Source organism: Pelophylax lessonae (genome assembly GCF_965119305.1).
Source record: "Pelophylax lessonae genome assembly, chromosome: 4".
Lineage (NCBI taxonomy): Eukaryota > Metazoa > Chordata > Amphibia > Anura > Ranidae > Pelophylax > Pelophylax lessonae.
This window is the reverse complement of record NC_138771.1, coordinates 565,223,927-565,368,105: the sequence shown is the minus strand read 5'-3', so window position 1 is coordinate 565,368,105 and position 144,179 is coordinate 565,223,927. Positions and strand designations below refer to the sequence as shown.

General features: G+C 44.0%; 1 protein-coding gene across 1 annotated transcript; it reads left to right on the top strand.

Annotated features, from left to right (window-relative positions):
* Positions 1-24,981: 24,981 nt before the first annotated feature.
* On the top strand, positions 24,982-97,440 carry DOK2 (docking protein 2). Its single transcript, XM_082253399.1, has 5 exons — positions 24,982-25,345; positions 76,390-76,677; positions 87,843-87,948; positions 89,903-90,072; positions 96,581-97,440. The coding sequence occupies exons 1-5, from the start codon at positions 25,283-25,285 to the stop codon at positions 97,232-97,234; spliced, it is 1,281 nt and encodes a 426-aa protein (XP_082109525.1). The 5' UTR covers positions 24,982-25,282; the 3' UTR covers positions 97,235-97,440.
* The last annotated feature ends 46,739 nt before the right edge of the window (positions 97,441-144,179 follow it).

Below are 144,179 nucleotides of genomic sequence, written 5' to 3'. Positions count from 1 at the left end.
ATGAGACTCGTGCACGACAGGTTCTGAAAGGGGCTCAACCTTTAGATCCCATTGCCATACTGTTACGAACTCGTCAAGATGGCGGCATTCTAGAATACCCCGACCTGATTCGAATGGTTAGAGAGGAAGAGGTCATGTTGGACAACAAGAAGAAAAGTCGGCAGTTTGACTCAACTGCCCGGGTTAGAGTGATAAGTGTGGAAGAGGGTGACTCTCAAGTTGAACTCCTAAAGACCCAAGTGTCTCAGTTGATAGAAATGGTGTCCATCCTGACTGGTCAGGTATCCACTCTACCCAAGGGGAGTATATCGGAGAGGCCAGATGAACCTGTTAGTCTCAGCACAGATCCAGAGCCACGGCCTGCAAGATTGTTAACTTGTTTCAACTGCGGGGGAGTTGGACATGTTAGAAGGGTATGTCCCAGCTCAGGAAAGGCTGCTGCGAAACCTCGCGAGCCAGCGGGAAACTTCAGAGGACACCGGTGAAGGAGTCAACCGGGTGTCCGCCAGTCTTAAGGGACTCCAGAAGTGGTGCAGGATCAGGGAAACCGAGTCAGGGGGTCAGGCCCAAATATAACATCCCCAGTTCTAGACTCCGGGTTACTGAGGGAAGGAAAATCAATGCACGCCGGGTTCAGCGTGGGCCCAGATCAAGGAAGAAAAAGGAGAAGGGTGCCAGGGTACAGAGAACTGAATCAGACAACAAGGCTACATCAAGAGAATTCCCAACTAACCTGGTCGGGCCCTCCCCAGTGGTCTCAGTCCAGGTAGAAGGAATTTACGCAAGAGCCCTCCTTGACACAGGGGCCCAGGTGACTCTTTTGTATAGAGACTTCTATGATAAATATCTTACCCATCTACCTTTGCAGAAGTTGGAAGATCTGGAGATATGGGGTATCGGGACCCAAAGTTTTCCCTATGACGGGTATCTGCCAATCAGGTTGACCTTTGATCCATCAGTGGCTGGTGAAGCGGAAACCTTCGACACCTTAGCGGTGGTCTGTCCTCGTCCACCAGGGGCCAACAAAAGCTCTCTCATCGTAGGAACAAACACTGACCTGGTAAGGCGCCTTCTGATACAACTGGTCCAGGGACAAGATGCTCAGGCGCCAAGGATCCATCCCATGCTACAGAAGGCCTACCAACGATTAGTGTTGGAACAAGAGACCCCCGCAGAAGGAGTTGGACGACTCTGGAAGCTGGACAGAGCGGAAAAGGTCTTACAGCCAGGAGAGGTGGCCTGTTTTAAGGCTTCTGTTAAACTCACATGGCAACAGCCGGGTCCTTTCATTATCTTTGAATCAGGTCAAAAGGAGAGACAGAGAGGGATAGAAGTGATCCCTGAGGTGATCCCTTTGAAGGTGTTACAGGAAAACCGTGGAAGGGTTTTGGTGAGTGTCAGAAACACCTCTATTACACCGGTGAAGGTACCGGCCAGAGTGCTCCTGGGCCAAGTCAACCCGGCTACCCCAGTTGCCCCCATTGATTTCAAAGAAAAGGAACAGGGTGAAGCGGTTATAGAGGAGCTCTGCTCTGGAAACGCTGCCCTCCCGCCGGAATGGGTGAAGAGGGCCAAGGCACAACTTGCTCGATGGAGGGAAATATTCTCTAAGGACGAGTTTGACGTGGGATGTGCCAGGAGTGCCACTCATAAGATCCACCTGAGTGAGGACAAGCCTTTCAGGGAGAGAGACCGGCGAGTCCCCTTAGGTGACTTAGAAGATCTACGTCAACAGCTGGCAGAGCTCAAAAGGATCGGGATTATCCGAGAATCCAGGAGCCCGTATGCTTCCCCGATAGTGGTAGTCCGGAAGAAAAATGGATCTCTGAGGCTTTGTATCGACTACCGAACGCTGAACAGAAGAACCATCCCAGACCAGTATACCACTCCTCGAATCGAAGATGCCCTACAGAGTCTGTCAGGAGCGAAGTGGTTCAGTGTGATGGACTTAAAGAGTGGGTATTATCAGATCCCCATGCACCCTGAAGATCGGGAGAAAACAGCCTTCATCACCCCTGTGGGGTTCTTTGAGTTCAATCGCATGCCTCAGGGGTTGTCCGGGGCCCCTGCTACCTTCCAAAGGCTGATGGAAAGGACCGTTGGAGATATGAACTTGATAGAGGTATTGGTATACTTGGATGATGTTATCGTGTTTGGCAGAACTTTGGAAGAACACGAGGAGAGGTTGGAAAAGGTCTTGAAGAGGCTACATGAAGAAGGTCTGAAACTTTCTCCTGAGAAGTGCCAATTCTATCAGTCCTCGGTCCATTACCTGGGCCATATCGTGTCTGGAGAAGGGGCGGCCACTGACCCGGACAAGCTGGATGCTGTTGCTTCCTGGCCGAGACCCACAAATGTGACCGAACTCCGGTCATTCTTGGGCTTTTGCTCCTATTACAGGAGGTTTGTGGAGGGGTTCGCCCAGATTGCCCGACCCCTAAATGAGCTCCTGAAGAATGAAGAAGATGATGTCCCTGAGTTGGTAAAGCCGGCGAAGTCCACCATGGGACCCCGGAAGGCTAAGGAATCCATCCAGGATCAGTGGACCCCGGAATGCGAAGGGGCCTTTGTCCAGCTGAAGGAAACCCTAACCACTGCCCCTGTGTTGGCCTATGCGGACCCCACAAAACCATATGAACTGCATGTGGATGCCAGCCGAGATGGGCTGGGGGGGGGGTACTTTATCAGGAGAATGAGGGTCATCTGCGACCTGTTGCCTATGTGAGCAGAAGCCTACTGCCTGCTGAAAGGAATTATCCTACCCACAAACTTGAATTCTTGGCCTTGAAGTGGGCAGTGGTTGACAAATTGAAAGACTACCTGTACGGAGCTGAATTCATTGTCAAGACAGATAATAATCCCCTCACCTATCTGTTGACTACGGCCAAGCTGGATGCAACAGGACACCGATGGTTGGCTGCCCTCTCTAGCTTTAATTTTAGCCTGAAGTATCGGCCAGGAATCGGAAATAGGTATGCAGATGCCCTATCCAGAAGGTTGCATGTTCCACAGGAACCTGCGGAAGAATGGACTCATTTGGCTCCAGAAGGGGTGCGTGCCCTATATCAGGGAACTGAATTTCGATCCCGAGGAGGGTCAAGAGCAGAAGAGATTGGGGTTTCGGCTATCGGAGTACCCAAATGCTACTGCCAGGTGACCCAGGTTGAAGGGGAGGATTTGCCCCGGCTGTCCAAAAGGGACTTGCGGAAGGAGCAGTTGGAAGACCCTTTGGGAAAACTTCTCTTGGAAGCCTTGGAGATCCAGAGCCCTGAGTTGCTTCTAACTGACTCCCCTCAGGGGGCTCGTCTGTTACATAGAGAGTGGACCCGGTTACAGATCAGAGAAGGAGTGGTCTACCGGAGAGGTCCATCTGAAGATCTGGAAGAGAAGTGGCAACTGTTCTTACCAGCTAAATATAGAGAGGGAGTTCTGGCCGCTCTTCATGATAATCATGGCCATCTGGGGCCCGAAAGAACCTTTCAGCTTGTCAGGGACAGGTTCTACTGGCCTTGTATGAGGGCCGAAGTTGAAGGATACTGTCATTCTTGTGTCCGGTGTATACAGAGGAAGACTCTGCCACGTCAAGCACCCCCAATGGGTCATCTACAAAGCCAGGGACCCATGGAGCTGGTGTGCATTGATTTCCTTTGCTTAGAGCCTGATCTGAGTGGCCAGGGGAATGTCCTTGTGGTAACAGACCATTTTACCAGATACGCTCAAGCATTCCCAACAAGGGATCAGAAGGCCTCAACGGTAGCCAAAGTTCTTGTAGAGAAGTTCTTTGTACATTATGGGTTACCACAACGCCTCCATTCTGATCAGGGAAGGGACTTCGAAAGTAGACTGATCAAGAGACTGTTAGATATGTTGGGCATTCAAAAGACTAGAACCACTCCCTACCATCCACAAGGGGATGCCCAGCCTGAACGATTTAACAGGACTCTTTTGGATATGTTGGGGACTTTGAGCTCAGAGAAGAAACAGCATTGGGGCAAGCATGTAGCTGCCATTGTGCATGCCTACAACAGCACTGTCAGTGATGCTACTGGATATTCCCCTTATCGGCTGATGTTTGGAAGGGAGGCTCGGTTACCAGTGGATTTGGCCTTTGGCATTTCGCCTGATCATACCTCTTCAGCATCGCATAGAGGATATGTGGACCGACTGCGGAAGAGTCTGAAAGCGGCCTATGACAAGGCCCAGGCTACATCTGATCAACGTGGACTGCGGAATAAAAAAAGTTTCGACCTAAAAGTTCGGATCCATGACCTGCAGCCAGGGGACAGGGTTTTGTTGAGAAACTTGGGTGTCCCGGGAAAACACAAGTTGGCAGACCGCTGGAAGTCCCAACCTTATGTTATCTGTAAGCAACTGCCAAACCTTCCTGTGTACCAAATTCGGCCTGAGGGAAGTGTGGGTCCATTGAAGGCTTGGCATCGGAACCATTTGCTGCCTCTCTCTGAAGCGGTTCGTATGCCCCCTGTGGAAGACTTGTCAGAGGCCCCTTCGACTTCTCGCCGGTCCAGACCAGTTACCAGATCTCAGACGACGCTCCCAGATGAGGGAGAGGGAAGTTCTCTATCTGAAGATTTGGAAGATGAAGAGGAGGTACCCGACTGGTTGTGGTCATCTCAGTTGCCAGAACCCACACCTGCCTCCCTGTCTTCATCTGACTTGGCTGATAGAGGAGCCCTTCGGGCAGAAGCCCCTGAATTCATACCCTTTCATATGCTTCCAGAAGAAGCAGCTGAGGATGAAGATCCTGAGGAGGAGGTTGCACCCTTCTCTGAAGAAGAACTGACCTCTCTTGAACCATCAGGTTCCTCTGTGTTGGAACATGAGGAGGTGGACATTGAAGAATCCTCAGAAGTGCCTGATCCTAGTACCTCTGAGAGCATGCCTCCACGGGAACAGAGGGAAAGGAGAGTCATTCACCCACCTAAGAGACTGACCTATGATCAATTGGGTGAATGTTCGGAAGAAGCTGTTTTTACCTCCAAAAGATCTCCTGACCAGCCTAGCTCTCCCACTGTAGATTTGGTGGGGGACAACCCTAGCTCACCCCCAGGCACAACTGTACAAGCCACCCAAGTTTCGGGGGGTCTGTGAGAGATCATGAGAACAAAGTATTGAAGTAGAAAACGTTTGCATTTAAGTTTGTACATAAGGATATTGGGTTTGGCCATTATAATAAGCACAGTTTTTGATGTTCACAATTTGGTTTACTTTGTGAGTTAATGTTTGTGCACATTTTGTTGCTCTGACCTCACTATATGTTTTTTTCTCTTTCTCACCTTTTGATGTTTTTTTTTTTACAACACAAACTTTAAGATGTAAGTGTTTAAGAAATTGCAAATGCACATGTGCTTTTTAAAGGAGCACTATATAAAAGCACTAGAAATCAGCACTATATTAACACTGTAGAAATCACTTATTTGCTTATTAATTGCACTTTATTGTTTTACTGTTGCACTGCTATCAGAATACAAAATTGGATACATTCAGATTGACTTATTTCAGCAAAATGTCAATGTTTTTGTTGTATAATGCCAACCTATGCACTAGGGTACATACTGTTGACCTCTTTGGGGACCAAAGTTTCTCAAGTGGGGGGAGTGTGTAGCGGGGTTAAATATGCCTAAAGACACTGTTTGATATGTGGGAAGGAACTAGGCTCCCTCTAGTGGTAGCTGCATGGAATTTCCCGGGCTGTGACTTCCTTTTGGCAAGATGAAGAAACTACATCTCCCATGCTGCTTTGCAAGATCCAGGGTGCACGGCTGCACCGCGCGGCACTATGGGGGAAGTTATTCAAAAGGAAGAGAGAGGCTAAGCCGGGGGGCGCTTTTCTGCGCTGGACTCTGAGGAACCAGCGAGCGAGAGTGAAGGACTGGTGCTGGATATTGGGCCAAAGCCTCTTAGCCTGGAGGGACGACGTGGAACCGTCCCATCTCAAGCACGAGGCACATTCCTGGAGGTCATACTGCTGTTTGCAGAGACCGGAAGTCATCCGCCAGAAGGACCTCGCGCGGCTGGCACATAGCCAAAGGACTGAGACCGCAGTGGAAGCGCGCGAAGGGGAAACTTCTGTTGGTGAGAGGGCACATGCCCAATAACTGACTTTATCTGCCGAAGAGATAGTTTTATCTACAGATAGCGGTAGCGCAACAGGAGGTGATAAAACCCCGGGGTTTATCAGCATACTCTCTCAGGAGACTCATAGCCAAACAATAAGGTCTGAAAAGGAGTCGCCAGAGGCTTATCTCTCTTGCAGAAGTTATTGCTCAGTTACGCAGACACCCTGCGGTGACAACTAACAGCTCGTTGTTTTTCTCTCTCTTGATCTTCATTCCTAAATTTGGATTACAAATGAGCTCTATTCAATAACCTTGCTAGCGAAGATCAACAAGAAAGAAAAAAACTCTGGGGGAGGGACTCAGATAGGCCTACCTATCTGGTACTGTGTCTAGCCTTAGAGAAGGAGGAGTGTGGGGGTATTCTTTTATCCTTTTTAAAGCTGTTTTAAATAACCTTTTATGGACTTGTATTGTATTGTATTGTATCTCCCCTATTCAATTTGATATATAGTAAACTAAGTTTGGTTAATTACAATCCTGTGTGCTGTTCCATTGTGTCACCCAGAAGGACTACCATTCAAGAAGGTAACAAGGTATTGTTGCATATTGAAGTATTGTATTCCAATCTGTGTATCCATTTGATAGTCCAGTCCTATTCTGGGTCAGTTGTGCCTGAGGAGGGATCGAGCCAATTTGATTGGGTTGTTAGGCAGGGTGTAGACCCAATAATATAATCAGCAGCTCCTGCGGGGGTGGTGCTACATGTATATTTGTTGTTTAATGATGTACTATGAATGATCATGACTTGGCTCTGAGGAAGAGGGTATCTACCCTTGAAAAATCAATTTTATATTTTTTTATAAAATTGTTTATAAAGGTAATGTGCAAGGCTTGTGCGCCCCTTTGTTTTTGATTTTCCTTCATCAAGTTCTAATTATATCCCTGCTTACTCAATAAGTGACTGCAGCCCCCAGTATTCTACAGAGTCAATGTCAATGTAAATATTGCTATAAGCTATTCAAATATCGCTATCATTTACATGGCATTGTGATGTACACGTAGGTGGTTAATACATATGATTAGGGTTGAGCGGACACCTAGATGTCCGTGTTCGACGGGTTCGGCCGAACTTTAAAAAAAAGTCCGGGTCCGTGTCCCGGACTTTTACCGAACTTTTCCCGGACACCGAACCCCATTGAAGTCAATGGGGACCCGAACTTTAAGGCACTAAAATGGCTCTAAAACACCAAAGGAAAGGGCTAGAGTGCTGCAAATGGCAGCAAAACGTAATTAAGAGCATGGCAAGTGCTCTGCAAACAAATGTGGATAGGGAAATAACTTAAAACAACAAAAAAAAACAGAAAAATAAAACAATGTTCTTCTTCATCTCTGAAGGACGAGGCCCATATGGAGTAGGAGGGAGGTTGAGGTGGTGGTGGATGTGGCGGTGACATAGGCGTGCGCACAGGGTGTGCTGGGTGTGCCTGGGCACACCCTAATCACCTAGGGCACATAGCATTGCCAGTGAGGAGATGGGAAAGATCTCCCTGGGACCTGCTCTGCTCTATTTCTCCTTGCCTACAGGTACATGGCCCCGATACATTACTCTCCCTGCTGGCAAACACATGCATGTGTATTTCAACTTTGGGGTGCACACCTTAATGCAATAGGCTGCGCACACCTATGGGCGGTGTAGGTGGAAGCGGCGGTGGAGGAGGACCAGGGCCGGATTAACAGCATCATGGGCTTGGTGCTGAGGATTTTGAAGGGCCTTAGGGCCGTGCCTTGCCATGCACCCAGAGGAGGAAGGGTGCAGCCATGCATGCCTAATTCAACATGGGATGCTGTCTCTGAAGCCCATAAACACATCCATGCATCGCCAACTGTCCCTCCTTGTCCGGCCTTCACGCTGTGTGGGGAGGTTCTGAGGGTGCTGCCTGGGGAAGCGAGCATAGAAGCCAGACTTCTGTGTTTACAAGTGACAGAAGAGCGGTAACAGTGAATATGGCCAACCCGGGGCCTATATAAAAGGTAGGGGCCTGGAGCTGCAGCTCCAATAGCCCCTACATTAATCTGGCCCTGAGGAGGAGGACGAGGTAGCCAACACTGCTTCTTTTCACAAATTTTAAATGAGGGTACACCCCAAAAGAGTGAGAAAGAGCAAAAATGGAACAATGGGTGGGTAAGGTCGGTATCCATTGCTATTCTGCATAAGGTACGGAAAAGTCCCGTGGGATCCATGCCTGGTTCATTTTAATGAACGTGAGCTTGTCCACATTGTCTCTGGACAGGCGGCTGCGCTTGTCTGTTATAACGCCCCCAGCCGTGCTAAATACCCGTTCAGATAATACACTGGCTGCAGGGCACGCCAGCACCTCCAAGGCGTAAAGGGCAAGCTCAGGCCATGTGCCCAATTTGGAGACCCAGAAGTTGAAGGGGGCAGACCCGTCATTCACTACATGTAGGCGTGTGCACACATACTGCTCCACCATGTTGGTAAAATGCTGCCTCCTGCTAAGACGTTCCATCTGAGCTGCTGGTGCTGCTGTTTGTTGTGGCGTGCTGACAAAGCTTTTCCACATTTCGGCCATGCTAACCCTGCCTTCTGAGGTGCTGGCGGTGCCCTGGTTGCGTTGGCGACCTCCTCCTCCTCCTCCTCTGCCTTGTGCTTCCACTGTGGCCCCGCTGTCAGATGGGAATGCCAGCAGCATGGCGTCTACCAGCGTGCGCTTGTACTCGCGCATCTTGCGATCGCGCTCCAGTGAGTGAATTAAGGACGGTACGTTGTCCTTGTAACGGGGATCCAGCAGCGTGGCCACCCAGTAATCAGCACAAGTTAGAATGTGGGCAACTCGGCGGTCGTTGTGGAGACACTGCAGCATGTAATCGCTCATGTGTGCCAGGCTGCCCAGAGGCAACGAAAGGCTGTCCTCTGTGGGAGGTGTATGGTCCGTGTCCTCTGTATCCCCCCAGCCACGCACCAGTGATGGCCATGAGCTGGCCTGGGTGCCACCCTGCTGTGAACATGGTTCCATCTCCTCCTCCAGCTCCTCCTCCTCCTCATCCTCCTCATCCTCCAGAACTGTGCCCCTGCTGGACAATTGCGTCCCTGGCGTTTGCGTGTGCAGGAACCCACCCTCGGAGCCCCTTGCGAATGACTGCCCTGAAAGCCTTGGAAATGTTACCTCTTCATCCTCCTCCTCATCCTGTGCCACATCCTCTTCCATCATCGCCCGAATTGTTTTTTCAAGGAGGCATAGAAGTGGGATAGTTAAGCTGAGAACGGCGTCATTGCCACTGGCCATGTTGGTGGAGTACTCAAAACAGCGCAACAAGGCACACAGGTCTCGCATGGAGGCCCAGTTATTGGTGGTGAAGTGGTGCTGTTCCGCAGAGCGACTCACGCGTGCGTGCTGCAGCTGAAACTCCACTATGGCCTGCTGCTGCTCGCACAGTCTTTCCAGCATGTGCAAGGTGGAGTTCCACCTTGTGGGCACGTCACATATGAGGCGGTGAGCGGGAAGGCCGAAGTTACGCTGCAGCGCTGCCAGGCGAGCAGCAGCAGGGTGAGAACGCCGAAAGTGCGCACAAACGGCCCGCACTTTCTGCAGCAGCTCTGACATATCGGGGTAGTTTTTAAGGAACCTCTGCACCACCAAATTCAGCACATGCGCCAGGCAAGGGATGTGCGTCAAACCGGCTAGGCCCAGAGCTGCTATGAGATTTCGCCCGTTATCGCACACCACCAGGCCGGGCTTGAGGCTCGCTGGCAGCAACCACTCATTTGTCTGCTGTTCCATGCTCCTCCACAACTCCTGCGCGGTGTGTGGTTTGTCCCCCAAACAGGCAAGTTGTAAAACTGCCTGCTGTCGTTTACCCCTGGCCGTGCTGAAGTTGGTGGTGAAGGTGTTACGCTGTCCGGATGAGGAGGCGGTAGAGGATGAGGAAGCGGAGTAGGAGGAGTTAGGAACAGGAGGCAAACTGAAGCGCCCTGCAATCCTCGGTGGTGGAAGGACATGCGCCAAATTGCTATCCGCCTCAGGCCCATCCGCCACTGCATTTACCCAGTGTGCCGTTAGGGAGATATAACGCCCCTGACCGTGCTTACTGGTCCACGTATCCGTAGTTAGGTGGACCTTGGCACAGATGGCGTTGCGCAGTGCACACCTGATTTTTTCCCCCACTTGGTTGTGCAGGGAAGGGATGGCTTGCCTGGAAAAGTAGTGGCGGCTGGGCACGACGTACTGTGGGACAGCCACCGACATAAGGTTTTTAAAACTGTGCGTCTCCACCAGACGGAATGACAGCATTTCAAAGGCCAATAATTTTGAAATGCTGGCATTCAGGGCCAGGGATCGCGGGTGGGTAGGGGGGTACTTCCTCTTCCTCTCAAGTGTTTGGGAGATGGAAAGCTGAACGCTTCCACGGGACATTGTGGAGATGGTTGTTGGTGACCCAGGTGGTGGTGTTGCTGACAGATCGTCTGTTTGCGGGGTGGCATGTGCCGGTATCACTACAGATGTTGCTTGAGCGGCCGAGACTGCAGCAGAAGAGGAAGCAGGATGAGCCAGAGACGTTTCTTGGTTTTGAAGGTGTGTACTCCACTGCAGCTCGTGCTTTGCACTTAGATGCCTGATCATGCAGGTTGTGCTCAGGTTGAGAAGGTTCATGCCTCGCTTCAAGCTCTGATTGCACAGGGTGCAAACCACTCGTGTCCTGTCATCAGCACATTTTCTAAAGAACTTCCACGCTAGAGAACTCCTTTGAGCTGACTTTGGTGCGCTCGTTCCCTTGCTGCGTTGGGCAGTAGCGGGCGTAGTGTCTAGGGCACGGCCGCTCCGCTTCTGCACCCTGCTCCCTCTTCTGCTGTGCTGGTGGCTCTGTGCGACCACCGCCTCTTCCTCCAAACTACTCAGTTCACCTGCATGACGTTCATTCCATGTGGGGTCGAGGACCTCATCGTCCTCCACATCATCTTCCACCCAGTCTTCACCCCTGCCCTCCTTGTCGGTCTCCACAATGCTGAACGCCGCAGCAGTTGGCACCTGCGTTTCGTCATCATCGGAGACGTGCTGCGATGATCCTTGCATGTACTCATCTTGAGAAATAAGTGGTTGGGCATCGCTGCACTCAATCTCTTCCACTTCTGGGGCAGGGCTAGGTGGATGGCCCTGGGAAACCCTGCTGACAGAGTCCTCAAAAAGAATAAGAGACTGCTGTATGGCTTGGGGCTCAGACTGCTGGCCTGATTTGCAAGGGGGTGAGGTGAAAGACGGTTGGACATTGGCTGCAGGTGCCAACTCTGACCTTTCTGCAGTAGACTGGGTGGGAGACAATGTGAAGGAACTGGAGGCACTGTCAGCAGCAAACCAATCTACTATCGCCTCAACTTGTTCTGGCCTCATCACTTCTAGGGGCGTTTGATGCCCTACCAAATACTGATGCAGGTTCTGTCGCCTACTCACACTTGAGGAAGGTGTTTCACTTGTGCGTGTAGCTGGCACAGATCGACCATGTCCTCTCCTTGCAACAGGAGCTCTACCAGCAGCACCACGACCCAGGCCACGGCCCTTATTTGACGGTCTCCTCATATTTCTGTAATTTAAGATCTTGCCCTAGAAAGGTTTTTATTGAATAGCGGAATAGAAAATATGATCCAAAAAAAGTGTATGTATATCACACGTACACAACCACACTAGGCCCCAATTACTATTGTTTGTACCCCTAAAAGGCTAGATGAGGAGTAGGGGGAGTATGGAACAGGCAGCACCCTCAAACCTTCAGAAGTATGAGATGAACCCCAACAACTTGGAAAGGTGGATCTCTCTCACACGTACCGACACAGACTATCCCGCAATTCAATTGATCCTCAAAGGTTTTTATTGAATAGCGGAATAGGAAATATGATCAAAAAAAGTGTATGTATCTCGCACGTACACAACCACACTAGGCCCCAATTACTATTGTTTGTACCCCTAAAAGGCTAGATGAGGAGTAGGGGGGGTATGGAACAGGCAGCACCCTCAAACCTTCAGAAGTATGAGATGAACCCCAACAACTTGGAAAGGTGGATCTCTCTCACACGTACCGACACAGACTATCCCGCAATTCAATTGATCCTCAAAGGTTTTTATTGAATAGCGGAATAGGAAATATGATCAAAAAAAGTGTATGTATCTCGCACGTACACAACCACACTAGGCCCCAATTACTATTGTTTGTACCCCTAAAAGGCTAGATGAGGAGTAGGGGGGGTATGGAACAGGCAGCACCCTCAAACCTTCAGAAGTATGAGATGAACCCCAACAACTTGGAAAGGTGGATCTCTCTCACACGTACCGACACAGACTATCCCCCAATTTAACTGATCCCCAAAGGTTTTTGATTAAATAGCGGAATAGAAAATATGATCCCAAAAAAGTGTATGTATATCACACGTACACAACCACACTAGGCCCCAATTACTATTGTTTGTACCCCTAAAAGGCTAGGAGTAGGGGGAGTATGGAACAGGCAGCACCCTCAAACCTTCAGAAGTATGAGATGAACCTCAACAACTTGGAAAGGTGGATCTCTCTCACACGTACCAACACAGACTATCCCCCAATTTAACTGATCCCCAAAGGTTTTTGATTAAATAGCGGAATAGAAAATATGATCCCAAAAAAGTGTATGTATATCACACGTACACAACCACACTAGGCCCCAATTACTATTGTTTGTACCCCTAAAAGGCTAGGAGTAGGGGGAGTATGGAACAGGCAGCACCCTCAAACCTTCAGAAGTATGAGATGAACCCCAACAACTTGGAAAGGTGGATCTCTCTCACACGTACCAACACAGACTATCCCCCAATTTAACTGATCCCCAAAGGTTTTTGATTAAATAGCGGAATAGAAAATATGATCCCAAAAAAGTGTATGTATATCACACGTACACAACCACACTAGGCCCCAATTACTATTGTTTGTACCCCTAAAAGGCTAGGAGTAGGGGGAGTATGGAACAGGCAGCACCCTCAAACCTTCAGAAGTATGAGATGAACCCCAACAACTTGGAAAGGTGGATCTCTCTCACACGTACCAACACAGACTATCCCCCAATTTAACTGATCCCCAAAGGTTTTTGATTAAATAGCGGAATAGAAAATATGATCCCAAAAAAGTGTATGTATATCACACGTACACAACCACACTAGGCCCCAATTACTATTGTTTGTACCCCTAAAAGGCTAGGAGTAGGGGGAGTATGGAACAGGCAGCACCCTCAAACCTTCAGAAGTATGAGATGAACCCCAACAACTTGGAAAGGTGGATCTCTCTCACACGTACCAACACAGACTATCCCCCAATTTAACTGATCCCCAAAGGTTTTTGATTAAATAGCGGAATAGAAAATATGATCCCAAAAAAGTGTATGTATATCACACGTACACAACCACACTAGGCCCCAATTACTATTGTTTGTACCCCTAAAAGGCTAGGAGTAGGGGGAGTATGGAACAGGCAGCACCCTCAAACCTTCAGAAGTATGAGATGAACCCCAACAACTTGGAAAGGTGGATCTCTCTCACACGTACCAACACAGACTATCCCCCAATTTAACTGATCCCCAAAGGTTTTTGATTAAATAGCGGAATAGAAAATATGATCCCAAAAAAGTGTATGTATATCACACGTACACAACCACACTAGGCCCCAATTACTATTGTTTGTACCCCTAAAAGGCTAGGAGTAGGGGGAGTATGGAACAGGCAGCACCCTCAAACCTTCAGAAGTATGAGATGAACCTCAACAACTTGGAAAGGTGGATCTCTCTCACACGTACCAACACAGACTATCCCCCAATTTAACTGATCCCCAAAGGTTTTTGATTAAATAGCGGAATAGAAAATATGATCCCAAAAAAGTGTATGTATATCACACGTACACAACCACACTAGGCCCCAATTACTATTGTTTGTACCCCTAAAAGGCTAGGAGTAGGGGGAGTATGGAACAGGCAGCACCCTCAAACCTTCAGAAGTATGAGATGAACCCCAACAACTTGGAAAGGTGGATCTCTCTCACACGTACCAACACAGACTATCCCCCAATTTAACTGATCCCCAAAGGTTTTTGATTAAATAGCGGAATAGAAAATATGATCCCAAAAAAGTGTATGTATATCACACGTACACAACCACACTAGGCCCCAATTACTATTGTTTGTACCCCTAAAAGGCTAGGAGTAGGGGGAGTATGGAACAGGCAGCACCCTCAAACCTTCAGAAGTATGAGATGAACCTCAACAACTTGGAAAGGTGGATCTCTCTCACACGTACCAACACAGACTATCCCCCAATTTAACTGATCCCCAAAGGTTTTTGATTAAATAGCGGAATAGAAAATATGATCCCAAAAAAGTGTATGTATATCACACGTACACAACCACACTAGGCCCCAATTACTATTGTTTGTACCCCTAAAAGGCTAGGAGTAGGGGGAGTATGGAACAGGCAGCACCCTCAAACCTTCAGAAGTATGAGATGAACCCCAACAACTTGGAAAGGTGGATCTCTCTCACACGTACCAACACAGACTATCCCCCAATTTAACTGATCCCCAAAGGTTTTTGATTAAATAGCGGAATAGAAAATATGATCCCAAAAAAGTGTATGTATATCACACGTACACAACCACACTAGGCCCCAATTACTATTGTTTGTACCCCTAAAAGGCTAGGAGTAGGGGGAGTATGGAACAGGCAGCACCCTCAAACCTTCAGAAGTATGAGATGAACCCCAACAACTTGGAAAGGTGGATCTCTCTCACACGTACCAACACAGACTATCCCCCAATTTAACTGATCCCCAAAGGTTTTTGATTAAATAGCGGAATAGAAAATATGATCCCAAAAAAGTGTATGTATATCACACGTACACAACCACACTAGGCCCCAATTACTATTGTTTGTACCCCTAAAAGGCTAGGAGTAGGGGGAGTATGGAACAGGCAGCACCCTCAAACCTTCAGAAGTATGAGATGAACCCCAACAACTTGGAAAGGTGGATCTCTCTCACACGTACCAACACAGACTATCCCCCAATTTAACTGATCCCCAAAGGTTTTTGATTAAATAGCGGAATAGAAAATATGATCCCAAAAAAGTGTATGTATATCACACGTACACAACCACACTAGGCCCCAATTACTATTGTTTGTACCCCTAAAAGGCTAGGAGTAGGGGGAGTATGGAACAGGCAGCACCCTCAAACCTTCAGAAGTATGAGATGAACCTCAACAACTTGGAAAGGTGGATCTCTCTCACACGTACCAACACAGACTATCCCCCAATTTAACTGATCCCCAAAGGTTTTTGATTAAATAGCGGAATAGAAAATATGATCCCAAAAAAGTGTATGTATATCACACGTACACAACCACACTAGGCCCCAATTACTATTGTTTGTACCCCTAAAAGGCTAGGAGTAGGGGGAGTATGGAACAGGCAGCACCCTCAAACCTTCAGAAGTATGAGATGAACCTCAACAACTTGGAAAGGTGGATCTCTCTCACACGTACCAACACAGACTATCCCCCAATTTAACTGATCCCCAAAGGTTTTTGATTAAATAGCGGAATAGAAAATATGATCCCAAAAAAGTGTATGTATATCACACGTACACAACCACACTAGGCCCCAATTACTATTGTTTGTACCCCTAAAAGGCTAGGAGTAGGGGGAGTATGGAACAGGCAGCACCCTCAAACCTTCAGAAGTATGAGATGAACCCCAACAACTTGGAAAGGTGGATCTCTCTCACACGTGTCAACACAGACTATCCCCCAATTTAACTGATCCCCAAAGGTTTTTGATTAAATAGCGGAATAGAAAATATGATCCCAAAAAAGTGTATGTATATCACACGTACACAACCACACTAGGCCCCAATTACTATTGTTTGTACCCCTAAAAGGCTAGGAGTAGGGGGAGTATGGAACAGGCAGCACCCTCAAACCTTCAGAAGTATGAGATGAACCTCAACAACTTGGAAAGGTGGATCTCTCTCACACGTACCAACACAGACTATCCCCCAATTTAACTGATCCCCAAAGGTTTTTGATTAAATAGCGGAATAGAAAATATGATCCCAAAAAAGTGTATGTATATCACACGTACACAACCACACTAGGCCCCAATTACTATTGTTTGTACCCCTAAAAGGCTAGGAGTAGGGGGAGTATGGAACAGGCAGCACCCTCAAACCTTCAGAAGTATGAGATGAACCCCAACAACTTGGAAAGGTGGATCTCTCTCACACGTACCAACACAGACTATCCCCCAATTTAACTGATCCCCAAAGGTTTTTGATTAAATAGCGGAATAGAAAATATGATCCCAAAAAAGTGTATGTATATCACACGTACACAACCACACTAGGCCCCAATTACTATTGTTTGTACCCCTAAAAGGCTAGGAGTAGGGGGAGTATGGAACAGGCAGCACCCTCAAACCTTCAGAAGTATGAGATGAACCCCAACAACTTGGAAAGGTGGATCTCTCTCACACGTACCAACACAGACTATCCCCCAATTTAACTGATCCCCAAAGGTTTTTGATTAAATAGCGGAATAGAAAATATGATCCCAAAAAAGTGTATGTATATCACACGTACACAACCACACTAGGCCCCAATTACTATTGTTTGTACCCCTAAAAGGCTAGGAGTAGGGGGAGTATGGAACAGGCAGCACCCTCAAACCTTCAGAAGTATGAGATGAACCCCAACAACTTGGAAAGGTGGATCTCTCTCACACGTACCAACACAGACTATCCCCCAATTTAACTGATCCCCAAAGGTTTTTGATTAAATAGCGGAATAGAAAATATGATCCCAAAAAAGTGTATGTATATCACACGTACACAACCACACTAGGCCCCAATTACTATTGTTTGTACCCCTAAAAGGCTAGATGAGGAGTAGGGGGAGTATGGAACAGGCAGCACCCTCAAACCTTCAGTATGAGATTGTGTTCACTGTACCCCACAAAGATTGAGTTCACTGCACCCCACAATGATTGTGTTCACTGCACCCCACAAAGATTGTGTTCACTGCACCTCACAAAGATTGTGTTCACTGTACCCCCCAAAGATTGTGTTCACTGCACCCCACAAAGATTCTGTTCACTGTACCCCACAAAGATTGTGTTCACTGCACCCCAAAAAGATTGTGTTCACTGCACCCCAAAAAGGATGTTGTTCACTGCACCCCAAAAAGGATGTTGTTCACTCCACCCCAAAAAGATTGTGTTCACTGCACCCCACAAAGATTGTGTTCACTGCACCCCAAAAAGATTGTGTTCACTGCACCCCAAAAATGATTTTGTTCACTGCACCCCAAAAAGGATTTTGTTCACTGCACCCCAAAAAGGATGTTGTTCACTCCACCCCAAAAAGATTGTGTTCACTGCACCCCAAAAAGATTGTGTTCACTGCACCCCACAAAGGATTTTGTTCACTGCACCCCAAAAAGATTGTGTTCACTGCACCCCAAAAAGGATGTTGTTCACTGCACCCCAAAAAGGATTTTGTTCACTGCACCCCAAAAAGATTGTGTTCACTGCACCCCACAAAGGATTTTGTTCACTGCACCCCACAAAGATTGTGTTCACTGCACACCAAAAAGGATTGTGTTCACTGCACCCCAAAAAGATTTTGTTCACTGCACCCCAAAAAGATTGTGTTCACTGCAGCCCAAAAAGATTGTGTTCACTGCAGCCCAAAAAGATTGTGTTCACTGCAGCCCAAAAAGATTGTGTTCACTGCAGCCCAAAAAGATTGTGTTCACTGCAGCCCAAAAAGATTGTGTTCACTGCAGCTCACACACAGAAAAATGGATGTGGATCACTGACACCTGCCTATCTCCAATCCCACACCACACAGCAATATCGATTGTAGTTTGTAGAACACAGTTTCCCTAAAATTCAGCAGACTCTGTCCCTAACAGGATTGAGAAGAGATCGTAGATCAGGATTGAGTGCAGACCCCACCCCCCACACAGCAATATCGATTGTAGTTTGTAGAAGACACTGACCCTATATAATTCAGCAGACTCTATCCCTAAAATGCCTACAACTCGCCCTGCCTAAACACTCCGACCTGTCCCTCAATTCTATCCGGACACAAATGGTTTTTTCCTGCCTATCTTTCCCTAATCAGCAGCCAGCACGTTGATGTGTGCTCTGTCCCTGAATCTAAGCAGCATAATGACGCCGCTGCGGCTGCCTCGAACTTATAAAGACTTGGTCACATGCTTCAGACGGCCAATCACAGCTACTGAGACATTTGCAGGCATGGCTGGGATGGCTTAAGGCACACCAGTTAAACGATTGTTGATTGGCTGTTGAAAGCCCGCCATGAAAAGAGCGCCAAAGCATGCAAAACCCGGAAATAAAACGACCGAACACGGATTTTTACCCGAACATACAGTAAAGTGTCCGTGTCCGTGTTCGGGTACAAAAAATCCAATTATTCGGTACGAACACGAATAATACAGTCCGTGTTCGCTCAACACTACATATGATATAAATGGATTAATTACTCGGCCACTGGTATTGCTGAGCTTACCCCTGAAGGACCCATTGATGAATTGGTCCCCATTTCTGGATGACAACGAGTCTTCCAGCAATGCCATACCCTCTGACACACCAAGGCCCAAAAAGGCACATCTATTTGGGCTACATGCACAAATTACAATGGCAACAGTAACGAACAGTAAACAGATTTGTACAATACAACAAAACAATGGGAGGACATTATTTTTGTACCTGAATCTGAAATTTGGGGGGTTCTTAGTAATGACGTTACCAGAAGCTAAAAAGGTCCTTGAGTCTTTCCAACATCCCTCTCACTGACCAGTGTGATAAAAAAACGTTGGGGCCCAGGCTCCTGCGTTGGATCTCTCAGATATATTTGTATCACACGGTAGGTGTTAGTCCCCATACTAAGTCCTGAGTTTAGGGTGCTGTTTTCCCTGTAGGAAGATGATAATGGGGTTGTGACCATCGGCCTCTCACCCCTATGCAGTCTGCCATGAGGCCTCCTCCTGTTCTCTGGTGATTGGAACAGTGGCATTAGCAGTGTCTCTGGACTCTGTACTGGTGATCTCCTACATGCCTGTAATGCCCTCTAATGCCAGGTCGCTGCTTGTTAATGCCAGGTTGCGGCGCTCTGGGTTGCCCCACCAGGACAAGAGCAAGTGAGGGTCAGGTAGCTAATGAAGCAGATCGTAAACAAGCAGACATGATGAACAAGCTAAAAGGTTGGTAATGAGTAGTAGCTGGAGGGGATCAGGTTGATAAACAAGCCAAGGGTTGAGAATGGGCAGTAGTGAAGATAAGGAAAGTTGCATGTATGCAAAGGAGCAAGACATCAGCTGGAGAGAACACAATAATCTGGCAAACAGGAAGTGCAAAGACATGGCTTAAATATGAAGTTCATGTGAGGAGCAAAGAGTTTACCAGAGTAAGTTTGTCTAAGGAATCAAGCAGGGAGCTATCCAGCATCTCGGGTAGCACAACGGGAAGAGCTACCGTCAAACACCTCAAACGTCCCAGGTTAAGATCCAGATCCTATTATAGAGGCTGTTTCCTGGGGACTTCATCTGATGCACGTTAATAATTACGCATTTCACTTATCCTAAATGGACTTTTATGCATATTATTTTTGATTGAAAGAAAAGTATGGGTTAGGAAAAAAATAATAATACTCACCTAGGTGGATGCAGCATTGGACTGATGCTGCATCTGTCCTCCGCCACCTCTGAGATTTATAGTTGCTCAGTTCTGAGTGTTCCATGATTGTCAGTCACCAGCTCTCTGCTCTGCCCCTCCAGTGCTCACTGTCTCAGGAACATATGGTTGGGATCTTTTTAGAGCCTGAACTGTCTCTGTGACGTCAGAATGAACTGCACTCCTGTGATCCCTAGGAGATGTATAGCCAAAGGATCTTTAACTGTACTTCTGTACCTCTCACTGACCAGTGTGATAAAAAAACGTTGGGGCCCAGGCTCCTGCGTTGGATCTCTCAGATATATTTGTATCACACGGTAGGTGTTAGTCCCCATACTAAGTCCTGAGTTTAGGGTGCTGTTTTCCCTGTAGGAAGATGATAATGGGGTTGTGACCATCGGCCTCTCACCCCTATGCAGTCTGCCATGAGGCCTCCTCCTGTTCTCTGGTGATTGGAACAGTGGCATTAGCAGTGTCTCTGGACTCTGTACTGGTGATCTCCTACATGCCTGTAATGCCCTCTAATGCCAGGTCGCTGCTTGTTAATGCCAGGTTGCGGCGCTCTGGGTTGCCCCACCAGGACAAGAGCAAGTGAGGGTCAGGTAGCTAATGAAGCAGATCGTAAACAAGCAGACATGATGAACAAGCTAAAAGGTTGGTAATGAGTAGTAGCTGGAGGGGATCAGGTTGATAAACAAGCCAAGGGTTGAGAATGGGCAGTAGTGAAGATAAGGAAAGTTGCATGTATGCAAAGGAGCAAGACATCAGCTGGAGAGAACACAATAATCTGGCAAACAGGAAGTGCAAAGACATGGCTTAAATATGAAGTTCATGTGAGGAGCAAAGAGTTTACCAGAGTAAGTTTGTCTAAGGAATCAAGCAGGGAGCTATCCAGCATCTCGGGTAGCACAACGGGAAGAGCTACCGTCAAACACCTCAAACGTCCCAGGTTAAGATCCAGATCCTATTATAGAGGCTGTTTCCTGGGGACTTCATCTGATGCACGTTAATAATTACGCATTTCACTTATCCTAAATGGACTTTTATGCATATTATTTTTGATTGAAAGAAAAGTATGGGTTAGGAAAAAAATAATAATACTCACCTAGGTGGATGCAGCATTGGACTGATGCTGCATCTGTCCTCCGCCACCTCTGAGATTTATAGTTGCTCAGTTCTGAGTGTTCCATGATTGTCAGTCACCAGCTCTCTGCTCTGCCCCTCCAGTGCTCACTGTCTCAGGAACATATGGTTGGGATCTTTTTAGAGCCTGAACTGTCTCTGTGACGTCAGAATGAACTGCACTCCTGTGATCCCTAGGAGATGTATAGCCAAAGGATCTTTAACTGTACTTCTCCTTTATGCACAAATTTTCTTGTGTAACACTTTATTTTGAACTTTTGATGCTCGTTAATAATAATGCAAGTCATTTATCTGAAATTGACCTTTTTGCATATCATTTTTGACTAAGCAGACATTTTTGCAAAACATTTGTATTTGCAGATTACATAAAATATATTTCAAGTATAGTTTATTTGTAGACCAAGGCATATATTTTTATGATACTGTCTGCAGATAGATTGCGCTGCATTGGTTTAAGGGATGTCATTTGGTGGAGGTGGGAACTAATGTCAGTGCTGGCAGCAATCAGTGAGTTTTTTGTTGCTTGAGTTTTGTGGTTTAAATAGAGGTGTGGTAGCGCAGGGAACACACTTATAGTACTTGAAGGAGGACCTTTATATACAGTATATATATATATGTATATTGTATTAAGTTGGCCCACCCTTTGCAGCTGTGATTGAGAGCATCAGGAGCCAATAGCTCCCGCTGCCGTCTCTGAGCCTATGAGGAGGGAGAGAGCCGCTGACCTTGTGCACATCGCTGGAGTGAAATCGGGCTCAGGTAAGTATAAGGATGGCTGGCCTTTTGAAACACTTTAATGATTAAGTTTAGATCTACTTTAAAGCTGAACTTGAGGAAAATCAAATATTTCAAGATACTTTTATCATGTGCATTCTCAATTGAATCTTGCTGTGCTTTGTGTGTTTTTACCACATCTGTGAGTAATCATGGGCAAATGCCCCCCCCCCCCCCCTGGAATTTCAACTTTCCCTTTAGTGGTTGGTAAGCCACTTTATACCATCCTGTCTGTTCTGTTTAATAATCCTGTGTGCCCCTGTGTCTGTTTTAAAAAAAATAAGCCGTTCTTTACCAGTTTTTATAGTGCCGAGCGCCGCTCATGTGACCTGTCGGCTCTCTCCATTCCCCGTCTGACAGCTGCCTGCCGGGGGCGGGGCCAAGATTTCCTTGCTGACGTCAGTCGAGAGGGGTGGGGGAGAGGAGGAGAGAGGCGGCGGGTCACATGAGCGGCGATTGGCGCTCTGAACCCTTGTAAATAATGGCTTATTTTTATAAAACACAGACACAGGGGCACACAGGATTATTAAACAGACTGGAGACAGGAAATTAAACTTTACATGAAACTATATCAGCAGGAGGGGAGGGGGCGCACACTGACACAGGAGCGGACAGGCAGGGAGGAAGGGGGGAGAGAGGACAGAGGAGGACAGGAGAGCTGCGGATGATGGAGACAAGTAAACCGACTATGGTGTCAGGGCTCAGCAGCCATGGTATACCGTGGTCAGTTTACAGAGACAGTCAGCCAGGTATTTTAGGTGAACTTTTTTTTAGATTAACAGATGTTTTAAAAATAAATACTCAAAATAAATTTAATGAATATGTCCCTCCCCTTCGTGACATTGTTGAAAAGGGGCAGGGCATGGGTGATCTTAAAGTTATGCCCCCCCTGAAAAAAGTTATGCGGACGCCCATGGCAGTAATCCAAAGTTTTCCTTTGGGCAGGGGCGTCCTGTAATAAGGACCTATCACTGCTGCCCCCGTCCCCTGTGCAGGATGATTGGTACTGTATCTGCCTCTCCTCTGTAATTTTCTGCAGGCAGCCTATAGTGGGTGGAGCCTACTGGGTCTCTCCAGCAGACCTGCTCTCTGCACAGGCAATGTAAAGCACAGCGGTGAAGTTATTGTTACTTTTGCAAGGTAATATCTGAATTTACAAAGACATTGGTGCACACAGAATGGATTTATGTATATCCTTTGTGGCTTTTGACGAATATATGTAACTGAAAGGTGTCATAAGTTCAGCTTTCCTAAATGAGAAGTGCAAGCTTGCTTGGCTGCACTCCTTTGGCCCATTTTCAGCTGAAGCCCGCTGTCAGCTGACGTCACAGAGCCGGTCCAGGCTCGGAAAAGATTGCGACCATATGGTTGGGATCCGCTCCCATGCCTGAGACGCCCGCTCCCGCCAATCCACAGTTCAGCACTCCAGTGAGTGTGGGGGGGCAGAGCAGACAGCGGTGACTGTCACCAGCTCTCTGCTCAGGGAGTTCTAAGAACTGAACAATCTGCAGTGTTTTCTCAGTGTTAGAGCCAGCGGGGGACAGATGCAGCATCGGACTGATGCTGCATACAGGGCCGCTGATAGGGGGGGACCACCAGCCCTCTTGTAGGGGGCCCGAGCACACGGGGGGGCCCACACAGAAAGGGGGATTAGTGATGGACAATAATTTTTTTTTTTTGTTTTGGTTGTGAAGGGCGATTGTGTATGTTGGAAGGAATGAATGGGTGTGAGTATGGAGTGGTAAGAATGAGGGTTGTGGGGGGGAGGGGAGGGGGGAAGGGGGGTAAGGGGAAAAGGAGGGAAAAGGAAGGCATGGTGAAGAACATAAGGAGATTATAGATGAATTAAGGAATTAAGCACTGAGTTAAGAATATAAAGAAGAAGATAAGGATAAAATGTATAGGTGTAGAGAGAAGACTTGCTAGCTTGATATAGCCTTGCCCTAGGGATAACATTGATTTAGTGATTGTAACTGTGTAGATTGAAATTCAGAGGAGCAGAATAGATCTCTGAGATAAGAAAAATATGAAATAGATGATGTTATGTAAGACAATCAACCTTATCCCGTGTAATATAATGTATTATGTAACGATTTCCCTTGAAAATAAAAGTAAAATAAATTAAAAAAAAATAAATATAGAAATCTTCCTCCAGCACCTGAATCTGATCTGTCCCTCTCCCTGCTATCAGCTTTTATCTGTTGAGAAAGAGACAGTCGTCCCTCACTAATCCCCCTCCCTTGTGTGCCCCCCCCCCTCCCAGCACTTATCTCTGCTCTGGAGTTTATTTGTAAATTGTAACTTTGTTTCTCTCTCTCTGTCCCTCTGATCACTGAGCTCCAACTGCCCAGCCTGTATATTTTTCTCATCTCATCTCATCTTTTTTTTTATTTAACATTATTTTTTTTTTAGATTTAGCAGGAATTATGCGAGTTATGTTATATTTGTGTCTGCTAATAGTGATTTTGTTGTAATTTTAGCTAAATATATCTTTAATATTTTCTTGGGGGGGCCCTGCCAGGTAGTCTGTACGGGGCCCCGCGATTTCTAACAGCAGCCCTGGCTGCATCCACCTAGGTAAGTATGATTTAAGAAAAGAAAAAAATGATTCCCATACTTCTTTAAGCCTAGGTTCACACTGAATGTGGGTTTGAAATTGCGTGAGTTCAGCTGAACTGATGTCAATTGAAATCACCCCGGAAGTCACCAAAAGTAAAGCAGCAACTACTTTTGGGAATTAGTACGGCGCCGCAAAGTCGGCGTCGCACCGATTCAGATGGTGCTGTTGCCAGCAATAGACCCTGGTTTGGCATGCAATTTGTCAAATCGCATGTCAAATCGGTCTGATGTGAACGGGGGCTTAAAGTAGGCCATGCAGACAGGTGCATCACCGCAATGCAGTGTTCACACAAGTGTCACCAGATCTTCTTAGGTGTACACATAAATCACGAGATGAGACAGATGTCTGCAACCCAGAAACGCACTCAAATAGACTTTTATCTCTTATGACATGGTGAGTTTCACAGCGGAAGCGTGTTGAAGAGAGGGAGGAACTGAAAACTGCAAGACAGAGGGGGAACGAACAAAAATATTACAGGGTAGAGGAAAGCTACAAATACCAGAATCCAACATAGGAGACTGCAAAGAGAGACATAGAAAAAGACAGACCCTATAAGACTGCAATTATCCAGGATCTATCATAGAGAGCGACAGAATTGTAGATTGAGGAGTCCATAAAAGGCCCAGACAGATGTTGAAGGGGAAGTTGATGGCAGGGTGACGAGAGTGTTTCTGCGCATTACGAAGCTGTTCATTTGAAAAAAAAAAAAAAAAAGAGATGAAGGGTGAGGACGGTGTTTGGAGCTGAGGAAGTTAACTTTTGCCTTAATGCAGAAGAAAGCGTTCATGGTTCAGAAATTGCAGAGAGTGTTTTTTAGGGATAGTGCACAGTACTATAGCAGACTGAGTGCAGTATAGGGGGACAGCGTCATAAACGGGTAGACGCAGAACAAGGCGATGGAAGGGGGATTAGTAAAACAGGGATCTCTGTATCTTCAACATCAACAACGCTTTGGAAAGGTGAGTGCAACAAAATAACTTTGTTACCTGTCTGCCTGTCTGTCCAAACATCTAAGGCCTCATGCACACTGGATGTTTTTACAGCTGCTGTTTTTGGCGTCAGACGTTTTTTTCTGCCGCCAGTAAACTCCCCAGCATGTTATCCTATGTGTCCATGCACACATTGGCTGTTATCAGCAGTTTTTGGTAGGGGCGTTTTCTGGCTGTAAGGCCCCTTGCACACGATACTCCTGTTTGAGCATCTTGCGGCTTGAAAAAGCTCAGTACAGCTTTTTGAGCTAAAATATAGCCCATTAATTGTAATGTGCCTATGCACACAGTCGCGTAAACAAGCGCTGTGCATTCTTCAGTAAGAACAAAATAGAAAAATCTGCATTTTTTGGTCAGTAATTTAAGCCTCAATGCATGCAAATACTCGCGAATACTCGCAAATACTTGCAAATACATACAAAAAAAAAGGTCTGGAAAAAGTAGATGCTCAAACAGAAGTATTGTGTGCAAGAGGCCAAAAGGAGATGCTCAAATAGGAGTATCATGTGCAAGAGGCCTAAACCCCCCTAATTAGTGGGTTTTAGGAGGCGTTTTTAAGCTGTAAAAACACTCAAACTCTGATAAACAAAAAAAAAAAAAACGCATTTTTATCAATGTTTTTGAGCCATAAGCTTTTGTGGGAGTATAGTTTTGATAAAAAAAAAAAAAAAAGCTAAAAAATGATACAGCTGAAAAACGCCTCCTACAGCTACAGCTTTCTACTGATGTTTTGATAGAGGCCTTACTCTGATAAAAGCTTAAAAATGCCAATAAACTCTGAGAAACATGGCTATTCTGCATTTATCAGCGGTTTTGAGCCATAGACTTTTGTGGGAGTATAATTTTGCTAAAAGACGTTGCAGCTGAAAAACGCAAAAAAAAGCTGAAAAACGCTACTGCAAAAATGCTGAAAAACTTCTACAGCTACAGCTTTTTACTGGCATTTTGATAATGTCCAGTGTGCATGAGGCCTATTTGTTAGGCCTCATTCACACAAGCACTGAGGCCTGTAGACTGTAAATAGGCCGTCTCTTTATACATCTTAAGCAGCCAACCTATGTAAGTGTATGGGGATGCGAAGGGAACGCAGACCTATGTAAGTGTATGGGGATGCGAAGGGAACGCAGACCTATGTAAGTGTATGGGGATGCGAAGGGAACGCAGACCTATGTAAGTGTATGGGGATGTGAAGGGAACGCAGACCTATGTAAGTGTATGGGGATGCGAAGGGAACGCAGACCTATGTAAGTGTATGGGGATGTGAAGGGAACGCACACACAGCCACTTGTCCCAATTTGACAGGTGTGCAAGTGCTCTGAACACAGACAATCAAATTGGCACTAGCAGCTGTATTTCAAGTTGTATAAACAAACAACCCATTTACAGTCTATGGGCCTCAGCCCCCGTGTGAATGACGCTTTAGCCAATATATTTTTTATCTTGAAGTCCAATTGAAGTCTTGCTTTTTATCATTGTTATGTAGTCAGGCTGCATACCAAGTAAAGGATATGTTGTTTTTTTCTTATTTATTATTACAGTAAAATCTTGGATTGTGAGCATAATTTGTTCCCAGAAACATGCTTGCAGTCTAAAGCACTCGTATATCAAAGCAAATTTCTCTATAAGAAACTGTGGAAACTCAGATGATTCTACAACCATTTATTCATACGTCCTTTAGTTTATAATCCATATAAAAAGATTATAGCAATGTGATAGGTTGTGCAACCATAAAATGTCCATCTACAAATGGCCTCCACAAGGGAATTAGAAGCAAAATCCAGCAGGAGCTACAGAGTATAAAAGAGAAAAGAAGCACCTCTAAGGCTCCATTCACACCTGAGTGTATCGATTTACTGGTGTTCTTGGGGCATTTTTTAAAAAAAAATTTGTAGCTTTTTACAAGCTTTTTTAAAGCTCTTTAGAAAGTGTATTACAAGCGTAGATGGCGGTGAGGAGGACGGTCTATGTGGACAGCTTTACCCCAGATGCCTGCATACTTAAATGTGCCTGTCCTAATGATCAACCATGTGAGTTGCTAAATATTGTACCTTCATTAAATGTAACCAAATTGCTACATTAAGAGTTGGTTCACGCTATGGCGACACGACTTTGGGGCGACTTGAACAAGTCGCCATGCACCGCGACTTCGGCGCGGCTTGCACTGACTTCACATAATGGAAGTCAATGGAAGTCGCTCCGACCTCGGCCAAAAGTAGTGCAGGAACCCTTTTCTAAGTCGGAGCGACTTAAGTCGCTCCTATTAGAAAGGTTCCCATTGCACAGAATGGAGCACGACTTGTCAGGCGACCAAGTCGCCTGACAAGTCGGAGTAGTGTGAACCGGCACTTAGAGGCTCCTCTCTTCTCTTTTATACTCAGTTTTGACACAATGCCACTTGTATATCAAGACTTCGCTCGTTTATCAAGTCAAACTTTATAAAAAAATGTTGCTTGTCTTGCAAAACACTCTCAGACCAAGTCACTCTTAATCCAAGGTTTTAGTGCCGATTCACACTGGTTGGATGTGGGAACCCTGTGAATCCACTGCGGGTTCCCGCATCGCACCCGACTCACGGGCAGTTCACACTGCCATATAAGGACTGCTGTCAATACATAGTTAACAACACCCCCAAATTAGTTTGTATATCACAGTGTGAACTGTCAGTTCGGACAGGAATCGTATTGCATAGGTGTGAACACCCAGCAGTGCGGTGCGAATCACATGCAATGTCTGACATTGCATATGTGTGAACCGGCACTTACTCTATATGTTAGCACATAAAACGGCAAGAAGCTACCCTATGGCAGCAGAACGCTGAATAGCTGGTCCACTGCTATCACACACAGCACAGCAGTCCGGGTCACCATCTGTCCAGTATGCCCCATGCACAGTGCTCCAATCAACAACACTACTCAGCATGGGTGTTATTGATTGAATTATTATGCAGGAGTCATGAACGACCATTGGAGATCCAAACTGCTGCACACTGTGTAGGAGCTGCGGTCCAGCTCCACAACATGCTCCCACAATAGGAATAGGCACTGGCTGTTTTCTCTTGCCTTCTGACCACTCATCCCTATTCCATTGCTAATAAATACAGATGAAGACTATGGGGTGTTTCCCAGCATTTTACAGACAGTTTTTGTGCAGCAAATTTGTGCAAGCATGAATGGCCACGCTCACGAGTATATAGAGAACCTAAGATATTGTGTACATGACTGGCTTTATTATAGAATAGAAGGTCAGGTATATCAAATCTTTTTGCACAGGTGTTCTCTGATAACATTTGAAGGAGGTAAAATACATGTGAATATGATGATTTTCAATTTTTGCCAATGTCTGCCTATATTGTCATTTATTAAGATTTGATATTTAAAATTATTTTGACACATTTACTGATTTATTCACTTGGGGCAGCAATATTATTTATTGATTTGTCACTGGTGTTTTGTGTTTAGCACTGATTGTTTGCAGCCTTGTGTGCACTATTTGAATTCTACTTTCTAATCATGTGCAAGCAAAAATCTTGTTTTTTTAAAATTTATCTTGCATGCAATAGGTATTCTTTGTAAAGTAAACTTTCACCACAATCGCCAAAAAAAAAGTTAAAATTTCCTTGCAAAGTGAAAATTGACTATGCAAAGTTACAGACTTAGGTTAGTAAATCAGCCACAAATGTCTTTGGTACTTGAATTTACAGTAATCTCTGAGTAGTACAAACAGAGATTGAGGCACAAATCTCTGGGGTCTGGAAGTGATCTTTACCACTTGCCGACCTCCGCACGACTATTTACTGCGGCGGTCAGCCCCTCACAGGCACGCGATCGTCCGTTACTCCGGAAGAAAGGCAGGCGGCTAATGTAAACAAAGCCGTCTGTCATTCTTCCCTGTGTAAGTATGGAGATCAAACGGTTCTGCTATGTAGGACCGTTGATCTCTGTTCTTACACTAGTAGCCACAGCCAATCACAGTTAGAAACACGCCCCTAGGGACACATTTAACCCCTCCTTTTCCAATAAAGTTAACTCCTTCACTGCCAGTGTCATTTTTACAGTAACAGTGCATATGTATAGCACTGATTACTGCAGTAATGTCACTGGTAACCCCAAAAGTGTCAAAAATGTCAGTCAAGGGTCCGATCTGTCCGCCGCAATGTCGCAGTCCCGCAAAAAAAAAATCGCAGATCGCCGCCATTACTCGTTAAAAACAAAAACAACAAAAAGGACAAAAATCTTTCCCTTAGTTAGTAAACGCAATAACTTTTGCGCAAACCAATCAAAATACGCTTTTTGCGATTTTTTTTACCAAACATAGGTAGCATAAAACAAATTGGCCTAAAATGTTAAAAAATGTTGATTTTTACATTTTTTATTTTGGGAATTTCATATAAAAAAATGTGAAAAATATTGTTATTTTTGCAAAATTGACGCTCTTTTTTTGTTTATAGCGCATGATCAAAAAATCGCACAGGTGATCAAATACCACCAAAAGAAAGCACTGTTTGTGGGAAAAAAAGGACGTCAAATTCGTTTAGGTACAGCGTTACAGGTGCCTTAGGCTGGCCGTACATGGTTTGAATCTTGGCTGGTTCAGCAGGAACTGGCCGAGATTCAAACCATTAAAGAAAAACTCCAGCTTTTCCTCCCCAAAACAACAGATGAAATGCACATGTAAATGAATCACAACCCCAGTGTCAGTTTCTCTGTATCTTTCCACATTTAGCGGTATAGTGCATGTTTCTGTGTCTCTAATGTCACTCCTCCTCCTGGCTGAATTTCTAAGTTCTCTGACTTCCTGTTTCCTTGCTATGCCAGCCCGGATACTACATGACCCATGATCAGGGCCGCTGATAGGGGGGGGAACCACCAGTCCTCCTGTAGGGGGCCGGGCACACAGGGGTGCCCCAACAGCATGGGAAATCGGTGTGTGGAGGGGCAATTACAGAAGGAAGCCCTGTGTGTCTCTCTGCAGCAGCTGAAAGACAGTTTCTCCCCCTTCTGCCAGCATTCAGTTGCTGCAGGGAGAGATACAGACACAGACACAGGGAATTGTTCCTGTAGTTGCTTCTCCAACACCGATTCCCCCTCCCTGTTCAGCCTGCTTCTGATCCCCCCCTCCCCATGTGTTCCTTTTAACTGTGCCCCCCCCCCCCCGCAGCGCTGCAGGCTTCTCTTTCCTGAAAAAAAAATAAAACTTTGAAAAAAATAATTTTTAAAAAATTGTAAAACAAAATAATTATAAACATTTTTAACATTTAAAAAAAATTATAATTTTTTTTAAATGTAGAAAACAATTAAAAAAAGGCAAATTCACACAGGTTCTCATTTATGTTTTTGTCCGTGAATAATGATTTTAGCGTATTTTTTGTGAAAATATTGTCTTGATATATTCGGGGGGGGGGGGCGCTGCCTGGTAGGCTGTATGGGGCTCCATGGTTTCTAATAGCAGCCCTGCCCATGATCCTTTGAGCCTCTGTAGTTTCAGGGCAGGCTCTGAGAATCACTTATAGCAGCTGTGGGAGTTGACTGCGGCGGGTCTATGGGTTACTCTGGGTGTTTCTGGGCTTTGATGTGGGTGGTGATCAGGGATGGAATGGAATTGTGTTATCCCTGCCCACACTCCATTCCTCTCTGCAGTGAAGAGAGAAGAAGCAGAAAGTGGAACTTTAGTCAGAAAATTAAAGTGAAAAAATAATGAATGAAAGGTGTTGGCACTTCACCGAGTATAATCATAAATGAATATACATGTCTCTAAAGGGCCATCTGACACCACATGTACCGTAAAAGTGGAAGAAGATTATCATATAAATGAATAAATGCAAAGATAATAATTACACAAAATAAAAACAAAAATACATCTAATGTGATTGTGCCCAATACCAGTAATAAAGTGCTTCTGGATGCATATGTCTTCTAATTGCTTCACCACGGGTGCTCAGAAGGTAAATCACCAGAGGTGTTTGACCCCTTTTTACTGAAGGACAAAATGCACTTTTTAGAAAACCAGATTGGTTTCTAAGCTCACACCATTCCACTCCAATGATCCCCTGGGTTGTAGCTAAAAGGTAAGGAAGTACTTCACAAAGCTGGTAATCTCTCAGCGATTGGACCTCAGGTTAGGTGAAATCACATCAATCAGGACCGCTAGCTTCTGTCCCGCAGACCTCCAAGGGGCTTGATTCCAAAAGTCACCATTGCTGGTCCAATGTAAATATCCAAGTCCTCTCAAAAGAGAAGTGGGGGGGGGGGGGGTTACAGGTAAATTCTTGAGGTTCATATGTTTCCTATGCATTCTGGTGTTCCCATATTCTGCTTATACAATTCAACTGAAGAAGTTGCGAGGCAGGGGAGGAGCTCAGAGGTGAAGCAGCTAGTCCAGCAGGGTGTCTTCAAACCCAGGATGGGCTGTGATATTCCCCAATGAGATGTGCTGAGCCTTTAGGGTGCTAAGCTAAGAGGAGGATAGGGTGTCCTTCCTTACATAGTGACACCAAACCCATTCATCGGTGTCAGTGCAGCACTCAGCAGATCCCAGAGAGGATCTGATCTCCAGATAGAGCGGTGTCCTTCCTTAAATAGTGACACCCAACTCATTCATTGGTTTTAGTGCAGCACCCAGCAGATCACAGAGAGGATCTGATCTCCAGATAGAGCGGTGTCCTTCCTTACATAGTGACACCAAACCCATTCATCGGTGTCAGTGCAGCACCCAGCAGATCACAGAGAGGATCTGATTTCCAGATAGAGCGGTGTCCTTCCTTACATAGGGGACAACAAACTCATTCATAGGTGTCAGTGCAGCACCCAGCAGATCCCAGAGAGGATCTGATCTCCAGATAGAGCGGTGTCCTTCCTTACATAGTGACACCAAACCCATTCATCAGTGTCAGTGCAGCACCCAGCAGATCACAGAGAGGATCTGATTTCCAGATAGAGCGGTGTCCTTCCTTACATAGTGACACCAAACCCATTCATCGGTGTCAGTGCAGCACCCAGCAGATCACAGAGAGGATCTGATTTCCAGATAGAGCGGTGTCCTTCCTTACATAGTGACACCAAACTCATTCATAGGTGTCAGTGCAGCACCCAGCAGATCCCAGAGAGGATCTGATCTCCAGATAGAGCGGTGTCCTTCCTTACATAGTGACACCAAACCCATTCATCAGTGTCAGTGCAGCACAAAGCAGATCACAGAGAGGATCTGATTTCCAGATAGAGCGGTGTCCTTCCTTACATAGTGACACCAAACTCATTCATAGGTGTCAGTGCAGCACCCAGCAGATCCCAGAGAGGATCTGATCTCCAGATAGAGTGGTGTCCTTCCTTACATAGTGACACCAAACTCATTCATTGGTTTTAGTGCAGCACCCAGCAGATCACAGAGAGGATATGATCTCCAGATAGAGCGGTGTCCTTCCTTAGATAGTGACACCAAACTCATTCATTGGTTTTAGTGCAGCACCCAGCAGATCACAGAGAGGATATGATCTCCAGATAGAGCGGTGTCCTTCCTTACATAGTGACACCAAACTCATTCATCGGTGTCAGTGCAGCACCCAGGAGATCCCAGAGAGGATCTGATCTCCAGATAGAGTGGTGTCCTTCCTTACATAGTGACACCAAACTCATTCATAGGTGTCAGTGCAGCACCCAGCAGATCCCAGAGAGGATCTGATCTCCAGATAGAGTGGTGTCCTTCCTTACATAGTGACACCAAACTCATTCATTGGTTTTAGTGCAGCACCCAGCAGATCACAGAGAGGATATGATCTCCAGATAGAGCGGTGTCCTTCCTTACATAGTGACACCAAACTCATTCATCGGTGTCAGTGCAGCACCCAGCAGATCACAGGGAGGATCTGATCTCCAGATAGTGCGGTGTGTGATTTCACCCAACCTGAGGTCCAATCGCTGAGAGATTACCAGCTTTGTGAAGTACTTTCTTACCTTTTAGCTACAACCCAAGGGATCATTGGAGTGGAATGGTGTGAGCTTAGAAACCAGCTTGGTTTTCTAAAAAGCGCATTTTGACCTTCTGTAAAAAGGGGTCAAACACCTCTGGTAAGTTACCATCTACCTTCCGAGCACCCGTGGTGAAGCAATAAGAAGACATATGCATCCAGAAGCACTTTGTTATTGGTGTTGGGCGCAGTCACATTGTATTTATAGTTGCTTTTATTTTGTGTAATTATTATCTTTCCATTTATTAATTTATATTATATTCTTCTTCCACTTGTAGGGTAAATGCAGTCGCAAATGGCGCTCTAGAGACATGTATGTTCATTTAGGAGTATACGCGGTGAAGCACCAACACCTTTCATTCTTTTTTCAATTTAATAGGGATATATCACTTTTTAAAGCGGCAGCTATTCACCATGTTTATTTAGGGCGCCATCACTTGCCACAATGTTAAAATTAAAGTGATTTTAAAGGCAATTTTTTTATTAAAAAAAAAAAAAAAAAAAACAACAACAAATAAACATGTCATACTTCCCTGCTCTGTGTAATAGTTTGTTATACTTCCCTGCTCTGTGTAATAGTTTGTTATACTTCCCTGCTCTGTGTATTGGTTTTTTATACTTCCCTCCTCTGTGTAATGGTTTGTTATAATTCTGTGTAACCAGCCTGTCAGATTTTACATGCAATTATTACTAGCGGCTGTTATACCCGCTAGCAATAATCACTGTGTTCTCCCAGCAGGGACAGCTTCCCCCGCTGGGAGAACACAATAGCTTTGCGGGAGGGAAAGAAAATCGCTTTGTCTATGGCTGGCTTAAAGCAGGATAAAGACTCTAAAGCAGCCTTTCTCAAATAGTGTTCCTCCAGAGGTTTCTAGAGGTTCCTTGAGCAACTTCTGCCTCTCTCATGACACCATCCATCTTTTTAGCTATCTGTAAGAGGGGATTCTACACAATTACCACAAATGTAAGGAGCATTCTTCCCAGTGACCATCACACTAATGTACTATGAGCTGTAGACATGGTATTTTTTAGCAGGGGTTCCTTGAACCCAGAAAGATTTTATTTTTAGAATAAGTTTCGTATTAGTTTTGTGGTGCATGAAGAACCCGGAAAGTTAATTCAACAGTTCCTCTGTTTTAAAAATGTTGAGAAATGCTGTTCTACAATGTGTGACAGCATGATGCCCAAAATATACACATAACTTCCCTTTGCTGCTGTTAGTAGATATGAAGTGAGACTAGGAACACAAAAAAAAAAAAATAAATGAGTTGCTAGGAGTTTGGTGTAAAAAACTCACAAATAAACATAGTTTTGTAAGCTTGACTTTCAGAGCCGGTTCACACAGGCGCGACCCGACTTTGCCGGGCGACCTGTGAAGTCGCGGTGCGCAGCTCGCACCCCGACCTTCGGAGCAGCATGCACGGACTTCATATCATTGAAGTCTATGCAGGTCGCTCCAGGTCGCCCCAAAGTAGCTCAGGACCCTTTTCTAAGTCGGAGCGACTTGTGTCGCTCCTATTAGAACGGGTCCTGTGCTAATCTATGGCAGGCGACCCGCGGCGACTTGTCAGGTGACCAGGTCGCCTGACAAGTCACCCCAGTGTGAACCGGCTCTCAGTGTTTTCAGTTTCAACCGTTTTTATGGATTTTTCAACAAAAGAATCATAAAAAGAGACAAGATACAAGACCAACTGTAATATCATAATATACATCCATCACATTCTGGATATATGGCTGGGAAAACTAGATAAGTGCAACAGGCCAAATGTGCTATGGGTATGCATTACAGAATAAATGCCCAGCATCAAATAATAGCATAGTTACATAGTTACATAGTTAGTGAGGTTGAAAAAAGACATCAGTCCATCCAGTTCAACCTATGATGTGTGTGTGTGTGTCTAAAAGGTAAATAAAAGGTAGGTACATAACAGTCTCCCATGACTCCAAACTTGTCAGTAAGGCTTTGACAGTTTTTTTTAGAGATCTCCCAGTGAAACAGCTTGTACGATTCTTTGAAAAATATATTTTATCACATCTATTTTTACCATTCTTCTTAAGAAATGTCATCATCCTAGGATTACACATGAGAATTCCAAAATATATCTGATATTGACAATTTTGATCACCAGGGTGCTAGAAAATATGGTCTATTTGGCTGTGTGGAATGTGATTTCACTTCTCTATCGTTTTGCACACTGCGCTTATTCGTAATGTAGTGTGGAAGGATTGCTTTACTAACTTGCTAGTTAATGCAGCCCACTCAGCTGTGTTCAACATCTGCTGGAAAGGGTTAATGAAGGTTTTAGGCCTCTTTGTCAAGGGTGATCTGATCAGGTCCACCTGTCAGTTTTTCAGGTGGACCTGATCGGACCCTCCAGTCTCTACTATGGAGCGGCGGATGTCAGCAGAGACATGTCCGCTGACACCCGCCACCTTCCAATCTGATCCTGTCCACTAAAAACAGATGGATGGTGGTCCTATTCCCAATCCATTTGGTGGATTGGATTGGAAAGAAACGGACATGTGGTCTGTTTCCATCCGATTGCCCCATAGAGGAGATCGGGACTGTGTCCGTGTCCACTCTGGATAGAGGAGGGGACACGGACCTGTTATCTGCCTGCTTAGTGGGGATCACCGAAGACCATGTGAAAGGGGCCTTTTAGAAGGGCTAAAAAATATTTTTGGAAAAAATGCTACTTTAGGCTCCTTTCTGTACCATCCATATCGGTTGAACATATATTTGCTACTTCATGTCAACCCTCACAAAAGGAAAGCCTTCTGGGTTTATTTTATGTTTTTGAATAGATGAATTATAAAGCTTTGGAAGGAGAAGAATGTCTAATTTTAAAGGCTAATTCCACCTTAAAGTACCATGTTTCATGTTTTAATCATATTTAGGATGCAACACGAAACATGGTGCGATTCCGCAGCCCCCACTCCCAAACCTCCCACCTACCTGAATCTCTGGGTTCTTCTCCACACAGAATTTTATGTATTTTAAATCAGAGTGGATATGCATGTTTCTGCACAGCCGTGTTAGCCATTCATAGATCTATTTAGAGATCTGTGAATGGAAAATCTACAAGTTCCATTTTCACCATGGCATAGGGGCTCATCATTTTCAATGGAACACAAGTGCAGTATTGTAACTGCAGTTGTAGTTCTGTGTTCACTTCTTCCAGCTCCATAAATGAAGGTTTGTACCCCAGTAGTTTGCGTTTGTAGTTTTTGCAGACCGCATTGTGAGTATAGCAGGTGCTGGGTTACAGCATTATGGAAAAGGAGACATTGGGGCTGATTTGCTAAAACTGGAGAGTGCAAAGACTGGTGCAGCTCTGCATAGAAATCAATCAGCTCCCAGCTTTTTATTTGTCATAGCTCAATTGATCAAGCTGAAGTTAGATGCTGATTGGCTACCATGCATGCACAGCTGCACCAGTTTTTACACTTTCTGATTTAAGTAAATCAACCCCATTGTCTTTTATTCTTCTCTCCCTCTACTGAGATACTGGTGGTATACTGCACCTTTCTCCTGTAGCCAACAGGGGGAGAGCTAAAGCCAAGCAAACCCATAGACTTCTATGCAGAGTAATGAGAATCCTGGGAGTTGTAGTTTGAGACAGCAACCATATAATGGAAAGAAGAGACTCCTTACACTACAGATTCCAAAAGGCACCGTGCAGTAGGATGATTGAAGAGATGATTTTTATTGTGCTCGGGAAAGTTGTTCCTCTTGGCAGACCAGGGAGTGAGAAAGAGAGCACCTCTGTCTGATATTCACCTGCCACCGGGAGACCATATAAGCAGAGATCCGAGCTTGAGACTGGGAGTGAGGACATCTGGGGGCAGGACAGCAGCACACACATCACACCATGTAAACCGCTGCAACAGGGAGACTGAGTCATCCATTTACCCTCTGCTTCCTACTGCTGATCCTCTAAGGATTTTGAGGAGAGCCCCCAGGGGACCCCCCTTCTACATCTTGAGGTCACCATAGCATTCTGGGGATATGTGAGAGGGGTATTCACCCATTGCTGATACTGCTAGCAGGGACTGAGCCACTTAGCAGGACAACAAGTGTACCCAATCCATACTGCACCCATACTGCACTCTATACCACATTAATTCCAAACCTAGACTGCACCTATACCAACCCTATACTGCATTACATCAAACATTTATTGCATCTGAACCACATCCACCTTGCACCTGTGACGAGATTATACCATATCTATACTGTACCTATACTGCATGCAAGTTAACTGGGATTGTTGTGCATCAACACTCTTAAAGGCCCCAACGATAACCAACAGAAGAACATCTCAAAGGACTGCCCCTCCTGTAATAAATATTCTGCAAGCCTCCTTTGTTTCCCTGATCCCTCTCTTACCATCATCTTTTTTGTTTGGACAGTGCATACCCAGTCAGTCTAGCACCAGCATTGCCACCATAAATGCTCTCCGGCAGATTAAACTTTACTAATGCTCACTGCTTCACTTGAGGCTGCCTTGCTACTGATGATTTGGACACCAAATGTCATCTTATGCCTAGCCCCTACTAGTAATGCTAAATTGTGTTATTACCATTGTTAATTCATTTTATGCTTGCCCAGATAGCAAGGATAACTTGCCACAAATTTGTGACAGTGTTCAATTGTAAGTCTGTTTACTTGCTGCACATTTTTACTGGCAAGTTGTACACTTACAGAGCACTTGAAGCACAAGTTCTAGTTGACACTTTTCCAATTGGTAGCAAATTTTCATGGCAAGTCTGTAGCAAAAGCAAAATTGCAGTTGTGAGTCTACAGCAAGAGCTCTGCAAGTCTACAGCATGCAAATTTAGCCACAGTGACCCCTGTGGTGGGATGACTATTGCACAACTTAACTGAACCAGAACTTGCAGCAGACTTGCAGAATGTTTGCAAAGAAAGGTAATCTGGAGTCATTGTGCAACAAACTTGTGAAGCCTGGCAAGTCTAGCAATAGCTTAGCAAGTAATTTTCAAACTTGTAGCACAATTGCTTGCTATCTGGGTACTAGTTACTTTCAGTGATTTCCTTTGATATTGTATGCTTGTACATTCAACCTGGTTAGTCCGAGGAGCTGAGGTTCTTAAAAAGGTTGAGGCAAAGAACAGAGAACTGATCCTAGCAGTTTCTATGGGGGTAGCGCTGCACAATAAAACTGAATAAATGCAATTGTTTTTGGTGGATTTGGAGGCTTTTTTTATTTAAAAAAAAAGTGGAATATGCCTTCAAATAAAGTTTATTATACCTTATTTAGCATGCATTCACCTGGGGCAGGTTGGTTGCATGCCTCCAACCCTATATTCTTAAGCCTCTTCTAAGCCAGGCTCTGATGCACAGGCTTAGTCCCTTACCTTGCAATACACGTTTGATCCTAAAAAGCATGCAAGCTGGTACCAGCATAGCAGAGATACCACACAGTCATGGCCCTTCAGTATAGGACAGAAACTTGTATACCTGTTTTTTTAACAAAACAAAAAAAAGCACTCTATTAGGCCTTGGTTTTTAATAACTCCTTAATATCTTTCTTAAATTTTTTTTTATTTTTTTCTTAATTGTTTGTATGTATAATATTTTTTTATAATTAACAATTTGGATTATTTTTTTCTTTTTGATTTAACAAACAAAGAACACTTTGCAGAGCATTTATCATTTAAACCTAATTTAAACTTGCATTTATTCATTTGGGTTGAGCTTTTGGGTTGAGCTGCAATAAAAAACTGCTTTGTAACAAAAACATAGTGCCTTTAAAAAAGGGACAAATTGCAGCACAAAAACGGGTTTAAAAACTTTTGCTTCCAGATGGAAGAAAACATTTTCTTGCCATAATAATAATCATACTGATTATCACAAAACTACACCCCGTCCTGTTTGATTTTGTTAACCCCAAGGCTGGTGTACAGTAGCTGTCATTTTTGATCTCGTACAACAACATCAATATTAAAGGTTGGGGGTAGGGGGGGGGGGGGGATTGGTGGGATGCTTTTAGTATCTTCTCCTTGGGTGCTATAAGACCTTGTCCCAGCACTGTATACAAATTTAGAATTTCGTAACTTCAGAGGAGTTTTCCATTTAACCACTTAAGCCCCGGAGGATTTGGCTGCTAAAAGACCAGGGGGTATTTTGCGATTCGGCACTGCGTGATTTTAATTGACAATTGCGCAGTCGTGCGACACTGTACCTAAACGAATTTGACGTCCTTTTTTTCCCACAAACAGAGCTTTCTTTTGGTGGTATTTGATCACCTGTGCGATTTTTTTTTTTTTTATCACGCGCTATAAACAAAAAAAGAGCGTCAATTTTGCAAAAATAACAATATTTTTCACATTTTTTTTTATATGAAATTCCCCAAAAAAAAAAGTAAAAATCAAAATTTTTTAACATTTTCGGCCAATTTGTTTTATGCTATATATGTTTGGTAAAAAAAATTGCAAAAAGCGTATTTTGATTGGTTCGCGCAAAAGTTATCGCGTTTACTAACAAAGGGAAAGATTTTTGTCATTTTTGTTGGTTTTTTTTTTTAACGCGTAATGGCGGCGATCTGCAATTTTTTTTTTTGCGGTACTGCGACATTGCGGCGGACAGATCGGACCCTTGACTGACATTTTTGACACTTTTGGGGTTACCAGTGACATTTCTACAGTAATCAGTGCTATATATATGCACTGTTACTGTAAAAATACACTGGCAGTGAAGGGGTTAACTTTATTTGAGAGGGAGGGGCTGTGTGTGTCCCTAGGGGCGTGATTCTAACTGTGATTGGCTGTGGCTTGAGGTGTAGTTACACTGATCAACGGTTCTACATAGTAGAACCGTATGATCAGTGTCTCTACACAGGGAGAACTGACAGGCAGCTTGTTTACACAAGCTGCCTGCCTTTCTCCCTCTCCCCCGACGATCGCAGAGTGACCGGCGGACATCGGGTCCGCCGGTCACACGCGCGGGGGGGTACGTGACCGCGCGGGAGCGGCGCCGCCGACGGCGCGCGCTCGCTCCCCAGACCCTCCCAGGCTAGTGACGTACCGATACGTCACTCTGCCTGTGAGGGGCTGACCGCCACAGTATATGTTCGTGCGGCGGTCGGCAAGTGGTTAACAGTTTGGCATTTTTACTAAAAATAAATGCACTTTTGTTTGAAAACCTCCTTTACTTTTTTTTGCTTTTGTTCTTATTTTGATTATTCTCTTCATATTTTATATGCCTCTACCTTGTTTATCTATTCAACATTTCCTTTTTTTAAATATAAAAAAATCTCCTCCATTGCTAACTAATTTTACCATTCATTTACTTTTTTCATTTATCTTTTTTCCACATGTAAACCTGCTTTCTGTAGCCTGTTTTTAGTGTGTCCTTATTCCTTCTTCTTTTACATTTTTCAATGTCTTTTTTTTTTCTTTTACTCTCCAGGTTTTTTACACTTTATTTATCCAGGGTTTGAATATATATATATATATATATATATATATATATATATATATATATATATATTTATTTATTTATTTATTTCATGTGTTCTATTTTTTTAAAGTAATTTCTACTTATCATTCCTGTTCGAGCAGCAAATGTAAAGCCCTGCTCCCTGCACATTAAACTTACCAGGGTTATTGCATATTGTTTTATAAATGATCAAAAGCCAGAGACAAGACCACACCACCAGGGTCTATGATTTTTGCTGTGCTAATTCTTAAAATGATTTTATTCTTGCTGTGCTCAGTGCTCACCGCACTCATAGTCCACTGACACTTCCTCCAGCTCTCAGACCTCCGTACAGACATAGAGCTGAAGGAAGAGCCCACAGTTGCCTGCTATTTCACCTGCTACTTACTGCAGCCCATGGTTGCAATGCTTTGCAGGCTCACTTGCAAAAAAATAATAATACATTTTGCAAAGATGTGCATTTTTTTTTGGGGGGGGGGGGGGGAGGTAGACTTAGTCTTTAATATTTCAATGTTCCCTATTCACTTAAACTTAAGTGGCCCTATGTTCTTTAATTTCTACATGGTTGCTTTGGGTTCCTGTGAATGATCTGTGTATTGATTCATTAATTGCATTCAAATTGGCCATTATTTTTGTATATACCTTCTTTGAGCTGTTACATCTTTCCCAGGAATCTTTGATCTTGTATTCCTCAACTTGTTTAGCTGTTTGTATGCCTATTATGTTGACATTACCATATTCTGTGTGTACATTTTCTATTTTTCTTTGATTGACATGGCTGATGTTAGTAACTGATGATTATCAAACCTCACTGACTATATAATTTGTTTTAAATTTTCTTTCTTGGGCTTCACTGTACAACATTGATTATTCTGGTTTTACCATTCTCTGACCTTTCTATCTAATGTAAATGCTTTTCTTATGTTTCTTCATATTTTATTTTTTTTTTTCACTTTTCTCAGTGCATCTAGCTTTTTCTAAGTAAGTACATTCCATTTTAATACCTTTTAAAAAAAAAAAAGTACATTCCATTTCAAAGCCTCACTGTATGATCCTACGTAGATTGCTACAGCATCGTGGCAGTAGTTATTTACTAGTGATGTTAAAGGGTAACTCCACTTTCGTGTGGAAAACAAATCAGCAAATAAAGAAAAAACAATACAGTGTATACAATTGCGACACAAGTCATATTGTAATTGATTGTTATTAAAAATTACAATTCCTTTTTAATCTGCAGCTGTTGTAATTTTCTGAAAATGCAATGCAATATGGCTACCTGGAGCTTTTCTGTACACAGAATGCATACTGACCACACCCCAAAAACATAATTTCCTGGTTGTGTGATTGGCTCACCCATTTCCCAGAAGTCTGCCTAAGATACAAGTCAGATTTCTGGCATCCCCTGCAGCATAAATGTTATTTTTGGTGAGATACTCCCAATAGGAACACGTCTAAAGGGATGTAGGCCCAGCAGATTTCCTCAATAGAGCTCTGCAGCTGCCACAGCTGGCAGATAATTATGAAACCACTCCCGTTTGACCCACCCACAGAGGCACATCGGAACAAACAATGATTTCTTCATAATACCAAAAGGTAGGAATCTGCAACAAAGTTTGGTAAACTCCCTGCAATGTACAGAGATCACCCAGAGGGGAATGTTTTCTTCTCAACAAAAGTGGAGTTACGCTTTAACATGCAAGGTTACAAGGCAATGTATAGGCTCCTGCAGTGGTTATAAGAGTAAGCATACCAAAAATTAGCTATTGTACCTCTGTTAGGTGTGACATCCTCAGATCAAAAAGGATAGAGTAAGGAAGGGTTAGAACCCCTGTTAGTTTTTTTATTGCTATTGCAGTCTGTGTCCCTGCTGGGGATATTCACTGTCTCTTTTTGTTCTTGTTAAAATAAAATAAAAATAAATTGATATCTTGAGTTGTCAACGGTTTAAGAATATTTGAAAAGACTTCCAATGGGAACACTTGTTCCTGTGACAACTGTCACTCTAAGAGATGTCCCTTTCAGGTTCGGTTAATCCTCAAGACGGTTGAGGAAGTAACATAAGCAAACGAAGACCTCCTCGGTGGGTCAAAGAAAAACAAAAATTGACAGGGGCTTTCCCTACTGTATCCAAACCAAAAACAGAGTTTAGACTTGAGATTTGCCTAAATCACAATGGTGCCTAATCAAATCTTTCATCTTGGTTAATGAGATTTCTGCAGGAGCGGAGATGGTAAAGGCAGGATTACATGAGATGTCTACACGTGTGTAAACACTTTCAGATTCTGTGCTGATAAAAATACTTTCATCTTGGCACTTAAAACACTTTTGTTAGTGAAGAAAAGTCACTCTTGAGTGCAGGTGTTTGGGGCACTTTTCTATCAGTGAAGTAAACCATCATGATGAAAAGCCAAAAGCACTGTAGAATATGTCAAAGGATACACTAAGAATTTAGTAGTGTTTATATGTACAGTGATGGTTGGGGTTCCCCTTACAGTGAGATGACATGCAGCAAAAAGTAAGGGATTTCTTTACTGTGAAAAAGTATAGGGCCCTGCTTTCTGGTTGGGTGATGCCATGTGATAAACACGGCACATAGGCTCTTTTTGGGCTTTCCACTGAGGAACAAGAGTGCAAATCATAAATAAAGATGGGATAATACAGAGAGCTGCAGACAGTTGAGAGCAGAGATGTATAGTAACGAAGTAGAACTACTTAAGTACTGTACTTAAGTACCGAAATGCGGTATCTGTACTTTCCTAGAGTAGAATTTTTTTCTCCTACTTCTACTTTTACTTCACTACATTTTTTCGATGATTTTGATACTTCTACTCAAGTATTTTTTTTTTGTGCTGCATAGTTACTCGTTACTTTTAAAAAAATTACCACTGCCAGAACAGTAGATGGCAGGTTACATAAAGCTCAAAAAAATGTGTATAATGTCATTTGTAAATCAGCGCATACGAAAATAAAGGCTGTGTATAATAAAAGCTGCTATACCAAATCTTTCCAATAAAAAGAAAATATGAAACAAACAAATAAATGGTGCTACAGCGCTTAAAGTGCATCAAGAAACTACTAACAAACACAGGTTAATCATTTGAATAAATCATTTGAAATAATAAAAAACAATATGATGTTCAAACTTTTGACTTATTTCTTTAATAACTACATAACACAGTACTTGTACTTCTACTTTCAGTACTTGAGTAGAAATTTTTTTTCAAAACTACTGGTACTTTTTACTTTTAGTACTTAAGTAGCAAATTTTTTGAAAAAACTACTTGCAATACTTAAGTAAAAAAAATGTTGAATACTTTAGTACTTCTACTTAAGTAACTTTTTCTGCGAGCACTTCCACTTCTACTCAAGTAATTTTTTGATCGAGCACTTGTACTTTTACTCAAGTAGAAATTTCGAGTACTTTATACAAGTCTGGTTGAGAGTGGTGCACGTGTAGATGGTTTCCCCTGAACTGGCATCATTTTTGTAGGTGCCATGGAGATGGACTGTTGAGTTGAGCTATGCAACAAAACAGGATATCCTGTTATCTGTTACTATTTATTCCCAGCAAGCTCTGTATGAGAGATTTGCCTGTCAGTTACACACATTTTGGTGTTTGTTTCTACTGTAGAAAGGCTGAGTGCAGTATAGAGAGCTACTCTTAGAGCCTAACTCCATAATCCCCACACCCTAGTTGCCACCTCTCGATGCCCTTTATGCATCCTTTTTTAGATGTCTTCTTCTGGCTGGTCACGTGACTTGCTGGAACCTCTTTTTCCTTGGCCCCTTCCTGGCAAAGGGCAATTTTGAATAATGACATGATGACATCAGCACTGATTTACTAAAGGCAAATAAGCTGTTCACTTAGCAAGAGAATTTTCCCTTAGTGAATGAGGTAAAGCTCTGTTGACTTCCATCATCCAATCATGTGCCAGAAAAAAATAGATATATTTTTTTAATTTTCCGTGCACATTATTGGGTATGCTTTGCAAATTGAATTTTACCACAATTCTTATGCTAGGGGGAAAATTCCCTTTCAAAGTGTACAGCCTATTTGAATTTAGTAAATCAACTCCAATGCATCAATATACTGCAGAAATGAAAAAGATGATGTTAGTCAGTTATCCATGCAGAGGGCTAAAACTTTATGGAAGAAAAACAAAAACAGTATAAAAACATACAAAGGTTGGTTCTGACACAGTGAGAATTAAGTTGTGCTAAAGTCAGGTTTAGAGCAAAACATGCCCATGCAGGGGCTGTATGAGTCGTATAGAAACACCAATGAGTATGTAACACAAAAATACATCTAAAAAGAACATGACCTGATGAACTAAGGGATTACATTAGACATGGGATACAAGGAAACCTGTAACCATATGTTTTAGGTTTTCAGTGATATTGTACATTAAAGGTCAATAAGCTAAACCGATATGATAGATGGTAGCCAGGTATTGTACTAGACTAGGGTTATGTGGCCATGGGTTTACATTGGAGAGAGAAAAGAAAAGGAGAAAAATAAAAAAGGGGAAGGGGGGGTGCCCCTCAAGTAAGAGGGGAAGGGTGGGGAAGAGACTTCAGGACCAAGGCACGGAAGAAACAGGGAGAGAAACTGATAGGAGGGTAGGGGAAGAGACTTTGCCACAGGTGACATCAGTCTGTTCCCGAAATCTAGGAGAAAGTGGGGAGGGTATTGTGACGGAAGTTGGATCCCAGCTTACCTTAGAGAGGTTGAGAATTCCCTCTCTCAGCTCCCTAGGCCCCTTTTATGTGTAAGTCCCCCTGTGTCTATTAGGGGCACAGGATGACAGAGGAAATGATGGAAGACTACTTGGTGGACACTGAGAATGTGGTTTTGAGTGCTTCAAATGGGACAGTGATATTTGTCCACAATATCCCTCAAGAAATCTATGATACATTAATTCCACTGTATCAGAGTGATAGAACATTGTATGAGTTTTGCTTCATAGAGTGTTGTAGACCGTTGCCATGAAGTCTGTGATTTCTGAATGGTCAGGGCGTTGCTTGGATGTGGATTCTAGGTTCTTTAATGTAATGTAGGAGACAGTCTGTTACTGCTACTATTGTCTGTGTATTAAGGTGTGATTTGTATACACTCATAATAATGTATTGTACTTCATGAGCTTGATGATGGCAAGTCTGCTAGTTAATTAACTCAAGTGGTATATATTCGGTGTGAGTTTGTTCATTAATGTTTCAGATCTTGTACAAGCTATTCTCGGCTATTTTTGTATGGGGGTGGCTAGAATATCTGATATCTATGTTCAAAACTGAAGGAAACTGTATTCTGACAGAAGCCCACAAACACAGTGTGGGTCGCAGTTCCGTTACAGGTATTTTACAAGCTCCACTTACAATTGGAGCAGTCGCATGGTGAGTCGAGAGACTGGCTGGTAATCCAGCCAGGGTTGCCATATGAAAGGGAATTTACCATGTTTAGCCTCCAAAATCATGGTAATTTTTTCATTAACAAAAATGCCTTGTGTTCTGGATTTAACCTCCTCAAAACTAAGGGGAGGGGATTTCCACACATGGGCTATGGATTGCTTTGTTGCCATAAATATGGAGGAAATGAAAGTGTGAGACTAGCATAGCCAGTGTTGGTAGTAACTGCGTTTAAGTAAACGGCGTTACTTAACGCAGTTACTTTTCAGGGTAACGAGTAATCTAACTGACTACTCGTCTTGTCCCTGTAACGCCGCTGCCGCTACTTTCGGCAGCGTTACTGCAATTACATCTACCGCCACTAGATGGCAGTAGATGTAATTGTATTCCCCCTCTCCTCTATGACCGCTGTCCGCGGTACTGGAGAGAGAAGAGGAGGAGACTGTCGAGTGAGTCACGCACACTCACGTCTCGGACAGCACAGGCAGCACAGCGCGCCATAGCATAGGGCACAGGGCAGGGCATAGAGTCCGGCGGGCGGCGGATCAGCGATCAGACCCAGCCAAGCGGCTGCTGCATATTGCATTGCAATAATAATAATTAATGAGACTTTTGCCAGCCTGGGCTGAATATGTAAAAAGTTAAAGAACATAGTCCAGACCAGGACTCCACCCACCCACAGGGCTGAGGGCAGCAAGAAGTCCACCACTACCGACTCCACCAACGCACACAGCCCAGAAGAGGAGAGGAGAGAGGCACAGACAGAGGGACCCGAACAACAGTGTGCCTGCCAGGCCACACCACCACCAGCAAGCACAGCAGGTACCAAAAAAAAACCACCTCACAGACTCAGTCAGTCACAGTCACAGACAGTCAGGACCCCCACCAGCCACCACCATTGTGCCACGCCACCACCATTGTGCCACGTCACCACCAGTGTGCCACGCCACCACCAGTGTGCCACATTACCACCAGTGTGCCAAGCGCCCACACCACCACCAGTGTGCCACATTACCACCAGTGTGCCAAGCGCCCACACCACCACCAGTGTGCCACGCCACCACCATTGTGCCACATCACCACCAGTGTGCCACATTACCACCAGTGTGCCAAGCGCCCACACCACCACCAGTGTGCCACGCCACCACCATTGTGCCACGTCACCACCAGTGTGCCACATTACCACCAGTGTGCCAAGCGCCCACACCACCACCAGTGTGCCACGCCACCACCATTGTGCCACGTCACCACCAGTGTGCCACATTACCACCAGTGTGCCAAGCGCCCACACCACCACCAGTGTGCCACGCCACCACCAGTGTGCCACATTACCACCAGTGTGCCAAGCACCCAAACCACCACCAGTGTGCCACGCCACCACCAGTGTGCCACATTATCACCAGTGTGCCAAGCGCCCACACCACCACCAGTGTGCCACGCCACCACCAGTGTGCCACATTACCACCAGTGTGCCAAGCACCCACACCACCACCAGTGTGCCACGCCACCACCAGTGTGCCACATTACCACCAGTGTGCCAAGCGTCCACACCACCACCAGTGTGCCACGCCACCACCAGCCAGGCAGCCGCCCCACCACCAGCAGCGGCCAGCCAGTCCAGGCAGCAGCAGGTACCAAAAAACAAAAAAGGACTCAGACCCCCACCACCAGTGTGCCAAGCGCCCACACCACCACCAGTGTGCCACGCCACCACCAGCCAGGCAGCCGCCCACCACCAGCAGTAGCCAGCCACTCCAGGCAGCAGGTACCAAAAAACAAAACAAAATACAGTTACTCACAGTTAGGAGGACTCAGACCCCCACAGTGTGTCACACCGCCACCACTATTAAAGATCTCATAGAACGTAATTGCATTATAGAATAGTAAAAAAAGTTGCAGTTACTTTGCTGAGTAACTAATTACTTTTTCAATGTGGTAACTGAGTCAGTAACTCAATTACTTTTTGGGATAAGTAATTTGTAACTGTAACTAATTACTTTTTTAAAGTAAGATGACCAACACTGAGCATAGCCCATACTTTATTAATCTGTAGAGAAGAGCTTCTGAAGGGTTTTTCCAGCTATAAAATTTCATAAATGATAGAGCCATATTGTACACTGATCCACTGTACAAGACCAACATATGGGAAGCATGTCCCCTTCAACCCCACAAACCCGAAAACAATTTGCGATGCCTGACTGTGTGAAGTACCACCGGGATAGAACTTTGTATGAATTTTTGAGGGCTTGCATGTGATGATGAGATAATTCCAAAGTCGCTTGCCAAATTGATGCCCAGTTTTCCTGGCAGGAGGGTATCTGCCAGATTGCGTGCCATGTGGGTGCAATAAGATGGCATAACATTGAAGATGTGGCCCCTAATACAAGCATTAAACAGAGATAGGGCACCTTTGGTGGTTGCAGCGAATTTGCAGAGGGATTCAAAGCCAGTAATAGTTTTGGGTGAAGTAAGATTCCAAATCAATGTCTCAACAAAGTGGCGTAGTTGAAGGTAGCGAATACACTTACGTGGGGGAAGATGATGGGATTTCTGGAGAACTTGTATTTTTTTAAATCACTGTTTTTTAACACTCTTTTCTTGTTCGGTTGCTATTGGAAGATTAGAGAAAAGTTTGTCTTCCTTTTGTTGCTACTGATTGGTTTGGAGTATCCTGATACCCTAAACCTCTTTTCTGTTAAAGTTCTTTAGCAATAAATACTAAAAAGACATTATGTAGACTGAGCCTGAATTGTCGGTGTGCATGGGACTGTGCTTGTGTGACTGGCAGCCTCTGTACTGCTTTGGGAGAGTCTATTTCATGTGACCCTTCTGGGGGTAGGGGCTAAAAAAAATGTCTTGCTGTGCAGACAATACAAAAGGAAACACAAAGCAGCCCCAACAGGGGGTCTTCTCTTCTCATGACATACAGTAGGCAATCATGTATGGGTTCAAAGGTCAATATGGAACCAATTATTGAAGTAATTGTCAAAAATGAGGGAGTGAGGTACCAGGTTTGAGAAAGACAGCTTTCTTCAACCATTCGTTGGATGATTCATTTTAATTAATTTTAGTTAGTCCCTAAAAGGTATCACTACTTACCTCTTTATCAATACACAGTGCACACAGCTGGACTTGGGGTAGAGCCATGACATTCTTCATTCACAGACTTTCCTCAGGCTTCCAGGTTGAGCAGCACTGGATGTTATTCAACCTGGAAGATTTAGGACATTTTGTGTTGAAGAATTGGTACTGTTGAGGACAACTTAATTTGAAGTTTAGTATTGCAGCCAGAGTAGCTTTTTTCACCACTGCCTGGGGGACATAATAGCAAAAAAGTAGCCCAAAAATGGACTTTAAGCTTGCATGCTGGGGTCCTAGTGGAGTACAATTCTTTGGTGATAGAGGCTGCTTAAAAAAATGTGTTATGTAGCTGAGAAATACATGGAATTACATGCTGGGGCCAAACTGTGTCCTTTAAGTACTTTTTAACAGTGCAAGCCATGCATGTTTTTTTTTATTTGACCTTTTTCTATTTGGTCAAAATTTTTGATCAGATCTAGTGTTTCTCTTTTGAACTCATGACTGTTTTTGTGTTCTTTCAATTCAATTAAATCTTTTATCAAAAGTCAATTTTTATACGTCTTATTTCATGTTCTATCAACTGAATGAAATCTTTTATCCAAAGTCATTTTTTTACATGTCTTATTGTGTGTTCTATCAATTCAATGACATTTTCTAACGAAAGACACCTTTTTATACATCTTATTTTGTGTTCTTTCATTTCAATGAAATCTTTTATCCAAAAGACATTTTTTACTCATGTCTTTTTTTGTGTTTCTTTAGTACAGCAAAATCTTTTATCCAAAGTCAAGAGAAAATCAATTGATGTTGTTGAAAATCCTATTCAGTTGCCATTTGGTCAACCTTAGGTTAGTTCTGAAATGACAAATAGAAGAACCAAGTAATGAAAATGTTAAATAAACCACACATTTTTAAACCCTATAAAACACAATTGACCTTTTTCAACCTGTCCAATCATGTGCTCTTTTGACAGGACCTGAAAAATTGAAAAGCAATTGTAAAGATCTTAGATGATTTTCCTTAGATTTGATTGGAATGTCAAATGATTGACTTAATGTGATGTGTTAACCACTTGCCGACTGCCGCATGACTATATACGGCGGCGGTCAGCCCCTCACAGGCAAAGCGACGTCGCTAGCCTGTGAGGCTCTAGGGAGCGAGCGCACGCCGCCGGAGGCGTGCTCCCGCTCGGTCACGGACTCCCCTGCGCGTGTCCCGGGCGGACCCGATGTCCGCCGGGCAGTCGCGATCGTCCGTTACACCGGAAGAAAGGCAGGCGGCTAATGTAAACAAAGCCGACTGTCATTCTTCCCTGTGTAAGAATGGAGATCATACGGTTCTGCTATGTAGGACCGTTGATCTCTGTTCTTACACATCAAGCCACATCCAATCACAGTTAGAAGCAGACCCCTAGGTCACACACTTAACCCCTCCCTCTCAAAAAAAGTTAACCCGTTCACTGCCAGTGTCATTTTTACAGTAACAGTGAATATGTATAGCACTGATTACTGTAGTAATGTCACTGGTAACCCCAAAAGTGTCAAAAATGTCCGTTAAGGGTCCGATCTGTCCGCCGCAATGTCGCAGTCCCGCAAAAAAAAAATCGCAGATCGCTGCCATTACTCGTTAAAAAAACAAAAATGACAAAAATCTTTCCCTTTCCCTTTGTTAGCAAACGCAATAACTTTTGCGCAAACCAATCAAAATACGCTTTTTGCAATTTTTTTTACCAAACATATGTAGCATAAAACAAATTGGCCGAAAATGTTAAAAATTTTTGATTTTTACATTTTTTTTGGGGAATTTCATATAAAAAAATGTGAAAAATATTGTTATTTTTGCAAAATTGACGCTCTTTTTTTGTTTATAGCACATGATCAAAAAAATCGCACAGGTGATCAAATACCACCAAAAGAAAACTCTGTTTATGGGAAAAAAAGGACATCAAATTCATTTAGGTACAGCGTCACACGACCGCGCAATTGTCCGTTAAAGTCACGCAGTACAGAATCGCAAACTAGACCCTGGTCAGGAAGGGGGTAAAATCTTCCGGGGCTTAAGTGGTTAATAGGAATAGGAAATGTATACCACAAGCAAACGCATGAATGCTTGCATGTATCTTTGAGTTTTTACAGTCTTGCTGGTCTCAGATGGATTCCCCCATCCAAACTTTTGAGGTGGATGAAGGAATCCTCCCTGCTATACTACTGTATTCTGACGGAGGGAGTCCTCCAATTGAACAAAAATGTACCAACAGTCCCGGTTGAGACATCGAGTAAATCATTAGGAACAGGAATGGCCATAGATAGATCGAAATTCGGCTGCCCTCTGCTGAATTGTCGAATTTCCATCCATCCATAGCCAGCTTTTAGTTACTGATACATCAAAAGCAGGCAGCGTCAGCAGCACAGATATACGTAGTGTGTATTTCTACCAATTTTATAGCACTTTTAGATTTCACAGCACCTTACATAGTCTATGGCACAATGGTCTCTTTCTCCTGTGAAACTTACAGTCTAATATTTTTTTTAATAGATTTTTTTTACCAAACATATGTAGGATAAAACAAATTGGCCGAAAACGTTAAAAAATTTTGATTTTTACATTTTTTTGGGGGGAATTTCATATAAAAAAATGTGAAAAATATTGTTATTTTTGCAAAATTGACGCTCTTTTTTTGTTTATAGCGCATGATCAAAAAATCGCACAGGTGATCAAATACCACCAAAAGCAAGCTCTGTTTGTGGGAAAAAAGGATGTCAATTTAATTTGGGTACAGCGTCGCACGACCGCGCAATTGTCCGTTAAAGTCATGTAGTGCCGAATCGCAAAATAGGCCCTGGTCAGGAAGGGGGTAAAATCTTCCGGGGGTTAAGTGGTTATATAATCACGCTACTCATACTTGGAGTTAAAATGGCCGACATGGCCTTTTATTAAACAACAAAACTTTTTAACAAAAAACATAACATAATCCGGTTTAAATTTGGTTGCAGGTCCTTGACAGTACCATATTACCCCAAACTTTGTGTCTGTGTCACCATTTGGCTTAGTCACGCCCCCAGCCGCTAAGCACCGCCTCGGGGACTAACACAGCCAACCTCAGACACCCACCTGTACCAATTAGAGGACGCCATACCTCAGATGGGTCCCCACCATTTTTTTCCAAAAGACCAGATTTAGACCCCTGTCAAGGACACCAAACCGCCACAACATATACAGCGGGGAAGAAACTTGAATAGAGCAACAATCGGAGTTCCTCAGTAGAAAAGGGGTGGGAGTGAGGGACGTTCTTGCATGATTTCTCCTCAAAGAGTGGCCCAAACCCCTCCTACCCAGCAGCTATACTTCTACAGCTCCTCCCCATCACCCCGACTGACCAATAAGGTAAGGGTCAAGCACTGACCACCTACTTTTTTTCCCAGTTAACCCCTGCAGCTTGGTTCGCCTTCCACCCAGTCATGTATGCCCTCTACTTAGATTCGTTCCTCCTAGTGCCGGGCATGGCTTTTCTCAGGCCGGGTTCCTGATGCTGCATATGCTTGTGCAATGAGCAGATAACAGTCTTGACTAGAAGGGCTTGTTTCAGGGTGACAATAAAGCCTCATGCACACTGGTTTCTTGTAAACGCTATTTATCATGACCGGAGAAAATTAGCATTATAAACTCATTTGGCTGCATTTGTTTAAAACAGTCTGGGTGAGTTTATTAGAGTTTAACAGTGTTTGGAGTTTGGGAGTTTATTTAATTTTTTTCAGAATTTTAATTTATTCTGACCATTCAATCAAGCAAATGCTGAAGTGCTAAATGTGCCTAGAGTTTATGCGCGTTTATAAACGGTTTTCAGCGTTCAGTGTTTTTTTTTGTGGTCAGAGGAACTGCTCTTGAACGTGATTTTAGGACGTTCAGACAACAGCCTATAAACTCCCCTGCTGATAAATTGCAAAAAATGTCCATGTGTGCATGGACACATAGGATAATATGGAGTGGATTTTAAGGGCAGGTAAAAAAAAAAAAAAAAAGAACTCACAAAAACGTGAGTTTTACAGCAGCTGTGTGCATGAGGCCTAAAGCTATTAAGAGACAGGTACGGAGAAGGTCTTTTTGACCCCAGATCTCACAATAAAGAGGACCTGTCATGCCTATTTCTATTACAAGGGATGTTTACATTCCTTGTAATAGGAATAAAAATGATCAAAATTAAAAAAAAAAAACTGTGTAAAAATAAAAAATAATAAATAAAATAAATAGAAAAAAAAATTAAAGCGCCCTGTCCCCGTTAGCTTGTGCACAGAAGCGAACGCATACCGAAGTAACTCTAAGCTGGTAACCTGTAGAAATGTTTAAAGTGTTGCCTATGGGGATTTTAACTACCAAAGTTTGTCGCTATTCCGCGAGCGTGTGCAATGTTGAAGCATGACATGTTGGGTATCTATTTACTCGGCATAACATTATCTTTCACATTATGGAACAAAATTGGGCTAACTTTATTGTTTTCTTATTTTTTTTATTCAAAAAGTGATTTTTTGCCAAAAAAATTGAGTTTGAAAGAACGTTGCGCAAATACGGTGTGATAAAAAATATTGCAATGACCTCCATTTTATTCTCTGCTAAAAAAAATAAATAAATAATGTTTGGAGGTTCTAAGTAGTTTTCTAGCAAAAAAAAAAAAAAACAGATTTTAGCTTGTAAATAGGCCTGGTCTTAAAGTGGTTAAAGAGACCCAAAACCAACTTAAAAAATTGCAGAGAAAGTAACCAACTTAAAAAAATGCAGGTAAAAGCACAGAAAAATCAAGTGTTTTAAATGCTTAGTTGCAGTGGTTTTCCGTTTCATAAATTATTTTTATATTCACTTGCAATGTGGCTTTGAACCAGTGTTAATTTCGTCGAAAAATGTTTTCTTCGACTAAAATGTGATTAAAACTAAAACAATTCAGATGACTAAAATACAACTAAAACTAAAATAACGTTTTAGTCATAAGACTATAACTAAAAATAAATTGAAAATTGACATCAAACTTAACACTCCTCTGTTGGCTATTCCGAAAGTGGCAACACAATTCCATCCAGAGTCCATAATAATAGCACATTAAAGTTTAAACATGTATTGCACTACCACACAAGCATAAGTAAGGAGCATCTACTAAGCTGCTGAAAGAGAAAAAATTAAGAAAAAGGATTTTCTTATATTTCTTCTTAATAATTAATGTTGGTAAGATTTTCAGGTAATACAGTATGTGCAATGACATTACAGCCAATGGAGTTTACAGTTTTTTGTGTTTTTTTGTATTTTAAAATTGCACTTCTGTTTGTCAAAAAGCAACATTTTTGTTTGTTTATGAAACTTAGTTTTATTTATAAAGTTGTTAGATATCACAATCGCTAAGACCCCGTTCAGACTGCGGCAACACGACTTGGTGGGGCGACCTGTGAAGTCGCGGTGCACCGCGACCTCGGCGCGACTTGCACGGACTTCATATAATTGAAGTCAATGCAAGTCGCCTCCAGGTCGCCCCAAAGTATTACAGGACCCTTTTTCTAAGTCGTCTTGTGTCGCTCCTATTAGAACAGGTCCTGTACTATTCAATGGCGAGCGACCCACCGCGACTTGTCAGGCGACCAAGTCGCCTGACAAGTTGCACTAGTGTGAATGGACCCTAAATCTATGTCTGTAGTGAGTGTTCAAACCTCAATACCATAAATAATAACATATTATTATATTTTTTACTCTAGGAGTATATAATTAGTTTGGAAATTCTAGAGAAATGTTTAAATAATGCATTACAATTACCTAAACCTATTCGATTTGTAGTTTACTAAAATGTATGAGATTTTAGTCGACTAAAATTCCCTGGAGGTTTTAGTCGACTAAAATATGACTAAAACAATTCAGATGACTAAAATATGACTAAAACGAAAATAGCATTTTAGTCAAAAGACTAAAATACAACTAAAACTAAAATGACATTTTAGTCAAAAGACTATAACTAAAACGAAATCGAAATTTGCTGCCAAAATGAACACTGCTTTGAACTTGTTATAAAATTTGACTAGGCAGTTCCCTGCATTGCGACATGTGTAGACACGTGTAATGGCAGTTGTTTCACCTCTTTTAGTCTGCTGCTTCCTGCAGAAGCATTTCGGAGAGGAAGTTTCAGCTCTTGATCTCAGATTTGACATATTAGTACAATTTTCAGGAACTTTGCTTGTCACACACTGTGAACATCTGTGGTCACAGCAAAGTATTTTGCATTGTAAATGTTGTTTAATTGTGCCACAAATAGGCATTGAAAGTTCTAACCAGAATTTCTACCCAGAAGGATGGCATAGTGGTGTTCACAAAACATATTTCGGTCATACAGCTGACATTGTCTCATTTGGTAGAAATCAAGCAGCTTAGAATACAGGCGAGTGCCTCTGGATAGAGCTGGAACCTCTGTAAGATGTTTATTATTCTCTGTGTCCCCACTGGGGGGAGCCACCCTCGCATATTATCAGCATGACATTTAGGGGTGAGGTTTGGGTTCACCGTTACCATAGGTTTGATTTGAATCCTGCAGGGTCAAGATTTTCAGTCCCAGCGAATTTACATATGGGATGGTTTGTCCAGGAGATTCTCTTTTAAACCATAGTGTTATATATGACCTTTGAGCCATGGCCAGAAAGCTTAGAAGGACCAATAAAGGGCTTTTGGATAAGCCAGAACCTCACTATAAAAGTGTCAGCACAGAGCAGACTTGTGGTTGTGTGGGTTTCCTTCGGGTACTCTGGTTTCCTCTCACACTCCAAAGACATGCTAGTAGGTTAATTGACTCCTGTCCAAGTCTGCCATAGTATGTTCATGTGAGGCCGGGACTTTAGAAAATAAGCTACTTGAGGACAGGGACGGATGTGCATGTGTAAAGGATATAGCACTACATAAGATTTGTCATACATATGTACATACCTGTAATAAAGAAAATAAATAAATAGTGTCAGTGTATTGGAAACGACTGCAGGGAATGGATATGGAAAGCTGACAAATGGAATAGGGACAGAATAAGGTTATATACTGTAGGAAAACTGTTTGTTATTACTGATTGGTAGATGTTTAGGCAATCAACCCCTTTGCTGCATTTTTTTTTGTTATTTTTATTCGGGGCATTTTAAGGATGGGAGTTACTTTTAGCTGCAGTGCAATTCAAAGCAAACTTCTTCTTTTTCTTTTTTTATTGTAAGGTCTCTCTTTAAAGTGGTTGTAAACCCACTTTAAACACTTTTACTTATAGGTAAGCCTATATTAAAGCTTACCTATAGGTGCTATAAATATCTATTAACATGCACCGTTTAGGAGATATTTACAGTGCATGCAGCCGATGACGTAATCGTCGCATGCGCTCTGAAGGAACGGTCACCTGTGCCGTTCCTTCAGAGCCCTGTGCCGTGAACGTGGGAGTGATGTAATCGCGCCTCCAGTCAATCAGATGGCCAGAAGAAGCGAACCAGGAAGTAGGACGGCCAAACATGTCGTCCGTCCTGTCGCTGAGCGGGTGGCACTGTGGGATCTTCGTTTTTAGGTACAGTGGTGATCGAAAGTTTGGGCACCCCAGGTAAAAATTTGTATTAATGTGCATAAAGAAGCCAAGGAAAGATGGAAAAATCTCCAAAAGGCATCAAATTACAGATTAGACATTCTTATAATATGTCAACAAAAGTTAGATTTTATTTCCATCATTGACACTTTCAAAATTACAGAAAACAAAAAAAATGGCGTCTGCAAAAGTTTGGGCACCCTGCAGAATTTATAGCATGCACTGCCCCTTTTGCAAGGCTGAGACCTGCTAGTGTCATGGATTGTTCTCAATCATTGTCTGGGAAGACCAAGTGATGTCAATCTCAAAGGTTTTAAATGCCCAGACTCATCTGACCTTGCCCTAACAATCAGCACCATGGGATCTTCTAAGCAGTTGCCTAGAAAACTGAAACTGAAAATAGTTGACGCTCACAAAGCTGGAGAAGGCTATAAGAAGATAGCAAAGCGTTTTCAGATGTCAATATCCTCTGTTCGGAATGTAATTAAGAAATGGCAGTCATCAGGAACAGTGGAAGTTAAAGCAAGATCTGGAAGACCAAGAAAAATATCAGACAGAACAGCTTGCAGGATTGTGAGAAAAACAATTCAAAACCCACGTTTGACTGCACAATCCCTCCAGAAAGATCTGGCAGTGTAACGCTCCTGCGTTTTTGTAGTAGGCTGGATATGCAGCTGCAAAATCTCCACTCAGTAGTCATGTAGAGATGTGTTGAATAACCAGATCCAACTCTCCAGACTCATCACTGTGGGCCTGTCAGCTTCAACATACAGAAATATACACACTCAATAAGATGTTCCTGGAGTGGTGGAATGTATATGACAGTATGAAGGTGTTGTGCTGAAGGGACAGGTGTGAACAGTGATAGAGATGGTAAGTACTTGATAGGTTTGTTCAGGAGAGTACTAGATGGTATTAGGTAGAGTGCAGATAGGTTAGTAATCGAGTATGGTGACAGGTGGTAAGGACAGCAGATGACAATTACAGGATAGACTAACCCAGTGCAAGGATAGATGGTAGTAGACTTAAGAACAAGCAATCTATGTAACAGTGCAGATGATAGATGGTAGTAGACTCCAGAGCTAGCAATCTATGTAACAGTGCAGATAGTAGATGGTAGTAGGCTCAAGAGCTAGCAATCTATGCAACAGTGCAGATGATAGATAGTGTAAGTAGGTTATGGAGGATTCCCCTGTGGGGTACTTATCACTAGTAAATGTTAGTAGTAGGGGGGTCCAGTAGAGAGGGGAAGATCCGGTAGCGAGATACAGGGATCAGTAGCGAGGTTCCGGTCTGCTCCAGGTAGAAGCAACCAGCTGGAGGTTCCGACAGCAAGACAGGCTTGAAAGCATGTGGATACACAAGGCAGGTTGAACAAACGATGTGAGTGAGAACGCCGGTGGTTGAAATAGCCACTCTGCGGCGCTCAGCGATGACATCATCTGTCTTAAAGGTGTATGCGTACCACCTAGTAAGAAAGGTGGGACGCATATTTGGAAGGAAATAGATTATTAAGGGTACCAGAGGTACCAGAATCTTACAGTACCCCCCCCCCCCTTAAGGCCGGCTCCGGAAGGCCTATAGCACTGGTTTCTCTGGGTATTTCGAGTGAAACCTTCGTATAAGCCTAGGTGCATGAACATCAGAGGTATCCAACCAGGTGTCGTCTTGGGGTCCATAGTTCTTCCATCTTATGAGATACTGGAGTCTTCCTCTATGGATGCGAGAATCCAAAATCTCTTTGATCTCATATTCTTCTTCGCCTTCAACTTGTATTGGAGGTGGAGGCAAGATGGTAGGCCTTATTCCTTGGTTAGGAACATGGGGCTTCAGTAGCGACACATGGAAGATGGGATGGATCTTAAGATCTGCTGGTAAGGTGAGCTGTACTGCAGCTTTTCCAATAAGTTTCTTAATTGGGAAGGGTCCCAAAAATAGAGGTCCAAGTTTTTTGCTAGGGATTTTTAATCTTAAGTTTCTTGTTGATAGCCAAACAAGGTCCCCAATAGCATACTGAGGAGAAGGTCTTCTACGAAGGTCGTAGTACCTTTTTTGTTGACTATGAGCGTGTGATATAGTGGTATTGAGTAAACCCAGAGAGTCTTTTATTTGGGTAAGGTAATCCGAGGCTACTGGGTTACTTGATGGCAGGATGCGTGGTGGAAGAAGAGTGGGATGAAACCCATAATTCAAGTAGAACGGACTTTGCTTAGTAGTACTGTGGGTTGCATTGTTGTAAGCAAATTCCGCCAGAGGGAGGAGGTCCACCCAATCATCCTGTAGGTATGATGTATAGCAACGTAGATATTGCTCAATGCAATGGTTGACTCTTTCAGTCTGTCCGTTGGTCTGAGGATGGTAGGGAGAAGTGAGCTTTCGCTCAATCCGTAATATTTGACAAAGTGCTTGCCAAAATTTAGAGATGAACTGTGAACCACGGTCGGACAAAAGAGTCTTTGGAATTCCATGCAACTTGAACACATGTTTCATCAGTAGTTCCGCTGTTTGTTTAGACGAAGGTAGTCTACAGATAGCAATGAAATGTGCCATCTTTGTCAAGTGGTCCACTGACACTAGAATGGTATTAAATCCCTTAGAAGGTGGTAGTTCTACTATAAAGTCTAAGGACATAACTTCCCATGGAACCTGGGGTATTGGTAGACTGCAGAGTAGACCAGATGGTTTTGTAGTGTCAATCTTGGACCTTGCACAGATGTCACATGAAGAAACAAATTTTTGTACAGACGTCTTCATATCAGGCCACCAAAACTGCCTGGTAAGCAAATTAAGGGTTTTCGTCATACCCATAGGTCCTGCCATGGGCACATCATGTGACAACTCCAAGATCTTGGTGCGCATAGTAGGGGGTATGTAAAGTTTGTCGTTGTAATAGAGGAAGCCTTCTGCATCAGTACTCAGTTGTGGTGGAGGTGAATCCAATCCTATACTGTGCAAAATCTCTTCCTTCAAGGAACGGACAACACCAATAATACGTTCATAGGGTATTATGGGAATGGAAGGGATTTCGGCGCAGTTATCTTCGATTAATCGTGATAGCGCATCCGCTTTTTTATTTTTGTCTGCAGGCGTGTAGGTCACTAGGAAGTTGAATCTTAGGAAGAATAATGACCATCGTACCTGTCGGTGGGAGAGAGTTTTGTTAGTCTGGAGGTATTGAAGGTTTTTATGATCTGTATATATGAGTATTGGTAACTGGGTACCTTCGAGTAGATGTCGCCAATTCTCCAGTGCCAGTTTTATGGCAAGCAACTCCTTTTCACCTACTGGGTAGTTCACCTCTGGGCTGCTTAGTGATTTTGAAAAGAAAGCAACTGGGTGGAGTGGTGAAGTATTTGTTGGTCGTTGGGAGAGAACTGCTCCTACTGCCATATTTGACGCATCTACCTCCAGAATATATTGGAGGGATGGGTCTGGATGGCGTAGTATGGGAGCAGAGGTAAAGCTTGATTTTAACAAGCAGAAAGCTTGATTCGCTTCTTCTGACCATTTGAATGATTTCTTTATACTTGTCAGTTGTGTGAGAGGTCTCACAATAGCGGAAAAGTTCTTGATGAACTTCCTATAGAAGTTGGAGAATCCAAGGAATCGCTGTAATGCCTTACGAGTTGTTGGTATAGGCCAGTCCAGAATACAGGATATCTTGCTCATATCCATCTTAATTCCAGTTTTGGATATGATGTATCCTAGAAATAATATTTCTTCCTTATGAAATAAGCATTTTTTTAATTTCACGTATAGATTGTGTGAGAGTAATCTGGATAACACAAGTCTTACATGTTTTATATGTTCAGGCATAGTGTAACGCTCCTGCGTTTTATGTATGATGTGGATTTTCAGCTGCAGAAATATTCCACTTCAGTAGTCATGTAGAGAAACGCTGAGACACCATTCCCAACTCTCAATGACTCTTCATGTGTGGAGGATCTCAATTCAGCAAGTAAATACACACACTCAATAAGATGTTTCCTAGAGTGGCTTATGTATATAGTAACACAGTGATGATAGGCTGAAGAGACAGGTTGGGTAGAGATGGTAGATGACAGACACTTGAAAGGAAATGTTCTTGAAAGTAAGATAGTAGCAGATGAGATGCAGATAGGTTTAGCAATCATGTATGGTAGCAGATGACAGAGTAGCAGGTGGACATACAAGAGAGATCAACCCAGTGCAAGAACAGGTGGTAGTAGGCTCAAGAGCTAGCAATCTTAGATAATGTAGATGTAGTAATAGTCCTTAGTATGCAGAGCTAGATAGTGTAAGCTTTAGTATGAAAGTTATAGAGGTTTCCCCTACGGGGTACTTATCACTAATAGCAATGTAGCAGAGGAGAGGTTCGGCAAGAGCGGATGATCCGGTAGCGGGATACAGGGATCAGCGCAGCGTGGTTCCGACAGCGAGGTAAGCTTGCAAGCATGAGAGCTTCAAGACAGGTTAGCATCAAGGCACAAAGCAGTTTGAACGAACACATGTGAGTGAGAGCCGGCGATCTAAATAGCCATCAGTCCGGCGCTCAGTGATGACAGCATCAGTCTTAAAGGTGTATGCGCACCTTACCAAAAGAGAATGGTGGGGCGCATACACTTATGAAAGAGTAATTAGGGTACCCAAAGGTACCAGAACATTACAGTACCCCCCCCTTAAGGCCGGCTCCTGAAGGCCTCTGGAGCTGGTTTGTCTGGGTACTTCGCATGAAAATTGCGGATTAATCTAGAGGCATGTATGTCAGAGGTGTTTAGCCAGGTGTCGTCTTGGGGCCCATAGTTCTTCCATCGAACCAAGTACTGAAGTCTTCCTCTGTGGATACGAGAATCCAGAATCTCTTTTATCCCATATTCTTCTCCACCTTCAACTTGTACCGGAGGAGGAGGTGGGATCGTAGGCCTTATTCCTTGGTCAGGAACATGGGGCTTCAGTAGCGACACATGGAAAATGGGATGTATTTTGAGGTCTATTGGCAATGTAAGCTGTACTGCAGCTTTTCCAATAAGTTTCTTGATTGGGAAAGGTCCCAAGAACAGAGGTCCAAGCTTTTTGCTAGGGATTTTCAGTCTTAAATTTTTTGTTGAGAGCCAAACGAGGTCCCCGATAGCGTACTGAGGAGAAGGTCTTCTGCGAAGATCATAGTACTTCTTTTGTTGACTATGAGCGTGTGCAATGGTAGTATTAAGCAAACCCAGAGAGTCCTTTATTTGGGTAAGATAGTCTGAAGCTACTGGGTTATTTGAAGGAAGGATGCGTGGTGGAAGAATAGAGGGATGAAACCCATAGTTCAAGTAGAACGGACTCTGCTTGGTTGTACTGTGGGTTGCGTTGTTGTAGGCAAATTCTGCCAGAGGGAGAAGATCCACCCAATCATCCTGTTGGTAAGAAGTGTAACAACGTAAATATTGCTCGATGCATTGGTTGACTCTTTCAGTCTGTCCGTTGGTCTGCGGATGGTAAGGAGAAGTGAGCTTCCGCTCGATCCGTAGTATGTGACATAGTTCTTGCCAGAACTTGGAAATAAATTGTGATCCACGGTCAGACAGAAGAGTTTTTGGGATACCATGTAACTTAAAGACATGTTTCATCAGGAGTTCTGCCGTTTGTTTGGACGAAGGTAGTCTGCAAATAGCAATGAAATGTGCCATTTTTGTCAGATGGTCCACTGACACTAAGATGGTATTAAATCCTTTGGAAGGAGGCAATTCCACTATAAAGTCCAAGGACACAACTTCCCATGGAGTTTGGGGTATTGGTAGACTGCATAGTAGACCGGATGGTCTCGTAGTGTCAATTTTGGACCTGGCACAGACATTGCATGAAGAGACGAATTTTTGTATAGATGTTTTCATGTCAGGCCACCAGAATTGCCGAGAAATCAAATTGAAAGTCTTTGTCATACCCATATGTCCTGCCATAGGCACATCATGCGATAATTCCAAGATCTTGGTGCGTATGGTAGGTGGTATGTAAAGTTTGTCGTTGTAGTAGAGGAAGCCTTCTGCATCAGTATTTAGTTGTGGTGGGGGTGAATCCAAACTTATACCATGCAAAACCTCTTCCTTCAAGGAACGGACAACTCCAATAATGCGTTTGTGAGGTATTATAGGAACGGAAGGGATTTCAAAGTAGTTTTCTTCAGTTAGTCGTGATAGTGCATCCGCCTTTTTGTTCTTATCTGCAGGTGTGTAGGTCACTAGGAAGTTAAACCTTAGAAAGAATAGTGACCATCGTACCTGTCGGTGCGAGAGAGTTTTGTTAGTCTGAAGATATTGGAGATTTTTATGGTCCGTGTATATAAGTATTGGTAATTGGGTGCCTTCGAGTAGATGTCGCCAATTCTCCAGAGCCAATTTTATAGCAAGCAGTTCCTTTTCACCCACGGGGTAATTTATCTCTGGACTGCTTAGGGATTTAGAAAAAAAGGCGACTGGATGAAGTGGTGAAGTGTGAGTTGGTCGTTGGGAGAGTATTGCTCCTACTGCCATGTTTGACGCATCTACTTCCAGAATGTATTGGAGGGATGGGTCTGGATGGCGTAGTATGGGAGCAGAAGTAAACCTTGTCTTTAACAGGTGAAAAGCTTTATTTGCTTCATCTGACCATTTGAATGGTTTTTTAATGCTAGTGAGCTGTGTGAGGGGTCTCACAATGGCAGAGAAGTTTCTAATGAACTTCCTGTAGAAATTCGAAAATCCAAGGAATCGCTGTAGCGCCTTGCGTGTGGTTGGTGTAGGCCAATCCTGAATGCAGGATATCTTACTCATGTCCATCTCGATTCCTGTTTTGGATATGATGTAGCCTAGAAAGAGTACCTCTTCTTTATGAAACAAGCATTTTTTCAGTTTCACATAAAGGTTGTGTGCAAGCAATCTCGATAATACTAGTCTTACATGTCTTATGTGTTCAGACAGGGATCGTGAGTATATAAGTATATCGTCCAGATATACCACAACACAGACATCTAGTAAGTCTCTGAAAATATCGTTTATAAATCGTTGAAAAACTGCAGGGGCGTTGCATAGCCCGAATGGCATTACAAGATATTCGAACAATCCGTATCTGGTTCTGAATGCAGTCTTCCACTCGTGTCCATCACGGATTCGAATGAGATTGTATGCTCCTTTCAGGTCCAATTTTGAAAAATAGGTAGCTCCACGCACCTGCTCAATGAGCTCAGGGATAAGCGGTAGAGGATAGCGATCTTTTATTGTAATAGCATTCAATTGCCTATAGTCGATGATAGGCCTGAGACTTGAGTCCTTATTGCGGACAAAAAAGAGTCCTGCTGCTGTGGAAGAAGTGGAAGGTCTAATAAAACCTTTTTCCAAATTCTCATCCAAATAGTCTTTGAGATGGGAAAGTTCATCCTGTGAAAGAGGATAAACATGACCGAACGGCAATTTGCTATTTGGGAGTAGATCAATGCTACAATCATAGTCTCGATGGGGAGGTAGTGCTTGAGCATTTTTCTCAAGAAAAACCTCAGAGAGATCCTGATAACATAGTGGTGCAATCTCATCTGTCACCACAGACAGGATCTTCCCGAAAGACGGGAGGTTACATGTACCCTCGCAATAGCAAGAGAGGAAGGTCAGGGTCCGTTCCTTCCAATCTATGGTTGGTTGATGTGTGTGCAACCAGGGAAGTCCCAAAACAATGGGAAAGTGGGGTGAAGGTATTAGATCGAAGGTAGTGGTCTCCATATGAGACCCGTTAGTTGTGACTAGGAGTGCCTGTGTCTGATCAGTGATCGGACCAGAGGATAAAGGAACACCGTTAATAAGACTCACTGAGACAGGTTTAAGTTTAGAAATAATAGGAACTTTATTTAAAGCAGCAAAACGTATGTCAATATAATTTCCACAAGATCCTGTGTCAATCATGGCCTTAGTAGTAATCCTGTTCTGGTCCCACTGTAATGTTAAGCAAACAGAAAGGTAAGGGTTAGTGATTGAAGTTGTCAATCCCCCTAGGAGGACATGTGAACACTCACCCTTCTTTTTGTAGACTAGGGGACAGACGTTTATCTTGTGATCCGGGGATGCACAGTACAAGCAGAGATTACCAGATCGTCTTCTGGCTCTTTCCATAGTTGATAGAGGTGGGCGTATGGTTCCTACCTCCATAGGAACGGGGTCAACAGCCGAAATCCGAGAAGAACTGGATAATGGCATTCCCATTTTCTCAGCCTTTCTTTCTCGTAGTCTTCTATCTATGGTGATACTGAGTTGTATCAATGCATCCAGGGTTTTTGGCAGATCCGCTCGGGCGAGCTCGTCTTTAACGGCCTCTGATAGGCCAAGCCTAAATTGGGATTTCAGAGCTGCATCATTCCATTCTGAATCAAGGGTCCATCTCTTGAATTCTGTGACAAAGTCTTCTACAGGTCTCCCACCTTGTTTCAAGGATCTTAATTGAAGATCGGCAGTACTCTGCCTATTGGGATCATCATATAGGCTAGTGAGTTCTGCTAGGAACAAGGCATAGGAGTTGAGAAGCTGATCGCTTTTCTCAAAAAGAGAGTCTGCCCAGGCCCGAGGATCGCCTGTTAGGTAAGAAATAATAGTACAAACCTTAATGTGATCAGTAAGGTAGGTACGGGGTTTTAGCAAGAAAAGTAACTCACATGCGTTTTTGAATTCGCAAAATTTTTTGCGATCGCCTGTAAATACCAAAGGAGGATTTATTTTGGGTTCAGGGGACTGAGCAGTGGTAAGTTGTGTTGGTCTAATTACCTGCTGCGACAGAGCCTGATTGTCTTCTTTTAATTCAGCAAGTGCGTGTATTAACGCAGGTACTTGCTGTTTTAATTGTGTCATCTGAGTGGTTATTTCTGCTGAATCCATTTGTGGTTCGTTCAATCTGTATCTGTAACGCTCCTGCGTTTTATGTATGATGTGGATTTTCAGCTGCAGAAATATTCCACTTCAGTAGTCATGTAGAGAAACGCTGAGACACCATTCCCAACTCTCAATGACTCATCATGTGTGGAGGATCTCAATTCAGCAAGTAAATACACACACTCAATAAGATGTTTCCTAGAGTGGCTTATGTATATAGTAACACAGTGATGATAGGCTGAAGAGACAGGTTGGGTAGAGATGGTAGATGACAGACACTTGAAAGGAAATGTTCTTGAAAGTAAGATAGTAGCAGATGAGATGCAGATAGGTTTAGCAATCATGTATGGTAGCAGATGACAGAGTAGCAGGTGGACATACAAGAGAGATCAACCCAGTGCAAGAACAGGTGGTAGTAGGCTCAAGAGCTAGCAATCTTAGATAATGTAGATGTAGTAATTGTCCTTAGTATGCAGAGCTAGATAGTGTAAGCTTTAGTATGAAAGTTATAGAGGTTTCCCCTACGGGGTACTTATCACTAATAGCAATGTAGCAGAGGAGAGGTTCGGCAAGAGCGGATGATCCGGTAGCGGGATACAGGGATCAGCGCAGCGTGGTTCCGACAGCGAGGTAAGCTTGCAAGCATGAGAGCTTCAAGACAGGTTAGCATCAAGGCACAAAGCAGTTTGAACGAACACATGTGAGTGAGAGCCGGCGATCTAAATAGCCATCAGTCCGGCGCTCAGTGATGACAGCATCAGTCTTAAAGGTGTATGCGCACCTTACCAAAAGAGAATGGTGGGGCGCATACACTTATGAAAGAGTAATTAGGGTACCCAAAGGTACCAGAACATTACCCATAGATCGCGAATAGATAAGTATATCGTCCAGGTATACTACGACACAGACATCAAGTAAGTCTCTAAAGATGTCGTTTATGAACCTTTGGAAGGCTGCGGGAGCATTACACAACCCGAATGGCATCACAAGATATTCGAATAATCCGTATCTGGTTCTGAATGCTGTTTTCTACTAATCTCCGTCACGGATTCGGATTAGGTTGTATGCCCCTTTCAGGTCTAATTTAGAGAAGTAAGTAGCCCCATGCACTTGTTCAATGAGTTCAGGGATGAGCGGCAAAGGATAGCGATCCTTTATCGTAATCGTATTTAATTGCCTATAATCGATAATAGGCCTAAGACTGGAATCCTCATTGCGGACAAAGAAAAGTCCTGCAGCTGTGGAAAAAGTAGAGGGTCTGATGAACCCTTTTTTCAAATTCTCATCCAAGTATTCCTTGAGATGAGAAAGTTCATCCTGTGAAAGGGGATAAACATGACCGAAAGGCAATTTGCTGTTAGGGAGTAGATCGATAGTGCAATCATAATCCCTATGGGGAGGCAACACTTGAGAATTTTTCTCAAGGATTACTTCGGACAGATCCTGATAGCATAGTGGTGCAATCTCATCTGACACCACAAACAGGATCTTTCCATAAGATGGGAGGTTACACGTAATCTCACAATAGTGAGAAGGGAAGGCCAAAGTCCGTCTTTTCCAATCCATGATTGGTTGGTGTGTGTGTAACCAGGGAAGTCCCAAAATAATGGAAAAATGGGGTGAGGATAGTATATCAAAGGTGATGGTCTCCACATGAGACTCGTTGGCAGTGGCAAGGAGTGCCTGTGTCTGGTTGGTGATTGGACCAGAAGACAATGGAATACCGTTAATGAAACTAACAGAAACAGGTTTAAGCTTTGAAATAATAGGTATTTTATTTAAGGTAACAAAACGTGTATCAATATAGTTTCCACAAGATCCAGTGTCGATCATAGCCTTGGTGGTGATCCTAGTCTGGTCCCACTGTAATGTTAAATGAACAAAAAGATAGGGGTTAGAAAAGGAAGTCGTTAATCCTCCTAGCAAGACATGTGAACACTCACCCTCTTTTTTGCGGACAAGGGGACAGACGCATATCAAATGATCCGGGGATGCGCAGTACATGCAGAGATTTCTGGATCTCCTTCTGGATAGTTCAGTAGTTGATAAAGGTGGGCGTATAGTTCCTACCTCCATGGGAGTAGGGTCAACGGCCGCAATCTGAGAAGGACTAGTTAATGGCATTCCCATTTTTTCAGCCCTTCTTTCTCGTAGTCGTCTGTCGATGTTGATACTAAGTTGTATCAAAGCATCCAAGGTGCCAGGTAAATCCGCTCGGGCGAGCTCGTCTTTAACAGCTTCTGATAACCCGAGTCTGAATTGAGTTTGCAGAGATGTATCATTCCACCCTGAATCAAGGGTCCATCTTTTGAACTCTGCTACAAAGTCTTCTACAGGTCTCCTTCCTTGTTTTAAAGTCCTTAATTGATTATCAGCAGTACTCTGCCTATTGGGGTCTTCATATAAACTAGCGAGTTCTGCTAGAAATAAGGAATAGGAGTTGAGAATCTGATCATTTTTCTCAAAGAGAGAGTCTGCCCAGGCCCGGGGATCACCCGTTAAGTATGAAATAACGGTACAGACTTTAATATGATCAGTAGAGTATGTACGAGGTTTTAACAAAAAAAACAATTGACATGCGTTTTTGAATTCACTAAATTTTTTCCGATCACCTGTAAACACTAGGGGAGGGTTTATTTTAGGTTCAGGGGGCTGAACAGTAGTAAGCCGTGAGAGACGGGTTACCTGCTGCGTCAGAGTCTGATTCTCTTCTTTTACTTCAGTAAGAGCAAGTATTAACGCATTTACTTGTTGTGTTAATTGTGTCACTTGAGTGGGTAATTCTGCTGAATCCATTTTTTTTTTCAGGTTCGTTCAATCTGTAACGCTCCTGCGTTTTTGTAGTAGGCTGGATATGCAGCTGCAAAATCTCCACTCAGTAGTCATGTAGAGATGTGTTGAATAACCAGATCCAACTCTCCAGACTCATCCCTTTTGGCTCTCTCAGCTTCAACATACAGAAATATACACACTCAATAAGATGTTCCTGGAGTGGTGGAATGTATATGACAGTATGAAGGTGTTGTGCTGAAGGGACAGGTGTGAACAGTGATAGAGATGGTAAGTACTTGATAGGTTTGTTCAGGAGAGTACTAGATGGTATTAGGTAGAGTGCAGATAGGTTAGTAATCGAGTATGGTGACAGGTGGTAAGGACAGCAGATGACAATTACAGGATAGACTAACCCAGTGCAAGGATAGATGGTAGTAGACTTAAGAACAAGCAATCTATGTAACAGTGCAGATGATAGATGGTAGTAGACTCAAGAGCTAGCAATCTATGTAACAGTGCAGATAGTAGATGGTAGTAGGCTCAAGAGCTAGCAATCTATGCAACAGTGCAGATGATAGATAGTGTAAGTAGGTTATGGAGGATTCCCCTGTGGGGTACTTATCACTAGTAAATGTTAGTAGTAGAGGGGTCCAGTAGAGAGGGGAAGATGCGGTAGCGAGATACAGGGATCAGTAGCGAGGTTCCGGTCTGCTCCAGGTAGAAGCAACCAGCTGGAGGTTCCGACAGCAAGACAGGCTTGAAAGCATGTGGATACACAAGGCAGGTTGAACGAACGATGTGAGTGAGAACGCCGGCGGTTGAAATAGCCGCTCTGCGGCGCTCAGCGATGACATCATCTGTCTTAAAGGTATATGCGTACCACCTAGTAAGAAAGGTGGGACGCATATTTGGAAGGAAATAGATTATTAAGGGTACCAGAGGTACCAGAATCTTACAGGCAGACACTGGAGTTGTGTACACTATTCCACTATAAAGAGATACTTGTACAAATATGGTCTTCATGGAAGAGTCATCAGAAGAAAACCTCTTCTACGTCCTCACCACAAAAATCAGCGTTTGAACATATAGACAAGCCTAATGCATTTTCGAAACAAGTTCTGTGGACCGATGAGGTTAAAATTGAACTTTGTGGCCTGGAATGAGCAGAAGTACGTTTGGAGAAGAAGGGCACAGAATTTAATGAAAAGAACCTCTGTCCAACTGTTAAGCATGGGGGTGGATCAATCATGCTTTGGGGTTGTATTGCAGCCAGTGGCACAGGGAACATCTCACGAGTAGAAGGAAAAATGGATTCAATAAAATTTCAGCAAATTTTGGATGGTAACTTGATGCCATCTGTGAAAAAGCTGAAGTTAAAGAGAGGATGGCTTCTACAAATGGATAATGATCCTAAACACACCTCGAAATCCAAGGGGGATTACACGAAGAGGCGTAAACTGAAGGTTTTGCCATGGCCTTCACAATCTCCTGACCTCAACATAATTGAAAATCTATGGATAGACCTTAAAAGAGCAGTGCGTGACAGACAGCCCAGAAATCTCAAAGAACTGGAAGACTTTTGTAAGGAAAAATGGGCAAAGATACCTCAAACAAGAATTGAAAGACTCTTGGCTGGCTAAAAAAAGCATTTAAAAGCTGTGATACTTGCCAAAGGGGGCAGTACAAGATATTAATTCTGCAGGGTGCCCAAACTTTTGCAGACACAATTTTTTTGTTTTCTGTTATTTTGAAAGTGTAAATGATGGAAATAAAATCTAACTTTTGTTGACATATTATAAGAATGTATAATATAATATAATTTGATGCCTTTTGGAGATTTTTTCATCTTTCCTTGGCTTCTTTATGCACATTAATACAAATTTTTACATGGGGTGCCCAAACTTTCGATCACCGCTGTAAGTACTTCATAATGAGTTAGTATGCGATGCATGCTAGCTCATCATGCCTTTGTCTTTACATGTTTTTTTTTCACATTTTTTTTTTTATCAGAGGGTTTACTTCCTCTTTAAAAAATGTGGGTTATACAAACATGCCTATACTAGAGCCATATATTCACAAGGTACCAAATATAACCACACAAATTATATATAAATTAACTAAACTTTTTATAACAACTTAAAAAATAAGACCAACAGGTCTCAACATCATAGTATGTGTATACAGTATATATATATATATATATATATATATATATATATATATATATATATATATATATATATATATATATATATATATATATATATATACACACACACACACACAGTATCTCACAAAAGTGAGTACACCCCTCACATTTTTGTAAATATTTTATTATATTTTTTCATGTGATAACACAGAAGAAATGACACTTTGCTACAATGTAAAGTAGTGAGTGTACAGCTTGTATAACAGTGTAAATTTGCTGTCCCCTTAAAATAACTCAACACACAGCCATTAATGTCTAAACCGCTGGCAACAAAAGTGAGTACACCCCTGAGTGAAAATTTCCAAATTGGGCCAAATTAGCCATTTTCCCTCCCCTGTGACTCGTTTGTGTTACAAGGTCTCAGGTGTGAATGGGGAGCAGGTGTGGTAAATTTGGTGTTATCGCTCTCACTCTCTCATACTGGTCACTGGAAGTTCAACATGGCACCTCGTGGAAAAGAACTCTCTGAGGATCTGAAGAAAGAATTGTTGCTCTATATAAAGATGGCCTAGGCTTTAAGAAGATTGCCAAGATCCTGAAACTTAGCTGCAGCATGTTGGCCAAGACCATATAACGGTTTAACAGGACAGGTTCCATTCAGAACAGGCCTCGCCATGGTTGGCCAAAGAAGTTGAGTGAACATGCTCAGCGTCATATCCAGAGGTTGTCTTAGGGAATTAGACATATGAGTGCTGCCAGCATTGCTGCAGAGGTTGAACGGGTGGGGGGTCAGTCTGTCAGTGCTCAGATATATATACTGTAGTGTATATGCATACTATGATGTTGAGACCTGTGGGTCTAATTTTTTTAAGTTGTTATAAATAGGTTTTGTTGTTATAATAATTCTAATAAGTATATAAGTTGTTATAATAAGTATAACAGCTTCAACTCTTGTGGGAAGGCTGTCCACAAAGCTTGGGAGTGTGTCCATGGGAATAATTGACCATTCTTTACAGAAGCGCATTTGTGAGGTCAGGCACTGACGTTGGACAAGAAGGCCTGTCTCGCAGTCTCCGCTCTAATTCATCCAAAAGGTGTTCTATCAGGTTGAAGTCAGGACTCTGTGCAGGCCAGTCAAGTTCTTCCACCCCATCCTCCAAAACCACTACTGGGAAGGTATCTTCAGCACTGCAATGAGTGCCAGAAAAGTGTATCATAGCACACAATCATTTGGTGGAGGGGGGATTATGGTGTGGGTTGTTTTTCAGAGGTTGGGCTTGGTTCTTAGTTCCAGGGAATGGAACTCTTATTGTGTCAGCATACGAAGACATTTTGGACAATTTCATGCTCCCAACTTTGTGGGAACAGTTTGTAGATTGCCTCTTCCTGTTCCAACATGACTGCGCACCAGTGCACAAGGCAAGGTCCATAAAGACATGGATGGGTTAGTTTGGGGTGGAGGAACTTGACTGGCCTGTACTGAGTCCTGACCTCAACCCGTTAGAACACCTTTGGAATAAATTAGAGCGGAGACTGTGGCTGACCTCACAAATGCGCTTCTGGAAGAATGAGAAACAAAGAAGGAAACGTCCCATGGGGATTTGAATGGACAAGGTCAATCAGAGGGTATGAGGAGTAGGTGGCAATAAAAAAAGTATAATAGAATAAAAACAATAATTTATTGAACAAGATTAAAATTGTATAAACTCATGGAACATGCAACAATTCTAACAATGTCTCACAGTCTTTTATTTCATCTTTTATTTTTTGATGAAAATACTTTGTAGATTGCAGGTTTGCCTTTGTTGATGATGATGCGGCTATGCAGCGCTCCCCGGCACGCGCAGGCCCCACGCTTAGGCTTCTGGAGCTTGTAGTTTTAGGGTGCCGAATCAGTGCAGAGAGGGACGATGTCACTTTGTGATGTCTATCCGTATCTCCCATGCACATACACGGACTGATACATCTTGTCCGTGGCCTGGGCCCTCGCACGCATGTCAGCAGTCCTCTGACATCTGACCCCGCCGCGCCGAGCATGCGCAGTGGCGCCGAATGCCATAGTGACTGGGAAATCAGTCTAGGGGACCCTTGGATGATGTTCTCCTCTTACCTCCTTCCTTTTGGGATGTCAGGAAGCCACTCTTTGACGTAGGGGGGACACTTACACAGGTGAGACACATTCACTTGATTACCTGGTGAACCTTTAGGATATATAACGCGGATGTTTTTCCATCTCCCATACCGGCGGTCATCAGTTGGTCAATGTGTGTGATGAACAGGTTGAGATAGGATGCCCTACACAGGTACGATTGGGCCTTCCTTTCCTCTCCCCCTTGTCCCTCTTACCCCCCCCCGACCTCTCTCTCCCCCTCTTCTACTATAATATACATCCCTTTTGTATATACATCCTCAAATTAACTATATATATTTTTTTTTACGCCCCCATTTTTCCCCCTCCCCCCTTTTTTCTCTCTCTCTCTCCAAGTTGTCCTCCCTTTTATAGCGATCCTCACGAGCGTTTCTGTCTTTGACGCATCTGTGGGCAAGGACACTGCAAATAAAACCCCGGGCAATCTCAAATTTATTTACCATAAGTGCCTCTATATTAAACCACGGCCTTGAATTTTTATGTTTTTCCACTTGTGAATACCCTTCTCTCTTTGAGAGACTAGCTGTTGCTGCTGGGGCCAACATATCATTGCTTTTATCCCTTTCTTTGCCAAATGTATATGCTGACACAATTGCACATACCGACCGTAAATATGACATGCAGTCTCCATGTTCTATATCAGTAGATTCATATTGCTTTTGAAAATGTAAGTTTCTCTATACTTTTTTGGTTTGCTTTTTACTTTGAACATAACACTAATTTCAGTGCATAATTGTATTCTATAGGTCTAACATGTCTATGCTCTCAATTTTCCCTGAGGAAGAAATCAATATAGGTTTTGAAACATGTCGGGATGTCTATATGTTGCATAATTGATCAGTTGTTTCACCTCTTGATACTGACCTTATGCGCCAGACCTGAGCAAAGCCCCCACCAGTTTGGTATTGTGTTATGTGTACACTGTACTGTGAGACATTGTTAGAATTGTTGCATGTTCCAGGAATTTATACAATTTTAATCTTGTTCAATAAAAGATTGTTTTTATTCTATTATACTTTCTTTGTTGCTACCTACTCCTCATACCCCCTGATCGCCTTGTCCATTCAAATCCCAGTGGGACGTTTCCTGTTTTGTTTCTCATGTGTATTGTTGGGGAGGTGATTTAGGCCGGTTTTAGGTGAACACGCCTATTTGCCTTATGTGCTTCTGGAAGAATAGTCAAACATTCCCATAGACACACTCCTAAACCTTGTGGACAGCCTTCCCAGAAGAGTTAAAGCTGTTATAGCTGCATAGGATGGGTCAACTCAATATTGAACCCTACGGACTAAGACTGGGATGTCATTAAAGTTCATGTGCGTGTAAAGGCAGGTATTCCATTACTTTTGGTAATATAGTGTATGTGTTTATCTTGTGTGGTAGCACTGTCTAATTTTTAGATTTTTGTATGATCATATCAAAGATATAGCAGCTACACTCATTTATTTATTAAAGGAATTGAAAAGTCAAAAGGTTTTTTATCTTAATACATTCTATGCATTAAGATAAAAAGCCACGACACCATTGGCTCCCTCAGCTGTCAATCAAAGTCGGTTAGCCAATCAGGAGAGGGAGGGGCAGGGCCAAGCGGCAGCTCCATGTTTAAATGGACACACAGAGCTGCAGCTTGGCTCAGGTGCCCCCATAGCAAGCTGTTTGCTGTGGGGGCACTCGACAGGAGGGAGGGGCCAGGAGCACAGAAGAGGGACCCAAGAAGAAGAGGGTCAGGGCTGCTCTGTGCAAAACCAACTGCACAGAGGAGGTAAGTATAACATATTTGTTATTTATTTATTTTTTTTAAAAGGAGACTTTACAATCACTTTAAGTTATTGTGATACTACGGCACAGTTCAGAATCATCGCTATAATTATGGGTGAATGCCAGTAGGATGATTTGCCCAGTTCTAACATCTTTTAGGTCCATGTCTATGAGACCAGAGGCGTAAATATAGGTTATGTGACTGCCATTTGGTCTGGCTAAACATTTTGGTACCGTATATAGACTATATCCTATACCTTGTTGTTGTGCGTTTTACATGTTCGAGAATATTATTCTGAACGAGTATAACGAGTTCTTTTTGATCTAATAATTTATTTTTAAAAGCATATACCAATCTTAGTGAAAAGTCTACAGTATGGAATATATAAGAACATTTATTCACAAGCATGTATTCACAATAAATGATCAAACTTGAGATGACGCAAAAAGATAACCTTACATAAAATACAAACAAAAACGATAAATGCAATGTGATATTTAGCTTAATGATGAAAGTAAAAATATAGCAAGATTACATTTTCCCAGATGTAGTAGCATAAACCATATTTAAGTGTGCTATATAATCAGATCTTAATTGTCTGCGAATTGCGCAGCCGACAGTCACTCCACTGCAGATGGAGCGAGAATAGGCCATGCAAAACGAGAGACTAATACGCCAATATGCGCTAAATCTGATATTAATAAAAATGTATAAAAACCAAAAATCACCTCTTAGAAAAAAATCTACATATGGTTAATACGGCTGGGACTGTAATCTCGTTACCCTTAAATATGAAATATAAAACATATAAGGAAGAAAATAAATGATAGTAAATAATATCAAATAACAGCAAGGTATATTTACCATATTTAAAATGGCTGCTGGGTGCAGGGTCAAACAAGCCGGGTAGGTAATGGTTGGGCAGGAAGGACATAGACGATAGGCAGCAGAGTAATCGGGTCACAAGCCGGGTCGGTACCAGGAGAGCAGCAATGCAGGATCAACAGGCAGAAGCGAAATCCAGAAGACAAGCCAGGGTCAGGGTAGGAAGCAGACAAGCATAGGTTAGAGGCAACAAGCCGGATCAAGATCAGAAGTCACAAGAAGTCAGGAACAGTACACAGGAAGCTGCAATGAATCCATGCAGAGAGTCAGTTTAAATAGCCAGCTTGGCGCCATCTAATGGCGGGAAGTTCTAACTACCTTATGGACCAGACTTCTCTGACAAATTGTCTGTATGACACAATCTCTACCCCCGTCTTTGGTGTAGATAAATAAATTACAGGTTCTTCTCTTTGTCCAGGTAGTTTTCCGTTTGTTTGTCTTCTCATGGTAGAAACAATAGTTTTTTTATTAGGGAATGGGTGAACACAGGTGTGATCCTGAATTTGAGTTTTGGCCATTGTGTGTTAAAACATCTAATGGCCAGAACATAATGTTTTATGATCTCCCTGGTTTATCTCCTTTCATGACCAGGGGAAAAATGGCTTTTTATCCTTTGAGGTCCGTTGTATGTAAACCTTCCCCCCAAGGCCGTTCCAACTGGGATAAGCAATTTAGTCGCCTGCCTCTCCAGAGCATTATATTCAAAGTTTACCAAACACAATTTCCTTTTGGGGGCAGACGACATAGCCTCTCATCTCAAAGTGCATGTAAATAAAACAAATTCAACAATGGATGCAATGTGTGCTTCAAACTGAAGGGGTTTTGACTGAATCAGGTCATTTGAGGCCTCAAAGTTCACAATTCTTGACCTGTAATAGGAAAAATGTATTTCTATTTCGTACTGGAAGTCTAACATTGTGTAATGTACTTTTGCCTTCTATAGAGAAGAGAATGACCCTTCTCTTTTTGTTGTTACAGAAGTGGAAGAAGGTATGGGGAGTTTTGTATGGAACTACGCCCACAGGATTGGCCCGCTTAGAGATGTACGAAGGTTTTCAGCCCCCGGAGATTGGCCGCAAGCAAGAGTGCTGGAAAATACTTCAGCTCAGCGAATGTGTGAGCTTATCAGAGCGCTCTGGTGAGAGCAGCCCAAAGGACACCCGGGTCTTCAGCATTGAGACTACACAGAGGGTATACCTTATTGCCAGTGAGGCCTCTGAACACCCAAATTGGGTGAGGGTACTCTGCAGCTTGGCATTTCCTCAGGTGAGATGTAAATCCTGCAAGTATGTTAAAGCTTTGGCCGCATGCAGCTTTTTCCTTTTTACTTTGTACGTTCGTGTTGTCTATTTGTACTTTGAATGTTAGAGGTTCTGTGTTATTGGCAAGTATTTTGTACTTCTGGTTTGCTGTACTACTACCCTACCTCGCTTCCATGCTTAACCATTACCCTAACCCCTAAACCTGATCTCTAAGGTGGTATTAAACCCAAAAACACACATTTATTATATCGCAGCTTACCAATTCCTAAATACAATGGCTGCATTCTGTTTTATTAGTCTTTCTTTCTTTTATTTTCACATGGAGATCTGGGCAGTAAGTTTGTTGTTTTTCAAAAGAACAAGATTTTTTTGCAGATGTAATAAGTTGCAGGGATGAGACAAACCATTCAACACTGGCAGAGCTGGTTACAATGATCAGTTTTATTTATTTATGTAAAACCTTTATCCTAAAAGGAAATAGACTGTTGCTGTCAATGCTTATAAAGTGTAAACTGGAGTTTGGTTTCAATTTGTTAGTGTATTTAAATATACTAATATATTTAACACTCCCCTCCCTTTAGACTGACAATGCTGCTGTCCAAATGTGCACCTTGTGAGCCTTCATCCAGAGTGGAGGCACTCTAATGCGGGAGGTGTGTTATTGGCCAGATCACCAGATGAAAACAGAGGTAAAAATGGCTAAAAAAAAAAAGAAAAGCAATGCAGCCACCACATGTAATGCTTGATAAACCGCAATATATTACATATTTGGTTTTGGCTTTAATACTCCTTTAAAGCGGTAGTATACCAATTTTTGTGACTTTTACCTACAGGTAAGCCTATAATAAGGCTTAACTGTAGGTACAATTAATATCTCCTAAACCTGCACAGTTTAGGAGATATTTGCCCTGCATGCAGCCGCTGACGTCTGCGGCGCATGCGCTCTGCCGGATCTTGCCGGATCGTGAAACTCCTGCGCGCATGCGCGGGAGTGACGTCATCGCGGCTCCAGCCACCCACAGCGCCGGAGCCGCCGAACCCAGAAGAGACACCGAGGGAGCATGTCAGCTCCCACAGCAGTGTCCGGGGGTCCCTGTCGGGGCTTCGTTTTAAGGTAAGTATTTCATAATGAGCTAGTATGCAATGCATACTAGCTCATTATGCCTTTGTTTTGCAGGGTTTTTTTTTTTTTTTTTTTTTTCAGTATACAACCGCTTTAAACTCAACCAATTTCTTAAAGCGGTATTAAAAGCAAACCAAAAATGTCATATATTGCAGTTTACCAATCTTTAGATTTGGTGGCTGCATTTTTCTTTTAATTTATCCTGATGATACTGCCAGTAACACATTTCCCATCTTAGGGTTTCTCCACTCTGGATGGAATGGAGCTTTTTCTTTCCTTTTGGGATCAAGATTTTGCATAAATAAATAAAAGCTGACCATTGTAAGCACATCTGTCAAGTTAAATGATTTGTCTAAACCCTAAGCTGCCACTTTTACTGGAATCCTTGGTCTGTTAAGTGAAATTAAAACAACATAATTACTGGTAGGATCAACTTGTTAAAATAAAGGAAAAAAAAGCCTAAAAATAAAACCACATCAAAAACAAACAGAAATTCCCAGCTCACTTACCAGTTAGCCTGCAATAAAACGGAACTGACCCTGTGTAACAGTTCACGCTAAAAACAAGGCGGTTAGTCGCACACATTTGCAAACATATGTGTAAGCTGCAGTGGCCACGTCAAGGCACCCCACTTTACTGCTGTCCTAACTCTATAATTTTGAGTCTCCCAAATTGGATCACATATATAGCAGTTGGATAGGTTAACCTCTTCCTGCCGGCCGCACGCATATATGTAGCCTCTTGGTGGGCACATATATGCGGCCCTATGTAAACTGTACTGTAAACTCTGCTGACAGCTCGAGCCCTGTGTTCTCCCAGCACAGTCACTAGCTGGAACTGGAAAGCTCCCGATGCATACTTGTGATCGAAAGCTTTCTGATCATGTGATCACTATGACAGCCAATCGCAGCGGTCACATAACTTGAATGCCCGTCTCCGCCTCCTGGCATCTAGAAGTTCCTAAAGGGCTGGGAGGTGAAGGCGGAAAGGGGTTAAGGGCAGGTTGCCTTGAGGAACACCCAGCAAGGGCACAATGGTAGCTGAAGGTATCCCATGAATGCCCGCACTAATTCACCAACTGTAAAAACAAATGGCAACCTTCCCAACCTATAACTAGCCTTCACTGCAAGGAGCACATGAAAAGACAACACATACAGTAAAACCAAAAAAAAAAAATGCCCAGCTAGCCTGCAACAAAACCGAACTGACCCTGTCCAACAGTTTTTTATAAAAAGAAATCTACTGGAGCAACCACTTCTACGAATTGGTGATCAGCATTGTAAGAACTTTATTGTTTATGGTTTTAATATCATTTTAAGGATAAATAACTCCACAGTGCTTGGAGCTACAGATATCAGTGGGGGCTTGTTTTAAAGTTTATTACAGGTTGCTGAGAAAATGATGTAAATATCTGACTGCCCATAGCCCCAAAAACAGTACCAACAAAAGAAAAAAGATATCCCTGAGAGAATAAATGCTTATATGTCCTGCCGTCCACTCCACTGTTCTCTTGTAGAGAGAAAAATGGCTGAATAATCTTCAGCATTTTCACACTTCTCATGTTATGTTAAAAAACGATAAAATTGCTACCTACTGTGAAAATAAGGCACTACCATGCTTTAACCCTTCTGGGAGGAATCTGCTATATGAATCCAAAATACTAATATTCAGTCACACTTATTGTGCCCTGCATCCTCCTGAGCCCTACAAATGGCCCATCACTCTGATGGGGGGAGGGGAGCGGGGAGCAAGGGGAACTGGTGCCCATAGCAACAACTCCTCTTCCATTGTCATTTCTACAGCCCATAATAAATATAGAAACAATCCTGTTAGCACGCCTTTCATGCATCAGCCCCTATATTATTTTTTAAATCTTGGAGATGGGTTACTTAAACATCGGTGAACAAAGAAATAGTGGATCTCCTGATGTCAAAGAAAAGTATAGTATTTACATTATAAATAGATTGGTTGAGATAAATGTTCTTTTAATATGCTTTTAACAAGCAAGTTTGAGTAGATAGCATGGCATGTGTTCAAGTGCATTATTGATGGGGAATGGTGCATCTGTTGCTAATACTAATGACGAAATGTAAAAAAAAAAAACATATGCAGTACATCTTTGCAATTAATGCACATTTTCTCCTTTAACTCTTTCACTGCTGCTGATGTATGTAATACATTGGCAGCTTCGGGGGAATTTACACTCACCTCTGGCTGTTGCACCACATTACAAGCCAACTGCCAGATTTCACAAGGCTATACAGCCGCTGGGTCACTTCCATGGACTCCTGAAACCTGAATCCGCTTGCTGTTTTTCCCTAGCTAGTATAAACCTGGAAGCAAGGAGGGTTTAGTAATTTCTGGCTTCTGCTGTCACTTTCCCTGGCCACTGTGGCTGAGAAAGAAACTAATGGAGCACCATCTGCACTGTATTAGCTTCAGTGGAGTAGAGGGAAAATTTTGGGAGTCATTTAGGAACCCCTAATAGAATCTGTCACTATACATATGCTATCACACAGAGGGCTATTGGCAATAAAATTAAAGAGGAAGTAAAGCACTGACTTTCTTTTCTGACCTGCAAAGTGAAGGCATAATGTTCTAGTATGCTTTGCGAATGAAGCTCTCGTTTGTCACCACTGGAGGCCGCATCCATCTTCTCCCGTCTTCCTTCCGGGTCTGGGGACTCCAGGTGTGTGACTGTCAGAAACCGCGTGACGTCACTCCCGCACATGCACAGGACTCTGAAGACTCCTTCAGAGCGCATGAACCGATAACGTCATCAGCTGCATATACAGTAAATATCTCCTAATCGGTACACGTTTAGAAGATTTTTACAGTACCTCTAGGTAAGCCTTATTATAGGCTTAAATATAGGGTCAAACAATCGATGGAAGTTTACTTCCACTTTAAGGCCCCTCTCACACCTATGCGACCTAAAAGTCGCGCAATTTTACTGTGATTTTGCTGCAATTTTTTTGCCATGATTTTGCAGTGATTTTACCGCGGTTTTGATGCATTTTTGATTGGACTTGAAGCAATGCGTAGGTCTGTGGACCTCAAAACGCATTAAAATTGGCCCAAAGTAGTGCAGGGACTACTTTGAAGTTGTATAGATATAAACGGTACTCATTGGAAATCATGGAGTACGGCTTGTCGTGCGACTTTGAAGTCCCAAATTGCAGGACAAGTCGCACAAGTGTGAAAGGGGGTCTAAAGAAGAAATACAGCCAAAGTTCGTTTGGCTGTACTTCTCCTGTGGATAACAGGAGTGCAGTTTGTTCTGCACCCCCGTGACCCGTTTTCACATCACAGAACTGGTCCAAGCTCAGGCAAGATCTCGACAATGGAGTTGGGATCGGCCCGCATGCCTGGATCGACACCCAGCTCAGCCTCTGAAAGCTGCTGAAAGCCTCAGCTGCCCACTCCTGCCTCCTCCACAGCCCAGCGCTTCAGCGAGAGACAGGGGGGAGGGGGGGGGGGCAGAGAGCTGCTGCTCATGGAGCTGTGAGAACCGAGCGACTGGTGGTGTTTGAGGCACCAGGGGACAGATGCCACATCGGACCAATGCTGCATCCACCTAACTATGATTTAAAAAAAGAAAAAACACCATACATCTTTTAGGTAAAACGCGGTGGGGGCGTCTATGTATGAAATTGCTGATTGTGCTACATATGTTATATTCATTTTTGATATGGAGACTAGCATGCAAAAAAAAATAATTTGTTTGATAGCCTCATTGTGTGTACTAGGCTTTAAACTTTCCCGCACTGTTGAAAGCTGCATTGATTCTGAGAAATGAGCTATTGTATCCTGTACCAAAGTGAAGGTCAGCAGGAGGCAATAATAAGAGCTGCAGAAGACCCGGGAGATCGACACTCCCAGAAGTGTCAGACAGTCTCCCTGAGGACTTCACATAGGGATTTCCCAGGATTGGAGCAACGTTTAGCGATGCCAGATGCAGAAAAATGTAACTGTTTACAGTCTTCTTTTATAAGTATGCCTTGATTTAAAAGAGTATGGTTTTAGATAGAACTGAGAAGGATTACAACATTTGTCTATTGTAATTTCTGTATGTGTCCCACTGAGCTGATGTTTTGGCAGCCCATGTGTGCATGTGCATTTCCAATGAATAAGCAGCTGAAACCAAGAGAAACGCAGGGAAAAAAAGTCCCTGACCCTTTTTAAAAAAAGATGCTGCGTTTTTCAAGGTGTGGGGGTGCCATTAATTCTTATTGACACCCCCACGCATCTGCAAAAGAGCAGTGCTTTGTGCCTGTGGGACTGGAACGTGTGCATAATAGAGAACCTAAACCTAGCCTAAATACCCTCTGTGCACCCCCCAACACCCACCTTTAGGTTCTGACTGACATTTGGACAAGAAATAACAGGAAATCTCTCTAGTGGGAACACAGAAGTAAATTCTGACAAAGGATCTACCAGTACAGGATCTACCCTACAGCTGCATTCAGTTTACAGTCCACAGTACAGTTTCTATACCCGCCAGTCACTTAAATCAAGGCAGACAATTCTAAAGCTGGCCGTACACTAGTAAAATTTTGCTCAAATTTTTTTTATTTTAAGAACATGGACAATTTTTGGTTAAATGAACAAGTTTCTAACAGTGTATGTAGCTTTCATTCGGGAAAGTCCATTCATTCCAAAATTGAATGTTATAAGCAAACAAAATTTTGAAGTACTTTTAAGCAATATTCATTAAGTCATACAATGTACCAAAGCATTTTGTACAAATTTTTGTTCCATAATTTCCCAGTGTATGGGCAGCTTAAAGTATAACTAAAGGCAAAACCTTTTAGTTTTGGATAGAGTGGAGATGGATTAGAACAACTATTTAAATAATATTGCTGTCTGTGCCCCCGTTTGGGAGATTCACCCTCTCTATTTGTCCTGTTTACCATTATTAAAAGTGAAAGTAAGCATTGGTACGCTGGTGCTGTGGTAGCTAACTCAGCTACCTCTGGGGGCGCCCCGGGTTCGATTCCTGGCCAAAAAAAAAAAGTGAAAGTAGAAGAAAATCCCAAATTTTGGGTTGTCCCCAGAAAAGTAGTAGAAAGGAAATCTTCCAATGAGGACGCTAGTTCTGGTGACCTGGGGGGTCCCAGTAAATTCCCTTAATTTCTTCTAACATCCTGCTTTGGCTATGGCACAGGAAGTGACGATAAATCTCCCCAATGGGGACAATTACAGGGGCTATAACCCTCCCTTACCCTATCTAAAATGAAAAAAAAAAAAAAAACTTTTGCCTATAGTTCTACTTTAATACGAATTTTTACATCAGCTATATAATATCAGAGTGACTCCATACAGATGGGAGTGCCAAAATTCCTTTATAATACAACTTAACCCAAAAGAATAAATGGGACTTTACCGGCATTCCAAAACAGACATCTACATGAGGAAGTCTGGCCATACATTATACAATTGTCTTACAATTTTCTGTACAATTTTCTTTAGATTTACCTTCAACTACAGTATGTAGTACAAAGGCCTGCCTTATAGGATACAATTAAAAGTGTTGTTTTGTTTTGACCTCATGTTATATGGATTTTGGTAAATCTAATAGAAAATTGTACACAAAAATTGAACATGTATGGCCAGCCTAAAATCAAGTTTAAGAACAGCATTCATAGACAGGAATATTCTCCCTCCCCTAAAGAATGATTAAAAAATGCGTCAGAAATATCCCACACCCTGTTTGGACGTTTCAATTGACCACAATGTTATGTTGTAAGGTCTGTGGGATAATGGAGATGTATCCCTTAGCCCTCGTTCACGTTGAAGCGATTTGTTCAATCTCATGACAAGTCGCAGCTTATTGCCGGCATTGGCACCGTTCCAATCAGTGCGACGCCCACTTGCGGCGCCGCACTGTTTTGCAAAAGTAGCTCCTGCACTACTTTTTCTGATTTCGGGTGTGACTTCAATAGACATTTATGCATGAAGCTGCACAGATGTCTTTCAAGTTGAACCCGAAGTCACACTGAAATGCAGCTTTGAAATCGTGCAATTTTAAAGCCATGTCCAATGTGAACGAGGGCTAAAGAGAAGATTAAGTGCTTGATATATGTCAGCCAATTTCTCTTCTAAATGCTGTTCTATTGTTAGTAAAAATAAATATCTTGAATTGTGAATGTGAATGTCTGTTTTGGAATGCCAGTAAAGTCCTATTCATTCTTTTGGGTTGTTAAGTTGAATTCTTACATTAGGATTTGGACTAATTAAAAAATAAAATGTTTAATTGCCTATGTACCCAAACATACTACATTGTTACCTATTACACTTAACTATGCTGGGCAAAAAAGTAAAATGTGATGTGATTATTTTATTCTTTCCTGGACCCTATTGATACTGCACCAATTATCCGAAGACAGACAACTAAAGTAAATCCAGTCTGCATGTCTGCACGCTCACATAGCAGATTTTTGCAAACATAATTTGTATTTTACTGATAAAATACAGAAGGCAATTCCCTCTGGCCCCATGACGATCCCCCTGAATGACAAGATTGGACTACGCAGTTTCGTCTGAATCAATATAACCCGTTTTTTCTTTCCTGTAACAATAAGTGTTTACAGAGTTTTGAAAGCCTAACAGATGATCAAAAAGAAACAATCTAAAGAAAATGCTGCTGTCTTGAAAAAGCAAAGATATTTAGATATGCCAATAAAATCTTATTAAGGGGCAATTATATATATTTTTGTTTATTTTATTTTTTAAATTATATTTACCAGAGTTCAATTTTTCCATTACTTGTATAAATACTATACCACTGTTAACCCCACCACTTCTACTGTATGCCCTTTTGTGGATTGTCTTTCAACGGTTTCTAATATAAAAATGAATTTGTCTAGAACAGTCCTAACTTTAAACGGCTTTGCATACCAAAATGATTTTCGCACCTTTTTTTTTTTTTTTTTAATGACACACGGGACTCTCATTTCATAATTTGTTTGGGAAATGGGGAAAAATGTAAAAAAAAAAAGTGCACTTTCAGTTTGCTTATTGCATAACATTAGGGATGGGTCAAGGCAGAGGCGGAAGAGGCAACCACATTGGGTACCAAGCTGCAGGGGATGAAGCTGAGGCTGGACCCTCCCTGGTCTCTGTATCTCCCAGCCATGTCCTATACTGTTCAAGGCTGAGTTAAGTCCTGCAGATTTCACCAGGAGAGCGTGTCTCTCCCTGTTTAACCAGCAGCACTTAACCACTGTCAATGTACAGCTGCTGGGTTTGTAAATGGAGCACTGAAGATTATGCAGGGAGGGCCGTGCTCTCCCAACATGGGGCACTTTAACAAATTGTAGGCAGGAAGGGGTAAAAATGTTCAGTAAAGATTGATGTGTTGGTCTAGAGACCCTTCCTGGGGCGAAAACAGAAAATACTTCAAAAGAGACCCGAGGCACCTAATAGAAGACCTGGGGGCCAGGATCAAGCAACAACCCTCCTACTAAAGTAGCCTTATTTTTACAAGTGGGGATAGTGGCATGTTCCTCCTCCGAGTCACTCAGCAGTCTGTGCAGCCTTTTTTTTTGCAGTCTTTTTTTTTTTTTAAATCCGGTACTTTTTATTAACCACTTTAAGACCGGAAGGCCCCTTCCTGACCAGGCCCTACTACGCGATTCGGCACTGTGTTACTTTAATGGACTATTGCGCGGTCGTGCGACATTGTACCCAAACAAAATTTACATCCTTTTTCCCCCACAAATAGAGCTTTCTTTTGAGGGTATTTGATCACCTCTGCTATTTTAATTTTTTTCGCTATAAACAAAAAAAGAGCGACAATTTTGAAAAAAAAAAACAATATTTTTCACATTCTGCTATATGACATTCCCAAAAAAAAAAAATTTAAAAATCAATTTTTTTTACCATTTTAGGCCAATTTGTTTTCTGCTACATATTTTTGGTAAAAAAAATCACAATAAGCATATTTTGATTGGTTTGCGCAAAAGTTATCACGTCTACTAACTACGGGAAAGATTTATGTCATTTTTATTGTTTTTTTTTTACTAGTAATGGCAGCGATCTGCGATTTTTTGCGATACTACGACATTGCGGCGGACAGATCGGACCCCTAACCGACATTTTTGACACTTTTTGGGGTACCAGTGACATTACTACAGTAATCAGTGCTAAAAATATGCACTGTTACTGTAATAATGCCATTGGCATCAAGTGGTTAAATGTGAGCCTAGGGGGGTGATTCTAACTTTGGGGGGGGCGTGGCTTCTGAGATGATCATAGAGACATGTAATCCTATATAGCACGATCACATGAGCTCTGTGATCATCCCAGGGAGAAGAACGGTCGGCTGTGTTTACAACAGCCGACTGTCCTTCTCTTTCAGCAGAGAAAGATCGCGGTGTCAGGCGCCAATCAAAGCCACCTGACACACGCATCGGCTTCCCCGCTGACGAGCGGGGGCAGGAGCACGCCACCAGTGCCGCGCGCTCGCCCCTTAGCCTACTGAGAGCGAGTGACGTAGACCTACGCATGCAAACTCTATGCAGGTAGTCTCCTGGATGGGATTCAACCAGGAACCCTAATGCTGCACGGTGGATGTGCCAACCACTAAGCCACTGTGCTGCCTATTTAGAAAAATGACAGGCTAGGACCCAATTCCAATTTAGGCAATATGCATCAAAATACATATCACAGCAGCTCAGGGGCGTAACTACAGGGGTTGCAATTGCAACCTGACCCCATGCTACAGGGGGCCTGTGTGGCTCCCCTGTACACCTGGATAGAGCATGTAGAGAAATCACTGTGCTTCTTTTTCCTCCTGTAGCTACAGGAGGTAAATGGAGGAGATTGGTTCCTCTGTATGCTGCCCCCGCCACTCTTCCTTTCCAGTTCACTTGTTTTCTGCTGTCTCCAGGTCCCTGTGTGCTCCCCTGGTCCCCCCCCCCCCACACTGTGTTGCCCCCCCTCCCCCCACTCTGCTCCCTCCCCTCTCCTGCTGGCTGCTGCAGAGGATGTGCCACAAAAGAGAGCCAGAAAGGGGTCAGTAAATATGTAATTTACCAGCTCCTTCCTTTTCTGGATGGACAGAGTCATAGTCAGTGATATTGTAAAAAAAATAAAATGATTGAAAATAATACAATTAAAATACCAAAAAATAAAAACTACTGACACCAGTGGGTAAACTTCCAGGATCGCAAAGGTCACACTTGCAACCGGGCCCTGGCATTCCACCACTGTGGGGAGGCCCCACTACAGAGCTTGTGAAAAGGTCCCGTTGCGGGACCGTAATAAAGGGCCCTGCAATGAGAGTAAAGGGTCCCAGGATCAGAGGAAAGAGCCCCAGGCTTGAAGGGAAGGGCCCCGGCCAGGGTTCCAGGGGGCCCTTTATGGTTTCTTGCACCGGGCCCTGGCATTCCACCACCCTGGGGAGGCCCCACTGCAGAACTTGTGAAAGAGTCTCGCTGCGGGACCGTAATAAAGGGCCCCAGGATCAGTGGGAAGAGCCCCAGGCTTGAAGGGAAGGGCCCCGGCCAGGGGTCCAGGGGGCCCTTTATGGTTTCTTGCACCGGGCCCTGAAGGTTCTAGTTACGCCTCTGCAGCAGCTCATAAAAATAAAAAAGCCATAAAAAATGGTGCTATATCTACCCACAGACACCCACCCAGAGGCACTGTGCTTCTCTACTTCTGGATTGAATGATGTCCAGCATCAATCAATCCGCTTTCTGTGAGCCCAGAGCGTCAAGGCTCTGAGCCTCGCTTTCCATCACCATTCTGTGCAGCATTAATGATCTGCCCAGAAGAAGAAGAGGGTGAAGAGGACCTGTGACATCACTGGACTGAAGATACCTGAAGAAAAAGGTATGTATACGGATTTTCTTAAGGGATGTGAGGGTGCCCCAATGGGAGTGGAGATTCCAAGCCTACAGTTGGGTTTAAATTCTCAATAGTAGGGCAACACAGAAAGATCTCCAGTTATAATTTATTACCATTGTGGGAAAACATTTGTTCTCAAGGTGCAATTAAACAGACAAAATTCTCTGCAGTTACAAAGCTGTCTTTGATTCCAGGAACGACGGACTCTTGAGAGATTAGGCAGTCAGCCCTTGCCTTCAGAAGGACTCCAGCTGCAGGAAAACTCTCTATACAGCACAAGCCAGGAGGCCTCACCACCAGGTAAGAGTGATTCCTTCTTATATAGAAATGAGAGCTGGACACATCAAAGCTTCACTTTCCTTACAAAATATCATTTATATTGCTATAAAAGTCATTTTGTAATTTAACGTTAGCTTTTCGTTTCAATTGAAGTCTGGAGTTTGAATTTCCTAAAGCTGCCGAAATATATTTCAATATTTTTTTTTTTTCCACTATGGCACCATTACGTTTTTAGACTGAAGCTGGATCCACCTATTTGCGTAATTGGCAATCCGCTTCTCCCGCAAAACTGCACAAAGCTTTCGGTCAAACCTCGCATTCCCCAGCAATGAAATGTACTGCTATGGATTACTTGCCAAAGGGTGCTATGCATTTAAAGCTAAGGAATATATTATATTATATCTTCCCTGGTACCTCCTTTCCCCCGTTTTAACATGGTAATGAACTTTTCAAAGAAAACCTTTTTGTTTTTATTGTATACCCTATTTTTAAACTAGTGTTATCACTGGGCCTTTGTGCTTTTCTCTGCAATGCAGGCAGATTGTGGTTGGTGGGAGAGGCTTGCAGGGTGCTTTACATAACTTGCTTAAAACATCACGGAAGACTGCCTCGGTTCTCATGTCAAAAGCCCACGAGTAACGCCCACATGCGATGCGGAGCTTCCATGATTAAGGCTCCATTTACACCGATGCGTTTTTTTTTTTTTTCAATTTTTTTTTGCTTTTTGCAGAAACGCAGGACATTATTTTTAACATGGGTTCCTATGAAACACGTTCACATTGATGCATTTTTCTGCCTCTGTGTTTTTGAAAAGGGTCAGGGACTTTTTTTTATATCTAAAACAGTGCTTTTTTGGCTCAATAGACATCAACAGAGAAGCTGCAGAAAAGAATGTAGTGCATTTTACCGGCTTTTTGGGCATTTTTTTATACTGCTCAACAAAAATTTGACAAAAAAAAAAGCATAAAAAATGCAAATTGCAGGAAAAACACAGCAAAATCGCTGCAAAAAAAACCAAAAAACGAAAAAACAGCAAAAATGATCAAAAGCAAACTACATAGGTGTGAATAGAGCCTAAAAGCACTGAATTCCAATGGGTGGCCATGAACAGTAATGCTTACCATACAATGATCCGCTCAATGGATGGCCAGCTTGAAGCGGGGAGGAAAGTGCTAGATGATGCTGGACATCCTCCAGACAGACCCTACCTGACTTGCAGCACAGTGTGCAGTGAAATCAGAGTAAGCATTTTCAGTACAGGAGAGATGGCTGTAATACTGTACATCCTAAGGCCCCTTTCACACTTGGAGTCCGCTGGCGGACTCAGTTTTTCTCAGCAGGGGATCGATCCACCGATCCCCTGCTGAGCAGGCGGATGGCAGCTCTGTCTCCACGCTGTGTGCAGAGACGGAGCTGTCAAGTCCCCGCTGTTCTCTATGGGGGAATCGGATGAGAACGGACCGTCTGTCTGTTCTCATCTGATCCCATCCGATCCGCTGGACGGATGGAACATAGGGTTTCCATCCGTCCAGGTTTGACGGACCGGATCGGATCGGGTTGTCAGAGGACATGTCTCCGCTGCCATCCGATGCCCCATAGAGATGCACAGGGCATCCGTTCAGATCCGCCTGAAAAACTGACAGGTGGATCTGAACGGTCCCCAAGTGTAAAAGGGGCCTAACAGTAAAGCTGAAGTTCTGCTTAAAAGGAATGTTAGTATAGGGGACGCAAATGTGCACTGATCATGATTACAGTAGACAGACCCTGATACTTAAAGTATTTAATCTTTAGAGACACTTAGCGCTCTTGAACAGCATACATGCACCATATGGGGCATTTACCTATTAAAGTTCCCTCCTCCAGCGATATGACATTCAGCGTCTCCAAATATTTCCAAATCATTATCAGTATGATAAGTGCTGTGAAAGTTTTCTATTGCTCTTTTATATAAGCTAACTTGAAGTTACATTCACAGGTCAGTTTGCGGTGCGGGTGAGACAGACGGAAGCTTCCATTCGGTGTGGTCTGTCTGGTGTGTACACACTTGTAGCAGAAAGCAAATGCCTGTTGCTGCGAGATCGTCAGACGGGAAGTCTCCTTTTCAGCTGGCCTTATCCATATCTAAGAAGATTTGGGAGAGACAAGGTAAATACTTCACCCTTTAAAAACAGCTACACTCTTCTTTTTTTCTTTAGGCAGTCCATACATTATTCATTTCTTTTTTTTCATTCAACCGGCGAGTTCTATGAAAAAAAATGCCCGGAGCTTGAAGGAAATGATAAGAATAGGGCATACATGACAGGGTGGAAGGAAAACCAGGAAGTAGAGGGTTAAATTAGTTGTTGGGATATGAGAGGTTAGGACTCTTACCTTATTGGCAAAGCAGGCAAGGTGATGGGGAGGAGCAGGAGAGAGAAGTTGGAGGGATGGAGTGAAGGGGCTTCACTTGCAGACTGGAGATCATAGGAGAAACGTCCCTCCTGTCTGCCCTGGTGATGCCGTTTTCTGTTGTTCTGCTAAGGAGGTTAAATATTGGCGGTTGGGGTCCTTGACAAGGGTTCAAAACATGGTGTCGAACAATAAAGTGGTGGGACCCATCTCAGGTATGGAGTCCTATGGTTGGTCTGGTTCAGTCTAGACAGACCGGGTAGTGTAAGGTGGTAGGGGTCTGTGGTCAGTTAGGATAGTCCTCAAGGCGATGTTTTGACGGCTGGGGACAGAACCTAACTTAAGGGTACCACAGACTCCAAAGTTGTTGGAGATGACATCTTCAAGGATCTGCAACCATTCTTTGATCTGGATTGATTTGACTGTTTTATGTTTTTCTGTTATTTATGGTTTTGTTTAATAAAAGGCCGAACCAGCCATTTAATCCCAATGCTGAGTTAGTGTTGTCATTTAACGGTAAAGGGGGGGGGGGTGATGTTGGGTACTGATCCAGGTAATATGGTTAAACAGGTGGGATCTGAACTACCCTAGTCATGACCTGATACGTCCATCCACACACTTGATGTGGATGGGGGAATCCTTCCCGCTGAGTTATTGTTTTCTGACAGCAGGGAGACGGTTGTTAGGGTACAACTACCTTGTCAGAAAAACCCGACTGGGTAGTTGCAAAGAAGTAAATCGGTAGATCAATAAAAAATATATGCAGCACTAATACATAAACAATATAATGAGTGAATGGTTAATAAATAATAATAATAAAAACGTGATGAAAATTTGTCCAGTTTATTGTGAAAAATTAGATCCACAGTGTGCAACACTACAGTCCAATGTACAGTATAGGTGAAATGAATCCACAAAATATATTCAACATAAATAGAAAACACCGTGTGTAGGGTAACCACCACCAGCAACAGGGGGAGGGGGGCTTACCAGAAGGTGTTGACACAGTTTAGCATACGCCCAATGGGTCAATAAGGCAGTATAATTATAACCTTCTGGAAGGGTAGTTGAATCCTGCACACCACTTTCCTCTCAGCGGACAATAACCTGTGTATTCCAGTTGATATGGACACCTCCAAATGAAGGACTATGAAGTATGGATACAAGTCTTCTCCAAAAGAGGATGCGACTCATCCACACCGGTTACTCCGGCTACACTGAGCCACGAAGCCCCCTCACCGAGCTGTCTTTCTCCTGCCTTATTGCCGCAGTTATAAGCATTGCCTAGGAATATCAGACTGAAACTTCTCCTAGGATTTCAGTTGGCTTGAACACCATAGAACCGCTATACCCTTAGTTAATGCCAATGTGGTAACCCCCAAATAAATTTGGTGACATCAGGCACTACAAGGACACCTAAAAGTTCTTTGTATAGGGCCCCCAGTAGATCAACTTCTGTTTTTACTTTATAACATTTTTATTGAGTTTCAAATGGATTAAAATTTTGATCCATGGCCAGCTTCAGTATTGAATGATACCCAGCGTCACTCATCCTGGATGATTGAGAACATGTGAGCACAGGGCATCATGGCATGGTCTCCTTTGGGAACGTCACCGCTGTGCCCAGCATTCACTGTTTAATGGTGCAGAGCATGGTGCTGAATTGATGACCTCAGGTCACTATCACTGGTAAATATGATTTAAACCGACATCTCTTAAACTTTGAGACATTCCTTTTAAATCTGAACTTTACCCATAACAACTTGATAAAAAATAATGTTCTTTAACAAAGAACATTCATTCCACAAAAATATTTATGCTACCAAAATTAGTGTGTGCTGTAAATTGCCTCCAGCATTGCTCCAGTTTCTTCTTGCTGGAGACTGCCATTTTGCTGAAGCCCAGAGACCCTGAGCAGCCGTAAATCTTTAGGCTGTCAGCAGAATGGCTTCTAGTTCCTCTGATTTTCAGCACAGTGCCACAAATGGAGAGCAACTAAGCATGTGCAGAGCAGGGTGAGACAGTGCATTACTGGATTTTAAACAGTATAGGCATTTATTTTTAACTCTTTCCCACTGCTCTGCCCTTTAAGAGGTTATAATTGTTGGAAAGCAGAGTCAGGCCATCCAATTATGTGACCGCTGTGGCTAACAGTCATAACAGTCACATGATCAGAAAGCTCCTGATCAGTATGCATTGGGAGCTTTTAAGTACCCACTTGTTACTGTGCCGGGTGAGCGCAGGTAATAATAATGTGTTTACATAGGGCCGCATATATGCGGCCTCTCGATGTTAAAGTCCACCCCCTGGGAGGCCACATATATGCATGCGGACGGCAGTAAGAGGTTAATGTTTTGCAGAGGTATAACAGCATTAGCGGTCAGCATGAAGTGATCTATCAGGATTTAATTTTTTTACTAAAGTTCCAGTTTAAGGAAGAAAGTATTTCCCTTTTTGCATAAAAACCAAGTATGTTCTGAATAACAAAAAACGAATTTCTCTTTTGTTCCTTGATGGACACAGCTCCTCATCTTCTTGACTACGTGGATTATGCTGCCCCCTACAGGAGTAGGACACTAGGCAGGAAAAAACTTGTCTACACCTATGGAGCAGTCCCAGGGGATATATTCCCACTTTCTGCTATAGGTACTCAGTTTTTTTCTGCCTAGTTAGGAGTAAGGACCTAGTTCCTTGCTGGGATCTCTGGTAAATGGAATCTTTTTCCTCTATTTATTATTTTGTTCCCGTGACTTGGAGATTACTCTGTGAACTCAAAGGGAGTTTGGTTGGATTCTGAATCTTCAGAAGTCTGCTCTGCTTCCGTCCACAAGTCTGGACTATCTGGGTTTTACTCTGGACTCTGCCTCAGCCAGAGTGTTTCTTCCTCTGGAAAAACTTCAGAAATTGCAGGAGGCAATTCAGCTTCTGCTGTCCAGCAGACAGTCATCTCTTCGGTCTTGCATGCGGGTACTGAGCCTGATGGTGTCTACCTTTTGAGGCGGTTCTGTTTGCACAGTTCCACACAAGATCTCTGCAAAAAGAGATACTGGTAAAATTAAACAAGAATCCTCAGTCTCTAGACAATCAGATCCTGTTGAGCTGGAGTACGAGGGGGTTCATGGTTTGGTGGGTTAGTTCTCCGTCAATTCATCAGGGCAAATTGTTTCCTCCCCTGTACCGGACAGTCGTCACCACAGAGGACAGCCTGTCTGGGTGGGGAGGTGTCCTCAGCACAGAGTGTGCTCAGGGGGTCTGGACTCTGGACTCTGGAAGAGTCCAGGCTACCGATCAATGTACTGGAACTCTGAGCGATCAGACTGTCTGAATCACTGCACATGTTGTCTCCAGGGGTGTCCGGTACGGATTCAATCAGACAATGCCACGGCCGTGGCCTATGTCAATCACCAAGGGTGCACGAGAAGTGTCCTGGCAGCTCGGAAAGTAGCCAGCATTCTAAGGTGGGCAGAACGATTCGTTCCAGCCCTCTCTGCTGTGCACAATCCAGGGGTGGAAAATTGGCAGGCAGATTACCAGTCGACAGGTGTTGGACCAGGGGAAATAGTCACTTCATCCAGAGGTGTTTTATCAGTTGTGTCTCCGGTGGGGTACTCCTGAAGTGGATCTGTTGGCCTCTTGCCTCAACAGTTAAGTACAGAGGTTTGTGGCACGGTCCTGTGATCTTCTAGCCGATGCCACAGATGCGTTAGTGGCTCCTTGGAGTCAGTATTATCTTATTTACGCTTTTCCTCCTCTCAAGTTTCTGCCGAGACTCTTGCGCCGGATCAAAGCAGAAGGGATTCTGGTCATCCTAGTGGCTCCAGACTGGCCTCACCAGTCTTGGTACGCCAATATGGTATGGCTGGTCGCCAATGCTCCTTGGAGACTTCCTCTCAGGGAAGATCTGTTGTCACAAGGGTCAATCTTCCATCCTGCTTTACAGTCGCTGGCTTTGATGGCTTGGCTGTTGAAAGCCAGGTGCTGAAGGATAGAGGGTTGTCTGACTCTGTAATTCCTATGCTGTTAAAAGCTAGAAAATCTACTCGAGAAAGATTTACCATCCTACTTGGAAGATATACATACGGTGACTCGGATCTTGGCCTTCCTCCAACGAGGGGTTGAGCAGCGTCTGGCCTTGAGTACCATCAAGGGCCAGGTTTTGGCTTTGGCAGTTTTCTTTCAATGTTCGTTGGCCACACACTCCTTGGTGCATACCTTTCTCCAGGGAGTGAGACACTTGGTTCCTCCAGTGCGGTCTTTTTTGCCGCCGTGGGACCTCCAATTTGGTGTTGTCAGTTCTCCGGAAGCCTCCCTTTGAAAACATTCGGGAGGTTCCCTTGGCTTTTACTTCTGCATGCAGGGTGTCGGAGCTGGCGGCGCTGTCTTGTAGCTCGCCTTACCTGGTGGTTCACAGGGATAAGGTGGTTCTTCATCTATGTCCTTCATTCCTTCCAAAGGTCGTCTCTGATTTTAATTTGAATGAAGACATCATGTTGCCCTCCCTGTGTCCTAGGTCTAAGCATCCTAAGGAAATTACCTTGCATTCCTTGGATGTGGTTCGGGCAATAAGGGTGTACCTGGCAGCCTCTGAGTCTTTTAGAAAGTCATACTCACTATTTGTCCTCACAGATGGACCTCGCAAAGGGTTGGCTGCTTCTACTGCGACCATTTCCAGATGGGTCAGACAGACTGTGGTTCAGGCTTATTCCATTAAGGGTCAGGTTCCTCCTTTCCATGTTAAGGTGCACTCTACTTGGGCGCTTAGTATCTCCTGGGCCTTCTGTTATCAGGCATCATTGATGCAGGTTTACAAGGCGGCTACCTGGTCTTCTTTGCACACTTTTACAAAGTTTTTTAAGGTGTATGTGTTGGCATCTGCAGACACTTTCTTCAGCTGCAAGGTTTTGCAGGCTGCTGTTTAAAGGACTTGGTCCTCTTTGAGGGTGTTTTAATTTTTTTCAGATGAGCTCCAGTTGTTTTATGGTTGAGCTTCATGTTACCTAGTTGGATATGTTTAGTCTTGGGAAGTTTTTGTTTCTTGCTGTTCCCACCTCTCATGTTTGACACTGCTTTGGGAAGTCCCACTTTGTCAAGAAGATGAGGAGCTGTGTCCGTCAATGAACGAAATAGAAAATGGGATTTTTGGCTTACCGTAAAATCCATTTCTCTGATGTTCATTGATGGACACAGTACCCACCCTTCTATAGAGTTTGGATTTTTTCTTCTGATGCTGCTTGTAACAAAACCGAGTACCTATAGCAGAGAGTGGGAGTATACCCCCTTGGACTGCCCCATAGGCGTAGTCAAGTTTTTTCCTGCCTATTGTCCTACTCCTGTAGGGGGCAGCATAACCCATATAGTCAAGAAGATGAGGAACTGTGTCAATGAACATCAGAGAAATGGATTTTATGGTTAGTCAAAAATCCAATTTTTTGCAGTTAAAAAACAATGTTACATGTTAAATGGTATAGTAATGATCTTTTTAAAAAGTTTCTTTCTGTTTGTGTGTTTTGTGCAATAATGCATCTGGGATCAGCGGTGCCATATGTCGTACAGAGCAGCTGTAACTTGAATCTAATTGACCAACAGAAGAAGAGGATAGGGAAGGAATTATTCCTTGCTTAACACATTAGAACCCAGGTGCCCGACCTGTGGCCCTTTTGTATATGCTATGCGGCCCCTTAGATCTCAGCAGTCTGTGGGGGCAAGACTTTTAGGGTAATAGCATTGATCTCTACTAGCCTCATGTAACATGATCCCAGTTTTGTATTCTCTTCTGCAGCATATCCTCAGCCTAAAATGTAGCATGTTCACACTCACTGACCCTCATTTCCTTTATTAGGTCTGCAGTTTCTGAGATTTTCTGTCTTCTCAAGCATTATATATGTTAAACATTATGCGTGGCCCTTTGGTGATGTCAAGTGATGTTATTTGAGGCCCCTGATAGCTCATACATTGACAACCACTGAATTAGAATGTAACTTTAGGATCAAATAAATCAAACAATATTATATATACCAATATCGTTATACATAATGTAATGTTCTTTCTTATATGAAAGCCTTAATAAAGAAATATTACAAAACAAAATTTTGTATAATTATATGCTTTGCAAACTTTTCATTGCCCAACTTTTCGCAACCTGCATATTTTAAATAACAAGAAAAAAGATAAAAAAGCATGTGAATAAATCCTATTCAGTCTTTTTGATATTTAAAATGTCTTTAGCAAGGTTACTAAGCATATTCCTCTCTCTCTTCACCAACAGACTATGTTTTCATTTGAAGCTGGTCGTCGTTGTACTTCTGGAGAGGGAAACTTTGAATTCGAGACATCCTTTGGAAGTCAGATCTTCCAGGCCATTGAATGTGCTATTAAAGCTGGTCACAATGAGGCCTCCTCACCAACTGCCAATGAATACCATGAGGATCTTTCCGCTGTGCCAAGGCAACCTGCTCGTTCTGTTTCTCTAAATCCTTCACTCCAACCCCTGTGTCCACAGAACAAGGTGACCACTAACCCTACAGTTCCAGAGAGTGAGTATGCCATTCCTTTTGACAAAGTGGCTCAAAACCTCTTAGCTTCCGGATTTGGTGGTCTTCTTGGTCCATCAGCACAGAAGAAGCCAAGAAAGCCTCAGAAGCCTGAGCATATCTATGATGAACCAGAGGCACCTATTAATCCAGTGTATGATGAGCCAGAAGGCATTAGAGTGGATGCCTGGAAAATTCAGGGTACTGATCCTCATGAAATGGGCTATGAATTCCCCTATTTACCAGGATGGGATGATTATGCTGTGCCCAGAAGTGGAGGAAAAATACAAGGTGGAAAAAGTCAGGACGATGAAGATGAGTGGGGAACACAGGCAAGAGGTGAAAGGGAATATGACAACATTACATTACGTGGAGTTCTGGACAACTAAAGAGGAAAGACTTTTTTTTCCTGCTACAGAATGTTCCAGTCTCATGTATGGAACATCTCAATATTGACTGAACAAAGACTGCTGGTCGCTGATTCTGGTAATAGGACCAAGATACAGGAACACTTAAAGTGCATCTAAACCAAAGAACGCAAATGTAATATATTGTATTGCACCAGTCGTTAGATGTAGTTGCTGCAATCATTTTCCTTTTACAGCCTTTCTTTTTAGTTGGTGATCCTGCCAGTAACACACTTCCTGCCCTAGAGTGGCAATGCTCTCTCACTCTACTGTATGCATGAAGGAGCAGCAGAGGACAGAAAGTGTTCAGGACTAGATAACACATCCCCATTCTCTTCTTCATAACATAGGAAGACAATGTTATATAGTCCACAGAGAGCTTGAAACAAGGTTAACCGGTTGCCGACCGCTGCACGACGATATACGTCGGCAGTCAGCCCCGGCCAGGCAAAGTGACGTATATATACGTCACTAGCCTGTCACTTGCTTGGGAGCCAATAGCAGGCTCGCTCCCACCCTGGCTCGTTCCCCAGCAAGTCCGTGCGTGTGACCGGCGGACCCGATGTCCGCCGGTCACTCGCCGATCGTCGGTGCAGAGGGAGAAAGTCAGGCGGCTGATGTAAACAAGCCGCCTGTCATTCTCCCCTGTGTAGAAACAGTGATCATACGGTTCTACTATGTAGGACCGTTGATCACTGTTCCTACACTTCAAGCCACAGCCAATCACAGTAAGAATCACGCCCCTAGGGACACACACCACCCCTCCCTCTCAAATAAAGTTAACCCCTTCACTACCAGTGCCATTTTGCAGTAACAGTGCATATGTATAGCACTGATTACTGCAGTAATGTCACTGGTAACCCCAAAAGTGTCAAAAATGTCAGTCAAGGGTCCGATCTGTCCGCCGCAATGTCGCAGTACCGCATTACTGCCGCCATTAAGCGTTAAAAAAAAAAACACCAAAAATGACAGAAATCTTTCCCTTAGTTAGTAAACGCAATACCTTTTGCGCAAACCAATCAAAATACGCTTTTTGCGATTTTATTTACCAAACATATGTAGCAGAAAACAAATTGGCCAAAAATGTTAAAAAATTTTGATTTTACATTTTTTTGGGGAATTTCATATAAAAAAAATGTGAAAAATATTGTTGTTTTTGCCAAAATTTACGCTCTTTTTTTGTTTATAGCGCAAAAAGTAAGAATCGCACAGGTAATCAAATACCACCAAAAGAAAGCTCTGTTTGTGGGAAAAAAAGGACGTCAAATTCGTTTAGGTACAGCGTCGCATGACCGCGCAATTGTCCGTTAAAGTCACGCAGTAAAAAAAAAAAAAAAAAAAAAAAAAAAAAGTCACGCAGTAAAAAAATCGCAAAAAAACCCCCTGGTCAGGAAGGGGCTAAAATCTTCCGGGGCTTAAGTGGTTAACTGATAACACTCATCAGAGACAAAGCACACAGCAACATTTCTGGCAGGAATAACCTGCATTTTTTCCAGCTTATGGAACAAATATGGCAAAAATCTTCCAATGCCATATTTTACAGACCAAAAGACAGAAAATAGAGCTGACCATACCAATTGACCATTGCAAATTTCAGACAGTTTTTGAGTCTGAAACTCGCTCATTGGGTGGCCCTGCCGGCCTGACTCCATTTGATAAAAATTGATCATTAGAGTGAATTTGTCAAAGTAGCCTGGTGGAAATTTTCCTGCCGAACAGCAGCTGCACCTGATGTACAGGTACAATAGCCACAGAAGGAGATTTTTCCATCCGGGCTGTATAGCATGTATGGCCAGCTTAGGAGAAATTCAATGTTAGAGTTTATACATACACATGAATGTTTCTAGACTTAATGAACAGTTTAAGTATGATAACCCCAGTTATCCTTCAATATGATATGAGATATTATAGGCACATATGATTACTATTATGCTAATTTATAAGAGCACCTAAGACCACCACTTACGTCATCACTTAATAACAATATTCATGCTTTATTATAATCATAAATATTTTCCTATTATTACATTTCATCATTAAAATCTTGTACAAAACCACATTATGGTGGATAAACATTAATTCTTTTTTTTCTGTAATGGAAGAGAGAGTCTAAAAACATAGTTGTATGTGAAGAGATGTCCTTCTCACTCAGTGCTTGTTCACACTGCACACCTTTCTATGCATGCTGTTACTATGTATGCATTGCAATCCCTGGTATCTCCCCCCCCCATCGCGCTGCTGTACATTACCATGAATGAAGTGTAGGTTTTGTACATTTCAAATAAAGTTTGTACAAAACCAAAAAAAGGGATCCGTGTGATGCACGGAATTGCGCACCACACTGCCTCCCTCCTGCAGCCGGCAACGGAGATCTGGCAAAGCAATAAAGCATTCTGGCAGCTCTCCGTTCCCAAGTTGTAAATTCATGATGGGCCCGGTTCCTAAAAGGTCTTGAACTGGTACCAGTCCATGGCCCAGGGTTGGGGACTCCTGCTATAGCTGACTATACAGGGTGCCAATTTTGGCTGGTCCATGATGAATTGGCCAAAATTTGCTTGGTAGGTGGCCCTGCTGATCCTGCTCTGTTTGATATAAGGCGATCCTTTAATCGACTTTTGTCAAAAGAGTCCGCTGAAAATCTTTTCATTGGCTGCTTCCAGGTGCAGACTGACCATTAGGGCACTGCCTGAAGGCCCATGACCAATAGGGGGCCCCGTGACGGCTTTCACTGCGATCTACTCGTCAATCACAGCTAGCTGATGGATAGATCGGGTCCCTGCTCCCTGCTAAGAGACTGTAAATAGACCTCTCATGTCATGCTCCTCCCTTTTGGCCCCTCCTTCCCTTCCGTCCACCCCAGGTGCTTGTACTTGACCGTGTCCAGCTGTGTACCCCCATACCCTGGTGTTTGCCACATTGCCCTACTGTGTGCCCCATGCCCTGCTGTGTGCCTCCATCTATGATGTGTGCCCCATGATGTGCCCCATGCCCTACTGTGTGCCCTGTGATACGCCCTACTGTGTGCCCCATGATGTGCCCTACTGTGTGCCCTGATGTGTGTCCCATGATGAGTCCTACTGTGTGCCCCAAGCACAAATATGTGCCCCACTTTGTGCCCAGTTCTCTTCTGTGTGCCTTGTGATGTTCCCTGAGCCTTACTGTATGCCCCATGATGTGCCCTGTGCCCTGCTGTGTGCCATGTGATGTGCCTTACTGTGTGCCCCTTGCCCTGCAGTTTGCCCTGTAATGTGCCCTGCTGTATGGTCTGTGATGTTTGTGTTCATGTTCTGTGCCCCATATTGTGCTCTGCTGTGTGCACCATTTTGTGCCCTATAATGTGCCCTCTTGCTCCATGTAATATGCCCTGCTGTGTCCCATAATGTATCCTCTTGCCCCCATGTAATATGGCCTGCTGTGCCTCATAATGTGCCCTGCTGTGCCACATATTATGACATGTTTCCCCCCCCCCATAATGTGCTCTGCTGTGCCCCATATTGCCCCCTCATGCCCCCATGTAATATACCCTGCTGTGCCCCATTATGTGCCCTTTTGCCCCCATGTAATATGCCCCATAATGTGCTCTGCTGTGCCCCATAATGCCCCCTTATGCCCCCATGTAATATACTCTGCTGTACCCCATAATGTGCCCTCCTGCCCCATGTAATGTTCTCTGCTATGCCCCATAATGTGCTAAGCTGTGCCCCATAATGTGCCCCTCTGCCTCCCCCTATGTAATGTGCCCTTTATTGTTCCCTGCTGCACCCCCATGTAAAGTGCCTTACTGTGCCCCCCCACCTATAATGTGCCCTGGTGTGCCCTATAATGTGCCCTCCTGCCTCCCCCCCACACACACACACAAATTGTGCCCTCCTGACCTCTGTGCTCTGACCTGCTGACTCCTATACTTTGCCATGCTTCCCCCCATGCTCTGTCCTGCTGCCCCCCTGTGTACTGTGCTTGCTTAACCCCCCCCCCCCCCGTGCTCTGCCCTGCTGCCCCCTGTGCACTGCTTATCACAGGTTTGACCCAGAATTGAGCATCTGCGCAGAATGATGCAAGCACAAGCTTCACATTAAAAAGGTATGTTTTAATATTTATTCAATTTTTTATGCTATTTCTAAAAATAATTGTTATATCAACAGCTGGTCATACCAATGTTCCTTGAGCTGTAGTACTGAACATTATTTCAGGGGTTCCCTGAGATCACAAACTTTTTGCCAAGAGTTGCTTGGTAAAAAGATTGAAAAACCCTGCTTTATTGGATCTCCAGCTTTATGTCTCCCCTTCTTTAGACACTCTGCCTCCTCAGCCGTGTCCCACCCTCTTTAACCTGTCGTGAACCAACCAGTTTATAATACATGGAGGATGCGTCCACGCAGTGCAAGCTGGCGGGGGGGGGGCTTTGTGTGGGTGTGGCTTGAGTGTGGGCATAATCTCCTATTGCCCAGGGGCCCCATGAGTTGTCAGTCCCTCCATGGCTGCGTCTAGCCAGAGTATAGTGTGGATGGGTGAATCTATTAGATCAGAGTATGGCAAGCTTAAAGAGGAAGTAAAGTCCAAAAAAAATCAGAGAAAAAAAAAGCCCTGTAAAGAGAAAGGCATAATGAGCTAGTATGCATCGCATACTAGCTCATTATGTAGTACTTACCTTAAAACGAAGCCCCCGCCGTGCCGCCACCTCAGCGACAGGACGGCGACATGTCCTGCCGTCCCGCTTCCGGGTTCGCGTCCTCCGGCCATCTGATTGGCCGGAGGCGCGATTACATCACTCCCGCGCATGCGCGCGGGAGCCGCCGTTCACGGCACTGAGCTCTGAAGGAACGGCACGGGTGGCCGTTCCCTCAGAGCGCCTGCGCCGATGACGTCATCTGCAGTTTGCGCTGTAAATATCTCCTAAACGGTGCAAGTTTGGGAGATATTTATAGCACCTATAGGTAAGCCTTAATATAGGCTTACCTATAGGTAAAAGTTATACAAGAGGGTTTACAACCTCTTTAAGTTCTATGGTGTTCATGTTATTCTCCCTAACAGCCCCCTAACCTCTGTGTTTCCTTATGTTTTGTGATACCTGTACCTAAATTCTGTGGCAGCCCCCACCCACTCTTTCACCTCACTATGGGGGGGGATTATCAAAAAGGAATACATCATTTTCCTTTGAAAATATTGGTGCATTTTTTGTGCGTCAAATTAATAAGGACATTACACAAGTTGTATATGTTGTGCCGGCTGTGCCATTTTTAAATTAATATGCAACAGTTTCTATGAATGCCTGATTGTGTGCACCAGAATAATCAAGCACTTGCACCGAGTTGCACTAAGTTAAATCATTTTCTACCATGAGTATTCTGTCCAGTTCTGGTCGCCAGTCCTCAGGAGGGATGTGTTGGAGCTGGAGAGAGTCCAGAGAAGGGCAACTAAACTAATTAGGGGATTGGAGGACCTTAATTATGAAGAGCATCTACAATCGCTTAATTTATTCTCCCTGGAGAAGAGACGCCTGAGAGGGGACATGATAGCAATTTACAAATACCTCAATGGTGATCTTTTAACCTCAGGCAATGCGGGGGGTTCTTTACTGTTAGGGCTACAAGATTGTGGAATTCTCTACCACAAGAGGTAGTTTCTGCGGGAAGTATGGCTACTTTTAAAAGACTCTTGGACATACATCTCAAGGATCAGAACATTAAGGGGTATGAGAGATGATTAGGGTCCCACACACCTGCACAGGTTGAACTGGATGTACTATTGTCTTTATTCAACCTCAACTACTATGTAACTATGTAACTATGAACACTATTACCACAGTGGTATAAATACTGTAATGAGGAGGGTTAGACAGTGAGGAGCAGGAAGGAGAGGAAAGGGGGATGTGTATGAATGGACACAGCACCAATAACATACAACACACAAATGAAATGTCCTGAGACAGTTATAATCTTTTGGTGCATATTTCACAAAAAAGGTATACATTTAGAAATTGGTGTGTTTATCTGAGTGTGCCGATCTTTGTTAATCCCTTGATTATTTTATAAAGGGCCTTTCACCCCCACTGCTTGCATGATGTAAACAATTCCTCTTGGCTGTCCGGAACCAGAGTTGAGAAGAATCCAGGATCCAGAAGAAGGTCTGCAGATAATGGTGTTAGCACTAGGAGACCGTTAGGGACATCTGGTGTGAGCACATCTGCAATAATGATCCCCTGCACCCAAAAATGGAACCAGAGATGGACTTTAACTATGAGCCCTGTAGGTGTTGTCTTGTTGCAGCTTTTAAGACCCTGTGCCTCGGGCATTATATCCTTCTCATTCTCCACAATGCTATCCTTTCCATAGTGTGCTGTCCCCTGGCTGCCATAGTGGAGACAAACTCCCAAGCAGATATTAAATACCACCTGACGTTCCCTAAATATAAGGAAGTCTTGCATGTGCTAAATCTTGCCCCTTCCCACTAAGACTATCCCATAGACCAGTGTGTCTCAACCTTTTTTCAGTCAAGGCACCCTTTAAAATTATGGACAGTCTCGAGGCACCCCATTCTAAAATGTAAAAAACTATTCTAATAGGCTTTACACAATGCAGCAACATCCACACATAGGAAACCCAATGTTAGAGGTGATATATTCTTCAAAAGCAAATACACTTTCGCACACACTGGTACTGACTAGTTTAATGTTTCTCTTCTCCCTCAATTTCTCTCCATCCTTAAGCTAATGTCACCCCAGTGATGAGGGAGAGGTCAACAAGGATGCTGAGGAGGTAGCTGAGGAGGCAAAACACATCCTCCTTATCAACTGATGACGCCATTGGTTTTTCAGATGCCAGTGTCTAGAAAGTGTCTCGTAATGGTGCATAATGAAAACCTGTGGCTTTGTGTAACTAAAAGGCAGGCTTGATCCACCTGCTGGCTTGTATACAATTTTTGATCAATTTTTAGTCAGTTTGCCAAGGCACCCATTAAGAAACCTCAAGGCACCCCCTGGTTGAAAAAAACTGCCTTAGACCAGTGGTCTCCAAACTGTGGCCTTGGGGCCAGATGGGGCCCTTTGCTTGCTTTTATCCAGCCCTTGGGGCACTTTTCCTACCATTAATGCAATACACTATTCCCTCCACGCGTACCAACAAATTGGCATGATTCCTGTTACTAACATCAACAACACCAATGATGGGCACTATTTCTCCCATTGACACCCATGATGGGGTGCCCCCCCCCGCACCAACAATAGGGTGTTATTCCTCTCACTGACACCAACAATGGGGCATTATTCCTCCCATTGACACCAACAGTGGGGCACTATTCCTCCCACTGACACCAACGACTGAGCCCTATTCCCCCCCTCTAATGCCAAAGATGCATTGTTTACTCCCACTGACGCCAGTACAATTTCTACTCCCAATGGCCACAGTTCAGCCCCCCTAAAGTTTGAAAGACAGTAAACTGTCCCTTTGTTTAGAAATTTTTAAGACTCCTGCTTTAGATTAACTCCTACCCCTTGTCAGAAGTGTGTCATATCGGGTACCAACAGCTGCACCTGGACTTCATGCATTAAAAGAAAAAGCAGGTTATACAAGACCACTAGCCCCATTAGCTCCTTCTCTGCTTCCTCTCTCTTCTCTATCTAGTCCATGACCATGTCCCTCTGTTGGCATGAACACAATCTGATCCCACTCCTCTGTCCCTTCCATCACTCAGTTTTCATTCTACATCCTCTCATTCCTGGCCATGATTATTTTTTTCTCTACATCCCTCTTTTTTGTTCCCAACCAATGCCCAGCCAAGATCTTCCTATTATCTCAATGGTCCACAATCAGGTCAAATTCAGATTCCTAATGTCTTTTCTCTCTTTTCCTCATGGCCATGATCATCTACTTTTTGTTGTCTCTCTCTCTTAATCTCCTTTAAATAGCTCACACACTTCTCTCTTTCTTTCCTGGTCAGCTTCTTCTCTGTCTTCTTTGCGTCTTTTATGGATAGCTGTCTCTTATCCCTCCACTCCATACAATAATCAGCTTCTGCTATGCCCACTGGTACTGCCATTCTGCTCCTCTTTCCACCCTCATCGTCCGTAATTGGCTCCTGTCCTCTATGATAAATGTCATCAGATAACACACTCAGACCAAATAGTATGTGTCCAGCTAGTGTCTGACGGGGCATTAAGACATACCAATGTGTTTACTCATTTAGAGGTCAAAAATGAAGAAGGCAAAAATGAGGTCAATGACTTTGAGGTGCTGTCTGGCAGGGATGTCAGGGTCATATGACTGTCCGTACCCTTTTGGCTGGTAGGACAGCTAAATTATGTATTTATCTGTTCGCCTCCAGTTCAACTTTAAAGGTATATTAAAAATCTATCACAGTTTTCCTTTAAAGGAAGTATTCAGTCAGGCTGAACCATACATATTATGGTGAAAAAGGCATGACTATAGTCAGGTCTGCTTGACGGACGGATTTCACAATACACAAACTATTAAACAAACCTGAGGCTAAAAAAAGGCAGACAGCACAACCCTGTGTTACCTTCCTATAGAGCACCCAGAAATCTCGAAATCCCAGGCCACTGTTGATTATTACCAGCTTCTGGTTTTGATGGCTCTGACCTGTCCTTCTCTGCCCTACATCCTACTGGATTTCCATTGGCCCTTCATTGTAATGGGTGACCTGACTAGCCAATTAATGATGGACAAAGCAGGAGGGGACAGATCAGGATCAACAACCATAAATGCTGGCCACTGGCTGCATTACTCAGGTGCACTATAGTGAAGTAAAGCTGGCCTGCAGGGACCTGCTCCTGGTGATGAGGTACAGCTGTATATTTTTGGGTCACAGGTTCACTTTGTTGTGTGCAAAAGCTTTGAAATACAACAGCAGGATTTTTAGACTGAAACAGAAGTATGGCTTTTGGTTGTTAAAAAATTTTTGATGTGGGCCCAATCATCACTTGGTTCGGCCTGCAGAGGTTGAGTCTCTGAAGTTCTGTGAAACAGGCTTCCTTATGTTGCTGCCTCCTGTGCTTTCATCTCTGGTGTTTAGAGAATTTCATCAGAGTGTTCTGCATTACACGTGAATTTTGAACTTTTAAGGAGGTTACAGCAAAATAAATAATTCAAGCCGTTACAAAATGCAAGTAAACATGCACCCTGCATTTTCTTCACCTAACACTAGGGGGCTGTAGCTTCCTATCTTTCTTAACAGCTGCAAAGGCTTTGAGTCAAAAATAGCTATGTGTACATTCTATGACATGAGATGAGAGGGTTTTCTGGAAGTCCTAGCATACATATATATATATATACACCCCTCACATTTTTGTAAATGTTTTATTATATATTTTCACGTGACAACACTGAAGAAATGACACTTTGCTACGATGTAAAGCAGTGAGTGTACAGCTTGTATAACAGTGTAAATTTGCTGTCCCCTCAAAATAACTCAACACACAGCCATTAATGTCTAAACCGCTGGCAACAAAAGTGAGTACACCAAGTGAAAGTGTCCAAATTGGGACCAATTAGCCATTTATTCTCCCTGGTGTCATGTAACTCGTTAGTGTTACAAGCTCTCAGGTGTGAATTGGGAGCAGGTGTGTTAAATTTGTGGTTATCGCTCTCACTTTCTTTTACTGGTCACTGGAATTTCAAAATGGCCCCTCATGGCAAAGAACTCTCTGAGGATCTGAAAAAAAGAATTGTTGCTCTACATAAAGATGGCCTAGGCTACATGAAGATTGCCAAGACCCTGAAACTGAGCTGCAGCACTGTGGCCAAGACCATACAGCGGTTTAACAGGACAGGTTCCACTCAGAACAGGCCTCGCCATGGTCAACCAAAGAAGCTGAGTGCACGTGCTCACCATCATATCCAGAGGTTGTCTTTGGGAAATAGACATACGAGTGCTGCCAGCATTGCTGCAGAGGTTGAAGAGGTGGGGGGTCAGCCTGTCAGTGCTCAAACCATACGATGCACACTGCATCAAATTGGTCTGCATGGCTGTCGTCCCAGAAGGAAGCCTCTTCTAAAGATGATGTACAAGAAATCCCACAAACAGTTTGCTGAAGATAAGCGGACTAAGGACATGGATTACTGGAACCATGTTCTGTGGTCTGATGAGACCAAGATAAACCTATTTGGTTTAGATGGTGTCAAGCGTGTGTGGCAGCAACCAGGTGAGGAGTACAAAGACAAGTGTGTCTTGCCTACAGTCAAGCATGGGGGTGGGAGTGTCATGGTCTGGAGCTGCATGAGTGCTGCCGGCACTGGGGAGCTACAGTTCATTGAGGGAACTATGAATGCCAACATGTGCTGTGACATACTGAAGCAGAGCATGATGATAACGACCCCAAACACACCTCCAAGGTGACCACTGCCTTGTTAAAGAAGCTGAGGGTAAAGGTGATGGACTGGCCAAGCATGTATCCAGACCTAAACCCTATTGAGCATCTGTGGGGCATCCTCAAGCGGAAGGTGGAGGAGCACAAGGTCTCTAACATCCACCAACTCTGTGATGTTGTCATGGAGGAGTGGAAGAGGACTCCAGTGGCAACCTGTGAAGCTCTGGTGAACTCCATGCCCAAGAGAGTTAAGGCAGTGCCACAACAAATATTGACACTTTGAGCCCAATTTGGACATTGCCACTTAGGGGTGTACTCACTTTTGCTGCCAGCGGTTTAGACCTTAATGGCTGTGTGTTGAGTTATTTTGAGGGGACAGCAAATTTACACTGTTATACAAGCTGTACACTCACTACTTTACATTGTAGCAAAATGTCATTTCTTCAGTGTTGTCACGTGAAAAGATATAAAAAAACATTTACAAAAATGTGAGGGGTGTACTCACTTTTGTGAGATACTGTATGTGTGTGATTAAAAATATTTCTATTATTTCTAAAATATCATGTAAAAAATATATTATATATATAATATAATGTATGTGTGTGTGTGTGTGTGTGTGTGTGTGATTAAAAGTATTACTATTATTTATAAAATATAATGTAAAAAATATATTATATATATAATATAATATATAAAAGTATTTATATATTATTATATAATAAATTTTATGATTTGTGAGAATAGAAAACCAGGCCCATTGTACTGAGACCTTGTACAAAACAGTTAACACCTTGAGCACATATAGATTATAAAATGTAATATAGTGGCAAAAAGTTTTGTTTTTATTTGTTTTGCAACATGCTACATTAAGATTGTGATACATTAAGATACATAGTGAACTGATGTCACTGAGACCCCATTCACACTAGCGCGACTGGGTCGCTCGCTATTGAATAGTACAGGACCCATTCTAATAGGAGCGACAGAAGTCGCTCCAACTTAGAAAAAGGGTCCTGTACTACTTTGGGGCGACCTGGAGGCGACTTGCATTGACTTCAATGATATGAAGCCTGTGCAAGTCGCTCCGAGGTCGCAGTGCACTTCACAGGTCGCCCCAGCAAGTCGTGTCGTGCCAGTGTGAATGGGCGCTGAATGTATAATATCTTTGTGAAAAACTAACAAGTATCTTTATGGATACATGCACTAAATTTTTATGTACATTACAGTACAGGAACTGGTAACAGACCCCCTTTACAGCTCTTTGCAACTCACATGCTATATGCCGTAGTGTGCTGCAGTTTTCCTCCTGTGGCCATGCTCTAAATCAGGGGTCTTCAAACTATGGCACCTACAATTCCCATCATGAATCTCAGATGTTTACAAAGCCTTGTTGGGTGTGTAGTTCCGCAAGGGCCGTAGTTTGAGGATCCCTGCTCTAAATTAATGGGCTGCCTTAATGCAATGCACATCAATGTGAAAAATGTTTGGGATGGAACTGAACTTTAAGATGATTCACACCAAACTATTCCATTGCACTGCATTACAGCATATATTTTAGCATGCAGTAGCACCACGCAACGCAAGTATGAAGAAAGAGTGTAGAAGGTATAGAACCTCTGGTGGGTTTTTATTTCCAGTCTGTGTCCCTATTGGGGGGATTTTCCCTCACTTTTTGGCACATTGACGTGGTATGAGATGAATAGGGACTGATGGAAAATCTCTAAACTGGAAACAGAAATGAAAAACAAAAAAGCTGCAGCATTCATCATCTGTCTACCACTGGAGACAGAAAAGGAGAAGGAACAGCTGACTGAAGGCACTTGGAAAAAAGGTAACTATAAATTTAGCTTTTTTTTATAAAAAAGATGTATGAGGGTGCTCCAAGGGCGATAAGGGGGCTGGAAGGAGGTTGCTGCAATTGAGTTTCAAAGCAAAAAAGATGTCACCCCCAAAAATTCCTTAAGGCATTTCCCTATAATAGAAGAGGTAATAAATTGTTGGCTGGCAGCCCGTTTCCCCATCTCCAACAAAGTGCTTAGCCTCCATAAACTCACCTACCAGAGTGTTGGATGTCTGTACCCCCGCCAAAAGCTGCAGCTCTATCTTCCAACCTATATGTTATTACAGGGCTCAGTAGTGACATAGGGATTAGGGGATAAAGCCACAGCACACAATGAGGGACACAGGTAACTATATTACCTCTTCTATACCAGGGAACTGCTTTGAGGATTTTTTGGGGATGGCGACAGTGTTGTTTTAAGAAGTACAGTAAACCCCCGCTCCATCGCGGTTCAGTTTTTGCGGTCCCGGTATATTGCGTTTTTTTTTGTAATGTTATTTTACTATATAAATCATTAAAAATGAAATATTTTTGTGTTTTCCATAGCTCTTGCTATGTCTCTCAGTATCTTTTATGTGTTTAAATGAGTTTCTATTGTTTTAAAAGTGTGTTTAAAGACCTTAAAATGCTTCTACACGTACAGTGACAGTAAAAAAAACATGCCTACAATGCATTTTAATAGGGTTTTTCTATTTCGCGGATTTTCACTTTTCGCGGCTGGGTCCGGAACGTAACCCCCGCAATGGAGGGGGGTTTACTGTATGCTTTCTTCATACCATGCTCCAAGTTCAATGGCTCTGATGTATTAAGGATTCCTAATAAAATTCCTAATAAAATCATTCCATCTGTAACACTAGATCTTAGTGTATTCTGTGTATAAGATATTGCCAAACTGACAAAAAAACAGGTACTAAAGGGTGTCCAATGATAGCAACATTGGGATCCTAGCAATTTTTGTTTTCTCCCAAAACTTTTACTGGCAGGTGATGCCAAATTAAATATTTATGAAAACAATCAATTAATTGATCAAATAAAATAGCAGTTAGACTGTCAAATTAATCAATGTTAATCAATTAAACTAATTAGCCTGTACAACTAATCCTATATTATGTACAGCCTGAACAATAAAATGGTCATCTAGTCGTTAATTAACCTTCCCAATGCAATCCATAAACCTAAAACTGCCTTACATAGCTAACTCTCTAAGGCAGCCTCTTTCAACCAGAGAAACCCTAGAAATAATTTTCAGACCTTGGGGAATCCCCACTAAACCAATCATTGGCAGTCAGTAAAAAAATGTCCCTTACTTTAGTGGCCTGTGGGATGAATGTCCCCCTTACATTGGTGGTCCATGGGACGAATGCCCCCCTTACATTGCTGGTCAGTGGGAAGAATGTCCCTCTTACAGTGGTGGTCAGACACCCTTCCACCCTTTCAGTCACCTAAAAGGTTACTGATGTCATGCAGCGGGCTCCACTAAGTCACATTGGCTCTAGAATCATGCAGACACCATCAAATGGAAGGAAAAGCAGTCACAGCTCAGGGAATCCCTAACAACCATTGAGGAACCCTGGCTGAGCATGTCTGCTGTAAGAATGAGGCGCTGAATACAGCTGTCTATATTGGGCCATGTACAGTCCAAAAATAAGGATTTCTGAACATTAGAGTTTTTTGTTAGTACCTAGAGAGATTTTCTAACTGCATATTTTTTGTGATAGCGAGTGGCAAGTGTGAAAAGAGAAGGATAGTGACTCTGTATATATGGTACTAATGCCTGCTGCTGTGTTACAAATGAGATTACAGCAGGTCCTGGCAGATCAGCAACAGGCTATACATTAATAGATTAATTTTGAATGTATGAGGTGTTAGGAGGGAAATAGGGAGTGTTCCTATATTGCTTCTCCCAGTAAAGGGGGTGAGGCGCTATTCCTGTTTTACTGCTAAAGGTTTTCCTTTACCCCAGAATAGGCTATATAAAGGGTCAGCTAAGGAAAGTAGAGGTTTGTGGGAGTGTGATCAACAAGTTTAATAATTGTGTCCCCTATGGGGGCCTTTAGTGCTCTGGGCAGCAAGATGTAGCCATTCCATACAGATGGCTGGGGGACACCGTGGAAACCTTTCCCCTAGAGGGCTGGGCCTAGGGAGAGAGAAGACAGAAGAATACCCTGAACTGGGTGAAGGGTGACCACTGGTGTTTTGAATGTACGAATATCATGTAGGAATTTTCTCAGCCATTGCAAGTAAAGCAAAGTTGAAGTTGTCTTTTTATGTGCCTGTCTGTGACCTATACCTTAGAAATTGAGTAAACATACTTGGTTCTGCCAGGAAGGGAGTTGTGACAATGGTGTGATTTGTGATATGTTGTCCTGACTGAGAAACCAGGTCAAAAACCTGATTGGAACTGTTTCTGTAATATATCCTTCAGGGAGTAAGGGCCCACACTGGCACAGAAAAAGGGCTGAAGCCCCTGAGTGGTACCCAAGCATGGAATGTATTGCTTATGTTCTCTAAGCCCCCCCTATATTCAGCATGTGGTCTGAATAAAAAAAGTTTAACAGATTCTTCCATCAACAGCACGACTGGATGAATCTCCCCTGTATGGCTGTTGTATTCTGACAGCTATGACTACCAGCTGTCAGAATACTTGAATTGACTGCAGCTGATTGGCTGGGACTGCATTTTTGTTGCACCTGGGATGGGAACAGGATTGAAATTGGCTTTTATTGGCACAAAATTCTGTAGCCTAGGGAACATATATTAAAATAACTAGTGTTGGTGCTACTGCTAGGCGAACTAGGCAGTAGCCTTGGGTGTAGCCACATGCCGCTGTTTTCCCTACTCTCTGCCAGATTCTGGGCACAGGTATGGTTTTTGGCATTTGGGGGTCACTGGTGTACTGCTGGTGTCCTCAACTTCCTCTTACATTTAATTCTGCCTCCACTGAGGAGCGAAATCCCCAAGCACAGAGAATGCCGGAAGATCTCCAGGGAGGGGGCGGGAGGGAGGAGAGGTGTCCATAGAGTAGAGATCAATAATGAGGCCAGACACCGATCATCTGTACTCCACTATGTACACGTCCATCTCCCCTACCCCCAGCACAGCTCCTTCCACCACTCTCTGCACAGCTCCTCCCATTCTTTTTCACCATCCAGACTACAAACACTAATAATCATCACATCCTTCTACAGGTGGGATGAACCGGGAAGGGCGGGGTAGAATGGAAGAGGTGGGAGGAGTCAAGAGAGGATTGGACTCCAAATCACATGACCAAAGATGTGGGAGGAGTGAAGGATCGCGGGCAGGAATTGGCTCTTCATTGTTGTACACTTAGGATTGTGTGATGGCAGGAAAAGGGGCGGAGAACTGACTGTCCAATTATGAACTTGGACTCCTGCCACTCATCAACTAATCAATCGAACAGTCCTTCCCATAGAAAATATGGCAGCTTGAGTGCTGTGTCTTTACCCCTTTTCTTCTAAGCGATCAGTTGAGAGGAGAGGGAACGGCCGTCACCATAACAACTGAGAAAAACAACTTCCTCCACCAATCCCAACATCCTCCGAAACCCTGACCGAGGAACCGACAGATACCAGGACCAACCTACCACCCTCCCCCCACCGACAGACCCACAGAGTGACAGACCGACTGACATACAACCCTCACCCCACTGACTGAGGAACCGTCATGTACACAAGCTGACTTACTATCCTCCTCCATAGTAGGTCCAGCACGTGAGAGCCAATATCAGGGGGTGAAAGTAGCTGGTCTTGCCTAGGGCGCAAAATAGTCCAGCACCGGCCTTAAATTGAACAAATTTAAAAAATTATTCCGTGATCTTTATGATTGGGTAACAATAGTAATCACATGATTAGGAATCACATCATCCCATCTTCTCTCCGGGAACTGTGGCTGCAAGTTGCATACCCTGCAATCCTATGTACACAGTGTGAATATAAACAGAGAAAGTTTTCCACAGATACAGACTTTCCCTGGTTTAAAATGATTCCCATGATTGGTGACCCTGTGTCATGATTTCTTCCCCTGTACCAGAGGCTGCCGGTATCAGCATAGTCACAAAGCGGTTAACGTGTACATACAGCCAACTTTTTTTTTGTAGTACTGTATAGAGTGGGGAAGGATAAGAACTTCTGCCAAGTTTTTATTGCTCCAGAACAACATACTCAAAGAGGCTCTGGGAACTTTTAGACTTGCAAGTGTAGTCAGATGAAGGTAAACTTCAAACAAGCTCAATGGCTCTGATGAGGCGGCTCCCGCGCGGCAAAGCTTCCATTGATAGGCACCCAACAGTAGCTCAAACCATAAAAATACAGAAAGGAGCGCCAGACCAAAACCAGATAAAAGAGTCTATGATAACTTTAATAGTTGGGAAAAAAAAAGTCATATAAAAGCATCCAATGTATTCAGAGGGCAACACCACTACCCCTTTATCAGGGAGCAACACAGGATAAAACTTGAATGGAAAAGAAAACAATGACTTCACAGATCTATATTACAACCAGTACTGAACTATCTTCATGGTGAACAAAACCAAGGAAAATTTCCAGCTCAATTCTCTTTGGTTTTATTTTACATGCATTGCCCTTCCATGTGCTCCTTGCTGCGAAGGCCAGTTGTAGGTGGGGGCAGTAGCCATTTGTTGGAATACTGGTGAGGGGACGCATTGGACACCTTTGCTGCCATTGTGCTATATGTTGGGTGTCCAGTTCCCCCCCTGTGCCTTTAGGGAGGGGTGGGCTCCTTCCAGGCTCACCTGCCCTCTGTCTATCCATTATAATGCATGTGCTTCTACTATGAAGGCTCACAAAAATGTATAGAGTTAGGACTGCGGATGATAATAGGGACCTTCGCAGCTTAGGCATGGTTTTGCAAATGTGTGCAAACTAAACCCCTGTTTTTGACATAAACTGTTAGACAGGACAATTCGGTTGGAAGCAGGCTGGCTGGTGAGTTGAGCTGGGAATTTAATAAACATGATAAACAAGTTGTTTCTCTATCTTGAAAGCAGTTGCTGAGTGGGGAGTGATGTTGCCCCTAAAATGTGTTGGTTGTTTTTATATTACTTTTTGTATCAACAATTAAAAATTATCTTTTATTTAATTTTGGTCTGGTGCTCCTTTTTGTATTTCCAAAGTTTTTATTGCTGTTTGTATCCCTGCTAGGTTGACATCCTCTCTATTTATCCCACTGAAACAGAAAGGGGTGGTAAATCTAAGATTTTAGAGCTGCCACCAGAACAGGAGGTTAGGGTAACTATTTCAATAGGAACACCTCAGACTGAGACATGCAGAGAATTCTTCTTACTTTGTAAGGATTTCTGCTAACTTTTTATTGTGTCTTTATGGTAGAAAGGGAAAGGATCCTTTGAAAAAAAAGAAAGTGAAAGAAAATCTCCCCAGGAGACCACTTACAGTAAAAAATAAACTGACAGGAGTAATAACCATTTCGTACTATGTATATCCAAAACTAAAATATAACATTTTGGTTATACACGTAAAGTGGTTGTAACCCTAAAAAGAAGAAAGAAAAAAAAAGCTCCTCTTCATTTAAAGCATGATATTTACCACTATGCTTGTGCAGTGTAATTTGTTCAATTATAAGTGCTAAAATACCTAGTTGATCCTGCCTGTTCCTGTGTCCCCCAATGTGTACTGACCACGATAATCATGGCTGCCCATGCATGATACCGTGGCCAGTTTACGTGCCTCCGTCATCCCACTCTCTGCTGTGAGTCCCCCATCCTCCCTGCCTGTCAGTTCCTTGTCTGTGCGTGAGAGACAATCTCCAAACCCATCCCTCCCCTCCTGCTGATGTAGCACTGCCCCCTTGAGGATGGCTGGATTTCACACTTACGAGTCCCCCTGGGTTACCAATAGCAACTTTGACATTCACAGTCTATCACTTTACTTCTTGGCTCAGTCAATAATCCGTCCAGGGGTAGGTAGTTGTTTTGTATTTTATTTGATAATTTAGGGATGGGAGAAGAGAATAGCAGGATACTCCAAATTAACTATGCACACCTGGTTAAGGACTCTTATCTTCAGGTACAGCCAGGCTGTTAATTCACCCTGCCCCTAAAGGTGAATTACAATTAAGACTCTTTCCTAAGACAACTTGGTGAACTATTGATTGTCTTCAGGACACTCTCCTCAGCATCCTCTCTCTCTTTTTACTGCTGACACCCATCCTCTGACTATCCTACAGGTGGGGTGGCCCCCCTCAGGTCAGGCCCCTGGACACGAGTCCCTGTACTCACGATACTGTTTTTCCAGGGTCTTCAGTATCCCCCCTTCAGTCAGCTCTCATGGACCTCTGGGTTCAGCTTCTCTCATCCATTCCTCCAGCCTTCAAGATTACCTCCTGCGATCACGTGCCACTACTACAGAGGAGGAGGCAGCCACCCCCTCCCTCCGGGACTCTGCTCACAAGCCAAAGACCTTACAGCACATGTGCTCCTGGATTTTATACAGTATCCTAGAATGCACCGAGATAGCCTGTCTCTACCAATCACCAGGACTGTACCAAAGCCTATGCATCCATTTGTCAGGTTTCCTCCCACTGTCCAACATGCCTCCCTATTGGACCAGTGTGAAACACTCTCTAGACATAATGAATCACATAATGAGCACAATGAGCAGACCTCACTAACAGATCCTGCTCTCTAATAAGCAATATAGATTTGCCTGCTGCTCCTCTGATAGGCAGACAGAGCCAAAAACTATACTCTCTCACTAGAAACTACCTAGGAGGGTTAGAGTGTGAAGGGCTTGCGCTTAGGATACCTCGGTTCGGTGAATATAAGTAATACCAATGTAGCGCTATTTTAATCACTCTTGGCGGCTACTGGGGTATGATGACGCCACCTGTGTAGTATTTAGGAGCAGAGTATATAATCTGTGTGATCAGGACAGGATTTATAGTAAGTGCCAGTGCCTCCACTCAATCAGGGCTTGTGATTAGCAAGTGAAATCCCAATTGAGAAAACATATCCATATAGACAGTAATCCACACAGCAGAGTGTTTAAATGTCCATGTATTGAAGAAATAACATTCAGTGAACCATACAGCATAAGATACCTTCCTCAGGAACATGAAATCATCAGCAGTGTCTCTGTGTGTCTCAGTGAGGGGATGTTACAGCACTTACAAGTCTGTTCTCCAGCAGGAACATGTCTGTCCCCTCATGTCTCTTTTCTTCACAGTCTTACCCATCATTCCTTGCTCTGCCCTTTTTGATGACCTCATCCTTCTTGCAGAGAGATAAAGAGCACACCGTTGCCATATTGAAAAAGGGCAAAACAAACACTGCATAACAGGAACACACACTTGAAAGATGGGCAAAGAAATTATCACATCACTACATTCTCCTCCTGCTGAAAATCCTTCCGACCCGGCAAGGATATACACATAAAATAACAACAAAAATTAACATCGTTGTCGCCTTCTGCAGACCACTTCTCCAGAAGCAATCTATTACAGAGCTAGCTGCAAAGAAAGTATGGTTAAAAACAAATAGGCATCAAGCTAACCAGTCTAGAATGAGCTGCAATCATGTCCGTCAGAACATGAGGTTGTACATAGTTCTGCACAGCATAGCAGGGTCTTCCCAAAGTGTCATAAGTAAACACCGGTGGAGGACGTCGAACACGATCTCCTCTCCTCAACCCCTCAGGCATAAATCCAGAAAACTCTGGGACAGCATTAGTGGGAAAACTTGGTGCTCCAACTATGCCTGGAACTGTAGGCATAAAATTTTGGGCTGTTGGTTCAAAAGCCGGAGTAGCTGGGTTCAAACCTCCCCTCTGAGGAAGGCCCCCATCAATGCTAGGTGAAGGAACCTGTGCAGGAGACTCTGGTGGAGGTGTAAACCAGTCACTGTCATCACTCTGGTCTCCGCTGTTGCCACAAGGCACATCATTAGAATCTGTAGCAATGTCAGATTGTGGCTCCTCATCAACAGTTGCACTTTGTGGTACCGGAAGCAAATGATTCCTATGCCAGGCTTTGATCCGACCCTCAGGTCCTCGAATCCTGTATACTGGAATCCTAGGCAGTTTTTCCACAACTTCAAACAACTCATTTCTCCAGCGATCAGCTAACTTATGTTTGGCTGAGGGTCCCAAATTGCGGAGAAACACTTTATCACCAGGTTGTAAGTCTTTGTAACGAACTTTGGAATCAAAACGCCTTTTATTGGCAGCATTTAATTTCGCAGCATTTTCCTCAGCCATCTGATAGGCCTCTTTCAAACTCTGTTTAAGTCGTGCCACATACTGATAGTGATTTCTCTGTTCCACTCCATCAGTAGACACGCCCAACTGAATGTCAATAGGGAGACGGGCTTCTCTCCCAAACATAAGAAAATAAGGAGAAAAGCCAGTGGATTCATGTCTGGTGCAATTGTAGGCATGTACCATAGCTCCAACATGTCGGCTCCAGGTCTGCTTAGCACCATTAGGGAGAGTACCCAACATGTTCAACAAGGTACGATTGAAACGTTCAGGGAGAGCATCACCCTCTGGATGATAAGGGGTGGTGCGGCTCTTGTTGATGTTAAGCAATGTTAACAGCTCTTTAATTAGGCGACTTTCAAAGTCCCGCCCCTGGTCAGAGTGAAGTCGATTTGGCAATCCATAGTGAACAAAAAACTTCTCCCACAGCACTTTGGCTACAGTTACTGCTTTCTGATCTTTGGTGGGATAGGCTTGAGCATAGCGAGTATAGTGATCAGTCACAATCAAAATATTTCCCACACCACTGCTGTCATTGTCAATACACAAAAAGTCCATGCACACTAAATCCATGGGACCAGAACTTTTCAAGTGTTCCATAGGAGCAGCTCGAGTAGGCAGAGTTTTCCGTTGCAGACATCTCACACAACGGCGGCAATAGTCCACAACAGCTTCCCTCATTCGTGGCCAAAAGAATCGGTCTTGGATTAATCCATAGGTTTTTTCAACTCCTAGATGCCCATGTTGATCATGCAAACTTCTCATAACAGAGTTTCTATAGACTTGAGGCAGCACTAGCTGTCTCCTTCCAGGATGATCATGAAACAAATGTACCCTGTATAAAAGTCCATCAATTATTTTGAGCTTCTCCCATTCCTTAAAATAGTAGGTACTCTGCTCAGGTAGGTATTTTCTCATGTAGTTAGGATCTTTGCGGAAAACAGACTCTCTGACATGTCTGATTATTGGATCTCTTTTTTGTAGAAGGATCATGTCTTTCTTTTGCAGCTGGATGTTTTCTGGCACCCCTAAAGCAGTGGGGCAGCAATACATGTTTGGAATACACTCTTCACCAGCTCCCAGGGAATCAATAGCTCGTAGGTCAGAGAAAACAATATTGTCTCCTTGTACAGCAGCTGTAGCACAATAGGCAGCCACAATAGGCCCAGGTACTTCCTCCCAGTCACTTTCTTCCAAGTTCATGGGTAATCCAGGGCGCCTAGAAAGAGCATCAGCCCCAATATTCTTGGGACCAGGCTTGTACTTGAGAGTGAACTGATAATTAGACAAGGCAGCAAGCCACCTATGACCAGTGGCATCTAGCTTTGCTGTAGTCAAAACATAAGTCAGGGGGTTGTTGTCGGTTCTCACCTCAAACTGAGTTCCATACAAGTAATCATGCAGCTTTTCAACAATAGCCCACTTCAGGGCAAGAAATTCCAGTTTATGAACAGGATAATTCTTTTCTACTGGGCTTAGACTGCGACTTATATAAGCAACAGGCCTAAGTCCTCCTGGGTACTCTTGATGTAAGACTCCTCCCAATCCATCATAGCTGGCATCCACATGCAGAATGTATGGCTTTTGTGGGTCTGCATAAGCCAACACTGGTGCTTCTGTAAGACTTTTCTTAAGCTGTAGAAAAGCTTCCTCACAAGCAGAAGTCCATCTCTCACTGAAATGAGTTTTGCGGTTTGTGTCCATGCCAGGGGTTTCTTTGAGCAAGTCATTAAGAGGCCGAGCAGTCTTGGAATAGCCTCTAATGAATCGACGATAATAGCCACAAAATCCCAAGAAGGACCTCAGTTCTGTCAGATTTGTGGGACGGGGCCAGGTTACCACAGCCTCCACCTTAGCAGGATCAGTTGCTACCCCTTCTGCAGATACGATGTGACCCACAAAGTTTACTGAAGAACGAGCAAACTTACATTTGTCCAGTGAAAGTTTCAGACCTTCCTTCCTCAAACGATCTAGCACTTTAAACAGTCTTTGGTCATGCTCCTCCAGAGTGGAGCCAAAGACAATTATGTCATCAAGGTAGACGATACATTGAGTGGGACAAAGGTCTCCCAGGGTCCGATCCATTAGACGTTGAAAGGTTGCAGGTGCACCACTAATGCCCTGAGGCATGCGAACAAACTGGAAAAATCCCAGGGGGCAAATAAAAGCCGTCTTTTCTTGATCTTCCTCACTCATTGGTACCTGGTAATAACCAGATCTTAAGTCCATTACTGTGAACCATTTACTGCCTTGCAGGGCATCAAGAGCTTCCTCAATGCGAGGTAGCGTGTATTGATCTGGGACTGTTCGCCGATTTAGAGTCCTGTAGTCAACACATATTCGCACTCCACCATTTTTCTTTCTGACTACCACTATTGGGGATGCATACGGGCTTTTAGACTCAGCAATGATGTTTTCATCTTTCATTTTGTGCAAGCACTCTCGAACATCATCCAGATCTTTAAGAGGTATGCGCCTGGATCTTTCTCTAAATGGGGTGCTATCTGTTAGGCGAATACTGTGCTGAATACTCTTTGCACACCCAACATCCATGTCATCGGTAGAGAAAACATCATTGTATTCCATTAGCTGCTCTCCTAGTGCTTGTTGGTGCTCTGCAGGACTATCAGCATCATTCAAGTGAAAGTCTAATTTGGTTTCTTTCTCCTTGACTTTAGCAGTGTAGGAGCTAATGGTTTCCACTGGGTAACAATAGGCTACCTCTTTCCAGGCTGGTATTATAACTGGGTGTGTGGTAATGTTCCGAACAGTAACAACATCCATTCTTGGACATTTTACACGATAGTCTTTCCTTTCTGGTACTATCTCCCAGCCATTCTTTGCAGCCTCTTTTGTATCAGTCTCTAGCAAAAAGAAACTACCATTTGCACTTGGTGAGATTTCCACATAAACCCGCAACACTCTCACTCCCCCTGCTGGAAGCTCTATGGGACGCCATGGATTTCCCACACACCCTCCAGGAAGATCAGGAGCAAAAGTTTGGCAGATATTTTGAAGTTCTGGAGCAACAGGCAGTGAAGGTAGGGGAGTTCCCTGTTGAGGCTGAAGAAACCGTATGAAAGCAGCCTCAACAGCTTCAACATTGGAACCCACAATCATAGGAGCATACTCATTACCCCCAGGTGGAGGGCTCACATAAGCAATAACTTTAAGTGGGGGATCCTCCTCGGCTATCACGCCAGGAATGCGAAGCTCAACTTCTAGGCAACCATCCATAAAAACAGGATTTTCTCCCACACCATAAACAGGCAAAGTGTCCACAGGTTGCAAAGGGAGGTGGTTTAAGTGTTGCTGATAGAAGGGCCTGTATATGATTGTCAGCTGAGAACCAGTATCAAACAGAGCAGTAGTGGGTATATCATTAACAAACAAATTGAAAGTACATCTGCGGCCTACCCCAGGTAGCTTGGTAAACGTTTGTTTTCTTGATCTTCCATGTTTTCTTTGGTACATATGTCCAGCTTTACTGTGAATTTCAGAACTGTCAGTAAGCAGTGGACACTGACGAACTGTATGGCCTGCTTGTCCACAGCGGAAACATTTAATGTGGAAGAGAGGCTTATCACTGGAGGTTTTATCAGCAGATAGAGCTCTAGGCTGTGGGAGTCTACCCACTTCTTTGTTCTTAGCAACAGTCTCATTTGTGGGCTCCACCCCAGAATTCTGTTTAACTTTGCTCTTGGAAGGGGTACTAAAAATAATATAAGACTCCTGTCTCTTTACTTCAGTCATAATTTCAGTGAAAGTAAAGTTCCTCTCCCTCAAAACCACTCTTAGAACTGGTGATATTGGGTGATGCGGCAGTAGCCCCTTTATTATTTGAGCAGTCCTTAATCTGTCAACATCTGTAGGAGAGATGACCTTGTCAGTGAGCAACCTCCCCAGTAGTACTTCTAGTCTCCTCACAAACACAGAAACATCCTCTCCCTCTTTATGCTTTGTCTGTTTAAAATCAGCAAGCATCTGATCAGGGTCACGGTGCAGTCCATAAGCATCTGTCAAAATATCAATATATTCTTGAGCACTGGTACTCACATGAGTCTCCTTGTAAGCTCTGATGATAATGGATGCTGGTGGTCTTAAACTTTCCATGATGCGCTGTTTTTTCTTTTCCTCTGAGCAGGTCCATTCCTCTATCACTTGCTGTGCAAAATCTCTCCACACCTCAAAGCTTTCTTCTCCAACAGGGACAGGTAGCACTCCTGAAAAAGCCTTTAATTTGCGATAAGAATCAGCATGTAAATTCTGGGCAATGACTTCAGTGACTTTTAGCAACAGATGCTCAATATTTGTTTCCTGCTTAACAGCCGCAGCAGTCAGCTTTACAGTTTCTCCTGATGCAGCAGTTGTATTCAATGGTTCACACTTATCAGGCAGGGCTGGTAACTTCCGCCTTACTGGAGGTGAACTTACTGGAAATACTACAGCACAACCAATTTCTTCAGCCCCTTTCGGATATATACAAAAGGGCCCTTTAACTGGATTTAAATCCACCTCACTGAGACAGAGATAATGGGTATACAGTTCATAACTCTCATCTTCCTCTCTTTTATCCACAGGAGCGGCATACCGCAAGGTTTCATTTGCTTTTAGCGCCTCCTGCAGTTTGTGGATGCTCACACGGATAGGTACATATGAAATAGCAAATGTCCTTTTAGGTGGCAGTCCCTCTTCCAGGGCCCACTGCCTCACAGCTTCTGTAGATAACAATGACATGGTCGTTCCTTAATGTCCTGATCCAAGATTTGTATCTCAGCAGTGCCTCCAAATGTAGCGCTATTTTAATCACTCTTGGCGGCTACTGGGGTATGATGACGCCACCTGTGTAGTATTTAGGAGCAGAGTATATAATCTGTGTGATCAGGACAGGATTTATAGTAAGTGCCAGTGCCTCCACTCAATCAGGGCTTGTGATTAGCAAGTGAAATCCCAATTGAGAAAACATATCCATATAGACAGTAATCCACACAGCAGAGTGTTTAAATGTCCATGTATTGAAGAAATAACATTCAGTGAACCATACAGCATAAGATACCTTCCTCAGGAACATGAAATCATCAGCAGTGTCTCTGTGTGTCTCAGTGAGGGGATGTTACAGCACTTACAAGTCTGTTCTCCAGCAGGAACATGTCTGTCCCCTCATGTCTCTTTTCTTCACAGTCTTACCCATCATTCCTTGCTCTGCCCTTTTTGATGACCTCATCCTTCTTGCAGAGAGATAAAGAGCACACCGTTGCCATATTGAAAAAGGGCAAAACAAACACTGCATAACAGGAACACACACTTGAAAGATGGGCAAAGAAATTATCACATCACTACACCAATAACTCAATAATAAATCAATAAATTAAATACATAAGCTACTGCTGGTAGAAAAGGTGATACCTTTCAAACAATACTGAAAAACTAAGTACCTGCGCTGCTTAAACCGAAACCATAAACATCAGTTATGCTAATAAAAAAAAATATCATCATAGAGTGCTCGTGCAAATAAATAACTGTGCAACTGTGCATATAAATATAGTGTTACACTAAATATAAATAACAGCATAAGTATTATAAAATTAAACTCATATGTGTAACATATCATATATCAAAAATAATTATAAATATAGAGTTCATAACAGTTAATATCTTCCAAACTGAATAAAGTGCAAGTCTCTTGTGCTCCTATAAGTGCTCCGTGCTCAAAATATATGAATAAAGTGCCGGTGCTCAGTCCTAGTGAGTTGGTGCTCCCCTCTCGGTCCCACACTCACCAGAAGCTGAGAGAAATATCGCCTTAAAACTGGTTATATAAGGTGACCGCCTCTTATGGATCGCCAACAGATATAAGCTGTAGATCTCCTGTGCCTCTATATCCAGGTAATTATCCAGGTAATGCTCCCCAGTATCATAAAAAGAAAAGGGCCATCATCGTGCAGTATATTCTAAAAGTTTATTATCCACGCAATAAAAAGATACACTTACAATACATGAAGAGTCAATCCGCCTTTAGCAAACCCACGGGACGCCAAACACGGGCGTCCCGTGGGTTTTTAACTGGCTGCCTTCCGGCCTATGACAGAATGACACTAGGGTCAGCCTCTCGTTCCTCGAGGTGGACATCATATGACGTCCTCCCAGATCACGCTGGGGCCATGCTGCAGTACAGTCTGCTACTGGCTGTGTCCACTGATGCTGTACTGCACTGGTGACAGTATGTTAAAAAAATATATATATATGTATATATTTTTAATTTCTTCATTTTCCAAAAAATTATGACAAAAAAAATTACAACTTTAAAAAACTTGCCATGCCTCTTACCTATTAGATTGGACTGTCTGTATTTCAAAAAGGGGTCATTTGGTGGATATTTGTACTGTCCTGACATTTTTGGGGCTCAAGAAATGAGATAGGCCGTCAGTACATCAGGATTAATCAATTTGCAGAGATATACCATAGATTGTAGACTCTATAACTTTACTACAGACTAAATAATATACACTGATTTGGGTTATTTTCCCCAAAGAAATGTAGCAGTATACATTTTGGCCAAAATTTATGAAGAAAGATTATTTATTTCCAAAATTTTATAACGGAAACAAAGGAAAAAGTGTTTTTTTTTTTCAAAATGTTCAGTCTTTTTTCATTTATTTGGCAAAAAAGTGGTGATTAAATAAATAGCACCAAAAGAAATCTCTATTTGTGTGAACAAAATGAAAAAAATGTCATATGGGTACAGTGTTACATGTCTACGCAATTGTCATTCAAAATGTGTCATTCAAAAACACTTTTGTTGAGAAAAAAACATTCCCCTCTAGGTGATCTGTGTACTGGGTATCGACCGATTATCAGCAAAGCCGATATATCGAGGGCCGATATGCACTTTCCCTGATATATCGGAATCCAACCAAGGTGGCCGATATTACCGATATTTTGGAAAGTGCTTGTACTGTCTCTGTCTTGTACCCCGGTATCGGCATCCATAGCCAATGGTAGGTTGTCTTGTGATGACAACCGATGCGGCTGAGAAGCTGCTCGGCTGTCATTACAAGGGGCGGGAGGGGACCTCCCCCCCTCCTGCCGCCTTCCGCGGCTCGTCTGCGTCTCCCCCCACCGGGAAACCTCCTATACAGCCGCGAAGACCCGATCAAAGCCGCATTCGGCTCTGATCGGATCTCCATGCAAAAACATGACATCACTTCCGGGTCATGACATCACTTCCGGGTCATTACATCACTTCCGGGTACTGGCGCCAGATTTAAAAAAATGACAGCATTCAAAACAGCCAAACTTGATGTTTTGAATGCTTTTAAGTGCAGAGGAGGGGTTTTGGGTCTGTTAGACCCCCAGATCCCTCCACAAGAGTACCTGTCAAGTAAAAAAAAAAAAAAATGTACGAAAATAGCGACCCATATTGGCTGATACCGATACGCGATGACCAAAATATCGGTATCGGCAATCAAAAAACAATATCGGTCGATCCCTACTGTGTACATTGTGGGGATTTTAACAAACTTCAATGCAGATTCCTACCTTTTGTTATTCTGCTGAAACAGCGGTTTGTTTTTCTGTGTCCGTGTGCATAGTGAGTTTGTAGGGGAGTTGTTTTATAATTAGCAATCAGCTGCTGCAGGGCTCTAATGAGGAAAGTGGCAGGGTCTGCATCCCTTTAGACATGATTTCCCTTTGGGAGTGTCTGACCAAAACTTACATTTTTGTTTCAGGAGATGCCAAAAATCGGACTTGTATCTTAGTACAGACTTCTGGGAAAATCTACTAACCAAACACCCAAGCAGGAAATTACATTTTAAGGTTATATCTAACAGTTCTCTACACCATCTGTGTATAGAACGCCTCCAGGTAGCCATATTGCATAGCATTTTACAGAAAATTTCAGCAATGCAAATTGAAAAGGAAAGGTCATTTTAAATAACATTCAATTACGATATGGCCTAAGTCGCAATTCTTTACTCTATATTATTTTTTTATTTTTCATTTGCTAATTTGTATTTTTTCCCCACAAAAGTGGAGTTACCCTTCAACTGCTCATTTAGTACCGAGAAAAGTGAAAGCATTTTACAACATACTTACCTAATCCTCCACCCCCCAATGTTCCAGTGGTGGACTGTCCCTCATTGTCCTCATGTCCAATGCAGGACTGTGGACCGGATGATCAGGTGAGTAAGTCTGCTTTTCCATGCCCCCTAGGCATCAGACAATATTAGAATACATACAGCAATAAAGTGCAGTTAGGTAGTTCAGTTACTTCTCAAGGTTTGGGTCACATGATAAAGCACTGCAGATCTACAAATAAAATATATCAGATCTGTAGGAGCGTATTTCAGGCAGGTAAATAATGCTGCTGCACTTACCTAGAGTACTTGTCTTCAGCTTTTCCTCTTGGTCAACTCCTGGTTTTAATGGTACTTTGACTTTGTCCCTTCTTAACCACTTTAACCACTTAAGCCCCAGGCCTATTTTGGACACTTTTTGTTTACAAGTTAAAATCAGTATTTTTTCCTGGAAAACTACTTAGAACCCCCAAACATTATATATATTTTTTTTAGCAAAGACTCTGGAGAATAAAATGTCAGTCATTGCAATATTTGTTGTCACGCGGTATTTGCGCAGCGGTCTTTAAAACGCCATTTTTTTGGAAAAATTACGAAAAATCACATTTCACTGCATTTAAAAAATACTAAACAGTAAAGTTAGCCCATTTTGTTTTGTATATTGTGAAATATGATGTCACGCCGAGTAAATAGATACCCAACATGTTACGGTTTAAAATTGCGCACACCTGTGGAATTTCGACAAACTACGGTCAATAGAAATCTCAATAGGCGACGCTTTAAAATTTGTTAACGGTTACCAGTTTAGAGTTAGAGTGTAGCTCTTTTTTTTAAAATTATTGCTCACGCTCTGGCGATCGCATCGACACCTCACATGTGTGGTTTGAACAGTGATTTATTTCGCGGCTCGACTTCCGTATAGGTTTTCTTTCGTGCACGAGCTAACGATGACAGGGCGGCTAAAATTTTCCTATTTATTTATTTTTTTTTTTAACTTTATTACAGGTTTTTAAAAAAAAAAAAAAAAAATCTGATCACTTTTATTGCTGTCACAAGCAATGTAAACATCCCTTGTGACACCAATATGTAGTGACAGGTACTCTTTATGGAGGGATCGAGGGTCCAAAAGACCCTAGACCCCTCCACTACACTTTCATGTATGCAAAACACCGAAAACTGCATTTTTGCATACAGTCGTTTTTTTAAATCTGCTGCCTTTTGCAGCAGAGTAACCCGGAAGTGACGTCATGGACGCCGCCCCCGGGTTATGTCATCAGAGACCCCATCGAAGCCGCTTCCGGCTTAGATCAGGACTCCATCCAGCCGGCGGACGTGCCGGCTGGGTGCTCGGATCTCCCGGTGGGACGGGAGGCCCGAGCAAAGTCACGGAAGGCGGCGGGAGGGGGGGGACGTCCCCTCCCGCTCACCCAGGTAACGATCGAGCTGCTCCCGACGGAAAGCCGACCGTCGGCTCCAAACCACAGTACTATAAACAAATAAAAGCGTCAATTTTGAAAAAAAAAATATATTTTTCACATTCTGCTATATAATATTCTCAAAAAAAAAAAAAAATAATTTCAAAATCAAAATTTTTTAACATTTTAGGCCAATTTTGTTTTCTGCTACATATTTTTGGTAAAAAAAAATCGCAATAAGCATATTTTGATTGGTTAGCGCAAAAGTTATTGCGTTTACTAACTATGGGAAAGATTTATGTAATTTTTATTGTTTTTTTTTACTAGTAATGGCGGCTATCTGCGTTTTTTTGCGGGACTGCGACATTGCGGCGGACAGATCGGACCCCTAACTGACATTTTTGACTCTTTTGGGGAGACCAGTGACATTACTACAGTAATCAGTGCTAAAAATATGCACTGTTACTGTAATAATGACACTGGCAGGGAAGGGGTTAACACTGTGGGTGATCAAGGGGTTAAATGTATGCCTAATGCTTACTGACGTATGGGGGGGGGGGGGGTTTCTGTGAGAGACACAGAGATTGCAGTTTCAGCTATGCTGAATCTGCTGATCTCTTCCTGCCTGTCACTGAGAAGATACGCCTGTTTTGTTTACATAAGCAGGTGGGTCTTCTCACAGTTTCCCGGACGATCAGGGGAGGAAGGCGGCAATCACCACCTCTCCTTCCCGGCCCGACTCCCGCTGTGTCTATACGCTTGCGCCGCCACCGAAACCACTTCCCCTCCAGTCACGTAGATCTACGTGGCTGGACCCAGGGGAGCTGCCCTGCCGCAGTAATATTACTTTGGGCGGTCAGCAAGTGGTTAAAGTGTTACTAAACCCAGGAGCCTGCATTCACTATATCTGGTCTCCCACAGTACACAGAACATGGAAATGCAATTATTTTAGGAAATTTTTTTTTTTTGGAAAATTATTTTTATTCAGTTTTCAAGAACATACAAAAAGAAAACAGTAACAACGGTTACAATAAGACAAGGCAGACATCAAACAAAAACATCTACCTAACCCCAGAAACCCCCCCCCCCCCCCAAAACAGACACCAGCACCCCAACATCATCCCGGATGACCGAGGCCAGCAGGGTCAGCACCGGCCCACGCCAGAAACAAACGCAGGCCGGCTCCGACCCAGAGAGAAGAGCACCCCTCAGTAGCACCCAATCAAACCCCCCTCAGTGCACACCCAAAACACAGCTGTCATGCAGTATAGTTCAGGCTAGGCAGCAATATAAAATAAAGTACATAAATCCAGCAAATCAACATGCAAATGGCATAACATGATAACAGGACGCAGGGCCAGCGTCTAGCCTCCTCCCCCAAAAAGTGCAAAGTTAGCCAATTGAGGAAGATGAGTCAACCCACGCCCTCCAGACCTTTTCAAATTTTTTGGGACAACCCCTAGATAAGTATGTCGCCTTATAGAGCGGTAAGCTAGCATTGACCAAGCCCCTCCAGAAAGAAAGCGAGGGAGGAGCCTCCTTCTTCCAATGGAGCAGGATCGCCTTCCTGGCATAAAACAGCAGTATACTGAGCAACGTTCTGTGGGCCACCGAAGGGACCACCTCCTCCACCAAACCCAAGAGACAGACCCTCGAGGTCAGTGGAATCGGGGTCAGCAACACCTCGTTAATACAGTCAGTCACAGCCCTCCAAAACATCTGGATCTGGCTGCAGTCCCAAAAGACGTGAGTCGCGTCAGCCGGAGAAGTAGAACAACGCCAGCATTCAGCGGACGAGGTCGGATAAATCCTGGCCAGGCGGGCCGGAGTGTAATAAATCCGGTGCAGGAATTTGAATTGTATGAGCCGGTCCCTAGCGGACACCAGATATTTAAAGGGTTCAGTCCAGACCTCATCCCAGTCGTCACCTTGCAGGTCGGGCACCTCCAACGTCCATCTGTCTCTACATTTAGTAATGCTAGGGGGGGTCAGTCTAAACATATCCCTGTACACAGTCGAAAGGATCTTGAGCGAGGTGTCACAAGTTAACACACACTCAAGATCCGAACGGCACATTTCCACGTGAGACGTGGCAAACTGGCTTCGGAAAGCATGTCGCAGTTGGAGATATCTAAAGTAATAATGATTGGGCAGGTCAAAGTTTTCTTTCAACCGGTCAAAAGGAAGAAGATCCCCCGCTGCTGTAATGTCCCCCAAGGTCTTAACCCCTTTCACCGCCCATACCACCGGGTCAAAAAACTTATGGAAGTGGGGGAGGGTAGGATTCATCCACAGGGGGGTAGACGGAGAGAAGCCAACATAGCTAGGACAGGTCAAGCGCAATGACTGCGCCCAAGCTCTCACCGTGGCTTTCATGGTCAACGTTAACGGGAGATCCGAGCCAAGTCCCCTAAACAGGGCCAACCGGAGAGTCTCAAATGAGCCCAGATGAGCTGCCTCCAGGATCGTGGCCGAATCCCCTTCATCCGCCCGCAGCCATCGTCTTGCAAACACCATCTGACCCGCCAGGTAATACCTACGCCAGTCAGGGAGTGCCAGACCACCACTGCCCCAGGGCTCCCTGAGGGCCCGTAGGCCAATCCTGGGAGCCCCCGGTGACCAAAGGAAGGAACTGATGATACTGTCCAGTTTTTTATAAAATGACATGGGAACCCATAAGGGGGAATTACGGAGAAAGTACAATACAACTGGCAAAAATTTCATTTTAAGGACACTAATACGACCCAAGAGGGACAGCGGGAGCTTCTTCCAAGACTGTACATGTTGCTGTAGTCTAGACAACAAGGGTAGGAGGTTAAGATGGTAATAGTCCTGAGGGCTACTTGTCACTTTGACCCCCAGGTAGGTAAAGCTATCAACCCAGCAGAGGGGCAGGTCCCCAGCCGCAGCAGAGCGGGCACCATCATCTACAGACAGGATAGCGGACTTCCCCCAATTGACCCGAAGGCCAGAGCACTTGCCAAAGTCATCCAACACAGCCAGGGCCGCTCGAAGAGAGGGGCCCGGGTCGTCCAGGAATAATAACATGTCGTCTGCGTATAGGGCAAGGCATTCTTTAATGGAGCCCACTCTGATGGCACTGACGGCCGGGGAGCTGCGCAACGCTATAGCTATAGGTTCCAGCGTGAGGGCGAACAGGAACGGTGACAGGGGGCACCCCTGTCTCGTTCCCCGGCCCACCTGGAAGTAGGGAGACGTAAGAAATCCCAGACGGATAGCCGTTTTAGGACCAGTGTACAAAAGCCTAATCCACGTCCGGAATTTAGTCCCAAAGCCCATAAGTTCCAAAGTCTTAAGCATAAAGGACCAGTCGACCGAGTCGAAGGCCTTTTCAAAATCGATAGAGACCACCACCCGTGAGCCTGAGTCCCCCCCTGGGATCTGAAGGTGAGTGAACAGTCGTCTGATATTCGTGTCAACCGACTTACCGGGCATAAAGCCCGTTTGGTCAGGGTCGATCAGGGAAGGAAGTACTCCCGCCAGTCTGGTGGCCAGGACTTTCGTCAAGATCTTGAGATCCATGTTCAGTAGAGCTATGGGTCGGTAGGAGGAACAATCCATAGGATCCTTACCAGGCTTAGGCAACAGAACCATATATGCCTCAAGCATAGAGGGAGGGAGAGACTCGCTCTCCAAGCAATGTTGTAGTAAAGAACTCAGTCTGGGTGCTAACTGTTCAGAGAACTGTTTATAAAAGTCTGCAGGGAAGCCGTCAGGGCCTGGAGCCTTATGTGGCGGGAATGCCGCAATGGCCTTTTCCACCTCCGCGGACGTAATCGGAGCATCTAACATGGCGCTATCCTCAGATGTCAAAGTTGGAAGGGCAACACTCCCCAGCAGCCCATCAGCCACCGAGGGGTCAACATCCCGCAACGGGGCATACAGGGTCTCAAAGTAGTCATGGAATGTAGCCAGTATGTCTCGGGGATCAGTCTGCACAACCCCATCCCTATTCCTGATCAGCGGGATGTTAACAGGGGTCCTCTGGGCGGCCACCAGCATCGCCAATAATTTACCATTTTTATCCCCTTGAGCGAAAACCGACTCCCGGGTCCGGTTGATCGCAGTATGAGCAAGATCGGAGACATGCAGGGAGAGAAGGCGTCTCGCCGCCAGCAACGCAACATAGCTGGCATCAGATGGCGAGTCCGCATGTTCCCTCGCCCGCAGTCTCTCCGCCTCCTGAAGCTCCCTGACCTCGCTATTATGATCCTTCCTGGCCGTCTTAATGGCTGAAACACATTCCCCCCGCGCCACTGCCTTGAATGCATCCCAGACCATCCGCCAGTCCGCGGAATCCTCATTCTCTTCCCAGTATGATCGGATCGAATCACCCAGGTGGGAGGCGACCTGATCCTGTTGGAGCCAGCCAGCCGCCAGGCGCCAACCCCGCACTCTAGCCCCCAGTTGGAGGTTCACTGTCAAGAGCAACGGGTTATGATCAGACACCCCCCCCCGATAGGTACTCCGCTCCGACCAAGAGGGATTGAAAGCAGGCATTCCCAAACGCCAAGTCAATGCGGGAAGACGACTTGTGCGTCGTGGAGAGATAGGAGTACTCCCGCAACATAGGATTCTTCCACCTCCAAAGCTCAAGTACACCCACCGCGGACGCCCACCCGGACAGGTCCACCGAGGCAGAGCGGTTGGGGTTGGAAGAATCCATCGTACTATCCAGGATGGCATTGAAGTCACCCATATACAACACCGGAAGATGAGAATAATCGATCAATTTGTCCATCAAATCATACAATAATTGTATCCCAAAAGGAGGAGGCACATAGATCGCCACCAGCAGCATTGTGACCGAGTAAATATCTAGTAGTACCGCCACATATCTGCCCCCTGGATCGGAGATCACCCTTTGGATCGTGCAGGGCAAAGATTTACTTATGAGGATGGAGACCCCCCTGGCATAGGTGGAATAGGTGGCATGCAGCGCCCTCTGGATCCACGGTCTCCTAAGAGCAAGAATCATATTACCGTCCAAGTGGGTCTCCTGCAGGAGGAGGATATGTGGTTTAATCAATTTCAGGTACTGAAAGACCCTGGCCCTCTTGAACTTATTATTTAGACCTCTCACATTCCAGGAGAGGAACCTAACATTGTCAGCCATGAGCATAGAGAAAAAATGGGTGTGGGACCCGAGGCGAGGCCCAATGCAATAAGAACCCTAGGGGGCACTGCAGAAAAATATAGCAAATACTGATAATGACCTCTAGACATAAATGAGCATGCAAGTTCAGGTGCTGGTGTAACATAACCCGTGCCATCATACCAAAAACCCCAAAAACAAGAAATAAAACAAGAAAAAAAAAACAAAACTGCAGAAAAAACAGTCCGGTACGTGGCTTGAATCCCGAACAACCCAAAAAAACGGCAAGTGCAATGGTCCTCCAGTGTGAACAACAGTTCGGCAAGTTAGATGACAGTCACTGTCCCACATGGAGCCCCTGGACCTGGCGGATGGTGATCAGTGCAGTGGGCCGTCCAATCAGAACAACCCCACCGTCGCAGGCAACCCAGGGCACATAAGGGGGACGGTGTGCCAGCATCCAGTTAGTAAAAAAAGAAAAGAAAAAAACCCGGATCTGAACCCCAAAAAAAAATAAAAAATAGGGAAAGACAAACCAGGGTAAGGACTCAGGAGGTATGCATCGACAGTCGCACAAATAGGGCCAGGAGTCTCAGGAAAGCATATAGAAGCCACGTAGGGAACCAGAATCATAGCAGCCAGACAGAGCAATAAGGATGCTAACGCAGGCCATCCAACCACTCCGACACCTCCTGCGGGAAATCAAAGAATTTGATTATTTTAGGAAATTTAAATTGCTTAATACCATTTCTCATCAGCAGTATATAACAGTGTAATGACTTCTATTAGTGTCTGGTTGAGCACTGGTTAAAGCTTGTAGGAGGAGTTTGCATTCCCCCCTGACAGTGCTGTCAGGCTGCACGACCCCTCACCCTCTGTCTGGACAGTGCTGATTGGCCCTGTGCTGATCACATGCACCCTCCCAAGAATACACACCAAACTGAGCATGTGCAGAGTGACTCCAAAGACTCTGTCTGATCAGGAGATGGATTGGGGACAGTTGAAGAATGGGAGGATCAGAGAAGACAGAATCAAACAGCCTTTTTACACAATGCAGAGGATTAACCCCTTAGGTTCCACTGTGAGTATAACAAGCATGCTTTACTGCATATACACAGTGATTTTACTGTTGTGGATTTAGTAACATTTCAAAATACTGTAATGTGCTCTAACATTGCTTTATATTCTCCTTCATAAGTTGAATTACTTTGAGTAGATCTAATCATTAACTTCAGTAAAATCCCATGGCATGTTAACCATTTGCCGAGCGCCAGCAGTACATATACTGCGGCAGGTCGGCTCTGTCCCGCAAAACTATATAACTGTACGTTGCTTTGCGGGACCACTAGTGGGGGCGCGCGCGAACGCTCGTTCGTTACAGGGGAGGTCGATCAGTGGGTCCGGTGGCTGCGATTGCCACTGGGCACCCATGATCGCTCCCTGTGGAGACAGAACGGTGGGCTGCCATTGTAAACACGGGGGACCGCTGCTCTGTCAGTGATGAACACAGGGATCCTATGTTCCTCTTATTTAGGAACACAGGTCTCTGTGTTCATCCAGCAAACCCATCCCCCACACAGTTAGAAAGCACCCCCTAGGGACACATTTAACCCTTTGATTGCCCCTGTTGTTAACCCCTTCCCTTCCAGTGTCATTAGTACAGTAACAGTGCATATTTTTTGCACTGATTACTGTAGTAATGTCACTGGTTTCCCCATAAGTGTCAAAAATGTCAGTTAGGTGTCCGATCAGTCCAATGTTGCAGTATGGCTAAAAATCGCTGATTGCCGCCATTGTTAGTAAAAAAACATTAGTAAATAAAAATGACAAATCTTTCCCCTAGTTTGTAGATGCAATAACTTTTGTGCAAACCAATCAATATACACTTATTGGGATTTTTTTTTTTTTTTTACCAAAAATATGTAGCAGAAACAAATTAGCCTAAAATTATGAAAAAATTTGATTTTTAATTTTTTTTTTATTGGGAATGTTATATAGCAAAGTGTAAAAAATATTGTTTTTTCTTTTTTCAGAATTGCCGCTCTTTTTTGTTTATAACACAAAAAATAAAAATCGCAGAGATGATCAAATACCACCAAAAGAAAGCTTTGTTTGTGGTAAAAAAAGGACACCAAAAACATGTATTTGGGTACAGCGTCGCACGACTGCGCAATTGTCAGTTATAATAAAGCAGTGCCGTATCCCTAAAAATGGCCTGGTCATTAAAGCGGAGTTCCGCCCCCCTTAATAAAATTAAAAGTTAGCAGCTACAAATACTGTAGCTGCTGACTTTTAAATAGTAGAACTTACCTGTCCAGGGAGCCCGCAATGTCGGCACCCGAAGCTGATTTATGTATCGGCTCTTGGGTGCCGCCGCCATCCAGAGTAAGGGAACCCTTCCAGCTTCACTGCTAGTTCCCTACTGCGCATGCGCAAAGCGCGCTGTGCTTTGTAATTGGCCCAGCGGTGGAGGAAAAAGGAGGGGGCCAAACTTCCGAGGGACAGCGCCGCGGCACTGTCTCCCAGGAAGTGGGGAAGAGAACCTGTCAAAAACAGGTACCCCTTCCCCCCTCCCCCCTGAAAGGTGCCCAAGGAAGGGGAGGAAGCAAGAACTGTTTAATACAATTTCTAAAGTTGTTTTCAATCTTCCTAAATTTGGTGATACCATGAAATTCTACCATGAAGCTCCTTGTTCAGGCACTCCCTGTAATAGGGTGACAGCTGGCTCCTGTGCTGTCACCTTTTCACATGTACCCTTGGTGGAGACTACAAGCAGACATTATTATTATTATTATTATATAGGATTTATATAGCGCTGACAGTTTACCCAGCACTTTACAACTTGAGGATAGACAGTACAAATACAATACACTTTAATACAGAAGGAATCAGAGGGCCCTGCTCGTTAGAGCTTACAATCTAAGATGCCAACATACTTTGTAGGTATGCTTCACTATGGTCACAATCAGGCAGCCAGTCCATTGCAATGATGTGCCACCAATGCGGAGCAGACAGTAAGTGGCTGTCGCTGAAAACAAAATCTGTAAAGGATGAATGGGAGAACACAATTTTATGGTGAATATTGACATTTGCTAAGGATGCACAACACTTTAGCAAACTATGTCATCCAGTTACAGTTTAGATCTGCTTTCAAGAAAAAATGTTACTGTACATGGGCGGAATATACAATACAGTATATACAGTATACGCTTCCTACAAAAAGTCCAATGTATTATTTTATTTTTTTTAACTATTCATGATATGTACTTTATTCTGTTAATAAAATATCGACTTCAAAGAAAAAAATGGTCAGTGGGCAAAAAATTACATTTCCATGCAAAAAATAATAATACTGCTGCACTGACCATAGGGACATCAACTGCTGCCTAATATCTGTGCTACAAGGGAGAGGCAATAACCATGGGAAAAATTCTGGTGTTTGTTGTGTACTATGTAGATGTATGGAGTTCATTAGTTCTGTTGGGATTCTGGAGAAAGAAGCTGAGCCTGGACTCTCAGGATACAGAGGAATCCCTACGAGGAAATATGCTGTCAGAATAAAAGAATGCCCATTGCTCATTACCAGGGCGCTCTGTAAGAAACGAAGCAGCAGCAAGGATGCAAACATACATATTCATAGGAAGAAACTCATTTTGCAAGGCCATGTACTTGTGTATTGTGTATTTTGGAAGCTTTCCTTAATTTTGCACAGAATGGTCATCAGCAATGTACTATCCACAGGTCCATTTGATCCCATGTTTTTAGCAACAGAACAAATTTCAATTCAGGTTCAATTTATTTATAAATAGCATTGAGGACGGGATCAGTAGCTCAATATCAGTTTTTGCAGATGACACTAAATTGAGCAGGGCAATAACCTCACATAGTGAGGCAGGAATTCTACAGAGCGACCTGAAAAAAATCGCAGAGTGGGCAACTACATGGCAAATGAGGTTTAATGTGGAGAAGTGTAAGGTTTTGCATTTGGGGCAAAAAACATAAAAGCACAATACACTTTAGGGGGGCAATCAAAAATAGAGAAAAATCTGGGAGTCTTAGTAAGAAGATAGACTTAACAATAGCATGCAATGTCAAGCTGCAGCTGCCAAAGCCGGCAGAATATTGGCATGCATAAGGAAGGGGATGTTTTCCAGAGACAAAGCTATAATCCTTCCACTTTATAAAACTCTGGTCCGACCGCATCTGGAGTATTCTGTCCAGTTCTGGTCGCCAGTCCTCAGGAGGGATGTGTTGGAGCTGGAGAGAGTCCAGGGAAGGGCAACTAAACTAATTAGGGGATTGGAGGACCTTAATTATGAAGAGCGCTTACAAGCGCTTGATTTATTCTCCCTGGAGAAGAGACGCCTGAGAGGAGACATGATAGCAATTTATAAATACCTCAATGGTGATCTCAACATAGAAAAAAAACTATTCAGTCGCAAAGAATGTATGACGACACAAGGACATACAATGCGATTAGAGGAGAAGAGATTTAACCTCAGACTACGCAGGGGGTTCTTTACAGTAAGGGCTACAAGATTGCGGAATTCTCTACTACAAATGGTAGTTAGTGCAGGGAGTATGGCTACTTTTAAAAGACTCTTGGACGTACATCTCAAGGATAAAAACATTCGGGGGTATGGGAAATGAATACGTCCACGCATGCTGACACAGGTTGAACTGGATGGACTATTGTCTTTATTCAACCTTAACTACTATATAACTATGTAAATTGGGTAAAAATCTATTAAAATACCTTAGAATTGGCAGTGTTGTGGTTTTGAACTGGTTTTCACCATTGTTTTGATCATTCAGTTCCGCAAAACTCGGTACAATTGAAAAAGTGGATGGAAGATTGCAATGATAGAAAGCTCATGGAAAGCTTCCAAAATTGCTAAGTGTATTTTCAGAACTACAGCTGTGATGTAGGGTTATTGTTAGGATTACGATTAAACCACATGATTATTATTTATGCTGTTTACTGTTTGTACAGATTTATACCAATCTAGTAACTGGGAAGATGACGATCTCCTTTTTAACCACTTCAATGCCGCACCGTCACACTTTGAATGACAATTGCGCGGTCATGCAAGGTTGTACCCAAGTAAAACGTTTATTATTTTTTTCACACAAATAGAGATATCTTTTGGTGGTATTTGATCCCCACTGGGGTTTTCATTTTTGACAAATAAATGAAAAAATGCCAAACATTTAGAAAAAAAACAACAACACATTTTTCTTTGTTTCTGTTATAAAATTTTGCAAAACAATAATCTTTCTTCATAAGACCCCATTCACACTGGGGCGACGCTACTTGCCGGGGCGACCTCACAGGTCGCGGTGCGCAGCTCGCACCGCGACTTCGGAGCGGCCGGCACGGACTTCATATCATTGAAGTCAATGCAGGTCGCTCCAGGTCGCCCCAAAGAAGCTCCGGACCCTTTTTCTAAGTCGGAGCGACTTGTGTCGCTCCTATTAGAATGGGTCCACAGCTACTCTATGGCAGGCGACCTACGGCGACCTCTCAGGCGACCAGGTCGCCTGACAGATCGCCCCAGTGTGAACTGAGTCTAAATTAACTGTATTCTGCTACATTTCTTTGATGAAACTATTCCAAATCAGTGTATATTATTGTAGCACTGTCCCTGTAGGGCTTGCTGTGTGTTGACTTCTTAGGCCTCCCTCTAATTACCTGCAGACAGTTGCTGGGGGTTTTTCACATATCCCTCCTTACTCCTCTTTGCTCGTTACTCAATAAACAGTCCAGGGGATTTGTTTTTTTTTGTATTTATTGTGGAACTTGGATGGGAGAAGGGAATAGTGGGATAATCCAATAAAACTATTCACAGTAGATAAGGAGAACGCTCACTTGGCCTCACCAGATTACTTGTGGAAGCAGACACTCTGCTTTACCATACTGCCACTTGTATGGAAGAATTAAGTCTTCTTGCTCTCTATAGCAACAGACTTGTTTCAACTACTTTATCTTTAGGACACTCTTTTGCATCCCCTTGACTGACACCCGTCCGCTGACTCTTCCACTGGCCCTCACAGGACAGGTCCCATGACACAGATCTGTACTCAATCTAGGCATAATCACATACTTTCCAGTGTCTACCTTCCAGTCAGCTCTGCAAGACATCTGGGTTCAGCTCCAAACTGACTTTCAGGCCCTCAGGTTGACTACCCAAGGTGGCATGGCCCTCGCGGGACCCAGCTCTCCAGCCGAAGGGCTCCTAGCACATGTGCCCTTGGCATTTATACAGTCATCCAGCATGCACTGAGGCACTTTCTTCTGTCAGTCACTAGGGCTGTAACAATCACTAGGCCCTCACTTGTAAGGTTTCCTCCCACTGTCCAATATGCCTCCCTATTGGATGAGTGTGAAACATTCAGACAAACCAAGCTGCACCTGAACACCATGAGGCAGACCCTACCAATGGATCCTGCTCCCTGGTAGGCAGAGAGCAATCTAAATTTATCTGGCAATCTTCCTGGTAAGCAGAAAGATATAAGAACTATACCAGGGGTGGGCAAACTTTTTGATTCGAGGGCCACAATGGGTTCATATATTGGACCCGGGAGCCAGACCAAGAGTAGATGGCAAAAAACTCTGTAAAAAGTTGCGCGACTTTGAGGTCACAAAAGTGTGAAAGGGGCCTTCAGTAATTAAGGTATTGCAGAGTGACCAGCGTGCCCCCTTTCAATGCAGTGACCAGCGTGCCCCCTTTCAATGCAGAGTGACCAGCGTGCCCCCTTTCAATGCAGTGACCAGCGTGCCCACTTTCAATGCAGAGAGACCAGCGTGCCCCCATTTAATGCAGAGAGACCAGCGTGCCCCCTTCTAATGCACAGTGACCAGCGTGCCCCCTTTCAATGCACAGTGACCAGCGTGCCCCCTTTAATGCAGTGACCAGCGTGTGTGCCCCCTTCAATGCAGAGACCAGCGTGCATGCCCCCTTCAATGCAGAGACCATCGTGCATGCCCCCTTCAATGCAGAGACCAGCGTGCGTGCCCCCTTCAATGCAGAGACCAGTGTGCGTGCCCCCTTCAATGCAGAGACCAGCGTGCGTGCCCCCTTCAATGCAGAGACCAACGTACGTGCCCCCTTCAATGTAGAGACCAGCGTGCGTGCCCCCTTCAATGCAGAGTCCAGCGTGCGTGCCCCCTTCAATGCAGAGTCCAGCGTGCGTGCCCCATTCAATGCAGAGATCAGCATGCGTGCCCCCTTTAATGCAGAGACCAGCGTGCGTGCCCCCTTCAATGCAGAGACCAGTGTGCGTGCCCCCTTCAATGCAGAGACCAGCGTGCGTGCCCCCCTTCAATGCAGAGACCAGCGTGCATGCCCCCCTTCAATGCAGAGACCAGCGTGCATGCCCCCTTCAATGCAGAGACTGACACCCGTCCGCTGACTCTTCCACTGGCCCTCACAGGACAGGTCCCATGACACAGATCTGTACTCAATCTAGGCATAATCAGATACTTTCCAGTGTCTACCTTCCAGTCAGCTCTGCAAGACATCTGGGTTCAGCTCCAAACTGACTTTCAGGCCCTCAGGTTGACTACCCAAGGTGGCATGGCCCTCGCGGGACCCAGCTCTCCAGCCGAAGGGCTCCTAGCACATGTGCCCTTGGCATTTATACAGTCATCCAGCATGCACTGAGGCACTTTCTTCTGTCAGTCACTAGGGCTGTAACAATCACTAGGCCCTCACTTGTAAGGTTTCCTCCCACTGTCCAATATGCCTCCCTATTGGATGAGTGTGAAACATTCAGACAAACCAAGCTGCACCTGAGCACCATGAGCAGACCCTACCAATGGATCCTGCTCCCTGGTAGGCAGAGAGCAATCTAAATTTATCTGGCAATCTTCCTGGTAAGCAGAAAGATATAAGAACTATACCAGGGGTGGGCAAACTTTTTGATTCGAGGGCCACAATGGGTTCATATATTGGACCCGGGAGCCAGACCAAGAGTAGATGGCAAAAAACTCTGTAAAAAGTTGCGCGACTTTGAGGTCACAAAAGTGTGAAAGGGGCCTTCAGTAATTAAGGTATTGCAGAGTGACCAGCGTGCCCCCTTTCAATGCAGTGACCAGCGTGCCCCCTTTCAATGCAGTGACCAGCGTGCCCCCTTTCAATGCAGAGTGACCAGCGTGCCCCCTTTCAATGCAGTGACCAGCGTGCCCACTTTCAATGCAGAGAGACCAGCGTGCCCCCATTTAATGCAGAGAGACCAGCGTGCCCCCTTCTAATGCACAGTGACCAGCGTGCCCCCTTTCAATGCACAGTGACCAGCGTGCCCCCTTTAATGCAGTGACCAGCGTGTGTGCCCCCTTCAATGCAGAGACCAGCGTGCATGCCCCCTTCAATGCAGAGACCATCGTGCATGCCCCCTTCAATGCAGAGACCAGCGTGCGTGCCCCCTTCAATGCAGAGACCAGTGTGCGTGCCCCCTTCAATGCAGAGACCAGCGTGCGTGCCCCCTTCAATGCAGAGACCAACGTACGTGCCCCCTTCAATGTAGAGACCAACGTACGTGCCCCCTTCAATGTAGAGACCAGCGTGCGTGCCCCCTTCAATGCAGAGACCAGCGTGCGTGCCCCCTTCAATGCAGAGTCCAGCGTGCGTGCCCCATTCAATGCAGAGATCAGCATGCGTGCCCCCTTTAATGCAGAGACCAGCGTGCGTGCCCCCTTCAATGCAGAGACCAGTGTGCGTGCCCCCTTCAATGCAGAGACCAGCGTGCGTGCCCCCTTCAATGCAGAGACCAACGTACGTGCCCCCTTCAATGTAGAGACCAACGTACGTGCCCCCTTCAATGTAGAGACCAGCGTGCGTGCCCCCTTCAATGCAGAGTCCAGCGTGCGTGCCCCCTTCAATGCAGAGTCCAGCGTGCGTGCCCCATTCAATGCAGAGATCAGCATGCGTGCCCCCTTTAATGCAGAGACCAGCGTGCGTGCCCCCTTCAATGCAGAGACCAGTGTGCGTGCCCCCTTCAATGCAGAGACCAGCGTGCGTGCCCCCCTTCAATGCAGAGACCAGCGTGCATGCCCCCCTTCAATGCAGAGACCAGCGTGCATGCCCCCTTCAATGCAGAGACTGACACCCGTCCGCTGACTCTTCCACTGGCCCTCACAGGACAGGTCCCATGACACAGATCTGTACTCAATCTAGGCATAATCAGATACTTTCCAGTGTCTACCTTCCAGTCAGCTCTGCAAGACATCTGGGTTCAGCTCCAAACTGACTTTCAGGCCCTCAGGTTGACTACCCAAGGTGGCATGGCCCTCGCGGGACCCAGCTCTCCAGCCGAAGGGCTCCTAGCACATGTGCCCTTGGCATTTATACAGTCATCCAGCATGCACTGAGGCACTTTCTTCTGTCAGTCACTAGGGCTGTAACAATCACTAGGCCCTCACTTGTAAGGTTTCCTCCCACTGTCCAATATGCCTCCCTATTGGATGAGTGTGAAACATTCAGACAAACCAAGCTGCACCTGAGCACCATGAGCAGACCCTACCAATGGATCCTGCTCCCTGGTAGGCAGAGAGCAATCTAAATTTATCTGGCAATCTTCCTGGTAAGCAGAAAGATATAAGAACTATACCAGGGGTGGGCAAACTTTTTGATTCGAGGGCCACAATGGGTTCATATATTGGACCCGGGAGCCAGACCAAGAGTAGATGGCAAAAAACTCTGTAAAAAGTTGCGCGACTTTGAGGTCACAAAAGTGTGAAAGGGGCCTTCAGTAATTAAGGTATTGCAGAGTGACCAGCGTGCCCCCTTTCAATGCAGTGACCAGCGTGCCCCCTTTCAATGCAGAGTGACCAGCGTGCCCCCTTTCAATGCAGTGACCAGCGTGCCCACTTTCAATGCAGAGAGACCAGCGTGCCCCCATTTAATGCAGAGAGACCAGCGTGCCCCCTTCTAATGCACAGTGACCAGCGTGCCCCCTTTCAATGCACAGTGACCAGCGTGCCCCCTTTAATGCAGTGACCAGCGTGTGTGCCCCCTTCAATGCAGAGACCAGCGTGCATGCCCCCTTCAATGCAGAGACCATCGTGCATGCCCCCTTCAATGCAGAGACCAGCGTGCGTGCCCCCTTCAATGCAGAGACCAGTGTGCGTGCCCCCTTCAATGCAGAGACCAGCGTGCGTGCCCCCTTCAATGCAGAGACCAACGTACGTGCCCCCTTCAATGTAGAGACCAGCGTGCGTGCCCCCTTCAATGCAGAGTCCAGCGTGCGTGCCCCCTTCAATGCAGAGTCCAGCGTGCGTGCCCCATTCAATGCAGAGATCAGCATGCGTGCCCCCTTTAATGCAGAGACCAGCGTGCGTGCCCCCTTCAATGCAGAGACCAGTGTGCGTGCCCCCTTCAATGCAGAGACCAGCGTGCGTGCCCCCCTTCAATGCAGAGACCAGCGTGCATGCCCCCCTTCAATGCAGAGACCAGCGTGCATGCCCCCTTCAATGCAGAGACTGACACCCGTCCGCTGACTCTTCCACTGGCCCTCACAGGACAGGTCCCATGACACAGATCTGTACTCAATCTAGGCATAATCAGATACTTTCCAGTGTCTACCTTCCAGTCAGCTCTGCAAGACATCTGGGTTCAGCTCCAAACTGACTTTCAGGCCCTCAGGTTGACTACCCAAGGTGGCATGGCCCTCGCGGGACCCAGCTCTCCAGCCGAAGGGCTCCTAGCACATGTGCCCTTGGCATTTATACAGTCATCCAGCATGCACTGAGGCACTTTCTTCTGTCAGTCACTAGGGCTGTAACAATCACTAGGCCCTCACTTGTAAGGTTTCCTCCCACTGTCCAATATGCCTCCCTATTGGATGAGTGTGAAACATTCAGACAAACCAAGCTGCACCTGAGCACCATGAGCAGACCCTACCAATGGATCCTGCTCCCTGGTAGGCAGAGAGCAATCTAAATTTATCTGGCAATCTTCCTGGTAAGCAGAAAGATATAAGAACTATACCAGGGGTGGGCAAACTTTTTGATTCGAGGGCCACAATGGGTTCATATATTGGACCCGGGAGCCAGACCAAGAGTAGATGGCAAAAAACTCTGTAAAAAGTTGCGCGACTTTGAGGTCACAAAAGTGTGAAAGGGGCCTTCAGTAATTAAGGTATTGCAGAGTGACCAGCGTGCCCCCTTTCAATGCAGTGACCAGCGTGCCCCCTTTCAATGCAGAGTGACCAGCGTGCCCCCTTTCAATGCAGTGACCAGCGTGCCCACTTTCAATGCAGAGAGACCAGCGTGCCCCCATTTAATGCAGAGAGACCAGCGTGCCCCCTTTCAATGCACAGTGACCAGCGTGCCCCCTTTAATGCAGTGACCAGCGTGTGTGCCCCCTTCAATGCAGAGACCAGCGTGCATGCCCCCTTCAATGCAGAGACCATCGTGCATGCCCCCTTCAATGCAGAGACCAGCGTGTGTGCCCCCTTCAATGCAGAGACCAGTGTGCGTGCCCCCTTCAATGCAGAGACCAGCGTGCGTGCCCCCTTCAATGCAGAGACCAACGTACGTGCCCCCTTCAATGTAGAGACCAGCGTGCGTGCCCCCTTCAATGCAGAGTCCAGCGTGCGTGCCCCCTTCAATGCAGAGTCCAGCGTGCGTGCCCCATTCAATGCAGAGATCAGCATGCGTGCCCCCTTTAATGCAGAGACCAGCGTGCGTGCCCCCTTCAATGCAGAGACCAGTGTGCGTGCCCCCTTCAATGCAGAGACCAGCGTGCGTGCCCCCCTTCAATGCAGAGACCAGCGTGCATGCCCCCCTTCAATGCAGAGACCAGCGTGCATGCCCCCTTCAATGCAGAGACCAGCGTGCGTGCCCCCTTCAATGCAGAGACCAGCTTGCATGCCCCCTTCAATGCAGAGACCAGCGTGCGTGCCCCCT

Coding starts and splice junctions, on each gene's coding strand:
- DOK2 (XM_082253399.1), top strand. CDS start 25,283: ATGGAAGGGGGATTAGTAAAACAGGGATCTCTGTATCTTCAACATCAA. Junction 25,346..76,389: donor ATCAACAACGCTTTGGAAAG/GTGAGTGCAACA, acceptor TTGTTGTTACAG/AAGTGGAAGAAGGTATGGGG. Junction 90,073..96,580: donor GAAGATTTGGGAGAGACAAG/GTAAATACTTCA, acceptor CTTCACCAACAG/ACTATGTTTTCATTTGAAGC.